Source organism: Panthera pardus, unplaced genomic scaffold, assembly GCF_024362965.1.
Source record: "Panthera pardus isolate Hobbes unplaced genomic scaffold, ASM2436296v1 HiC_scaffold_8, whole genome shotgun sequence".
NCBI classification, from domain to species: domain Eukaryota; kingdom Metazoa; phylum Chordata; class Mammalia; order Carnivora; family Felidae; genus Panthera; species Panthera pardus.
In genome coordinates this window covers 57,583,473-57,686,799 of record NW_026527013.1, presented here as the reverse complement: position 1 = coordinate 57,686,799, position 103,327 = coordinate 57,583,473, and the positions used below count along the sequence as shown (strand labels likewise).

The following is a 103,327-nucleotide window of genomic DNA, read 5'->3' as shown; positions in this document are numbered from 1 at the left end:
GCTTAAGACCAGGGCTCCCATCTTGCCCCAGGCCGGGCACAGCCCCGCTGCCGTGTGCGCGGCATGATGTAACCACTATTCTGCAACCAGACTTGCCCGATGGCTGTTTGGCCCCAGAAGAATCACTTGTCTCTGGCTTCCAGTCCTCACTGTAAATGGAAAGAAATCGCCCCCACTTGCCAGATTTGCTGTAGGGACGAAACAGAACCCCGGCCGAAGTCAGCAAAGCAGGGTGACACCACCGCGGGGGAGGGCGGTGCACGCTGGTGACCACCCTTGCCAAGCCTGTGTGACCCACCAGGCCTCCCACCCCAGCTCCTTTGGCCAGGTCTACTCCCTGAAGCCTCCTTTGGGACAGAGGGAAGACGGGGGTGTGGGGGTCCATCACTGGGGATTCGAGGGTGGGACATGGGGGGGTGTGGCACCCATCACTGGGGGTAGACGGTTGAGGGGTGGAGGACGCACAGTGAAATAATCTGGGATAGAACGTTGTGGATGCACACAGAGCAACACGGGCAGACCCCCAAAACTGAGCCAAGTACGGTCAGTAAGAATCAGAGTATGATAGAGCCAAGTGGACACATCCGCATGAAAACATACCACATGCTTTCCCAGGACACACCCCCACATCTGAGGACACGCACTCTACACAGTGGGGCTGTCTACGGGGACAGAGGAGGGGAAGAGGGGTCAGGATGAAGGTACTTCGAGGACAGAGGCAATGTGTCCCAATCTGAGAAAAAGAAACAAGTAGGGATTAGTAACAGAACGCCCAGCCCAGAATCTAACCTATCAGACCATGGTCAAGGACTAAGTACCCGTGTCCGTGTCTAACAGATGGGAGTCCGGCGGGCAGGAGAGCAGGTGACTGTGGGTCCTGGGTAACAGATGGGCAGCGCCCCTAGAATCACAGGACAGCCACATTGGAATGGGGCCCTCAAGACCAGCTCTGCCAGGACCTGCAATTCACAAGCCCTAAAAGGGCCCCCAAATCCTCCCTCTCCCCCTCTCTCTTTCACACACACACACACACACACACACACACACGCGCGTGCATACAAATTGCAACTGCTATGTGTTAGGCACACACGTTCTCTGTGCCAGGATGTTTACTTACATGTTTTTCATTCTTGTAACATCATTTGGCCCACTGTTCTGGTGGAAAAGTTAAGTGACTCCCAGAACCAAGTGATTCCGGGTAGATCTGGTTCCACCCTCTTCCAGTTGTCCCAGGGCTGCCTCCCACCACCGCACACACATACGCAAGCATGCACATGTGCACACACACACACACACACACACGGGTCACAGCATGGCAGAACACTTTCCTGGAGCTGTCTCTTCCCCTCCTGCGCCTCGGGTGTGCACAGATACCCTGTCCCAGTCCTCACACCCCCAATCGCCCTCTCTAGCTCTCCCAAATTCAAACAGGTCTCCTCCTCAGGACCCAGTCTCCATCCCTGACAACATCCCCCCCCCCCTCCCGCCATGCTGCTGGAGTCCCTCAGCTGGGTCTCCAGGAGCCCAGTTCATCTCCTGCCCAGTTCCCTCCTGGCTCTGAGCTTCCTGCTCCAGTGACCAGGCCTCATAAGGGGGAAACTGGGCTCTCTGGAAGGGCTCTGTGGGTAAGAGGCTGTGCCTTTGTGTAGTGTCCCTCAACACCCCCGAAGCACAAAGACCCACTTCTACTGCAGGCCTTGTGCTCGGCTCAAAACCCAGGGCCTGCCCTGGACTCAGCCTGGTGGAGGAGGTGGCCAGGCCTGGGGACTTCTGTGCCAGGCCCTAAGGGGGATGGGTCAGAACCGCAAAAGCAGCTTCTGAGACTAAGTAAACAGAAAGATGCCCTCCGGAGAAGCCCATGTGAGTCAGGACGGAGGAGGGGGTGTGGAATAGCTGTGTGATGGGAGGGTGCGTGGAGAGCCCCACGCAGCAGGCCTGAGGGTGCAAAGAAGTGTTTCTGCTCATGAGGGTGCCCTGGAGCAGCCTGCTTGCCCGGAGGAGAGAGTCTGTGGGTGAGAAAAGGCCTAGAATGCCAGGCCTGCCTGTGCCAGCCCCGGGGCTGCAAAGTGAGGCAACAGTGCCCATCGACAGAGTGACTCAGGGTTAACACAGGTGGACACGTAAAGCAACGAGAGCAGCGGCAGCACCAGGTGCGTGCCCTGAGTGTCAGCGGTCATTATGACCACGACTTGGCCTTCTAAGGTCCTTAAGGGCGGAGACTTTGCCCACTCCCCACCTAGCACACGATGCACGCCCCGTGAACATCTGACACCCTCGACCCAGCCCAGCAGCGGGTGTGCATGTCGGTCTGCAAGTCTCCGTGAGAACCATGGCGGGGTGGGCGGGTGCTCCCAGGTGCTGGATGGCCGCACGCCCGAGGCCATGTGCCTTCTCTGCCCCCCAAGAGGGTACACGGGAGACAGAGATGGAGAGAAAGCCCCCACCCTGCTAGTGCAGGTCATGCGGAGGCTCGGGAAGGATCTGCTCTGCTCACGGTGCCTCCAGAGCTCGCTCACAAGGCAACCAGGAGCCAAGACGGGTCCTCCCTCAGACGACCAGCCTCGGCCTCTCCCCTTAAGAGCCCAGCCCAGCACTGGGAAGAAGCTGGAATGGGGAAAGGAAGCTCTGTGACTCTCTCCTCAGCTGAGGCTCCTCCCTGCCTGGCTGGCCCCAGCATCAGGCGTGCGTGGTAGGAGGGCCCCAGAACACCCATCATTGTGCAAGACGACTTGAGTCCCAAAGGGGAGAGGGAGCTGGGACCCAGGCTCCCATGCTCAGGGACCCCCGTCTGCACCTGAACCAATGAGCAATGGATACTCATAAAGGCACTTTGTAAATAGCTAAGCTCTTCGGACAAAAGTGTTAGGCTGCATTCCAGCAACTGTTGAGGAGAGACTCCCATTTCTTAAGCCACCGCTCAAGAAGGGTTTCACTTGTGCCATGTCACTTGGTCCTTACAGACCTCCAACCATATGGTCCCCGATCTCCAGATGAGCAAGGTGAGGCTCAGAGGACAGGATAAGCCCTGGGTCTGGAGTGGGTCACACGCCCAGTCAGGAGCCCGGCCTGGGGCACCAAGACAATGATGGCCGAGGGCACCAAGACCCAGGCCTCAAGGGCAGGGAGAGGGAGCCAGGAGCTAAGGATCTGGGCTGCCCTGGAAAAAAGGGATGCCATGATACCTGACTTGGAGGCAGGAATTTCTGCAGCCACCAGGGCCCAGCTGGGACGGGGCAGGGCAGGGAGGGGTGAGGTGGTGGGACTTGGGGTGTTCACTCAGCCTTCCAGCCAACACTCTGCCATGCCACCCTCCAGAGCTCTCGGTTCAGCGGTCTCCTCCCAGGGATGCCTCCCGGCCCTTCGGACTAAATCCAGTTGTCACTGCACGCTATTTTGTCCCTCAAAACGTCCATCGCTACCTGCCAACATTTTTCTAGTTTATTTTTTTTATTAATGTTTATATATTTTTGAGAGAAAGAGACAGAGCCCAAGAAGGGCAGTGGCAGAGGGAGAGGGAGACACAGAATCCGAAGCAGGCTCCAGGCTCCGAGCTGTTGCCACAGAGCCCAATGCAGGGCTCGAACCACGAACCGCAAGATCATGACCTGAGCTGAAGTTGGACGCTTAACCGACTGAGCCACCCAGGAACGCCTTTCTAGTTTCTTTCTGAAAGTCACACGCGGGGCGACTGGGCGGCTCGCTCAGTTAAGCATCCAACTTTGGCTCAGGTCATGACCTCACCATTCATGAGTTCAAGGCCCCCATCAGCCTGTCTGCTGTCAGCACAGAGCCTACTTCGGATCCTCTGTCCCCCTGTCTCTCTGCCCCTCCGCCCACCAAAAAAAAATATTAAAAAATAAGTAAAAACTAAAAGTCACACAAGACTGTGTCCTACGTACAATGTCCCTGGTGTCTTTCAGGCACAGTGTCTGACACACAGTAAAGCTATGTGTCAAGTGAATCAGAGGCATCGGGTGTGACACTTCTTTGACTCTGCTCAGAATGAGCTCCCAGTCTAGGGAGGCAAGCACCTCAGAGAGCAATGCCAAATTCCCAGCGGAAATAGGGAAGGCGGCCCAGGCCTGAGAGGGCGCTGGTGGGAGGCACAGCCAACGGCTCAGAGATCTCCCCGAGGTCTCCCCCTTCGTCCCTCAGTCCCATCCAGTCCTGCTCTTCAGGTTCCCTCTCTCCTAGATCTGCAACCTTTCCCTCCCCATGACCTCTTTCCTTCTCTCAGCATTTAAATGGGCTCCTTTCCATCACCCCCCACATGCAAATGCTTCAGGCCCCATTATTACTCCTCTTGGCTATGCCCCCATTCTGTTTTTTCTCATGCCCGGTCCCCTGCATTTCCTTCTGGGCCTGCCACAGAAAACACAGAACCAGTCACCTGAAGGAGGTTGGGAATTTAGAGGGCTGGGTTGGAGGCACCATGGAAGGACTGGCCACAGGAGGGGAGAGGCTCTGGTTCACATCCAGCCCCGTTTGAAGGTTCCCTCTTCCCTCTGTCATCTTCCAAGCCCGTCCAGGCAGGTGACAGACGAGTCCGCAGGTCTCACGCCAGAGTCCGAGAGTCCAGCCCAGCTTCAAAATGGCGCCAGGGCCAGGTCCAAGGCAGCAGGCCTGTGCGGAGGCCATGGGCCCTGGGGTACGCTTGGGGGCGTTTCCTGTCTGGGCCTGCGGCCCCCAACCGCTGGCAGCGCGGTTTCCGGCGGGGCTGCGGCCGGGGCCTGCACTATCAGCTTGGTACCAGATGCCCGGTCAGGATACTTGTGGTGAAACTGTGAGGGTGCACTTGGTCCTTTGGGGTTTTCTCCCGTGTCAGCCTCCAAGACAAATGAATGAGGGAAAGTGACATCCCGCCCTTCTTCAGCCGTGTTTTCCCCCGAGCCAGGGGCTGGGCTGTGGGCAGCTGCCCAGGGCTGGGGCCTGCCACCCAACAAGCTATGGCTGCAGGGACAGCTCAAGGCTGGGGCAGGGGAGGAGGCCAGGGCCAGGTCACTGGGGTCAGGAGTCCTGGCCAGGGTTGGGGGTCTCAACAGTGGCAGGGAAGCCCCAGGAGAGCACTCCTCTCCGCCAGCCATGAGGGCCACGGAGAGGGCAGGCTCAGTCTGAGACCAAATGAGAGTTATTAGGTGTCTGGGGCCCCTTACCCTACACCGGGGGAGGGGGGCTAGGCCTGGGCCAGGGCTTCATACTCAGGACCCCACTTTACTGCCCATCCCAGGAATTGTAAGGAGGAAATTGGGGCCCTGTTTGCCACTAGGGAAATCAAGGACCCAAGAGGCACAGGGCTGTCAATGGACTAAGACGCTATGCCCCAGAGCTACGAATACAAGGAGGGGCTAGTGGAGAGTGTGGGATGTCTCATCTGTGGTCCCCAGCCCTGATGCTGGGTGAGCTATGGGCCAGTTGGCCCCTAAACCCTACAGGGCATCTGGGAGCCCAAGTCCTCATTGTCCTTTGGCAGCACCGCGGCCCACCTTGCACGTAGACCCCAGACCCAGGTGTAGTCCAGGCCAGGGCTGTGGTTCCCGACCTGCACCCCTAGATGGCGCCACAGCCGGAGCATTGGCTTTGGGGAATGTCGGAGCAGCCCAGCCCTTAAAGCAGCTGCAGCCCTGCACATGCGCCGCCGCTTTTCAACCCCAGCGGGCCCTCTGCGCCTGTGCATTCCACCTTACTTCCTGGCGCCCCAGTGACGTGTCCACAGCTTCCACAGAGACACAAGGGCGCAAGCGCAGCTCCCTCCCCAGGTCTGGGAGCAGCCCAGCAGCCCAGCAGAGGGCGCCCGGCGACAGGGACCTTTGGTTCCGGCCAAGTTGTCTTTTCCTGCTCTAAATTGAGAAAAGATTTAACCAAATACAAAAGGATGGGGAGGGCTGGGAAGAAACTAGCCCAAAGGCCTGAGATGGTACCCACCCAGGGTAACCAGGTCCCCACTCTAAGACACACAGCTGGCCCTGGGGCTTCCTTAGAGAAGTAGAGGCAGCGCGGGGAGGGAAAGGAGAGGGTCAGCCAGCGCAGGGCTGCTTGCTGGGCAAGTAATCTGACAATTCCAGGGGAACAAAGGGAGGCCCAGCTAGGTCCCACCGAGGGGCGCCAGAGACTGGGCAAGTGTGGGGCCAGACCCACGAGAACACAACTGTGAACACCAGTCAAGTGCCGCCTCTACAGTTTCCAACCCTTGAGGCCACAACACCCCAAAGACGCACCCAGGATACTGCCAGGAACGTTGACTGGAGGAATGGAAAGAGATTAAGCGATGGGACGAAACCAATAGTTAATGTTTAACGAGCAGCTGCCCTATGACACTCCATGTTTATTACCTCACGTGATCCATCCTATGAAGCATTAACAAAGCACTGTTCCATTTTACAAATGAGGGAATGGATGCCTCAAAGACTCACCTAAGGTCACGGTGAGTGGCCTTAATATGCAGTCAGTCTGGGGTGCCTGGGTGGCTCAGTCAGTTGGGCATCCAACTCTTGCTTTCAGTTCAGGTCAAGATCTCACGGTTCATGAAATCGAGCCCCGCGTCAGGCTCTTGGGATTCTCTCCCTCTCTCTCCCTGCCCCTCCCCAGCTCGTACTCTTTCTCAAAATAAACTTTAAAAAAAAAAAAAAAAGATGGTGAATACGTTCTAAAAACACTATGCAGTCTGTCTGACTGCACGCCCCACTCTTGAGCCAACATTCTTGTGCACATCCAAGTCCTCTCCTTCCACTGTCCTTTGGACTCCTTATCTTCCCACTGCCGGAAAAACCTCTCACCCTGCCCACGTCTTCTCACCTCTATATTCAGCCTCTCATTTTCCACCGGACCCTTCCCACTGGCACTGAACACACCTGAATCTCCCTCCCCATTCCCTCTCACAGCCTCCGACAACATTCGAAGGAAGCCTCAGCCTCGCCTGGGTCCCGTTCCCATTCCCGCTGTTCCACCCACACAGCGCTCAAGTCCCTGAAGGCCGATGTCGGTGACCTGCTCCCAGCACAGACTGACCTTTCCCAGCCTTCCTGTCACATGACCACTCAGCAGTGCTTGATCCTGCTCCTCGTAAAGTCACCCCTTCCCTTAGTTTCCATAACCTCATACGTTCCTGCTCTCTTATTTCACAGGCCAGTTCACAACCTGTGCGCAGATGGGGGGCTCCAAGTGGCCACTGTGCTTTGGAGCCCTACGTTGACTTCTGGGTCTCTTCTTCTTGACACGCTTCCTAGACACCCTCACCCACCACAACCTCTTACCTCGCTATTCCCACAGCCAGCTGCATGTTGAACGACCCCCACATTTATCATTTCCACACCAGGCCCCTTGGAACTCCAGGCCTAAATATCCAACTGCCCAGACATTTCCATTTGGAAGTCTCAGGCACGCCCACCTCACCATCTCTGAAACAGACCTCATCATCATCCTCCTCGAAACTGGTCTTTATAGACCTCCCCCTGTTAAATGAATGGCACAACCATCCCTCAACCTACCCTGCCAGTATGTCACATGCTATGTCACACGCTGATCTGTGTGTCTGGCTGATAACAGAAGAGGCCCTTATCAGGCAAAACCCTTGCCCCATCAGAGCTAGTCCAGTAATTATGCACATCCCAACTGTGATATGATGTGCAGAGAAGAACAAGAGGGGCTGACTAGGTGTGGGAGGTCATGGAAGGCCTCCCTGAAGCTACTACCTGAAAGCTGAGCAGGAACTACCTAAATGAAGACAAGGCATAAACCTCAGGCAGAGGGGCGCCCAAGTGGCTCAGTCGGTTAAGCGTCCGACTTCAGCTTAGGTCACGATCTCGCGGTTCATGGGTTCGAGCCCAGCGTCGGGCTCCGTTCTGACAGCTCGGAGCCTGGAGCCCGCTTCAGATTCTGTGTCTCCCTCTCTCTGCCCCTCTGCCCTCTGTCTCTCACATTGTTTCAAAAATAAATAAACGTTAAAAACAAACAAAAAAACCTCAGGCAGAGAGGAAGGAGAGAAAAGCATGGCATTTATCTCACACTGTCCATTCCCCCACCTAGATCTCTCAGCTGCACCCATGTGGGCACATGGCTACCCTTGCCCAAGGTTCTCTCCCACACCCATTTATGGCCTTCAGCAGTTTGTTCTCGGCCAAAATGCAAATCTAAGCATGTCTCATACAGTGGTTGGTCTTCCCTTGGTTTTAGTGTAAAACCAAAAGCCTCGCCAGACCTACAAAGCCCGATCTCATCTGGGCTCTCCCACCTCTGCAGCCTATGCCCTACGCTTTCGGATTCCTTTCAGGTCCTCAAGCCCTAGCCTGTCCCAAGGCCTCTGCACATGCTATGCCCTCTGCCATCTATGTAACTCCTACAGAGCCCAACTCCAAAGTCACTGCCTTAGGGAAACTGCCCAATTCCCCTCTCGACCCAGATTGCGCTGGGTACTCTCCTGTAAATACTCAGAGAACCCTGTCCCTTTTCTTCATGGGGTTTTGTCACAGTTTGTGATTATGAATTTGTATTTGATCATCTGTCCTCCATAAGAACCACCTCTACCTCGTCCATCATTGTATCCTTAGTGCCTAATATAGCATGTGATGCAAAACAGATTTAAAAAAAGAAGTTTAAAAGAGCATTCACTCCACCACTCTGTTCGATGATTACATAGTCCACTTTACCTCTGTGGCCTTAAGTGTTCTAACATGTAAAATGCAGCCAACACTTGCCGTGCAAACTTGCTCTAAGAAGCAAATCCACTATTTTTCAATGAATAAAAAGCACTTGATAAAGGACTATCCTCAGAGTTAAGAAATAAGTTATGAGACTGTCACCAGAACAAACAAAATGTTCACAGTCCCTGCTTTATTTTCATTTAACCACACACGCTTTTAAAAAAAACAAACATACACTTACAAAATACCCAAACATCAGGAATTAGAGCAAAAAACAAGGGGGCTTTGGGCTGAAACAATACCCTAGGCTTCAGAACAAAACAAAATCAATCAACTACTGAAAATTTCTTTGTTCAAAACACAAAAATATTTTGTTTTTAATGGGATTAAAGTGTTTTTGTTTCATTTTGTTTTTTAAAAAAGGAACCCTTTAAGAACAAAAACTAAGTTTCTTGTATTGCCTGCAGCAGGGCCTGGCTTCACTTCCTTGAAGGCCTTTTGTAAAATACAGATGCCAGCATTCAGTGGCCTTGATGATCACCTCCCCCTCTTCGCCCCCAACCTGTCATCTGAAAGTGCAGCGCCCCGGGCCCACCCTGATGACGATGGGGCTACAGAGCGTCTAGGATGTGGTCGATCTTGGTGACCAGCTCCTGCCGCTTTCCAGAGATGAGCTTCTCGTTCTCAATGTATGTGTCTTTCTTGAGCTTGCCAGCCACCAGCCGCTCGGCTTCCACCGCAGACTTCAGCACGAGCTCCTTGACCTGTGCATCCAGCTTCTGCATCTCGCTTACCTGGCCGAGGCAAGAGCAGGGCAGAGCTTGAGAAGGGTCCTCCCACCCTCCCTCAGCAGGGCCACCACCTCCCATGCCTACAGACCCTGGAGGCCCAGGGCAGATGGGCTGGCTATGGAAGGAGACAGGCCTGGCTTCAAATGCCAGCTCCACTCTCTACTCCTTCAAGATCCGACCCTGAGCGTCAGCTGTAGAGGAGAGTTGTGAGGATCAAGTGGGAACAGATGGGTCACCCCTGGCATGGTACCAGGGACACAGCAGGTACTCGAGGTACACTCCTCCTCTTCCCTCTGGCTGGCCAAATCAGGTCCAGGGATTCAGTTAGACAAGACCAATGGCAGCGATATGGCAGAGAGACTGAATGTCTCCCCCCGCTGTCACCAGCTGGGTGTGGGACTGAGCATCTCACGGTCACAATCATTCAACACGACAGTTATTTAGTGAGCCACAGTCCCAGGCACACTTCGAGGCTCTGCAAAAGAGCAGCAAAGACAGACTGGGCATCTTGCCTTTGCGAAGCTGCCAGGTACTCCTTGAGCACATAAAGAAAAGCTTCAGAAAGAGGGAGGAGCCATGAAGAACACAGCAAGGAGACGGTGTGCTGGGGAGCGGCATGTGGAGAGGGGGATTGTGGGAGACTAGGAGGGGCACCTCTGGCGGGGAGGGAGGCTCGTCTTCATTTACAGCCAACAAGAACTCACTCACAAAGCTTGTCCCAGGCATGGTTCTCAGCACTTGACGTGCACTAACTCATTTCACACTCTCACAACACTGAGAGGTTAAGTACTAAGACATGAAGAAACGGAGGCGCAGAAATTAGGTAACTTGCCCAGGTTTACAAAGGCTGAATCAGAGCCCGAATTCAAACGAGTGATTCTAAGTCTAGGTTCTTCTCAGTACACGCGAGCAGCCTGGAGCCTCGCCCAGGCTGGTCTCCAGCAGAGGAAGCAGCCGCTCTCCATGCCAGCCATGTGGACAGACAGTGACGTGGAGGCTAGCAGAGCTTTCCGATCCCAGCCCACAACCGACACCCCCAAACTTCTTGTTCCACTGTGAGGATTGGCACCACAGGACCAGCCAGCGGTGAGTGGGAGCGGCCTGGTGTGTGCTCTACACAGAGCAGCCCTGCGGTGCTCTAGCAGGTGGGAGACAATCCCTGGAAGTATGACCAAGCGGGCAGAGAGCCGAGCGACTCCGGCATGGCAGACACTTACTTTGTCGCACAGGTCAGAGCCCTCTGTCTTCAGCCTGGACTGCAGCAATGCAATCTCACTGGTCAGGGCCTTGTGCTCTGTCTCCAGGCTCTTCTTGCCGCTGTTGAGGGTGGACACGTCCCGGGACTGCTTGTACCTGTTGATGGTCTCATCAAAGTGACGGTAGAGACCTATTCTCTTGTTGACCAGGGTCAAGACTTGCTCTGTGATGCAAGCCACCTTCATCCTGGCCTCTGCGGCTGGATCCTGTGGGGGAGACATTGTGCATGACAACATCCAGGCCTGAGCCTGCCCCAACCTTCACCTTCCAAAAAGCACCCACCACCAGCTGTGCAAACAAGAAAAGCCATCTGAATCAAACCTTTGCTGACATTAAATCCACTCCAGTTCCGCAAATGGCAGGACTGGGGACATGAGAATGAAGGAGACGTTCACTTCAAAGTCCGGCAGGGCATACAGAGGGACGTGAAAAAAGATACTAATGCCAGAATACACCATGAAAGGGACAGGTGCGGCCCCAGGTGAAGAAAGAGAAGTCTCAATGCAAGTTAGGGAAGGCTTCCAGGACATTTATTATGTCTCTCTCCTTAAAACCTCCAAGGGTTTCCCAAGGCCCAAAGAACAAAGCCCAAGCTCTTTATCCTGCTATTCATGACCCTTTAGATGCGGTCCTACATACTTTCCAGCATTCTCTCTCACCTTGAGTCTACTTCAAAAGTCCTAACTTGGTAGCACAAAGGCTGAATCTGGTCTACGAATGGTTCATCTGGCCCACGATTATTTTTTTTCTCAATAAATTATCAAAGCTTTAAGACAGGGAAATGTATACATAAGAAACTGATCGAATAAACTGACCCATTCATTCAAGGAAGTACTCTGCAGCTATACAAAAAATAAAAAAATTTTTTTAAAAAGGAGAAAGCTCTCTATGAACTGGTATGGGTAATTCTCAGAATGTGTTTAATGAAAAAAAGAGGTACAAAAAATATGTACTAGTGCTATGCTTTGTGCAAGAAAGAAGAAATGAGAATTAAAACATCTGCTTATTTTTGCCAAATAAATCAGGGAGGATACCCAGAGAGTGATGAAATTGGTTATCCACAAGGCAGGGTTTTACAAATTCATAACCAAAATTAAATACTTAACAGTGACAGAGAGGGAAACTACAGCAAAATTCAAACAAATAAATGAACTTAATTATGTTTCAAATGAGTTAATACAGGAAAACTAAGCCAATTACCTTGGGAACACAGTACTTGATAAGACGTTCTCAGTCTAAAGACAAAAAGAACTGCTAACGAATCTTGGGACTCTACTTGGTAGATCTGGTGTTTGTGGCAGCATGACTGCAGCAATTCTGAAACTATTTTGTGTGTTTACACAATTCAACAAATGAATAAATACATTAATGTTGGGATCCAGGAGAGAAGGAAACATGGTGGAATGAGGGAGTATGGCAAGAACCCTGTGGCTTCAGAATGGAGCGAGACGTCGGTGTTAACCGCTATTTTAAATATGTTTCTCCCCTGGCTCTGTCTGCTGAAAGGCCCAGACCCAGTGATACTCCAAAAGCAACGATCACACCTAGCTCACAGATCATAGTCTCCAGGCACCATTCCACAATAAAAGGAACCAGGGCTGCCTGGAGAAAGTGAAGGATATGCCTGGAACATGCTGTTGTGCCTGACAATAAGGAAGTGCTCAAAAAAATGATGAGACATGAAAAAAAGTCCAATCAGCAACAATTAGAGCACCAAAGGAAGTAGTGCCAGTGGACAGCAGCCCATAGAATAAGGTAAGGCACAAGTCGACACAAGTAACTAGCCAACCAGGAAGAAAAGCCTTCCCTACAGTACAGTGCCAGCAAAAGGAATCAGTTTTTCAACCACCACATAACAGACTCAGACAAGAATCAATGGTAAATGCTCTAATGTATATGAGGGTATTTACATAGCCTCAAACAAATCATATATTAATTGCAAAGAGAAAAACAGTAACTTTAACATGAAGAATAGGCAGACATCAACTTAGCCCAATAAGGAGAGTTAACATCCCCAGCACTGGGACCAGCTGACATCAGGTACCCCTGATGTGATGCACTGCAGACACAGCAGCACTTAAGTGCATTCCTACCAAAAATGCATGGTCTGAATTTAATCAGGGAGAAACACGATACACCTAAGGGACGTTCTACCAAACTGGTTTCTACATGCCAAATACGTCATGGTCATTAAAGACAAAGAGAGGCGGTGGAGCTGTTCCAGGTTAAAGGAGTCTAAGGAAATGTGACAACTAAATGCAACGTATGATCCTCAGCTGGATTCTGGAGAAAGAAAAACAATTGCTAAAAATGTCACCATCACTGGGACCATCAGCCACATCTGAACAGAGCTTGCATGTTGGTTACCAGTGTTATGGCAATGTAACACCTCCTCAATTTGATCATCATACTGTGGTTCTATTAAGAGAATACCCTTGTCCCTAAGCTACACGCACACTTAAGTACTCAAGGAGAGGAAGGATAAAAATGTCTCCAACTTACTCTCGAATGGCCCAGGAAAAATAATTATATATAAAGAGAGAGGCCAACGTTAATTGCTAGGTCTAGGTAAAGAGTATACAAGTTATTTTTACTATGCTTGCAAAATTTCCCTAACAGTGGAATTATTTTAAAGCAAAGTTTAAAAAAAACAAAAGCAGGGGCACCTGGCTGGCTTAGTCAGTGGAACATGTGACTCTTAATCTCAGGGTTGTGAGTTGAAACCCCATGTTGGGTGGAGCCTACTGAAAATAAAATTTAATAAATATATTAAAAAAAAACAAAATCAGGGGCGCCTGGGTGGCTCAGTCGGTTGAGCGTCCGACTTCAGCCCAGGTCATGATCTCGCGTTCTGTGAGTTCGAGCCCCGCGTCGGGCGCTGTGCTGACAGCTCGGAGCCCGGAGCCTGTTTCGGATTCTGTGTCTCCCTCTCTCTCTGACCCTCCCCTGTTCATGCTCTGTCTCTCTCTGTCTCAAAAATAAATAAACATTAAAAAAAAAAATTTAAATTAAAAAAAAAAAAATCAGCTTTTAAACTTAAAAAAACAGGGCTATTTTGTAATAAAACCTAGACTCAGCCCTTCCGTATGACAAGATTTGCTAGTAGCTGCCTCACTGGGCAGCCTCACCGGTCTATGGAACCAGCCAGATCAACATCTTTGCTGCCCCTCATGGGTTCCACTCAAGCCCTTCCTGTTGTCGCACAAACCGTTCCTTCCAGCTGAATGCCCTTCTCCACCTTCTCTGCCTGTCACCGCCTCAGGGTAGTCCCACCACCGAAACACACACCTCCAGCTGCCCTGTTTCCACAGTACTCACCCGCCAGTAGCGGCTGTGAGGCGCCAGTAGCACCTGCCTCATTTAACAAGCGCGCTCTGTGATCGCAACAAGAACAAGGTGTCTCTTTTCATGGTAAGGGTTAGCACAGGCCACAGGCAGGGACAAGGCTTCTGGGGGACAGGGTTCTGCCTTGAACTTGTTCAAAGGACTGGTGCTCAGAAAAGCTAATGAAACACATGACCAAGGGTGCAAGATGACTAGCAAATGTAGGGGGAAAGCCAAAGGGTACCTTTGTGATGGAGAAGTCCAGCCTGACATAGATGATGACAGTGAAGAACAAGATGTAGAACGCAGCCACCACCAGCAGCGGCTCCTGCAGCATTAGCACCTTGTTGAACGTATAGTGGACCTGGAAGAGAGAACGAGGAAGACGGGCTCTGACAGTCTGCATGGACGCTGGGGACAACACAGGGGCCTCAGCAGGCCAACGATCATCCAGGCTGCCCCACCTACCCACAGAGGGGACTGTGCTCAAACCCCTACAGCCCAAGGAAGGAAAGATAAAGACAGGCAAGTCCCTGGCCTCCAGGACCCACACTCTGAGGAGGAAGGCCCAGAAGGCAGAACTGTGGAGCCACTTACCACGATGTCCTGAATGTGCTGTTCCACCAGATTCTTCTTATAGGCAACAATCACAGGGCGGCCAAACGTGTCCAGGTAGGTGTAGTGCAGCTCATCTGGGGCACGACTGATTTCATAGGGACTGTCAACTTGGATGTTCCTGGACGCAGGTAGGAATGAAATACAGCCTTAGACAAACTGCACTGATCTACGTACGAGGTTTATTTAGGGCTGGAGAATTCTAAGGCTCAAGAGGCCTTTCAGGGTCATGAAGTTCACACTCCACTCTGCTCCCCTCCCGGCACCAGGGACCACCAGACCTCCCAAGACAGCTAACCCGCTGCCAGAAAACCCTGAGTATCAGACCACTTTCCTGCCGACGCAACAACTATCCCCCTGCACCTTGTACTCGCTAGTCCTCGCCAGTGCTGGCCAACCCTTCGGAGTCACATAGCCCACACAGCCCTCCTGCTCATTCCACCCAACAAGAGCCTCGCCGGGACTTGAAGAGGCCCCTGAGAAGTTACTTCGAAGTACCTTCTCTTCACATGACTGAGAACTTCTTATAAGGTATAGTGAGTGGGACAGGCTCTGTCTTTGTCTGCCTGGATCCATTCTCCCTCCTCCAGGCTCTCACACTCTAGTTTTGCTAAAACTCCCCATTCCACAGGAGGAACAATCAAGGTGACTCTCTCTGGTGATCAGAGTGGACACATGACCTGAGAGGCCAAGCAGATGCTCCCCTTTGAAATGAACCCAGAGCAAAGTGACACAAATATGCACATAGGTGTTTGTCACTCATGCCAAGGGCGGGTCCCCTGTGAACATCCATCATCCATGGATGGATCCATCCACCCGGTTTCCACCAACTGGATTCCCAGAGACTCTCTGGATCTGCAACTTACGCTGCCATTTTATAAGAGATGCCTTACCCTTCAAATGCAGTCCTTTCTGCTTCAACTGGCCAACGACTGCCTACCGTTTTAAGCACAGAACCCTAATACACCACCAGGACCGCCCTTTCTGAACCTGGTCTGATGGGCCCGGGATAAAACAGAGCCATTACTCCATTGCTCTTTTTTTTTTTTTTTAATTTTTTTAATGTTTATTATTTATTTTTGAGAGAGATAGAAAGACAGAGTGCAAGCAGGGGAGGGGCAGAGAGAGAGGGAGACACAGAATCCGAAGCAGGCTCCAGGCTCTGAGCTGACAGCACAGAGCACAACGTGGGGTGTGAACCCACGAAATGTGAGATCATGACCCGAGCCAAAGTCACATGCTTAACCGACTGAGCCACCCAGGCGCCCCCACTGCTCTTCTTTTTTATAGTAACACAGCACAAGCGCTACCTGGCTGTCCTGACTCTGTATTTTGTCCTCTTACAGATCATCCCATCCCCTCTGGAGGCTGCACCTGTCACATACAGGGACTCTGTTTGGGGAATAGGTTTCGTAAACAGGGGCACCTGGGTGGCTCAGTCGGTTAATCGTCCAACTCTGACTTCAGCTCAGGTCATGATCTCACAGTTCATGAGTTTGAGCCCCGCATCGGGCTCAATGCTATCAATGCAGAGCCCACTTCAGATTTTCTGCCCCCCCCCCCGCACCCCCCCCACCCCCGCCTCTTCCTCACTTGCACTCTCTCAAAAATAAATACATCTTTAAAAAAAAGAAAGTCCCTACGGGCCTCTCAGTCAAAGGTATGTACTGAGCACCTATTCTACACCCCTAGGACACAGTTTCCCCTTGAAGTACCACAAGGCCACCACCAGAGAAATGGGAAGCCAAGGAAAGGAACAGTCACACTCACTTGGCCCCCTCAGGCAAGATAATCTTCACTGTCAGAGAATCTATCACTTGCTCATCAAACACATGGTCCACAAACCTCATCTTCAGTGCATACTGGTCACCTGAAGAAAGAGCAAATACACGCAGTGATGTGAAAAACAGAGAAAATGGCACAGGAGCTAGAGGGATGCAGAGGGTATGGACGCTCTCATCTTCCAGAGAGGAATGAACAGATGCCATCTGAAGTTAACGGACTAGGAGACTCTGGGAGACAGAGGTGTGGTGGCAGCATGGTTTTGGGTCTTCACCGATTTCTACAGAAAGAGCAACAAGATGGCAAAACCAAAACCCCATGGAACATACTTACAACAAAACTGGATAAACTAGGGATCTCCACAAACCCCAAAACACAGAGGAGTCACAAAACACCAACAGTCACACAACCTGCACATTATTAGTAAGGCCACCAGTGTCTGTAGAGGAGGAAGAAGGAACCAACAGGGCAAGTGACAGACCTGAGAAGAGAAGAGCCCCAAACAAGACATATTCACTAGAGAGCGAAGCAGGCCAACTGGAGAAGAGCGGCCAGAGCTCTGAGTCCTCCTCCCGCAGTCCCACATAGCAGAGAGCAAAATGGGCCCACAGACCTGCCAGTCTAGAGGCATCTAGCCCCTGAGAACTTGGAAAAGCCATCAGAGCTCCCCTCCAAGGACAGCACCATACACGGAGGAAAACAAAATCAAGCCTAACAGGAACAACAGAGCTACAGGACACCGAGCCAGGGCAGGCTCCAAAAGCAAGCCACCATTTTTCATACTACATTAAATCAAATGTACAGTTACGATACTTCCTCTTAATTGCTCACATTAAAAATGAGCAACAGGGGGCGCCGGGCTGGCTCAGTCAGAAGAGCATGCCACTCCTGATCTCGGGGTCGTGAGTTCGAGCCTCACACTGGGTACAGAGATTACTTAACTGAATAAAAAAAAACTTTAGGGGAAAAAATGAGCAACAAAAAAGGATAAGGGTGCCCCTCAGTCTTAGAGTAAGTTATGTTTTTAAAAATTACTAAAAAAGACAACATCCCTACAGAAAATGAAAACATGCCAGAAATTCATGCCACAAAACTAATCAAAACTGTCCTGCTTTTTAAAAACAGACTAATGTTAAAGGTATTCTAAAAATGACACAAGTCATGAAAGAGTAATATAAACAAGAATTCTAGAAATTCAGAAATGACAACTCAGAAAAAAATTTAGGAAATAACTTTTAGAAATTAAAAAAACTGTCTTAGAAATGAAGGCTAAGCTAGAAAGAACAGAAGTGAATAAACACAACAGGTAATGTCTTCTAATAAATCAAAAGTAAAAGGAAGCAAAGTTTTCAATGAAGGAAAGATTCAAGAGAAATTGCCAAATATTAAAAAACAGGCAAAGACTCTGGGGTGCCTGGGTGGCTCAGTCGGTTAAGCGGCCGACTTTGGCTCAGGTCACGATCTCACAGTCCGTGAGTTCGAGCCCCGCATTGGGCTCTGTGCTGACCGCTCAGAGCCTGGAGCCTGTTTCAGATTCTGTGTCTCCCTCTCTCTCTGACCCTCCCCCGTTCATGCTCTGTCTCTGTCTCAAAAATAAATAAACATTAAAAAAAAAAAATTTTTTTTTTAAATAAAAAAAACAGGCAAAGACTCAACATAAAAATAATCGGGAGTGCCAAAGGAAAAAACTTACAAAAAGGTTTAAAACTGTAAGTTGAAAAACCATAATGCAGACCCAAGAATAGCAACCCAGAGCAACCACTGCCAAGATGTGTTCTAGTAGAAGTATTAGGATTTTTTTTTTTAATGTTTACTTTCAAGAGACAAGCATGAGCAGGGTGGGGCAGAGAGGGTGACATTGAATCTGAAGTAGGCTCCAGGCTCCGAGCTATCAGCACAGAGCCCAACACGAGGCTTGAACCCACAAACCATGAAATCATGACCTGAGCCAAAGTCAAGACGCTTAACTGACGGAGCCACCTAGGCGCCCCAAAAGTATTAGATTCTAAAGAAAGAATCCCTTTCAATATTTAAGACTTAGAAGGGAAGTGACTCACAGAGGGGAAAAATTAAATCATCAGACTTTGACAGCAACACTTTATACCAATAAGAGTGTAACACATGTAAGATACTCCAGGAAAGATGTGTAAGCCAAGGATTTTATATTCATCAAAGTGACTCATATGCACAAAAGGCACAACCTGTTAACATGTAAGAACTCATTCCTACAAGCCCTTCCTAAGGAATCTACTAGAGAATGAGCTTCAGGTCATCAAAATGAATAGAGACCTTATCAGTCGATGTAAAAACTGATATGGTGAGCATTAACTACACTTACTGCAGAGCTAAGACCAGAGTTAAAAGCGGGGAGCTATGCTGTGTAACAGCTATTTGTTCTGATGATATATACATAGTATACATGCAGCACACCAAAAAATGGGGTAGAGGGGCACCAGAGTGGCTCAGTCAGTTGGGCATCCAACTTCGGCTCAGGTCATGACCTTATGGTTTGGGAGTTCAAGCCCCATATCGGGCTGGCTGCGGTTAGTTAGCACAGAGCCCACTTTGGATCCTCTGTCTCCTTCTCTCTCTGCCCCTCTCCCATCTGCATTCTCCCTCTCTTTCTCTCTCAAAAATAATAAACATTTAAAAACTTTAAAAAAAAAAATGGGGCAGAATGGGGAGAGGATATTCCAAAAATAAATAAATAAATAAATAAACTAACTCTTTTCAGTAACCATATTGGAAGTGGCAGTGTGATCGTTTTTATTCTGAGACTGTTGTGTAGCAGGTGTGGGATAAAACAATTGTGGAATGCTCTAATTCTGTCACCTTCTCTGTCCTTCAGAACAAGAATTCTCAGTATGGAACTAAGTACAGATATAACAGGAACAAAATCCCTATAGCTCATACTATTAAGTAACTAACTATAAAACTTCATAATTTTGTTTATACAAAGACATAATATATACTTAACTCCATTAACTGAAAAGGCCTAGAAAAAAATTTTTTAAGTTTATTTTTGAGAGAGAGAGAGCAAGCGAGCATGCTCGTAAGTGGGGGAGGAGCAGAGAGATGGGGGAAAGAGAGAATCCCAAGCAGGCTGCACACTGTCAGCATGGAGCCCAACGTAGGGCTTGAACTCATGAACTGTTAGATCATGACCTGAGCCGAAATCAAGAGTCAGATGCTTAATTGACTGATACACCCAGGCGCCCCGAAAAGGCCTAGAAATTGACCAAACTAAGCGCAATGAACATTCCTAGTTCTCAGGTTGTGGTCTTAAAACACCCTTTTCCACAAGAAGAAACCAGAGCTTTAAAGAGAAAAAGCTGATTCCAGGTCTGGGACAGAAAATAAACAAGTTGAGGAGTGCCTGACTGGCTCAGTCAGAAGAGCATGCAACTCTTAATCTCAAAGTTGTGAGTTTGAGCCCCACTCTGGGTGTAGAGATTACTTAAATAAATAAAACTTATAAAAAAAAAAAAAACAAGAAATGAAAATATACAAGTTGAACCAAGAATGTCTTTTCATAAGACAGCAAGGAAGGTTAACAGCTATCAATTTGCAAGAAATACAGAAGATACAGGAATACACTGAATAATATAGAAATAATACAGGAACCGCATTTTGAGTAAGCAGTCAGCAAAATCCAGACTGGAGACTACACTACCAGTGGCTCAAGTTCTTCAACAGATAAACTGTATTCAACACACACACACACACACACACACACACACACACACACACACAGGAGGGACTGGATTATTAGAGACTGATAAGACATCGAATTTTTTGAAAGGGCAAGACTAAAGTAGATTATCTAGAGAAGTACACTTGGGTGATAAAGCTATGAAGAAAGTCAAGAAAGTGGTTACCAAGAGTCAGGATGGTAACTACGGTTGTGGGGAAGGAAGAGGTACATGGAGAGCCTTTTGGCTGGCTGGCAAAGTTCAACTTCTTGACCTGAGTGGTGTTTACAAGGTGTTCTAGTCATTTACTGAGCTATACATCTGTTTTGTATGGTTTTCTACATTCAATTTTGTGTTTAAAAGATTTTAAAAAGAAAGACTTGAAGAAAATATGGCCAAATCATTATAATGATTAGTTCTGGGTGCTCGCATAAAAGTGCTTATTATTCTGAGTTTTCCTTAATTTTTTAAATACCTCAAATTAAAAAAAACTTACGCAGCTCTGTCTTATGATGGAACCAGGGGTTAGAAGGATTTTGACTAGGCTGTGTGAACTATTATATGCAGGCATTACTTTTACAACAGTAATTTATCTCCACCCATGAAAAGTTGTTCCTGCTATCCCAGCCTTCCAAAAAATGATAATTCTCTCTTCCCATCAAAAACGACTGGTAATTCTCAAAACAAACGAACACCAGTAGAAATAAAAATGCAGGAAATGAAAGATAATGATAGTCTCTCCCCTAAGCACTAAGTACTAAAGACTGACCCAAATTATAGAGGTACTCATAGCTTGGGAGGTTGTAGCCAACAATGTAATGAGTCTTCCACCCGCCAAACAGAGGGAAGCGAGGCCGGATTTCCATCTCTACAGAGTCGTCCAAAATAAGGAGGTGGCTGGTGGAAACGTTGCCAATCTCATCCCGGTAGTAAACATCCTGGGCAGCAGCAGGGAGGATGGTCTGCAAAAGAAGGGACATGCCTGAAAGCCTCCAGAAACTTACTCACAGGAGATGATCCTAATGACAGAAAAGATTTTCTACACCAAGAGCCTCCTTGTAGCAATACTTAATTAAAACAGTCCCCAAACTGGAAACAACCTAAAAAGAGGTCTAACTACCATCACCACACCCAAGGCTTCAAAATTTCTAGATATTGTAACTATTTCTCAATCATGGTAAATAGCCAAATTCTCCTGAACAATAAATAATGAAGAGAATTGTAAATACCTTTACGAATACTAAACGATTAATACAAAGATAAAAATAATCTTTAAACTACTCTGCAGGGAGAGAAACATGAAAATGGAAGAAATTACATCAAATCGCTAGGTGGCAGGGTCATGGAGGGTTTCTCCACCTCTTTACTGTGGCTTCCAAATCTGTAAGTATCTTTTCGTAATCAGGAAGAAATAATGCTAACACTTCCATTCACATAATGAGCCCTTCTATAAAACAGAAGAACAGCTGACCCTTGAACAACATGAGTTGTTCATAAACTGCATGAGTCCACTTATATGTGGATTTTTTTTCAGTAAATACAGTACTTAAACGCCATGTTCTCTTCCTTATGATTTTCTTAATATTTTTTTCTCTAGCTTACTTTGAGCTTACATAAGAATGTAGTATATAATTAATACATACAACATACCAAACAATGTCATAATGGACTGTTTATGTTATCAGGAAGGCTTCCAGAAAACAGGAGGCTATAAGTAGTTAAATTTTCAGAGAGTCAAAAGTTATACACAGATTTTCAACTGTGTGGGGGGCTAGCAACCCTAACGTCTGTGTTTCTCAAGGGGGTTTTCTTTTTTTTTAACGTTTATTTATTTTTTGAGACAGAGAGAGACAGAGCATGAACGGGAGAGGGTCAGAGAGAGGGAGACACAGAATCTGAAACAGGCTCCAGGCTCTGAGCTGTCAGCACAGAGCCCGACGCGGGGCTCGAACTCACGGATGTGAGATCATGACCTGAGCCGAAATCGGACACTCAACTGACTGAGCCATCCAGGCACCCCTCAAGGGGGTTTTCAACTGTGCATGTTTTCAGCTTTCCACTGTACACTCTCTTATTTACAAGACAAAAAGTATATACAACTTCATATGCAATATAATCACGTATCTTTTTAAAAGAGCATTATAAAAGAAAAAAGAAATATTAAAATATGAGCAATAGTAATGTCTGGGTGGTGGTTTGGTCTTCCTTTTTCTATTATTCAAGTTTTCTTTTAAAAACATGGCCTACTTTAGGGCACCTGGCTGGCTCAGTCATTGGAGTATGCGACTCTTGATTGCAGGGTTATGAGTGTAAGACCCATGGTGGGTGTAGATATTATTTAAAAATAAAAATAAAAAACCCCCAAAAACAACAAAAAATAAATAAATAAAATCATTAAAAAAACAAACAAACACGTGGCCTACATATACAAATGGGGGCACTTTTTTTTAAAGATTCTTTCTGCTGGTTCTAACACTGTGAGCTCAACTACTTGAACACCAAACAATCCCAAACAACGGTCAATATTCAGATACTTTAAAAAAGCAAAAGAAAGGGCAGATATGATAAAATGATACTTTCTCCCACTGTCTGGTTGAAGACCCCATACCTTAAATGAGCGGATGGAGGCTATTCCACTATCTGGCTGTCTCTGGTAATCATAGCGTGAAAAGGGCCCCTTCAGCACAGCCCCTGTATGCTTCAAGTCCACATTTTCTTCCACAGCAATGTTACCCCAGTGAGAGACCTCGATGACTCGGGTCATGCTGGTGATGGTCAGGAAAGGGCTGTTGTTCTCATAATGTACTTTAAAAGTATCCTATAAAGGAAGGAAACAAGTGACAAATGAATCAATACTAGTTTCAAATAAACTGGAGACAATCCATGTATCAGCAACAGAATGGTTAAATTATGGTATATCTACTGTGGGCCACATTCTAAAATGATGCTTACTGGAACTTTTTACTGGCATACAGAAATAAACATTCAGGATATATTATTAAATAGAAAAATAGGATACACAAAATTGCTTTAGGTTCCAACATAAGTATCATTTGTGGGTTTTTTTATTTTGTTTTGTTCTTAATATGAAATTTATTGTCAAATTGGTTTCCATACAATACCCAGTGCTCATCCCAACAGGTGCCCTCAATACCCATCACCCACCCTCCCCATCATTTGTATTTTAAATTTTTTTTTTTTTTAACGTTTATTTATTTTTGAGACAGAGAGAGACAGAGCATGAACGGGGGAGGGGCAGAGAGAGAGGGAGACAGAATCGGAAGCAGGCTCCAGGCTCTGAGCCATCAGCGCAGAGCCCGACGCGGGGCTCGAACTCACGGACCGCGAGATCGTGACCCGGGCTGAAGTCGGATGCTTAACCGACTGAGCCACCCAGGCGCCCCTCTTTTTTTTTTTTTTTAATTTTTTTTTTCATTTGTATTTTAAAAACAAAAACTTCTATGCTCCACTCATCTTATAGCCACCATATGAGTAAAAGGACAAAAAAAAAAAAAAAAAAAAAACTGGAATGAAATACATGAGAATCCCAAGTAACAGTTATAGATTATTTCTTTCTCCTTGTACGTTCTATTTGCAAAATTTCTACAATGAGCTTTTTAAGTTGCCTTTTAAATAATTTTTCCAGTTTTAACATAAAATGAAACCTTAAACTATAATAAAGAAAAAGTGTGACTAGGTAATATTCATGATCTAATAAAGACATGATCTCTACCCAATGAGCTAGCAAATAACCTCAAAACTGAGGATGATTCATAACATTACTGAATTTTTCTAGCACATAAGAAGACTTATAAAGAAAAGTTCATGGAAGACTTTTTCAGCTAACACATATGGAGCTAACATGTTATCTGGTAGTCACTTTTATGAGCTCTAAACAAATGTATGATCATTTAATGCTCAAAACAACACAGTGAGGTACTACCCATCTCATTTTACAAATTAAAAAAACCGAGGCCCAGCAGTTTTAACATATTCAAGGTCATAAATGAATCTAAGTGGCAATACTAAGTCTTCGGGTCTTCAACTCTGTAGTTCTGGCTCCGCACTCCTCCACAGTAAATACTGCCTCCCAATGACATCTCAGAGAATTAAAGGAAATACTTTTGGCAATTCCTCCTCCACTTTGCCAATTTCACCACTGAAATTAGTATTAATTCCTCCCAATCACTAAGTAATATAAATGCCCCTCTATGAATACACACCTGGAACCTTAAAAAATGGTATCTAAAAGGACAGAAGGATCAAAAAAATACCCTTCTTCCCCAAAAGACCATGAAAAGGACACTGTATTCATTCTCATATATCCTACTACTTTATTCACTCATTCTAGGACTGGATTTTTAAAACTTCAACTTCATCCATATCGTATTATTTAATGTCAATAGTGACAAGGGTGCAAGGAAACCAGCAGTTTCTGACTGCTGATGCCATGATAAATTGGCTTAACCCTTTGAAAAACCACTTGGCAATATGCATCAAAAGATTTTTAGGGGCACCTGGGTGGCTCAGTCGGTTAAGCATCTGACTTCAGCTCAGATCGTGATCTGGCGGTTTGTGAGTTTGTGCCCCACATCAGGCTCTCTGCTGTCAGCATAGAGCCAGCTTCAGATCCTCTGTGTCAGCCCCCCCCCTCCTCCCCCACTTGTGCGTGCGGATGCCCTTTTTCAAAAATAAACATTCAAAAAAAACATTTTTAAATGTTCATATGCCTTAATTTAAAAACTTTTACTTCAGAAAATCTATCCTATGGCTGACAAACACATGAAAAGATGCTCATCACCCAACATGAGGGAAATGCAAATAACTACAGTCAGGTATCATCTCACAACTCTTGAGAAAGGCTAAACTCAACAACACAAAAAACAGGTGTTGGTGAGGATGCGCGAAAAGGGAACCCTTGTGCGTGCACTGTTGGTGGGAACGCAAACTGGTGCATCCACTCTGGAAAACAGTGTGGAGGTTCCTCAAAAAGTTAAAAACAGAACTACCTTATGATCCAGCACTACTGAAACTACGGGGTACTCACCCCAAAAATACAAAAACACCAATTCAAAGGGAAACATGCACCTCTATGTTTATAGCAGCATTATTTACAATAGCCAAGATATGGAATCAGCCCAAGTGTCTGTCAACCAATGAATGGATGAGATGTGGCATACACATACACAACATAATATAGTGCTTAGCAAAATAAGTCAGCGAGAGCAAGACAAACACAAAACAATCTCTCTCTCTCTCCTTTTGAGAAGAAGGGCACTGCCAGCACAAAGACCCATGCAGGGCTTGAACACACAAACCATGAGATCATGACCCAAGCTGAAGTTGGATGCTTAACCGACTGAGCCACCAGGCGCCCCAAGAAACAGGTTCTTAACTATAAAGAACTGGTGGCTATCAGAGTGGAGGAGGGTGGGGGGATGGGTTAAATAGGTGAAGGTGATTAAGGATTACACTGGATGCAATGAGCACTAGGTGTTGCATGGTTTAATCACTGCATTGTACTCCTGAAACTAATACTACACCGTATGTTATCTAACTGGAATTAAAGTAAAAACTTTAAAAGAGGGGCGCCTAGGTGGCTCAGTCAGTTTAGTGGCCCACTTCGGCTCAGATCACAATCTCACGGTTCGTCAGTTCGAGCCCCGCATCGGGCTCTCTAGCAGCGTGGAGACTGCTTCAGATTCTCTCCCTTCTCTCTCTGCCTGTCCCCTGCTCTCTCTCAAAAATAAACAAACATTTAAAAGAAAATCTACCCTAACAATATATAAAAAGTCATATGCAAAGATATTAACGTTATAGTATTAAACTTTTTTTTTTTTTAATTCAAGTTAGTTAACATACAGTGTAGTAGTGGTTTCAGGAGTAGAACCCAGTGATTCATCACTTACATATAACACCCAGTGCTCGTCCCAACAAGTGCCCTCCTTAATGCCCATCACCCATTTAGCCTTTCCCTATCCACCTCCCCTCCAGAAACCCTTAATTTGTTCTCTGTGTTTAAGACCTCTTACAGTTTGCCTCCCTCTCTATTTTTATCTTATTTTTTCTTCTCTTCCTCTATGTTCATCTGTTGTGCTGCTTAAATTCCACATATGAGTGAAATCATATGAGACTGATCTTTTTCTGACTGGCGTATTTCATTTAGCATAATACACTCTAGTCCCATCCACGCTGTTGCAAGTGGCAAGACTGCACTCTTTTTGATTGCCAAGTAATATTCCATTGAGTATATATACCACATCTTCTTTATTTGGGCTCTTTCATAATTTGGCTATTGAGTTCTATTTTTTTTTTAATAATTTATTTTTTTTCAATTTACATCCAAGTTAGTTAGCATATGGTGCAACAATGATTTCAGGAGTAGATTCCTTAATGCCCCTTATCCATTTAGCCCATCCCCCCCCCCACACCCCCCCCCCAGTAACCCTGTTTGTTCTCCGTATTTATGAGTCTCTTCTGTTTTGTCCCCCTCCCTGTTTTTATATTATTTTTTCTTCCCTTCCCTTATGTTCATCTGTTTTGTTTCTTAAAGTCCTCATATGAGTGAAGTCATATGACATTTGTCTTTCTCTAATTTCACTTAGCATAATACCCCCTAGTTCCATCCATGTAGTTGCAAATGGCAAGATTTCATTCTTTTTGATTGCTGAGTAATACTCCATTGTATCTATATACCACATCTTTATCCATCCGTCGATGGACATCTGGGCTCTTTCCATACTTTGGCTATTTTTGACAGTGCTGCTACAAACATTGGGGTGCATGTGCCCCTTCGAAACAACACACCCGTATCTCATGGATAAATGCCTAGTAGTGCAACTGCTGGGTCGTAGGGTAGCTCTATTTTTAGTTCTTTGAGGAACCTCCATACTGTTTTCCAGAGTGGCTGCACCAGTTTGCATTCCCACCAGCAGTGCAAAAGGGATCCTCTTTCTCCACATCCTTGCCAACATCTGTTGTTGCCTGAGTTGTTAATGTTAGCCATTCTGACAGGAGTGAGGTGGTCTCTCATTGTGGTTTTGATTTGTATTTCCCTGATGATGAGAGATGTTGAGCATTTTTTCATGTGTCAGTTGGCCATCTGGATGTCTTCTTTGGAGAAGTGTCTATTCCTGTCTTTTGCCCATTTCTTCACTGGATTGTTTGACTTTTGGGTGTTGAGTTGGATTAAGTTCTTTACAGATTTTGGATTCTAACCCTTATCGGATATGTCATTTGCAAATATCTTCTCCCATTCCGTTGGTTGCCTTTTAGTTTTGCTGATTGTTTCCTTCACTGTGCAGAAGCTTTTTATTTTGATGAGGTCCCAATAGTTCATTTTCGCTTTGGTTTCCCTTGCCTCCAGAGACATGTTGAGTAAGAAGTTGCTGCGGCCAAGGTCAAATCTGACGTTTAGGTCTTTCATCCATTTTGAGTTTAGTTTTGTGTATGGTTTAAGAAAGTGGTCCAGATTCATTTTTCTGCATGTCACTGTCCAGTTTTCCCAGCACCACTTGAAGAGACTGTCTTTATTTCATTGGATATTCTTTCCTGCTTTATCAAAGATTAGTTGGCCATACGTTTGGGGTCCATTTCTGGGTTCTCTATTCTGTTCCATTGATCCGAATGTCTGTTTTTGTGCCATAGTATTAAACTTTTTAAAACCTAACTGTCCACCATATAGGAAACTTGGCAAATATACTGTAAGATACACTAAATCATAGGATCTTAAGTGGCTATTAAAAACGGTTTACAAAGGTAATGTAAAATGTTTACAGAATATCCTAGGAGGCAAAAGTATCATGCAATACTTTATACACAATATGATTCCCACATTAAAAAGTCCCTATGCTTAGAAAGGACTCAGTTACGACAATGTCAAAAGTGGATGTCAACTGGCATTACATTTTCCTCTATATTTGCCAAGTAAGTATCTCATGAACATTTTATTATTTTAAAATGAAGTAAGAGGGGTGCTTGGGTGGCTCAGTCGGTAAAGTGTCCAACTTCGGTGCAGGTCATGATCTCTAGGTTTGTGAGTTTGAGCCCCACATCAGGCTCTGTGCTGACAGTTCAAGAGCCTGGAGCCTGCTTCAGATTCTGTGTCTCCCTCCCTCCCTCTCTCTCTCTCTCTGCCCCTACCCCACTTGTGCACACACATACATGCGTTCTCTCTCAGAAGTATTAAATGAATAAACTTTTCAAAAAATATAAAAATTGTTAAGTAAATAAATAAAATAAAATGAAGTCAAAAATCCAAAATATTCAAAATTTAAAAGCCTATGTAGGAGAATAAACAAACCTCTGTCCTTAACATGAAATGAATGGTCACTCAGTTTTAAGAAAAAGAAATAAATATGCAGTTAGAGGAAACACAACCCACAGAGTGGCCAGTCCCTCAGCTCCAGAAGTACGAGCCCCCAGGACTCTCTATCCACATGTTTACTACACCAGGAATCACAGAGCGTCACTCTCACTCCCCCACAAAACCCATGGGGCCACAGTAAACACAGGGTGCTAATTTTAGAGAAATGGGGGAACATAAATACATTTACTACAGTCTACATATATTCATAGAAAAAAAAATTAGAGGGGTGTCAGGGTAGCCCAGTCGGTTAGGTATCCGACTTGATTTCTGCTCAGGTCATGATCTCACCATTGTGAGATTAAACCCCACATCACATCAGACTCTGCACTGAGCACGGAGCCTACTTGGTATTCTCGCTCTCCCTCTCTCTCTCCCTCCCCTGCTCACACTCTCTCTCTCGAAAATAAATTTATAAACTTAAAAAAAAAAAATTTAGAAAAATAAACCAAAAACTAGTATACATGGTCACCAAGAACAGACAGAAGGTAAAAGTGGAAGTTAAAGTTCTCCCAATATACCATCATTTTATAAAATTAAATTAAAATAAATTCTTAACAGTTGAAAATGACCCAAAATGAATAGCCCTAACTATGTCAAACTGACATCTGAGAAAGAAATAATTATTTCAAGTGACATTAGAACTATTTTGACTGTACATCCTCATTAACATATGTTCTAAACACAGAGATGAAAAGAAGTCTTAAATATCCATGTTATTTTTTTTTTTTAATGTTTATTTTTGAGAGAGCAAGTGAAGGGGAGGGGAGCAGAAGATCCGAAGCAGGCTCTGTGCTGACAGCAGAGAGCCCGATGTGGGGCTTGAACCCATGAACCATGAGATCTTTACCTGAGCCAAAGTCAGGATACTTAACCAACTGAGCCACCCGGACACTCCTCCATGTATTTTATTTTATTCATTTTTTTTTCCTCCATGTATTTTAGAGATGATAAACAAGTACATGGGTTGAAATGACAGGATTCCTCCCAAGATTTGGTTTAAAATATTACAGCAGAGGAAAAAGAGAGCGCTCAAGTGCAGTAATATTGTGAAAACCACTGAATCTAAGTGATAGGTGTATGGGAGCTTATACTATTTTCCATACTCCTGGATATGTTTGAACTTTCCTGTAACAACAAAGTCTTTTTTAAGCCTTGACTGCTCCCTCTGTATTTAAGGCCCAACGCCTAGGCTCAGTAAGGCAGACTGCCTTATGACCCCAGCAGCCACCCCAGCCAGCACAGCGCCCGGTCTCCCATCCCCAGACCTCTACCCACAATGCCTTGTCCTTCTCCCCCAACCCCCACTTCAGCTCTCCAAATGCTACCTCCTTATTTTGTATTATTATTTTTTCATGTGAGTATATTTGCTAACACTGTGCTACACACAACTGCCCACCGTCCCTGGAAGCTACTTTATTTGTTACTCTAGTCTTGGAGGAGTCATTTAGCTTCACCGAGTCTGTTTCCTCCTCTATACCTAGAGGATAAAAACAAATATTTTAACTATGTTTTTTAACTATGATTCAATGAAATGAATGATCATACTGAATACACTAACTACAGAGCCCAGGACAAAAGACAGTCAGCAAGTTGTTCTCCCTTCCCAAATCCCCTTCTCCTCCACTGCCTGCATGCATTTAGGAAGTTAATGCCTCTGGGCTCACATTTAATTTCATGTGATGGGAGTTCTGTTAGTATAAGACTCTGGGCCTTTTTGTCCAGAGGACCCATACACCCTAATTGTAAATTTGAGAGGGATGGACAAGGCATGTTCTGTCCAGCTCCTCTTCTCCGTCTGGCATACTTGCCCACAGGCAGTTTGAGATCTCACTTCATCTGTTGGCAAGACTTCCAAGGGGAGAGACCTGCCTTGGCCCATCTTATTTGTACAGACACTACTGTCTACATTTGGGGTTCGGTATTAGGAAACCTCCTGCAGTACCTGCAGATAAACTCTGTCTCCTTCAACCTCAGCAATCTCTAGTAATCATTGTCATTGGCTAATATTAGCCTTTGTCAGGTCCTAAATTCTTATGCAGTAATTCGGCTCAGCTCATGTGTCACTGCCTGAAAAACTCCAAGTTGCAAAATTTATAAGGTTCATTTGCCATGTTTTTCCTTATTAGAGCCTTTTGAAAAAATCCTCCTAAACCTCCGAACCTCTATCTGTACTCCCAAAATGAGAAAGGTGACCCCCATGGAGTCATTTCACAGCAGGTGAAACTAGTAGTTTCACAGCCAGTCAACTAGCAGTCACTCCAGAAGAGACTCTCTGAAGGAAAGAGAGACAGAATGGACTCCACACAAGCCTACCTGACTATAAGCAGGGATGTCTCTGAAAGGTCCATAATCCAGGACGTCCTCAGAGCGCGTGGGATTCCCCAACTTGGTGTAGCTCTCCACATTTCGGGAGGCAAGCTTCACACGCATCGTCTGTGTCTTAGTCAGATAGGGAGAGTAGAAATAATGGTTCCCCTCGAACACTACAAACTGTTTCTCTGACTGGGTGATCTGGGTCGGATACGGCTGAAGCACATGGGTATAGACTGTCTCCACGATGACTGAAACCTTGGCCCCAGGATCGAGAGCAACCGGGAGCTTGACTGTGAAGAATCTCCCACTGGAGGAAGAACAAGGCAAGAGAATTAAGAGATGAAGGGTTTTTGAAAACAGGGCTAGCAACTCAAGGTCACAGCAACATTTTGTACCAAAGACAAAACCAGTTATCTTCAAGAGATCACCTTTAACCTACTAATTTAAGCCTTTTAAGACAAATGTATGGGTATTATTTCAAAGTTGTTTATAATAATAATGGAGTACAAAACATAAAAGTCCAACAACAGGATAATAGCTAAAAGCATTACAGCAGAGGAATTCTGGCAGCCACTAAAAAAGATGTTTGGATCTGTAGAGATATTAAGCATTTCCACATCCGATGCAAATAACAGAAATCAGTTTACAAACAACACAGTATGATTCCTTCCTAAAGTATAAACATATAAATATATGTGAAGAAAAACATTACAATGAATGTTTCTGAAATGTTAATGGTAATCGTCTCGTGGAGGTTAAGCTTCATTTTGTTATTTTTTTCCAATCCGTTTTATGAGCTTGTTATCACTCTAATAACTAAAATAAAAATTAAGCTACTAGCATTTTAAACAAAAAGAGATGCCCTGGAAACTACTAAAATCCAGAAGATATTAACTCAAAAATGAACCTGAGTTTTCTAAGCCAGGAGATAATTTTTGGTAGACTCAGAAACCGTCAGTGGAAAATTAAAGGCATTTAACATGCTTCCATGCAATTTGTCCTCCAAGGTCAGAACGTGGATCACTTTTGCTGACACGCCTTGAAGAACTGACATGTGTTCATCAGTTACACCATCACACATCCTATCCCTACTCTAAAGTACCCACTCAAAATATAAGCCCTACACCTTTTCCCAGGGTAGTCTTAACCAATTCTTGGCTTCAAGTTGCTTCTCTTCCCACACTCTGCCCTGAGCACTAAACTCCTATTTTCAAATGTTCACTAGACAGCTCTACTGACCACTGAACACACCTGTATCATTCATGATCCTGATTCCTTACTCTGTTATTACCACCATCTAACCATTTCTAAACCAAACCCTCTGGCATGTTCTGATGCCTCACTCTACTCCATCCTCAATATCTGGTTAATTCTGCCTTAGAATGTCACTCAAATTCATCCCTTCCTGGCTTTCCACTGCTGCCCACCTCAGTTCAAGCAACTCTCCCTTGCCTAGATCATTGCATCTCTCCCTAATTAACCCCCAAACTCTTTCTCCCTCCAGCCCATCGACACAATGTGACACAACCCCACCTTTTCACATGACATGTCCCAGCAAAACTGAATCTCACTTTAACAATCTTTCAGTGCTCCAGGGTCATCATTAGAAACATCAATTCTTACTGCAACTCAGAAGCACCAGCTAATGAAGGTGTCTGGTTGATAAAAGGCTGGGCAGACAGCACAGAGCTGACTATACTGGTGTATAAGTAGATTTTTTCACGGATCAGAACAAAGATATTTCAGTGGTCGCATTAGGGCTGCAGGATAAATGACTTGTTTAATGTTGCCATTAAGCTTTACATAGATTAATAAATTTAAAATGATCCCATTGATATACCATTACATAAAATTTTGTATGAATGAGCAAATGCATAAGAAAAAAATTGTTATTGGGGCACCTGGGTGGCTCAGCCAGTTAAGTGTCTGACTTCACCTCAGGTCATTATCTCATGGTCCATGAGTTCAAGCCCCAGGTCGGGCTCTGTGCTGACAGCTCAGAGTCTGGAGCCTGCTTCAGATTCTATTATCTCCCTCTCTCTGTCCCTCCCCTGCTCCTATTCTGTCTCTGTCTCAAAAATAAACATAAAAAAAGAGAAAGAAAGAAAGAAAGAAAGAAAGAGAACAATAATTAAGTCATATTCTCATTTTTTAAAAAATTCAAAACTAATGAGAAAAGTTTTTAAAACTCTGCCAAGCAAAAAAAAAAAAAAAAACAAAACACCACACACACAAACAAAAAAACAGAAACAAACAAACAAACAAAACCTCTGCCAAGCAGGGAGACCGAACTTAACACTTTCTAAATTGTATGGGGACCAATAGCTGTAAGGCTCAATGGTTTGCTAGTTAAGAATCAAATTATTTTTCTTCTTTTTATGATAAACTGCAGCATAAGCTAAAGCTATTTGCCTGAGCAAACAGGATTTCTTAGCACTACTGGCATTTGTGAGTGGAGAACTCTCTGCTGGGAGGAGGGACTCATCCTGGGTATTATAGATGTTTAGCAGCATCCCTGGCTCTACCCACTAGATGCCAGTAGCACCCCTCAGCTGTAACTAAAAATGTCTCCAAAGATTGCCAAATGTCCTGGGCAGGGTGGGAGCAGGACATGACCATTCCCTCCCCCAGTTAAGAATCACTAATCTAGGGGCACCTGGGTGGCTCAGTTAAACGTCTGACTTCGGCTCAAGTCATGATCTCACAGCTCATGAGTTCAAGCCCCATGTCAGGCTCTGTGCTAACAGCTCAGAGCCTGGAGCCTGCCTCTGATCTGTGTCTCCCTCTCTCCCTGTCCTTCCCCTGCTCGCTCGCTCTCACCCTCAAAAACAAAATAATAAACATTAAAAAAAAAAAAAAAAAAAAAAGAATCACTAACCTAAAAAATTTCTTTTGGGGCTCCTAGGTGGCTCAATTAGTTAAGCATCTGACTTCGGCTCAGGTCATGATCTCATGGTTCGTGAGTTCAAGCCCCATGCTGGGCTCTGTGCTAACAGCTCAGAGCCTGGAGCCTGCTTCGGATTTGGTGTCTCCCTCTCTCTCTCTCTGCCCCTCCCCGGCTTGCACTCTATCGCTCCCTCTCAAAAATAAACAAACATTAAAAAAATTAAAATATGGGAATGCAAGCTGGTGCAGCCACTCTGGATAACAGTATAATATGGGGGTTTCCTCAAAAAATTAAAGATAGAACTACCCTACAACCCAGTAATTGCACTACTAGGTATTTATCCAAGGGATACAGGGATGCCATTTCGAAGGGGCATATGCACCTCCATGTTTATAGTAGCACTATTGACAACAGCCAAAGTATGGAAAGAGCCCAAATGTCCACCGACAGATGAATGGATAAAGAAGATGTGGTATACATAAACGACGGAGTATTACTCGGCAATCAAAAAGAATGAAATCTTGCCATTTGCAACTATGTGGATGGAACTGGAGGGTATTATGCTAAGCGAAATTAGTCAGAGAAAGACAAAAATCACATGACTTCATTCATATGAGGACTTTAAGAGACAAAACAGATGAACATGAAGGGAAACAAAAATAATATAAAAACAGGGAGGGGAACAAAACATAAGAGATGCTTAAATACAGAGAACAGAGGGTTACTGGAGGGGTTGTAGGAGGGGGGATGGGCTAAATGGGTAAGGGGCACTAAGGAATCTACTCCTGAAATCATTGTTGCACTATATGCTAACGAATTTGGATGTATATTTTATTTATTTTTTTTTTAATTTTTTTTTTTTGTAATGTTTATTTATTTTTGAGACAGAGAGAGACAAAGCATGAACAGGGGAGGGTCAGAGAGAGAGGGAGACACAGAATCCCAAGCAGGCTCCAGGCTCCGAGCTGTCAGCACAGAGCCTGACATGGGGCTCGAACTCACGGACCGTGAGATCATGACCTGAGCCGAAGTCCGACGCTTAACCGACTGAGCCACCCAGGCGCCCCTGGATGTATATTTAAAAAAAATAAAATTTAAATAAATAAGTAAAATAAAAATAAAAAATGTTTTCTTCCTACATCATTCATTCAACAAATATTTCAGTGCCCAGTATACACCATGCAACATACTGATAACTGCTGAAGCTGTGTGATAAGATATACGAGGGTTCTGTATTCAATTCTTCCTGCTTTATATGTATTTTGGAAAATATCCTTAACAAAGTGTTTTACAGTAACTAAGAAGTGCCAGGCCCCTTGCTGGGTGCTGAGGTTAAAGCAGAGAACAAGGTAAGCCCAACCCCAGCCTTCACAGAGCTCAGTCTACCTCATGCAAAGAAACATCACTTTCAGTGCCCTGAAGGCTCAAGAAGAGGTAAAGGGGTAAGAGCTACCTGCCCTTTGGAAAGAGAACGGTAGCAACAACAAATGGGTGGCTATTTGTTGAGGCCAACGGCCTGGAGTTCTCACATACCAGCTCTCCACCCATTGGCTGGGGATCCCTATCCCCACAGGGATCAGCAGACTACCACACACTATATTAATTGAAACAGCCTCTAAAACACCGAACACTGTATTTATTTCCGAAGCAACTATCCTACCTTATGATTCCTACCGCGATCTGATAACCTGTAACAAGAAAAAGATATGCAGATACTCTGTTTGGTAGCTTACCTTTTACCCTTAATTTTGGTTTCTCGTACTTCTAGATTGTTCTCTTCCTCATCTTCTCCCTTCACCTGTAACAGGACAGAAGAGGTTATTCTTTTTTTTTTTTTTTTTATGTCTTTTGTCTCTAAGTTTGAGTCAACAATTAACTAACTGCCTCAGAATGTCCACAGTGAAGTACTCAAACTACCAGAACTTTTTAAAGACTGAATTCTGGTTTCAGTAATGTTTTTTTTTTCGTCTGAAACATAAGAACATTGCCAAAGACTTACTTTTGCACTGAATAAGCTGTATAATGAGCTCTATAAGTACCTAACATTCTCCTGAATGATCAAATACACACATATAAATAAAAATTAGGCTTGTGGCAGGTACTCTCTCTCAAATAAACTTTAAAAAACAATTTATACTCACACTTTACATTTCCAAATATAAAGGCAATGTTTTCTTCTTCATTTACATTCAAATACACATGTGCACAGAAAATAAATAGGATTATTTACTGTTGTGGTAGAAAAGTCTCCCATGGGGCTAAAACTGGTTATACTTGCATAAAAGAAGTCAACAGTGGCCTAAGCCCTTGGGGAGAAGGAGCCAACAGCCACTGCTTATCACACTCCCTTATTCTTATCCTTCACTGCACCAGATGTATAACCAGGAAGAAAATATTAACTCCAGCAGGCTGCAGGGTCTATCCCAGAGTAGACACCCTGAATCGTGAGACTGTAGAACAGACTATAAGGAAAACACTCATGCACACTGATCTCTCTGCCAACCCAACCTCTACTAAAAAAAAAAAAAAAAAAAATTAAGACTACTTTTTGGGCTGAAGAACTTTTTCCCAGTAGGGTACACAAAACTATAACAAAGAAGAAGCCATTTTTAACATTTTTTAAATTTTTTTTAATGTTTATTTTTTAGAGAAAAAGTGACAGAGTACAAGTCAGGGAGGGCAAAGAAAGAGGGAGACACAGAATCTGAAGCAAGCTCCAGGCTCTGAGCTGTCAGCACAGCGCCCGTGGGGCTTGAACTCACAAACCGTGAGATCGTGACCTGAGCCAAAGTCAGATGCTTAACCAACTGAGTCACCCAGGAGCCCCTATTTTTAATATTTTTAAATGCCTAGGGCATCGGGCTGGCTCAGTCAGTTAAGCTTCTGACCCCTGATTTTGGCTCAGGTCATGATCTCATGGTTCATGTGATCATGGTTAGCAAGACTAGAGCCCAAGTCAGGCTCTGCGCAGCTTGGGATTCTCTCTCCCTCTCTTTCTGCCCCTACTGCACACGCGCTCTCTCTCTCAAAATAAGTAAACATTTTATAAATAAATAAGTAAATAAAAAGGGGTGCCTGGCTGCCTCAGTGGGTAGAGCATGCAACTCCTGATCTCAGCGTTGTAAGTCCCAGCCCCACTTCGGGTATAGGGATTAAAAATAAAATCCTTTAGGGGCGCCTGGGTGGCGCAGTCGGTTGAGCGTCCGACTTCAGCCAGGTCACGATCTCGAGGTCCGTGAGTTCGAGCCCCGCGTCAGGCTCTGGGCTGATGGCTCGGAGCCTGGAGCCTGTTTCCGATTCTGTGTCTCCCTCTCTCTCTGCCCCTCCCCCGTTCATGCTCTGTCTCTCTCTGTCCCAAAAATAAATAAAAAACGTTGAAAATAAAAATAAAATCCTTTAAAAAAAAAAAAAAGATAATAATAAATAAAATGCCTAAAAGTAATTATACAGCCATCCTCAATAAAGCTCTACAGGCTAATAAAAACAAATTTCATCACTTTGGAATTTTATCACAATGGTAACATTCTAGTACACTCGTGCTTATCACTATTCAATTATATGTTGATTTGTCTTAATAAAAGATATTAATTAATAAAAGATCAGAGAGACAAAAGATCTCAAATATAGGGTCATACGACAGGACAAATACTAAGATGGGTCCTGGTACTAAGATGAGGAACCACTAGCTCCTCATCAGTAATCACCATTGTCCCTTCAAACCAGTTCCTGATATTCTACATGGAGGGCTGAAGATAACCTACTGAAAAAACTTCTGGCCATCTCACCAACGCCTCCAAGTCAACCGTTGAAGAGAACACACCCTCTTTGCTAAGTGTAATGTCCAGTTACACTTCCCATTGGGACAGGAGTATAAGGGAACACATACCTCCATTTAACTTGTGCCTCTCATGAAACTACGAAATTAAATGATTTTGAATAAATTTGGTAATGTGACTGCCGCTCTTACATCCCAACACAACCCTACCACAGAGACATCTGGACCAAATGAGGCAACGTGGTAAAGCGAAGAGCACACAACGTTTGAAACTAACCTAAGCCCAGGTTCACTCATTGCTCTAAAACCTGACACAGGGAGGTTTAAATAACTCCTAGACTGCACTCCTCACCTGCAGTAGGCCTACACACACCTCAAAGGGTCGTTGTGAGGGTTAAAGAGAATGCACTTAAACGACCTACCCAACACAAAGCAGACTGCCAGTAAGACATGTGGTACGGTAATCTAGCTTGCTCAAAAGCATTCTCCAGCATGATGGCAGACGGCTTCTGCTACCGTCTCGTGGCAACTTCAATAAATCAGGACTAGTTTGAATAAAAGAATGGGATTTAACATTCAAAACATTCAAAGGTGGCAGCACCAACTTAAATGAAGTTTTGATCCATCTTTACACACACCTTTGAGTAAAACCGTGCGTTCCATCATGGACAAGGCACAAAAGGGAACAGGAGTCGTTTCAGAAGTATGATCTCTATAAACCCAGCTTTATAGCTCCAGTTTCGGTCAGAGAGGAAGGTGTACTTACAATATGACACTGTAATGACTATTCTCCTCGCAACAAATAATTGGGTAATCACTTAACGGATGTTGTTTAATGAAAATAGCAATAAAAAGCCAAACCTATGACTACGTAAGCCAACGTTTCCTTTCCTCGAGTTGTAAAAGTGTTCACTGAAACGCCGTGAACAAGAACAATAGCAAACTTCCAAGCCCTATACTGGTAAGTGCAAGAATGAGAACCGGTAGGGGGAAGGGAGTGAATTGGGACTGTACCTTTCTGTACAGTTCAAAAGAGGTTTCATTACCTATATGCCTTTTTAAAATAACTTTAAGGAGAGGGACAAAATTTAAAAAGCATTCTTAGCAACCTTAAGTACATTACAACAACGGTTTCAAATTACAAACGGGAAAACACGCAATGTTACATTTCTGATTGTACGGGATGATGGCTAGAACGAAGCACCTACAATGGGCCAGACACCGAATTAAAGGAATGATACCCATCTGGGCTCACGTCTTGGTCCTCCAGTTGGGCTCCCGCGTCAAGTCGTGGGACACGACAAGTTTGCTGCACTCCCGCGCCCCGTCAGGCCCTTCCAGAGGCGGCCCCTCCCCTGGCTTCCCCGGACTGGGGGGCTCGCACCGCCCGAGGCCAGCCGCGGGGTCCGCCCGGCGGCCCAGGAGGGGCCCGCGGTGAGGACTGGGGGACCGCGGTCGGGGCGGTTGCCCACGTGGGCGGCGGCCGCTCTCCAGCAGCCTTACGCTGACGTGTCCGAGGCGGCGGAACGAGCGCGCGCAGACGCCTACGGCTCCGCGTTTCCTCCGAGGCCGGGAGGGGCGCGGCACCCGAGGCCCGCTCGCACTCACCTGTACCCCGAGGTGCGCCAGCCGGGCCTCGAGCTCGGGCTCCAGGGCCAGGAGGAAGGAGGCGGCGCGGGACGAGGAGCCGCCGCCCGGGTGCACCAGGACCACCTCGGCCGTCACCTTGGCCAGATGGCTGCTGAGGTCCACCGTGCGCTTCACGTCCTCGTTGACCAGCAGCGGTGCCTCCGGGGAGGCGCTGCCCGGCGCCGGGGCCCAGGCCCCGAGCAGCAGAAGCAGTAGCAGGCGGGCGGCGGGCGCCTCCATGACCGGGACGAGCTGAGCCGCAGGCCGCGCGGAGCGCCGCCGCCGCCGCCGCCGCCCCGCCTCCGGCCACCGTGCAGCTGCTCATTGGGCCCGGGCTGGCGCCACAAGATGGCGGCGCCCACGGAGGAAGGACCCCGTCTCCAGGGCAACGGGAGGCCTGCGGGGCGCCCGACTGCACACGCCTTCACCTTTGCCAATCTCCTCTCCTGGGAGAACAATGGCTTTCTGCTCCAGAGAGCGACAGCAACCAAGACAGAAGCCACAGTGTCTTCTGCAAACGGAGAAACTAAACCCTAGGCGAAAGCTTAAGCAGAAACTGGCTAACTGCACGGTCCCAAAGTATCTCCCATAAAATATTTAGTAATTAGAAAAAGGAAAACAATAATAAGTTTATGGTGGAGAATCTTAGAAACCACCACCTTAACCAAGTGATCAAGATTAAGATCACCAATTATAAGACTTAGTGACAGCATGTACTCACTCCTTTGATACACCCAGAAGGACACCTCTCTTCTGTGGCATTGTCAATTGCTGAAAATGTACGTTATAACCTCAACGCAACCGTAAGAAACCTCAAACCAAAAATTCTTTGACTTTACCCTAGTGAGACCTATTTCAGACTTCTGTCCTCAGGAACTATAGAAATAATAAATTTGTATTGTTTTAAGCCACTAAGTTTGTGGTAATCTATTAGCAGCAGTAAGAAACTATTACAAAAGGCAATCTCTCTGAGGGCAGAAAGTTATCTAGATTGTTAATTCCAGGATCCCAGGGTGTCAATAAATATTGAATGAATACATACACTTTTCATTATAAATATTATTACCCCACGGGGCACCTGGGTGGCTCAGTTGGTTAAGTGTTCTACTCTTGATTTCTGCTCAGGTCATGATAAGTTTGAACCCCATGTTGGGCTCTGTGCTGATGGTGCAGAGCCTGCTTGGGATTCTCTCTCTCCCACTCTCTCTGCCCCTCCCCTGCTCGCTCTCTCACTCTCTCAAAATAAATAAATAAACTTAAGCATTTTTTAGTAAGTACTACCCCTGTTTTGTAGATTATTAAACTCAAGTATCAAAGCCAATAAATGCCAACTTGTTTGGAAACCAGGACTGTTTCTGAACTGGAGCTCTTTCCACTACCCCCACACCCTTGAATAAAATCCCAGATCTTCATTGACAAAAAGAAACATTAGGGATCCCAATCTAATTCTTATTTCACAGATTGAAATACAGTTCCAGAGAGGGTGGCTTATCCAAAGTCATACAGCTATCGAAGAGCAGACCTGACACTAGGAAGCCAATCTCCTAACTCTCCATCAAAAATGCCAGAATGGATAGCATTAACCGCAATACAGGGAAGTTGCTTTGGCAGAGTCTATTGCAAATCTAGGGCCATCCACCAGGTCCCAAATGAAAAAAACCAATTTGATTTTTTCCACCAAGTGACAGGGCAAAGATCCCTGAATTATCCTGGAGTTTCAGACGTTCCATTGTCCCTGGGTATCTTTTATCTTGGTCACAGTCTACTCCCTCACTCTCTCTCATTTCTCTTGCCAACACCAGTTAAGTGAGCTTAGAGCACTTGGGGCACCTCCTGCCCCACTCAAGTCTTCAGAGGCTGTAGCCCAACTAATGGCTCACTCATGTGGTTATTGGCAGGAGGTGTCAGAGACAGCGACCAAGACAGAAGCCAGAGTGTCTTCTGCAATGTGTTGATGCCAAATGAGCCAACCTTTTAGAATCTCTAAAATTAAGACAGAGGGTTTTCTTAGTTCCCAAGTTAGGGCAGCTGCCCAGGAAACACACTCTTCGCAGGGAAGACGATGTTCCAGAGAATGAACAGCTTTCACAGGGTTATATATTTTTTTACACCTTGTAAAAGATCAGAAGATTATAGATTCGCATAGACAAAAATCACAAGTTTTAACATCAAGAAATGCACTGAAAGCTATCTTGAGGACAAGATGGTTTTCCCTCAAGCTACTCATTTACAAAGTAGGTGCACAATGCCATGTATGTATGGCGGGCCATCAACTGGGCCTTGGTTTAAACAAAGTTTATGTCAGGCTGACACAGAAAGAAATCTAAAATGGCTTCCCTTTCAGTTTTCTCTCTTATCAAATGTAACCTCAGAAATGACATACCATCATTTCTGCCATATTCTATTGGTGATAGACCAAACCATAGTGCAGCGTAGGAAGGGATTATGCAAGGCCATGGTACCAGGAGGCAGACAGAGATAGTTGCGGACCATTTTGGAGGGAGGCAACCACAAAGGGTACCAGGTCAGTCGTCATCTTCTGTTCTTCTAGTCCTACTCCTAGGAGGCAACTGCTGCTCCCATTTCTTTGGTTTCCTTGCAAAGATAGTCACAGAGATAGTCACATGACCAGTACAGGTTGTGATCTCACAGTCTGTGGGTTCAAGCTCCGTATTGGGCTCTGGGCTGACAGTGCAGAGCTGGAGCCTGCTTCAGACTCTGTGTCTCCCTCCCTTTCTGTCCCTCGCCCACTTGCACTCTGTCTCTCTCTCAAAAATAAATTAAAAAAATTAAAATCATCTGAGAACAATTCATGAATTTTACACACACACACACACACACACACACACACACACAATTAATCCCTCTTACCTCTGTGTCCCCTACTAGGTAGTCTATATACCTGTCTTTCTTTACAGGCAAGGGGAACACCAAACTGTAATTCATCCTTTCCCATGATGTGCATGTGGTGTTGCAGATGCTCACTAAAAAGGTACAGAGAAGTGTTTCCATTCAGTCAAGTGAGTTTAAGAAATAACACTCTGGGGGCGCCTGGGTGGCTCAGTTGGTTGAGTGCCCGACTTCAGCTCGGGTCATGATCTCACAGTTCGTGGGTTCGAGCCCCACATCGAGCTCTGTGCTGACAGCTCAGAGCCCGGAGCCTGCTTCCGATTCTGTGTCTCCCTCTCTCTCTGCCCCTCCCCCACTCACACTCTGTCTCTCTCTCCTTCAAAAATAAAAATAAACATTTAAAAAAATTAAAAAAAAAAGAAATAACACTCTGCACATTAGCAAGATCAGGGAACCTTCCTTACTATTCCCTTATTTTGGAAAGACAGAACTACCCAGATATTACAGAAAACAAGGTCAAACACTGAGCCTATCAATTACCCATAGAAGAATGTTCAGGACAGTTCTTTTATTTAGATCCCAAATTCCTATTGTCATGTGTATTAGTCAAAACTCTTTTGGTGGCACGAGATAGAAACCCCACTCAAAATGGGCATAGTAGTATGCAGTGCAAACTGCTCTTAGAAAATTCCCAAACAACAATGGATTAAACAAAAAGAATGTTTATCCCTCATGTAATAATCCTATGGAGCCCAGGAACCCAGCTTCCTTCAATAAGATTACTCACCCATCCTTAACACATGGCTTCCATGTCATGAACCAAGATGGCTGCCTCTGCTTCCTCATAATGTCTATATTCTGCCTAATGGGAAGAGAGAAGGGGGAAGAAGAGAGCATGCTCCTTCCCTACAGAGCAAGAGTCTAAAAACTATGGCCTGTAGGCCAACCACCTGTTTCTGTAAATGAAGTTTGATTGGAACATAGTCACACCCATTCATTTACATATGATTTATGACCACTTTCACACTACAAAACAGAGTTGTGCAGTTGCAACAGAGACTGTGTGGCCCACAAGGCCTAAACCACTTACTCTCAGAGATCTTTACAAAAAATGATGCCCACTCCCATTCTATTATTACGCAAGAGGATCACACAAGGGAAAGCTGGGTGAAGGATGAGAGGGGCACACTAACAGCTGTGCAGACAGTCTGAGATCAGACCAGAACACTCTCTGCTACTCTTTCCAACTCTTCTACAAATCCAGAACTCAAATTAAAAAAAAAAAAAAAAAAAAAAATTTTTCAAAAGATGCCATTGAGTGAAACACAACCCTTAGAGTGGGAGATGGTCACTGGAACACATCTAACAGACAGAGGATTCATATCGAAAATATATACAAAAATACAAATTAATAAGACAAAGACAAGACAGTAGAAAAATAAGCAGAAGAATTGCTTATTTGACCAGGCACTTCCAAAAGAAGAATTACTCAAATGGACAATAAGGATGAAAGGCGGGGCGCTTGGGTGGCTCAGTGAGTTAAGTGTCTGACTTTGGTTCAGGTCATGATCTCTCGATTCATGAGTTTGAGCTCTGCATCAGGCTCTGCACTGGCAGCGCTGGGGATTCTCTCTCTCTCTCATTCTCACTCTCTGCCCCTCCCCCCACTTGCATGGCATGTGCACATGCCCTCTCTCTCAAAATAAATTTAAAAATAAACTAAAAAAAACAAAGGATGAAAGGCATACAGTATCATTAGTAATTAGGGAAATGTATATTAAAACCACAAGAAGATGCCACTATATACTCACCAACTGGCAAAACTTTTAGTCTCAGAATACCAGCTGCTGGTGGGCATGTGGATCAAGGGGAACTCTCATACCCTGCTCTAATTTGGTATAACCACTTAAGAAAACAGTTTGGCATCACCTACCAAAGATGTGCACACCCAAGGGCTAGCAATTCTACTTCCAGATATATATGCTAGAGAAATGTGAGCACATCTGCCCAGAGAGACAGACAAAAATTTTTATAGAGCTTTGTTTGCAGTGACCAAAAATTAAAAACATCTTACGTGGTCATCTGTCGAGAGGTGAAAAGTAAAGACTTTTGTAAATACTACATGGATAAGACAACATTAGCAGGAATGGCGAAGTGAGGACCTCCAAAACACCTCATAAATACACTGAGAACTGGGGGGAAATGGTCAAAATCAATATTTTGAACAGAGGAATGAGATGTCCCATCTTCTTGGAAACCAGAAGGACGTGTAGGGCTGCACACATGCCCAAAAAATACCTCAGAAGACTTAAGCTCTCACTTCTGGCTAGGTGAGGCTGTGTGGAAACAGTAAATGAAGGATAAGGTGGGGCTGTAAACTGCCTTCATGAGCATTGAAGTTGTGGCCAACATACACACATAGCCTCTCGGCAAAGCTTGGGAGATTTAATGGTTCCAGGCACTTAATGAAATCTCTGTTTAAGCATTAGCTGACCACTAAGCTAACTGATCAGAGACTTCACTGGCCACACATGACAAAAAACACAGATCTCCTTCATGAAAGTCGCTAAACAAACTGTTGCAACAACAACTAGAGATTATGACCTGAGCCAAAGTCGGACGCTCAACCGACTGAGCCACCCGGGCAACCCTAAAAACATTTTTTTTATTTAAATATGTTCAAAGAACTAAAGCAAAGTATGAGAACAATTGTCCAAGTAGGATAAATTCAAAGCAATCCATACCTAGACACATCATAATCAAGTGAACAAAAGGCAAACACAAAAAGAGAATCTTGAAAGTAGCAAGGCAGAGATGATTCACCACGCACAAGGAATCTTTCATAAGCTTAACAGATTTCCCATCAGAAATCATGGAGGCCAGAAAGCACTGGGATGCCCTCAAAAGGCTAAAAAGAAAAAATGCTGTAAACCAGGAATTTTTAGGAACAAAATATCCTTCAAAAAATGAAGAACAAGGGCGCCTGGGTGGCTCAGTCGGTTGAGCGGACGACTTCGGCTCAGGTCATGATCTCGCAGTCCGTGAGTTCGAGCCCCGCGTCGGGCTCTGGGCTGGCAGCTCAGAGCCTGGAGCCTGTTTCGGATTCTGTGTCTCCTTCTCTCTGACCCTCCCCCGTTCATGCTCTGTCTCTCTCTGTCTCAAAAATAAATAAACGTTAAAAAAAAATTTTTTTAATGAAAAAAATGAAGAACATGGGGCGCCTGGGTGGCTCAGTCATTTGAGTGTCCGACTTCAGCTCAGGTCATGATCTTGCAGCTTGTGAGTTCGAGCCCGTGTCGGGCTCTGTGCTGACAGCTCAGCTCGGGGCCTCAAGCCAGCCTCGGATTCTGTGTCTCCCTCTCTCTCAGCCCCTCCCCCACTCGTCTCTCTGTCTCTCTCTCTCTCAAAAATAAACATTAAAAAAATGTTTTTAAATGAAGAACATGGGTGAAGGGCTGACTTCCAGCATGACGTGAGGAGGCCATCTGACCTTTGGGGTAAAACTGGTGAAAGCTATAAAAACACAAACACTTACAGCCTCTGGAACACTTCTCAACTCATTTTATAAGGCCAGTGTTACCCTAACAACAAAACCAAAGACATCACAAGAGTCTATAAACCAATATATTTTATAAATATGTATGCAAGTGTTCTCAACAACATATTAGCAAACAAAATCAAGTAATGTATGAAAAGAATTATACATCATGATGAAATGGACTTCTCCCCAAGAATTTTCATTCTTTGGTTTAATATCCAAAAAAATCAATGAATGAAATACTGTAATAGAATAAAAATGAAAGAGAAACTAAGAGTTTTCTAGATGAACAAAAACTAAGAAAATCTGTCACTAACAGGAGTGCCTGGGTGGCTCAGTTGGTTAAGCATCCGGCTCTATATCTAGGCTCAGGTCATTGTCTCTTGGTCATGAGATTAAGCCCCATGTCAGGCTCTGAGCTAATGGCACTGAGTCTGCTTGGGGTTCTCTGTCTCCCTCTCTGTCTGCCCCTCCCCCCAAAAAAATCAACAAATTTTTTATTTATTTTTTTACATTTATTTATTTTTGAGAAACAGAGTGAGACAAAGCGTCAGCGGGGGAGGGGCAGAGAGAGAAGGAGACAGAATCTGAAGCAGGCTCCAGGCTCTGAGCAAGCGGTCAGCACAGAGCCTGATGTGGGGCTCGAACCCACAAACTGTGAGATCATGACCTGAGCCGAAGTCGGATGCTCAACCGACTGAGCCACCCAGGTGCCCCAATAATTTTTTTTTTTTTTAAGAAAATTTGTTGGGGCGCCTGGGTGGCGCAGTCGGTTAAGCGTCCGACTTCAGCCAGGTCACGATCTCGCGGTCTGTGAGTTCGAGCCCCGCATCAGGCTCTGGGCTGATGGCTCGGAGCCTGGAGCCTGTTTCCGATTCTGTGTCTCCCTCTCTCTCTGCCCCTCCCCCGTTCATGCTCTGTCTCTCTCTGTCCCAAAAATAAAAATAAAAAAAAATAAAAAAAACGTTGAAAAAAAGAAAATTTGTTACTAGCAGACATGCACTACAAGAAACGTTAAAGGGAATTTCTCAGGCTAAAATGAAATGACACTAGTCAGTAATTCAATTCCAAATGAAAAAGTAAAGAAACTTTTTATTTGTAGCTCTGCTCTTTCCTTCCTCTGATGTACTTTTTTTATTATTTGAGAGAGTGAGAGTGAGTGAGTGAGAGAGCGAGAGCGAGAGCGAGAGAGAGAGAGAGAGAGAGGCAGAGAAAATCCCAAGCAGGCTCCACACCCTGCATGGAGCCCGACATGGGGCTTGATCCCACGACCCTGGGATCTTGACCTGAGCCAAAATCAAGAATCACACACTTAACCACATGAGACACCCAGGTACCCCTTTTTCCTCTGACTTAAAAGACAACTGCATAAAGCAATAATTGTGCATATTATGTGGACAAAAGTGCAAAGGTCTGACGTTCCTGTTCGTTTTGGTTTGTGTTGTCCTGCATGAATGTTACTCATAAGTTTAAGAGGGACATTGTGGAATTTCAATCTCTTAGTCGTAGAAAAATAGGAAAAGGCTTCCCTATTTCTTCTACAACAAGACAATAACATATGTGCATTTGCACACCTGCACAAACAAATCTTGTGTCTTTCCCATGGACAGAAACAGCACCTTCTGTAGGTACTGGATTCTCACCCAGGATATCATGATGATGATGATGACAATGACGACGACGATGATATGATGATAAGGAAGAAAAATGTGACTCATACTTGCTCTTAATTAAGTATTAAATACATCCCTGTTGAGGCGCTAACTAATAAACCAATGTAGGAGCTGGTAACAGATGTGAAGTTATTTTTGCACTTCACAGAGTCCTGAAGACCTGGAATGTATCCAATTTCCAGAAACAGAAAGCTACCCTATTGGAATTGGACGTGGTCTAAGTGATGATTTGAGGCAGATAGAGCAGGTAATGATATCTAAAAATCCCTAAAATCACTGTTTATTTGTAACATCTTACTTGGGAAGTAGGTGCTGTGGATCTTGGAAGTGTGAATACCAAAGAGTTCCAGCTCTCCTCCTTCTTATGAAGAGCCTGACAAGTAGGAACCCTCCAAGAGAGTCAGGCTGCCAGACTCCTGAGACAAAGCCAGGACTGTCTCCCAGGTCCTGCCCAACCTCAGTCAACTTCCTGAATGACAGATCTGATAGCCGGGTGGTACAAGAACACCCTCACCATGGCAAACCATCACCAGCCACAGGCAAGGAACAAGGCTATGTGGGTTGGCTTCTTCACATGGGGCCTAGGGACCATGCTTCCCCGGAACGTCTCCATAACCACCTCTGGGTGCTTCATAAACCATCTGGGCATATAACCTTCAACGTGTTGCTGGCCTCGTTTAGCTTAGCAGGTATGTTCATTCGTCATCTAGTTCCCAGTTGGCCCCTCTGGACAGAAGCTTCCTCAACTCTCATCAGCAATGTCCTGACCCTATTTGCCACAATGCTCCTACCGTCCTTCACTACTTCAATTTCTCCCTGCTCAGGAAGATCTTTCAGTCTGTGAGTCCCGGGCAGCCAAGTAGCCATCCTGCTGTTTAAATACTCATTGCCATATTGGTGGAGGGGCACCTGGAAACCATGCCATTCTCCACTACCGCCATCCATGATCAAGGTCGTGCACTTGGACTCTTTCAGTGCCACTTTGCAGGACAGCCCATTCTCCTTGGTTGGCAACTACATGTTTCTTATCATAAGCCGCCAGTGCCTGATGATCATCTCCCTGCCCATGACCAGTGCCAACTCCACGGCATGGCAGCATCAGACAGTGCCTTCAGCTACATCTTCCTGGTCATACTGCTGCCCACCCTGTTTTTCTGGCCCTGTCCAGGCTAGAGTTCTGCCACGACCACAAGCATGTGGACCAATGCAGCAAGGTGGACCACACACAGGATGAGATACTCAGCCCTCAGCCCACGGCCTTCCTCCAACGACCCTCAGCTGGTTCTCAGAAATATCACAGGCCTGGCTCCATACATCTGCTTTGTCTCCCCTGGCACAGAAGATGTGTCCCCACTGGGTCCACCACGGTTAGGCCCAGTGTTGAGGGCACCAGAACTTGAGGAAATTACTTTATTCCTGTGTCCTATTTCTTGACTATCATCAACGTCTCTGACTGGTTGGGCCACAAATCCATGGCCGTGCTGGAGCTCAGTGCTGGCCTGAATCGCGTTCCTGCCGTGGATTTTGCTGTGTGCACTGTGATTAGAATGAAGCACACCTACTGGGGATCTTCCAGCACAGGGGGTAAAGGAGCAAAACGGGGAGTTTCTGGGAATGCAGGCAGCATTCTCTTTCTCAGCCGAGGCAGTGGTTACATAGGCGTTCACGTTACAATAATTTACTACATTGCACGTTAATGATTTATGTACTTTTTTATATGTGGCTCGCAGTCAGAAAACTTTTTTGCATTAAAAAAAAGGGTCTACATCCCTGAAGGCACACCATACCCATACAAGCCTCAGCTCTAACTATGCTTGATTATTTACTACTTGCAATAGATGGACACTTGTCTGTTTAAGCGGCAGTAGAAGAATGTTCTATTATTTGCAGCCAAATGCCATCATAATTATATGTGATAAATATAATCTTGGAGCTCATTCCGTAACAGCACCGCTTTGTTCTTTTTAAGAGCTGCACATAGATAGGTCATATAGATAGGTCACATTGTCACATAGATAGGTCATATGTTTTAAATCTAACCAATCCCCTAGTGATGAACAATTAGGTTGTTTCCAAGCTTTTGCTCTTCAAACAATGCTGGATTGTTATCTCTTTGTACACATGTCTGTGCACATAGGGCATACGCCTGTAAAATAATTTCCTTTATGGCCTTTATGTGGCTGATCAAAAGATTCGTGGAAAGAATTACTTCTGTATTAACAGACACTGCCAGTTTGGCTTCTATTGAGGCTGTAAAGATGCACATTCCCTCCACCAGTAGGTAGCGTTGCCAACACAGGGGTCGCCTTGAAAATCACATCAAATGGTAGGGTTGGACACCAAAACTCTCTCTCAAAACAATCTGGCTAGGTGGCTAGGACAGGGATTCCTATTACCCCAGTTTTATAGGTAAGTAAACGTTGCCAGAATAGAATAAAGGACCTATTTTTCCAACATCAACCTCCATTTCTGGGGCTGGATTAACACCTAAGAGTAACTACTAAACGTGTCATAGCAACTACCATCGTGACTTCTCATTCTGCAAGCTCGAAGCCATTTCTTCACCTCTGGTGCAGACAAGACAAAAAATGTTCTATTCTCTCTCATCCATTCCCTCTGGTGCAGTTCTCCCACCCTCTTCTCTTCCCTCTTCCATAAGCCTGTCCTTTGAATCCTCTGTCAAAACAAAGCTACAAGAACTATGGTGATTAGCCCGTTTCTTTACTGCCTTTTTAGCACATTACTCCAACAAGGTCCTGCTGCCAAAGAGTAGGTATAACAGTTAAGATCAGTCTCCCACCACAATCTGGCCATTGCTACTAGCTATTTCGCGAACTTGGTAATGCTGACAAATACCTACCTCATAGAGTTGTAGCGTAAATTAAGATACCAATGTGCCTGGCAACGGGGTTGCTGATGTTATGTCATTACTACCGTCAATGAGAAAGAAACTAGTATTAATTAGAAACCAGGCACTAAATCCGGACACTCAATCTTTGCAACAACCCCACGGATTACTTACGCCATTTATTTATTTATTTATTTATTTATTTATTTATTTTTTCAACGTTTTTTATTTATTTTTGGGACAGAGAGAGAGACAGATCATGAACGGGGGAGGGGCAGAGAGAGAGGGAGACACAGAATCGGAAACAGGCTCCAGGCTCCGAGCCATCAGCCCAGAGCCTGACGCGGGGCTCGAACTCACGGACCGCGAGATCGTGACCTGGCTGAAGTCGGACGCTTAACCGACTGCGCCACCCAGGCGCCCCTACTTATGCCATTTAAAGAAATGGGTGAGGGAAATGCCTAATCCCGTCTTTATCGGGGCTTGGCAGAGTGGCCAAGGGTGACGCGTGTTTCCGCCTCTGGAAATGGTACCAACACGCGCCTCACAGGGTCGTGGTGGATTAACACAACACGCAAGAACTCTAAATAAAGGGGATGTCCTCCCCGGATTTCCCCCGCCACGCTACGCCACGCTACGCCACGCCACGCCACGTCACGTCACGCCAATCACGTCACGCCTCGATCGCTCAGCGCGCAAGCTCAGATTCCAGCCCAGTCTCGCCCCTGCTCGGCGTTTACAGCGGGGCCTAGTGACGTCAAGGCCCCGCCCGACAAACCCGGAAGCAGAATCCCTAACAGGTCAAAGCTGGAGTCGCTGCTAGGGCACCGGCGCTAGAGGGCGCGAAAGTCGCCTAATGTTGGCTCGTCACGACAATGTTGGCCTTGTCATGTCGGAGGGCCGGTCCGGAAATGGAGGGGGTTGCCGTACAAGATGGCTGCTTCCTTTGTGGTTGTACGGAACGCTGAGAGTTATGACCCGTCTGTGAGAAACGCGGTAATCTTAGCGCAGTGATTGCGGCTCAGGCTTCTCGTGAAAGATGGCTGCGGCAGAGTTTTCAAGGAGTCTGTTTTGACGGGTAGGTGGCCCAAAGTCCAAGATGGCGGCTCCCACTGCGGGCGCGGAGACAGCCGGAAAAATGGGAGCGTGCGTGCGTGGGGCGGGGTGGGCGCCGGCTCCGCCCCCGCCGCAGGTGGAGCCCGGCGTGCACGCGGAGTCTTTGTGTGCCTTGTCTTTGTGTGCGGTGGGAGGGTGGGCGTCGCTTCCCGGGCTTCCGCGCCCAGGCTCCACCAGGGACTGATTTCCACCTTAATGGTACCCTGTTGTAGCACGTCAAGGTATTTTCCCTCCCCACAACTAAGGGAGGTGGGCGGGACGGGGATTCCTAATAACCTGCAACTGACTCATGTGGACAAGGAGACTTGCTTTTTCTTCTCTTGAGCCAAGAAAACCAGGTGAAATTAAATTTTCTCGGAGGAATAACTTACCATCGCTAAAAAGAGCAAAGGAGCAGTTTACATACTAACATGGAAGGAACTCCAAGAATCATTAAGTGAAAAAAAGCGAAGCACAGAAAAATGTATGTGGTCAGACCCCAAGGCGTCTTGTTTTTTTAAGACCCATTTGGATAGTCCTGGGGCACCTGGCAGGCTCCAACAGCGGAGCCTGACTACCTTGATCTCTGGGTTGTGAGGTGGTGTCCCACGTTGGGTGTAAACATTATTTAAAATAAAAAATTAAAAGACTCACATGGATAAAGATACAGAGGAGTTTATGAGGGAGAGCAGAATATGCCACCCCAAAATGTGTCTGCCTCTTTGGCATGTGAACTGGTTTGGGCTGAAGTCAATCCAGGCCCAGCCGATTCAAGAGAAACATTTCTCACTTAACTGCCTGAAAGCACTTAAATGGAGGGACCTGGCCCAGAAAGGGAGCTTTTACGAGGGTTAGCTTTTATCTGAAGGACTTTCCTGCATGGCAGGGCAAACATCTTTTGAATAGCCCTCCTTCCCTTTGAAGTTTCAAGCCCCTATCCCATTCTTTGGCTCAGAATGGCATATAAACCTCAATTGCCTGAGTACCTTTGGGATGCACCTTTTCATGGGGTTTCTGTGTGTACAAAATTAACTTTTTTCCCTGTTGATGTGTTTTACGTCAATTATTACACAAAGAACGTAGAAGGAAAAATTTTCTGCTCTGACACTTGCATGGGCATAAAATATCTCCACAGAGAAACTGGTAACAATAATTGCCTGGTCTAACAAAAGGAGCAGAAATGAAAAGGTGAGGATCAGGAGTAGAAGGAAAAATAACTTTTGTAAGTATTTAAATATATGTTTTAATCACACAAAGATCCTTTTAAGGTCATCATATCGTTAAAGGAGAATAGCCACACACCAAAAGCGCCACTTTTCAGCTTTAACCATGAATTTTTTTTTTAAGTTTGAGAGAGAGAGAGCGCCCGCGCGCGCGCGCGCGCGCGCGCGCGCACACACACACACACACACACACACACACACACACACACACACACACGGGAGCATGAGTGAGCGGGGGAGGGGGAGAGACTCAGGCTCTGCACTGACAGACTTGGGGGTGGGGGGCTTGAATTCACTAATGGTGAGATCATGACCTGAGCCCAAATCAAGAGTCGGGAGGTTTAACTGACTGAGCCACCCAGACGCCCCTTTAACTGTGAATTTAATAAAGATCCATGAGATTCAATGTGTAAGTATAAAATTTTCAAAGTCAGTACTACAGTACTTGCTGCGAAGGATCTATTCTATGTGCAAGTGACAACCTGAGCCCTTTTGAAAACTAGATATATTTGTGGGGGTGGTGTTTGTTGCTTTGTTTGGGGTGGGTTGTTTGGAGGTTTTCCGTATTGTCTGTTTGATTTTTTTTTTAAATGTTTATTAATTTTTGAGAGACAGAGGGAGACAGCATGAGTGGGGGAGGGGCAGAGAGAGAGGGAGACGCAGAATCCAAAGCGGGTTCCAGGCTCTGGGCTGTCAGCACAGAGCCTGACGCAGGGCTCGAACTCACGAGCCTTGAGATCAGGACCTGAGCCAAAGTAAGATGCCTAACCGGCTAAGCCACCTAGGGGCCCCTTGTCTGTTTGATTTTTGAGGGGAGGAAGAGAAACAGGAAGTTCGGTCTGGCAAATGGAAGACCTATTTGTTGAATGAATGAATGAATTGAATCCCTTTCTACTATAAGCACACGTATTCTCAATGGCATCTTCTGGTGTATCTTCCTGTTTTTAGGGTTAGTATCATGGAAAAAACTGGCAGCATTGAACTAGCTACAACCAAGAGTTCCGCCTTAAAATCATCTGATAACTTGTTTCCAGTGCTCAAAAAAATAAAGTAGTAACAGTTTCAGAGTTGGCATTGATCTTGGGCATCACATATTTCAGTGTGAAAGAAGTGTCAATCCTCTGTCCTGATGATAATTGACCATTACTGAGCAGTGTGCCAGGCACTGGACAAGTGGGCACTCCTACACATAATACTTTTACTGAATGTATTAAATATGGTAATGCAATGTTTCACCAAATTCCTAACCTTTGCTAAATGTTTAATAAATATTAGCAATTACTATTTTGTGGCAACCCTGAGATGATTACAGTACATTTTTCCCTCTGAGACCTTATGGGCTTTAAAAATATCCTAGTTGCTCTAGGGATATTATTATTATTATTACTATTATTATTATTTTAGAGGCTACATGGTAGAAGGGAAAGAATTTAGCTCCTTTTTGTGCATCCTTGAGTAAGTTACTTAACTCTGGGACTTCGGTCTCCTCACAAATAAGACAAGAACCACAAAACACTTGCATAGAGTCACTGTGAAAATAATAGGAACAACATGTAAGGGACTTTGTGCAGGGCATACAGTAGCACTCAGTAAGTGATCTGTAATTCTATATTTCAACCTCACAGTTAAAGAACTAATATTGCACTCAGAGGCAGGAGAACTTCTCTGGTCAAGGGACAGGAGCAGGTGCCACAGGGAGCTACAAGGCGCAGTTAGAGGGAGGACAGGTCCACTGTCCATAAGCTTCCCGCCTCCATTGGGAAAATTGCAAGGTCTCCACACCAGGCAGATTTGGTCCCCAGGCCGTTTGCAAAGATGCCTCCTTGCCAACAGACAGCTGCACTATACCAGCTCACAGTCACCTCTTTGGAGCATTTACAAGCCCTCTAAGAGTCATTAGCCACTGTTTTTGAGGCTCATTCCTCATACGTTGGTATTTCATATGAACTGACTACTGCATATGTTTTAATTTTTTTTTTTGAGTTTTTAATTGTGGAAAACTATACATAAAATTTACCATCTTAACTGTTTTGTAAGGGTACAGTTCAGAGCAAGAATGAGTACAACAGCAGTGAAGGATGGTGGTCTCACAGTTGGCTGGATCCTTTTCACAAGGTTGACAACATCACACTCCAGCACCCTATTAATGCTTAGGGTACTAGCTACTCAGGGTTTGAAAGATATCAGTCATTGAGTCCAACTTCCCAGTGCTCTGGACATCTTAGCCACCACATGAGTATCCCGTTTTTGCCTGCATTGCTCAAGGAGCAGGATGGTCTCTAACTCAGAGGGCCTGTTCCATTTTCGGAGAGCTCTGGCTATGGCAGGGTATTCATTCATTTGGAGCCAAATCTGATCCCTTGCCCTATTCCTCAGATGCACACAATGTGTTTGTGCCCAGTTTACAACCAGCACTGAGGGATTTTAAAGTATCCACCCTGAGGGCACCTGGGTGGTTCAGTCCATTAAGCATCTGACTTGGGCTCAGGGCATAATCTCATGGTTTATGAGTTCGAGCCCCGCATCAGCCTCTGTGCTGACAGCTCAGAGCCTGGAGCCTGCTTTAGATTCTGTGTCTCCCTCTCTCTCTGCCCCTCTTCCCCTCCTGCTGTGCTCTGTCTTTCTTTCTCTCTGTCTCTCAAAAAAAAATAAACATTGGGGCGCCTGGGTGGCTCAGTCGGTTGGGCGCCCAACTTCGGCTCAGGTCATGACCTCGCAGTCCGTGAGTTTGAGCCCCGCATTGGGCTCTGGGCTGACAGCTCAGAGCCTGGAGCCTGTTTCAGATTCTGTGTTTCCCTCTCTCTGACCCCCCCTGCTCATGCTGTGTCTCTCTCTGTCTCAAAAATAAATAAATGTTAAAAAAATAAATAAATAAAAATTTAAAAACCAAAAAAAATAAATAAACATTAAATAAATTTTTTAATAAAAAAATAATTACAAATACTAGGAGGGCATACTCACAGTACTTTTTTTTTTCTGAATTTACATCCAAGTTAATTAACATATAGTCTAATAATGATTTCAGGAATAGAATTTATCAATTCATTGTTTACGTATAACACCCAGTGCTCATCCCAACAAGTGTCCTTAATGCCCTTTGCCCATCCCCCCACCGCAAACCCCTCAGTTTGTTCTCTGTATTTAAAAGTCTCTTATGGTTTGTCCCTCTTCCCGTTTTTTTTTTTGTTTTGTTTTGTTTTTTTTACTTTCACTTCCCTTCCTTTATGTTCATCTGTTTTGTATCTTAAATTCCATGTATGAGTGAGGTCATATATTTGTCTTTTCTCTGACTAATTTCACTTAGCATAATACCCTCTAGTTCCATCCACGTAGTTGCAAAGGGCAAGATTTCATTCTTTTTGGTTGCCGAGTAATACTCCATTTTATTTATATACCACATCTTCTTTATCCATTCATCCGTCGATGGACTTTTGGGCTCTTTCCATACTTTGGCTGTTGTTGATAGTGCTGCTATAAACATTGGGGTCCATGTGCCCCTTCAAAACAGCATACCTGTATCTCTTGGGTAAATACCTAGTAGTGCAATTGCTGGGTGATACAGATCGATTCCTTGATTTCTCTGTTTTTTCTTTTTTGAGGAAACTCCATACTGTTTTCCAGAGTGGCTGCACCAGTTTGCATTCCCACCAGCAGTGCAAGAGAGATCCTCTTTCTCCGCATCCTCACCAACATCTGTTGTTGCCTGAGTTGTTAATGTTAGCCATTCTGACAGGGGTGAGATGGTCTCTCATTGTGGTTTTGATTTGTATTTCCCTGATGATGAGTGATGTTGAGCATTTTTTCATGTTTTGGTTGGCCATCTGGATGTCTTCTTTGGAGAAGTGTCTATTCCTGTCTTTTGCCCATTTCTTCATTGGATTGTTTGTTTTTTGGGTGTTGAGTTTGATAAGTTCTTTATAGATTTTGGATACTAACCCTTTATCTGATATGTCGTTTGTAAATATCTTCCCCCATTCTGTAGGTTGCCTTTTAGTTTTGCTGATTGTTTCCTTCGCTGTGCAGAAGCTTTTTATTTTGATGAGGTCCCTATAGTTCATTTTCGCTTTGGTTTCCCTTGCCTCCAGAGACATGTTGAGTAAGAAGTTGCTGCGACCAAGGTCAAAGAGGTGTTTGCCTGCTTTCTCCTCAAGGATTTTGATGGCTTCCTGTCTTACTTTTAGGTCTTTCATCCATTTTGAGTTTATTTTTGTGTATGGTGTAAGAAAGTGGTCCAGGTTCATTCTTCTGCATGTCGCTGTCCAGTTTTCCCAACACTATTTGCTGAAGAGACTGTCTTTTTTCCATTGGATATTCTTTTCTGCTTTGTCAAAGATTAGTTGGCCATGCATTTGTGGGTCCATTTCTGGGTTCTCTATTCTGTTACATTGATCTGTGTGTCTGTTTTTATGCCAGTACCATACTGTCTTGATGATTACAGCTGTAACCTAGCTTGAATTCCAGAATTGGGATGCCTCCAGCTTTGGTTTTCTTTTTCAGGATTGCTTTGGCTATTCGGGGTCTTTTATGGTTCCAATACAAATTTTAAGATTGTTTGTTCTAGCTCTGTGAATGCTGGTGTTATTTTGAGAGGGATTGCATTGAATATGTAGATTGCTTTGGGTACCATCGATACTTTAATAATATTTGTTCTTCCAATTCGTGAGCATGGAATGCTTTTCCATTTCTTGTGTCTTCTTCAATTTCTTTCCTAAGCTTTCTATAGTTTTTAGTGTATAGATTTTTCACTTCTTGGGTTAGGTTTATTGTTAGGTATTTTATGGGTTTTGGTGTAAATGGGATCGATTCCTTGATTTCTCTTTCTGTTGCTTCATTATTGGTGTATAGAAATGCAACTGATTTCTGTATACTGATTTTATATATCCTGGGACTTTGCTGAATTCATGGATCAATTCTAGCAGGGTTTTTTTTTTTTTGGTGGGGTCTTTTGGGTTTTCCACGTAGAGTATCATGTCGTGTGTGAAGAGTGAAACTTTGACTTCTGCCTTGCCGACTTGGATGACTTTTATTTCTTTGTGTTGTCTGATTGCTGAGGCTAAGACTTCCGACACTATGTTGAATAACAGTTGTGAGAGTGGACATCTTTTTGTGTTCCTGACCTTTGGAGGGAAAGTTCTCAGTTTTTCCCCATTGAGGATGATATTAGCATTGGGTCTTTTGTATATGACTTTTATGATCTAGAGGTATGGTCTTTCTATCCCTGCTTTTTTGAGGGTTTTAATAAGAAAGTATGCTATATTTTGTCAGATGCTTTCTCTGAATCTACTGAGAGGATCATGTGGTTCTTATCCTTTCTTTTATTACTGTGATGTATCACATTGATTGATTCGTGGATATTGAACCAGCCCTGCATCCCAGGAATAAATTCCACTTGATTGTGGTAAATAATTCTTTTACTGTATTGGTGGATCTGGTTGGATAGTATCTTCTTGAGAATTTTGCATCTATGTTCATCATGGAAATTGGTCTGTAATTCTCCATTTTCGTGGGGTCTTTGTCTGGTTTTGGAATCAAGGTAATGCTGGCCTCGTAAAATGAGTTTAGAAGTTTTCCTTCCATTTCTATTTTTTTGGAACAACTTCAGAAGAATAGGTGTTAACTCTTCTCTAAATGTTCAGTAGAATAGGGACTTCTGGGTGGCTCAGTCACCCAGCATCTGACTTTGACTTAGGTCATGATCTGAAGATTTGTGGGTTTGAGCCCTTCGTCAGGCTCTGTGCTGGTGGCTTGGAGATTGGAGCCTGTTTCAGATTTTGTGTATCCGTCTCTCTCTGCCCTCCCCCACTTGTGCTCTGTCTCTCTCCCTCAAAAATAAATAAACATTAAAAAATGTTTTTTAGGGGCGCCTGGGTGACTCAGTCGGTTAAGCATCCGACTTTGGCTCAGGTCATGATCTCACAGCTCATGGGTTCAAGCCCCACGTCGGGCTCTGTGCTGACAGCTCAGAGCCTGGAGCCTGTTTCAGATTCTGTGTCTCCCTCTCTCTCTGCCCCTCCCCTGTTCATGCTGTGTCTCTCTCTGTCTCAAAAATAAATAAACGTTAAAAAAAAATTTTTTTTTAATGTTTTTTAATATTTGGTAGAATTCTCCTCGAAAGCCATCCTGCCCTGGACTCTTGTTTCCTGGGAGATTTTTGCTTACCAAATCAATTCCTTTACTGGTTGTGGGTCTGTTCAAATTTTCTATTTCTTCCTGTTTCAGTTTTGGTAGTTTATATGTTTCTAGGAATTTGTCCATTTCTTCCAGATTGCCCAATTTAATGGCTTATCATTGGTCATAATATTCTCTTATTATTGTTTGTGTTTCTGCAGTGTTGGTTGTCATCTCTCCTCTCTCTCATTCCTGATTTTATTTATTTGGGTCTTTTCAGTTTACTTTTTGATCAGTCTGGCTGGGGGCTTATCAATTTTGTTAATTCTTTCAAATAACCAGCTCCTGGTTTCATTGATCTATTCTACTTTTTTTTTTTTTTTTTGATATCATTGATTTCTGCTCTAATCTTTATTATTTCCCATCTTCTGCTGGTCTGGGGCTTTCCTTTGCTGTTCTTTTTCCAGCTCTTTAAAGTGTAAGGTTAGGTTGTGCATCTGAGACATTTCTTCCTTCTTTAGGAACACCTGGATTGCTCTATACTCCTCTCTTATGACTGCCTTTGCTGAATCCCAGAGGTTTTGGGTTGTCGTGTTTTCATTTTCATTGGCTTCCATGTACTTTTTAATTTCCTCTTTAATTTTTGGTTAACCCATTCATTCTTTAATAGGATGTTCTTTAACCTCCAAATATTCACGGTCTTAACAAATTTTTTCTTGTGTTTGATTTCAAGTTTAATGGCATTGTGGTCTCAAAATATGCAAGGTGTGATCTTGATCTTTTTGTACTCCTTGAGGGCTGATTTGTGTCCCAGTATGTGATCTATTCTGGAGAATGTTCCATATGTACTCAAGAAGAATGTTTATTCTGCTGCTTTAGGATGAAATGTTCTGAATGTATGTGTTAAGTCCATCTGGTCCAGTGTGTCATTCAAAACCATTGTTTCCTTGTGCTTAGATGATCTGTCGATTGTTGTAAGTGGGGTGTTGAAGTTGCCTACTAATATGGTATTATTGTCAATGAGTTTCTTTATGTTTGTGATTAATTGACTTATATATTTGGGTTCTTTCACACTGGGGGCATAAATATTTACAATTGTTAGATCTTGGTGGGTAGACCCCTTAATTATGATATAATGCCCTTCTTTAACTCTTGTTACAATCTTTATTTTAAAATCTAGTTTGCGTGATAAGGTGCCTGGGTGGCTCAGTCAGTTGAACATCTGACTTTGGCTCAGGTCATGATCTCGCGGTTGACAAGTTTGAGCCCCACGTCAGGCTCTGTGCTGACAGCTCAGAGCCTGGAGCCTGCTTCAGATTCTGTGTCTCCCTCTCTCTCTGCCCCTCCCTCACTCATGCTCTGTCTCTGTCTCAAAAATAAACATTAAAAAAAAATTTTTTTAATCTGGTTTGTCTGATATAAGTATGGCTACACTAGCTTTCTTTTGGAGACCATTAGCATGAACGATGGTTCTCCATCCCCTTACTTTCAATCAATTGGTGTCTTTAGGTCTAAAATGGTTCTCTTGTAAGCAGCATATAGATGGGTCTTGTTTTCTTATCCATTCCGATACCCTGTGTCTTTTGATTGGAGTGTTTAGTCCAATTGACATTTTTTTAAAGTTTATTATTTGAGAGAGAGAGAGACAGAGACAGAGCATGAGCGGGGGAGGGGCAGAGAGAGGGAGACACAGAATCTAAAGCAGCCTCCAGGCGCCAAGCTGTCAGAACAGAGCCTGACATGGGGCTCTAACCCACGAACTGCAAGGTCATGACCTGAGCAGAAGTCAGATCCTTAACCCACTGAGCCACCCAGACGCCCCAAGTCCAATTCACATTTAGAGTGAGTACTGAAAGGTATGAATTTAGTGCCATTGTGTTGCCTGTAGAGTTGGAGTTTCTGGTGATGTTCTCTGGTCCTTTCTATCTTTGTTGTTTTTGGTCTTTTTCGTTTTGTTTCATCTTTTCTCCACTCAAAGAGTCCCTCTTAAAATTTCTTGCAGGGCTGGTTTAGTGATCACAAAATCCTTTAGTTTTTGTTTGTCTGAGAAACTCTTTATCTCTCCTTCTATTTTGAATGACAGCTTTGGATAAAGAATTCTGAATAAAGAATTCTTGGCTGCATAATTTTCTTATTCAGCACATTGAATATATCCTGCCCCTCCTTTCTGGCCTGCCAGGTTTCTGTAGATAGGTCTGCTGCAAACCTGATCTGTCTTCCCTTATAGGTTAAGGGCTTCTTTTCCCTTGCTGCTTCCATAGTTCCTTCCTTGTGTGTATATTTTGCGAATTTGACTATGATATGCCTTGGTGATGGTTGGTTTTTGTTTAATAATCTACTGGGAGTTCTCTGTGCTTCTTGGATTTTGATGTCTGTGTCCTTCCCCAGAGTAGGAAAGTTTTCCACTGTAATTTGCTCACATAAACCTTCTGTCCCTTTTTCTCTCTCTTCATCTTCTGGGGCTCCTATGATTTGGATATTATTCCTTTTTAATAAATCACTGAGTTCTCTAAATCTTGTATCATGGTCTTTTGCATTAGTTCCCATCAGTTTTTCTGCTTCATTATTCTCCATAATTTTGTCTTCTATCACGGATTTACTATTCTGCTTCATCCATCCTTGCTGCCCTGGCATCCATTTGAGATTGCATCTCAGTTATAGCATTTTAATTTTGTCCTGACTAGATTTTACTTCTTATCTCCACAGAAAGGGATTCCGTTTTTTCCAACCCCAGCTAGTATTCTTATTATCATGATTCTAAATTGTAGTTCAGACATCTTGCTTATATCTGTGTTAAGCCCCTGGCTGTCATTTCTTCCTGTTCTGTCATTTGGGGTGAATTCCTTCATTTTGTCATTTTTGGAGGAAGAAAAAAATTGATAAAGTTAAAAATTAAAATTAAAAAATTAAAAACGACACAAAACAAATAAAGGAAGCTAGATCCTAGGTTTATTTTGGTATCCTTCTTGAAAGAAGCTTGATAGAATAGAGAAAAAAGGGGGAAGGGCACCTGGGTGACTCATTCAGTTGAGCATCTGACTTTGGCTCAGGTCATGATTTCACAGTTCGTGAGTTTCAGCCCTGCGTTGGACTCTGTGCTGACAGCTCAGAGCCTGGAGCCTGCTTTGGATTCTGTGTCTCCCTCTCTCTCTGCCCCTGCCCGGCTTGCACTCTGGTTCTCTCTTTCTCAAAAATAAACATTGAAAAAAAACAAAGAATAGAGGAAAAATGGAAAGAAAACAAAGAAAAAAAGGACTAAAAATTTTAAAAGTTAAAAGAATGTATAGAATAAAATAGATTAAAATGAAATAAAGTGAAATAGAATTAAAAATACAAACAAATTAAAAATATAGTAATAACACTTTTTAATTAAAAAGAAAAGAAGAAGATTGGGTGCCTGGTTGGCTTAGTCGGTTGGGTGTCCAACCCCCTCCTCTGCTTGCGCTTTCTCTCTCTCCCTCTCTCTGTCTCTCTCTCAAAAAGAAGCATTTAAAAAAAGAGACAGAGAAATAAAATTTTCTGTTTCTGTATCCAAGAAAAAGAAAAGAAAGAATGGGGCGGGGCACCTGGGTGGCTCAGTAGGTTAAGCGTCCAACTTCAGGTTGCGTCATGGTCTTGCAGTTCATGAGTTCGAGCCCCACATCGGGCTCTGTGCTGACAACTGTGTGTCTTCCTCTCTCTCTCTGCCCCTCCCCCATTCGTGCCCTGTCTCTGTCTGTCTCTCTCTCAAAAAAAAAAAAAAAAAAACACTAAAAAAAATTTTTTAAAAAAGAGGGGAGAAAACTTAAAAACAGAAGCAAAACAAAAACAAAAACAAAAACAAAAAACCACCAAAAACGAATAGATGAACCAGCAAACAGAGTGAAACAGGAATGAAGTTACATCCAGTTTCCCAGAGAATTCAAACTATGAAGCACTCTGTAGCCCATACACTAAGTAGGTGGAGAGACTTGTGCTGGTCCTCTAGGGGATATGCTTGGAGGGAGCAGTTGGGCCAGGCTTGGTATAGTGGCTCCCATTTTCCACTAGGTGACATTACTCAACTTCCTGGGGTGGATCAGCATGGTGCGCATGTGCTTGCGCATGTAGGCACGTGTGTGGGAGAGGTGAAAATGGCTTCACCCCGCTTCCTAGTCTCTGGCCCAGAAACCTTGTGCTCTCACTGACCGGCAATCAAGCACCCCTCCTTTGTCTCAGGTTTCCGTCTACTACCCGCCTCTACCCTGTCTGTGTCCAAGCCATGAGCCTGCCAGGCGGCACTCCCTCTAGCGTTTTATCTCAGACGGGGCTCTGTTTCAAAACCCCTCAGTTCAGAGACCTCCACGGCTTGTACCCGTGCTGATTCTGTGGGGGAGGGTCTCACTGAGCAATAACCAGTTCCCTCTTGCCCCCAGAAAACTTATGGGCAATCACGCAGCAGCAGAGGTTCGGAGATTATGGCAAATACAACATACATCCGGTGCCAGATTTCACTGTAATCTGGTGTCTTTGTTCCAATATCAGCAAACATGACTGCTCTCTGAGGTCTGTTGGGACCTTTGCCTGTGGGTAGACCCTATGGCCTCTACCAAATTCTCTCCAAATAGGGGAAATATTTCTCTCCAAATAGGGGAAATATTTCTCCCCGTGTGGCACACGGGCCCCTCAGACCTCGCAGGCCACTCCTGGAGATTCACCCTTCTTCCTCACCAGAGCACCACCAGGTTCTGAGCTCGGGAATTTCTGACTCTGTGCTCTTCTGTTTTTAGAATCCTGATGGTATTGAAACCCTCTCCTTTCTCCCCATCAGTGGTTTTGGGGAACAGATTTCTTGTCCAGTCTCTTGTGAGTGTTTTCACTCTTTCTCTTTCTCTCCAGCTATTTTCAGGGGAGTGCTTTCCCTGTACTCTCCAGGTGCACCCCACTCTCCCCCCTGCCCTTCTCTGTACCCTCTCTGAAAATACATCTCCCTACCCTCCACAGCTTTTCTCTCCCTCAGTTCATCTCTTCACACTGCATACCTACCAAGTTCTGTGGCTCAGGTTATGCAGATTATTGTGTTAATCCTCAGATCAATTTCCTAGTTGTGCAAAATGGTTTGGAGCTGATCTAGCTGCATTCCTTCCAGTGATGAGACAAGATGAGAAATTCCACAGTTTTTTCTTTTTTTCAATGTTTATTTATTTTTGAGAGAGAGAGAGAGAGAGAGAGAGAGAGAGTGGGTGAGTAGGGGAGGGGCAGGGAGAGAGGGGGACAGAGGATCCAAAGCAGGCTCTGTGCTGACAGCAGAGAGTCCGATGCAGGGCTCAAACTCACAAACTCTGAGATGATGATCTGAGCCAAAGTTGGATGCTTAACTGACTGAGCCACCAGGTGCCCCAATAAATAAATTAAAAAAAAAAAAAAAGACAGAATCAGGAATAAATGAAGGCTTTAGGAGAAAGGCAGGGGGAGGAAAGATCAATGGTGGATGATCTGAGGGCGACCCCCATGTTGGTAGGAACCTTGGAAGAGGTCATTGATGATCAAAGATGTGCCATTGTGTCTACATCTCTGGACTCAGAATACTATACCAGCATTCTTTCATTTGTAGACAACAGTCTGCTGGAACCCAACTGCTTGGTCCTGTTCAACCATAAAATGCATGGATGACATGGATCCCCTGGTCACCGCAATGAAGGTAGAAAAGCTCCTCCAGGAGACCTATGCTGTTATTGGCGGGTTGGACAACCAAAGCCAGAAAATTATGGAATCTGTGAGTTTACTTTTGCTCATCCTGAATATTATTTTTAAAAATGGGTATGAGGCCCCTGAGAGAGTCATCCTTTTTTTTTTTTTATCTGTATTTAAGGTTGAGAGAGAGAGACACGCAGGGTGCGAGTGGGAGAGGAACAGGGAGAGAGGGTGACAAAGAATCCGAAGCAGGCTCTAGGTTCTGAGCTATCAGCACAGAGCCTGATGTAGGGCTCGAAGTCACTAACCACAAGATCATGACCTGACCCAAAGTCGGATGCTTAACCGACTGAGCTACCCAGGTGCCCCTGTTCTTTATGCTTCACCTGGCACAGGTAAAACCTTACTAGCCAAAGCAGTAGCAAACCAAACCTTAGCCACTTTCTTGAGAGCAGCTGGCTCTGAATTACTCAGAAGTACCTAGGTGATGCACCCAAACTCATACAAGAATTGTTTCAAGTTGCTGAGGAACATGCACCATCCATCATTCTTATTGATGAAACTGATGTCATTAGGACAAAGAAAATATTACTCAAATTCTGGTGGTGAGAGAGAAATTCAGGAAACATTATTGGAACTGTGAAACCAGTTGGATGGATATGATTCAAGGGGAGACATGCAAATTACCATGGCCACAAACCTAGTAGGAAATTTGGATCCAGCAGTTATCAGACAGGGCCACATTGACAGGGAGAGCCAATTCCCTCTGACCAATGGAAGGACCAAGAAGTACGATTCATACAAGCAGAATGATGCTGACTGCTGCTCCCATAACCCCTAGATGACTTGATCATAGCTAATGACCTCCTTGGTGTTAACATTAAGGCAATCAGTACAGGAAGTAATCTGATGACCTTGAGAGAACATAGAATGAAAGTAACAAATGAAGACTAAAAAAAAAAAAAATCTAAGAATGTTTTTATGAAAAACAAGAAGGCACCCTTGAATGGCTCTATGTTTAATGAACCACAGTTGCCTTCAAATGAATGATTAAGAGTATTCCAGGGGCACCTGGGTGGCTCAGTCGGTTAAGCATCTGACTTCAGGTCAGGTCATGATCTCATGACTCTTGGGTTTGGGCCCCATGTTGGGCTCAGTGCTGACAGCTCAGAGCCTGGAGCCTGCTTCGGATTCTGTTTCCTCTCTCTGCCCCTCCCCGACTTGTGCTTTGTTCCTGTCTCTCAAAAATAAATAAACATTAAAAACCTTGTGGAAAAAAAAAAAAAAGGAGTTTTCCAGCCCCTCAGAGAGATATGACTAGGGACGTGTCCCAAAGGATACATATTCCAGTTTATCTTTCTTATTAGCAGAACATCCTGTGTACCTTTAAAAATGTTTTTTATTCAAGTATAATTAATGGACGGTATTATATTAATTTCAGGAGTATGATATAGTGAGTCAAAGTTCCTGTACATTATAGGGTGCCTGGGTGGCTCAGTCAGTTGCACGTCTGACTTTGGCTCAGGTCACGATCTCATGGTTCGTGAGTTTGAGCCCTGCATCGGGCTTGCTGCTGTCAGCGCAGAGCCTGCTTTGGATCCTCTGTTCCCCTCTCTCTTTGCCCTTCCCCCACTCACTCTTTCTCTCAAAAGTAAACATTAAAAAAATTCTATACATTTCTCAGTGCTCACCACATCAAGTGTACTCTTAGTATTCTTCACCTATCATCCTGTGTATCTACTTGAGCATGATGTATAGGATGCTCTTTGGGCTGCCTTCATCTTTTGGTCATGTGCAATGTTCTCTTTCAAATAAAGTGTGCCCTTTCTCAAAAAAAGAGAAGCCTGGGGCACCTGGATGGCTCAGCCGGTCAAACGTCCAACTTCAGCTCAGGTCATAATCTCATGGCTCATGGGTTCAAGCCCCACATTGGGCTCCGTGCTGACGGCTGGGAGCCTGGAGCCCGCTTCGGATTCTGTATCTCCCTCTCTCTCTGCCCCTCCCCTGCTCACGCTCTGTCTCTCTCTCAAAAATGAATATTTAAAAAAAAAAATTTAAGGGAGAGAAGACCAAGGCTTTTCAACAGTTTTATTTTAAGAAATCAACAGTTACCCAGGTTTCATCAGTCTTGTTGCTTTGTCATCTTTAAGGAGTTGTCATCATCTAAATAGTTTAAAACTGATTGCCAACACATCCAATTCTAGCCAGTAGAAAGAGAGAAAAGGAGGTACACTCCTTATTTTTAAGATATTGCTTAGAAGTTTTTCACCCATTGGCCACCCCTAAGTGGCTTTATTCTGAGCATTCAGATAAAAATTTGGGAATCCCATTACAACAAAAGAGACGCCAAGATATTTGCCTTCCTAAAGTTTATATTCTCTTTGGGGGACACAAGGGAAAAATAAGTAAGATGTCAAGCAGTGACAAATGCTAATAAGAAAACAAAAGCAGAGTAATCCTTCTTCAAGTTCTCCAGAAAGACCTCATTGAGAGGGGGGCATATAATCAGAGATCTGAAGGGAAGTGTGTTCCTGGAAAAAGGAATAGCTAGTATAAATTCTTTGAAGTGGGAATGTGCTTGGCATGTTTGAGGAATAGCATGGTGTGGGCAGTGTTCCTAGAATTTGTTCAAGTCAGGCAAGTGTAAACCAGATCAGGTAGAGCCCCGCAGACTAGGGTAAGAATGATTTTTAATTTGAATGAGATAAAAGAGCTCAGCAAATTTCTGTGTGACGTGATTGGGTTCTTTTATATATATTATAATTTTTTTTTAAGTTTATTTATTTATTTTGAGAGAGAGCCCACGTGAGCAGGGGAGGAGAAGAGAGAGAGGAAGAAGGAGAGAGAATCCAAAGCAGGGTCTGTACTGTCAGCACGGAGCCCGACTCGGGGATTGAACCCACGAACCATGAGACCACTACCTGAGCCGAAATGAAGAGTCCGATGCTCAACCGACTGAGCCACCCAGGCACTCCGGGTTTATATTTTTTAAAAGATCACTAATTTAGTGCATAATAAAATCTACACACTGTGGATCAAAGACTTAAATGTAAGAAGTAAAACTATAAAACTCTTAGTAGAAAATACAGGACAAGAGTTTCATGACAGTGGATTTGATGGTTTTATGGATATGAAACAAAAGGCACAAGCAACAAAAGAAAAAATAGACAAATTAGACTTCATCCAAATTTAAACATAGAATTACCATATGGTTCAGCAATCCCACTTATGGGTATATACCCAAAGAACTGAAAGCAGGTATTCACACAAATATTTGTACACCACTGTTCGTAACAGTATTATTCACAAGAGCCAAAAGATGGAAATAACTGAATTGTCCATCAGTGAATGAATGGATGAACAAAATTTAGCATATGCCTACAATATTATAGAATATTACTCATCCTTAAAAAGGAAGGAAATTCTGACACATGCTAGAACACCAATGAACCATGAGGGAAGTACACAAAGCAAAATGAGCCAAAAAGATGAAAGAACAAATATTTGTTACATTGGGAGGAAGAATTCCTCCTTTACCCTTCTAGGTTCTTTGGCTGGTAAGTTGATATAAAACAGGTTAACAGGAGGAAAACATTTAATGACATACACACAGAAGTCCCATCAGAATATGAGACCCAAAGACAAGACCATCAGATGAGGCTTACATGCCATACTGAATGAAGGAATGGGATAGGGACCTGGGGCTTCAAAGGGAAAGTGGGTGACAGGACAATAAGAAGAATGAATGTTTGCCCTGCCATCCAGATAGGTCTTTCAAGTAAAAATTTATCTCTAATAATAGCTCTCTTTCTGGGCCAGGTCCCCTATCTAAATTCTTTTAGGTGATTAGGGAGAACTGAAAGTTTTTCTTGAGTCTGCCTTCAGCTCAAAATAACCCACAAGACAAAATGACATATTTGGGGGTCACGTAATTTGCTCTTCCCCTCAGTTCCACCTTGGAAACTTCTCCAAGAAGTTTCACAATCCTGAAGTTGAGTTGGTAGATGGCTCCATCTCACTGAACCAGTCTCTTAGTCCTGAGAATAAGTCTGTTCAGTTAAACAGTTGTACTTCATTTCAGGAGGTGGTGATTCAGGTGGGATCCCAAAGTTAGGGCTATGGTGCAAGCAGTCAGGTATTTAACAGGCGGCATTTCTATGGAAACAAAAGAAAAACAATGACCAATGATTGGAGCAGACTGTTATCCCAGTTTCTGAGTTCTGAAGGCAGTAAGTCAGGAAGATTTCTAGATGCCTTGCTCAAAATATCTTCAGTTAGAGCCACTCTGATAGATTTTTCTGGTTTGTAGTTTGTCACTGGTGGTCTTTCTGAGGGGCCACACTGCAACAAGCATGAAGATTGTCCATACATGAGCAATTGTGGTGACTTCTCTGAAATTTATATCAAGTTGTCCAACTTTAGCTTGCATGGCTTTAGAAAAATGGCAGTTTTAGTTCTCAAGGATTCCATGTCAAAAGGGTGGGAGAAAAGCTGGAAACATTAGTCTGGAGATTTGTAGTCAAATATTGGAGGAAACTAGAAAAATTAGGATCCAGTCCAGTTTACAGATAGAAAACAAAATCTCAAAGAGAATTAACAGCAGTAGAATTTGATATCCACAAACGTGTGTTACTGAAACATAGTTTTTCTCTGTACAATCACCCCTATTTTTATCAAAGGCAATCACAACAAGGCTAATTCATCTGCAAATCAAGTCTAGTTTCAATCAACTTGGCCTCATTATTTACATAAGTGCATCAAGAATAGTGATTGATCATATAGGCTTTTTAAAATCTACTTTGCTGGAACTTTTCATAAGGAATCTCAGATTGGGGTCACCTGGGTGGCTCAGTCAGTTAAGCATCTGACTTTTGATTTTGGCTCACCTCATGATATCACAGCTCCATGGTATTGAGCCCTATGTCAGGCTCCATGCTGATGGCATGGAGCCTGCTTGGGATTCTCTCTCTCCCTGTCTCTCTGCTCCTCCCCTGCTCATATGTGCACTCTCTCTCTCAAAATAAATAAACAAACTTAAAGAAATAAAAATAAAAACAAAGGAATCTCATGTTGAGTTTTTCAAATCTTGAGGTTGGGCACCTGGGTGGCTTAGATGGTTAAGTGTCTGACTCTTGGTTTTAGCTCAGGTCATGATCTCACGGTGTGTGGGTTTGAGCCCCATGCCAGGCTCTGTTTAAAAAAAAACAACACGGTATATCAGTACATATCAGAATTTTATTAATTTCATACAATTTCTAGAATACTTTGTTAATAATATCAATAACATACAATATAATCTAGGAACGTTTATCATTACTTATTTGACAATCCTTCCCTTGTAAGTTAACATATCAAATAAGCCCAATTAGTGTACCAGCTCTCTTTTTATAAGGAGAGAACGAATCTTTTGAGATATTCCAGGGACCCTCTAGAAATTTTCAAAACTTAGTTTGAGGTCAAAAAAGATTTTATTGAGAATTTTATTTTGGAAACTTTGTCAAAAACATCGAATGGTTTGAATACTTGACCAAATAGGATCACAGATCACTATGAAACAATACTTAATTATTTATTCAACTGAAGTGACAAAAGATTTTAAGGACAAATACAAAAATGGTATGTAGTTATGAGAAAAACCAATGAAAGATCTGATAAAGCACAGAAAATTATTTTGATAAAACACAGAATCTCTGCTTTCTAGGCAGATTATTATAAAAGGTAAAGAAACTTCTTTTGCAGTCTGTTACCAAAAACAAATAAAAAGTCCAAGAAAACTTTGCCCTTTTAAAAGTGAGAAACCCAATTCTAATTTTGCACCAGCTTACTTTTGATATTAAAACTCACTTAACTTGGGGCAGCTGGGTGGCTCAGTCGGTTAAGCATCTGAGTTCGGCTTAGGTCATGGTCTCGCAGTCAGTGAGTTCGAGCCCCGAGTCAGGCTCTGTGCTGTCAGCTCAGAGCCTGGAGCCTGCTTCGGATTCTGTGCCTCCCTCTGTCTCTGCCCCTCCCCCACTCACACTCTGTCTCTCTCTCCCTCAAGAATAAATACACATTAAAAGAAAAGAAATTTAGAATTTTTAACACTTAGAAATCTTCATTTCTTGTGAGAACTAAGAGTAAGCACTAATGAATTGTATTAGACCAGCATTGTTTAGATTGGCAAATTTATGAATATGTTTCATAATCTATAGAAACATATGCTTCTTTTCTTTTAATGTTTATTTATTTATTTTGGAGACAGAAAGAATGGGCAGGGGAGAGACAGGGAGAGAGGGAGACGGAGAAACCCAAGCAGGCTCCGTACTGTCAGCGCAGAGCCCAACACAGGGCTGGGAACCACAAACCGCAGGATCATGACCTGAAAAACCCAAGTCGCACGCTCAACCAACTGAGCCACCCACGTGCCCCTAGAAAAACATGTGCTTCTTCACAGTATAATGTCAACATTACACAACACATGTTTACCAAAAGACCCAAATATCTTTAGTTCCTCCATAATACTATTTTAAAAACTCAGCTGAGTAAGATTTGAACATCTAATTGGCAAGATTCATGAGTAGAGCAGCATCCAACAAGGTATATAAAATGGAAGGCTTTTGTAGGCAGAAGAGACAATTAATATTTGATATTTTGTCTTATTTGGAAATGACCTAGATATTTAATGACTATACATCATTTGATTGAACTTAGCAAAACCTCTAAAGTTTTAAGTTACCAACAAGATTTGGAGGAACTCTTTAAATAGACAAACAATAAAACATAAATATTGTTGAAAAGTTCATTTATAAATGTTTATCTTATATCTATGTAATTCACTTGTTCTTAACAATTATGTTTAGACTACTTGGGAAAATTTCCTGAGACATTAAACAGCTAGCCATCATCGTAAGTTATCTTTTTTGCTGACAAATTCTGTACTAGAGGTTACTTGAGCTCATTTGACTTTTGGTAAACCTAGGTAGAATAAAAGTCTTATATTTTATGCTGATAGCTATGAAGATACGCCTATTTTGATTAAACCAACAAACTTAAACTAGCTTTAATACCAAATATTTTTCCAGGGGTGCCTGGGTGGCTCAGTTGTTTAAGCGACCAGCTCTGGATTTGGGCTAAGGTCATGATCTCACAGTTTGTGGGATCAAGCCCTGTGTCAGGCTCCACAGTGACAGTACAGAGCCTGCTTGGAATTCTCCCTCTCTCCCTGCCTCTCCCCTGCTTGCACATGTGCTCTCTCTCTCAAAATAAATAAACTTTATCAAGCAAGCAAGCAAGCATTTGGATTACTCTCTGTTATATTTCTGACAACTATAAGCATTTAGTTTTCTGTAAGCCGACTAAATAAAGTTCTTTTACAAATTAATTTTGGTAATACCATTCACAGGGATAAAATGCTACAAATCTACAATATACATATATAGACACATCTAAAAATACAGACCGGGGTGCCTGGGTGGCTCAGTAAGTTGAGTAACAGACTCTTCATTTCAGCTCAGGTCATGATCCCAGGGTCATGGGATTGAGCCCCATGTAGGCACAGAGCCCCTCTGCTCAGCACAGAGCCTGCTTAGATTCTCTCTCTCTCCCTCTGCCTTTCTCCCTTGCTCATGCTCTCTCTCCCTCTCTCTCTATTAAATTAAATTACAGACACAGAGAACTTATAGTTTCACTTTAAAACTTTAGCCATGAAATAGGTATGATAATGTAAAATTCACTAGTTATAAAATAATAATTGGAATAAGTTTTAGGTGTGTCTTGCGCAGATGGCTAAAACCTTTTAGAGGTCACTTAAGATTTGTATTTGTTCTTTTTTTTAATTTTTTTTTTTTTTTTTGTCTATATTTGAGAGAGAGAGACAGAGCATGAGCAGGGGAGGAGCAGAGAGAGAGAGGAAGACACAGAATCTGAAGCAGGCTCCAGACTCTGAGCTGTCAGCACAGGGCCCAACGTGGGGCTCAAACCCACAAACTGTGAGATCATGACCTGAGTTGAAGTAGGATGCTTAACAGACTGGGCCACCCAGGTGCCCCAAGATTTGTATTTGTTCTTGACAAGTAATCTTCTTTTTTTCTTTTAAATTTTTTTAATGTTTATTTATTTTTGAGACAGAGCATGAGCGGGGAAGGAGCAGAGAGAGAGGGAGACAAAGAAGCTGAAGCAGGCTCCAGGCTCTGAATTGTCAACACAGAACCCGACGTGGGACTCGAACTCACAAACTGTGAGATTATGACCTGAGCTGAAGTTGGACGCTCAGCCGACTGAGCCACCCAGGCGCCCCGTGTTCTTGACAAGTAATCTTAATGCAAGTTCTTTCAAGAACTTTGGCTTTCTAAGGTCAGAATTTTTGCTGTACTTGGGTTTCAGGATTGGTAAAAAGGAATAGATGGAGTTTGAAATGCTTTTAGAGCTATATTTCTCGTTTTGCAAAGATTTGTAAGATAAGGACAGTCATCCTCAATTCCTCAAAGAATTGGTTTATAGCCTGGATAATGAAGGACTATACATCTATATTATAATGTTTTTATTTTTTTTTAATGTTTATTTTTTTTTATTTTTATTTTTTTAACATTTATTTTTGAGACAGAGAGAGAGCATGAACGGGGGAGGGTCAGAGAGAGGGAGACACAGAATCCGAAACAGACTCCAGGCTCTGAGCTGTCAGCACAGAGCCCGACGCGGGGCTCGAACCCACGGACCGTGAGATCATGACCTGAGCCGAAGTCGGCCGCTTAACCAACTGAGCCACCCAGGCGCCCCTATTTATTTATTTTGAGAAAGAGAGAGAGAGTGCACATGCACAAGCAAGGGAGGGGCAGAGAGAGAGAGAGAGAGAGAGAGAGAGAACCCCAAGCAGGCTGTGCACTGTCCGTGCAGAGCCTGATGTGGGGATTGATCTCACAAACCGTGAGATCATGATCTGAGCCAAAATCAAGAATCAGATGCTGGGGTACCTGGGTGATTCAATTGGTTAAGCATCCGTTTTCAGCTCAGGCCATGATCTTCTGGTTCATGGGTTCAAGCCGTGTTGGCTCTGTGCTGACAGCTCAGAGCCTGGAACCTGCTTCAGATTCTATGTCTCCCTCTCTCTCTTCCCCTTCCCCCTTGTTCTCTGTCTCTCTCTCAAAAATAAGTAAACATTAAATTTTTTTTTTTAATTCAAGAGTCAGATGCCTAACTGAGCCACCCAGACACCCCTAGAATGTTTTTTCCCCGCTCTGGGTGCATAATTTTATTCTAGCTTAGGAAAGGCCTAAAAAAAAAAATTCCTCCTTTAAAACACAGGCATGCCTCGTTTTATTGTGCTTCACTTTATTATGCTTTGCAGATACCACAGTTTTTACAAATTAAAGTTTCATGGCAATTGTGCATTGAGAAAGTCTGTCGGCTCCATTTGCCCACTTCACGTCTCTGTATTACATTTTGGTAATTCTTAAAATACATCAAACTGTCTCATTATATTTGTTTTGGTGATCTGTGATCAGTAATCTATGATGTTACTGTTGTAATTGTTTGGGGACACCACAAAGTGTTATGTGTGTTCTAACTGTCCCGCTAACCAGCCATTCCCCCCCATGTCTTCTCCTCTGATCTCCTCATTCCCTGAGGCACAACAAAACTGAAATTAGGTCAATTAATAAGCCTATACTGGCCCCTAAGTGTTCAAGTGAAAAAGAGTCATATGTCTCTCATTTTAAATCGATCAAAAGCCAGCAATGATTAAGCTTAATGATTAAGGCATGTTGAAAGCCACACTAGAGGCTGGAAGCTAGGCTTCTTATGCTAAAGTTAGCCAAGTTGTGAATGCAAAAGACAGGTTCTTGAAGGAAATTAAAAGTGCTACTCCAGTAAATGTGTGAATGATAAGAAAGCAAAACATCCTTATTTTGATATGGAGAAGGTTTTAGTGGTCTGGATAAGAGATCAAATCAGCCACAACATTATCTTAAGCCAAAGCCTAATCCAGAGCAAGGCCCTGACTCTCTTCAATTCTGTGAAGGCTGAGAGAGGTGAGGAAGCCACAGAAGAAACGTCTGAAGCTAGCGGAGATTGGTTCATGAGGTTTAAGGAGAGAAGCTGTGTGTGGTTACCATGGGATTGCTTTTAACATCCTAAAGTTACAACATTGTAATGTCAATTTATACCAGCTTAACCTCAATAACACATGAAAACTCAGCTACTTTACAGCCCTGACCCCACCTTCTTTCAGTTGTTAATGTCACAAAATTACATCTTTATGCATCTTGTGTCCAAAAGCATAGATGAATAATTAGGTTTTTAAATATATCAGTCTCTTAACATAGAGAACAAAAAGTAGAGCTACAGACCAAAGTCATAACAGTACTAGCGTTCATAATTGTCTGTCTGCTTACTTTTACCAGAGATTATTTCTTCAGAAGGCTTCGAGTTACTTGTTCAGTGCCCTTTCATTTCAACCTGAAGGACCCCCTTCACTGCAGGGCCGGTCTAGTCATCAGGGCAAGGCTTTCAGCTTTGGTCGATCTGGGAATGTCTTCATTTCTTCCTCATTTTTGAAGGACAGTTTTCCCAAATGTAGGATTCTTGGTTGACAGCTTTTTTCCTTCAATGCTTTCAACACATCAACCCATGCCTTCTAGCCTCCAAGGTTTCTGATGAGAAATCTCCTCACAACCTTATCAGTGAAAATATGATGAAAAGCAATGTTCCTCTGAGCTTTATAGATGTTAATAATGAGCCTTATCGTGTTTTACACAACACAACATTTCCTTATACGTTGTAGCACCATTTTGAGACCAGGAACTGAGTATTTTAAGTGTAGACATTACGAGGTCTATACAAGCCAAAATTACAGTTTTCTAAACTTGAAGTGAAAAGGCCACTGAACCATCTTACAGATTTTGATTTCTAACAAAGTAAATATCAATCTTGAAAAGCCCACACAAACAAACAAAAAGCCCATTGGGGGGTCTTTTTTTTTTATTGAGTAAAGGGGTTTTGGGAATAAAAAGTGAGGAAACCACTGTGGTCTCAGACATCCCCAGCCATGATTGCATAATTGGCCCATTTCTTGCTGTGCCCTCACAAAGCCCCATGGTGAAGTCATGGCAAGACCTGTCTATATAAGACCCTGGCTCGGCTGGGTGTTTGGTCTTTACAGTCCAGGAAGCTTTGGTGACCTGTCGGCCTTTGACCCTAGCTAGTTTGATTTCGACTTCTCTTTTTTTCATTTTGTTTATTTATTTTTTTATTTTCATTTTTCTTTCTTCTCTACTCCTTTTCTCTCCCAATTTTTTTTGCCTTTTTCTGTTTTTACTTTTTTCTTTTTTTCTCCTTTTTTAGTTTTTCTTTTTCTCAATATTTTTTCGTTTCCTCCCTTCATTTTCTTTGTGTGTGTGTGTGTGTGTGTGAGTGAGTGTGTGTGTGCGCGTGTGTGTGTTTTTCATTTGTTTTTTTTGTGTTAGCGTTTTAGTACAGTTAGTATAGTTCATATTGTTAGTATAGTTCATAAGCATAGTATTGTTAGTATTGGCAAATTTTGTAGGTTGGTATTGTTGGTTAGCATAGTCCGTGTAATTAGCATTATTTAGCGTTAGTATAGTTAGTAGGTCACCATGCTTCAGGGGCATAAGGCCATTACCGCTGGTGAGGAGGACTTCTGTATTTACGAGATCCCCGAGATCACCAGTGAGGGCAGCGTCCCCCCCAGGAAGCAGTCTGATGTGACGTTCATCAAGAAAACCCAGAAGGACCCCGCTGGCCTCCAGGGACTTTGTCGTGAAGCCCAGAATATGAAGACCTCAAGTCACCCAAGTATTGTCAAGTCACTCGAGGTGATCAACACCAAGGAAACGTTAGTTCTTTCAGAATATGTAAGCAGAGACAGCCTGTGTGACGATTTTACGCACCATGGCCAAGTGACGGAGGAGGTTCCAGACACATTCTGCCGGCTGTTATCGGTGGTGGAGTACTGCCACCAACAAGGTATGATCGGCGGGTATCAGAAGCTAGAGACACTGCTTTTTGACAAGAAGCTTAAGGTAAAACTCACGGGGGTTGGACTGAGCATCCAGTTTGCTGGCTACAAACTCAACACTTTCTGGAACAGCCCCCCTTATTCTGCCCCGCGACTCTTCCTGCAGCAAAGGGAGGACACCCCTTCCGCAAACGCTTGGAGCCTGGGGGTGGTTTGGTACTGCTTGGCCACCGGGTTGGAGCCGTTTGAGGGGGAAGTCTTCTGGGACGCGGAACGAAATTTTGAAAACAGGGAACACAATGCTCTGATTTTCATGTCCCTGGAGAGTGAAAACATGTGGTACACGTTGACAACTATCCAGCCCACGATCAGGACACCAAGAAGAGTCTGCTGCTGGGGCCCCATCCCAACCTGTTCCAGCACAGGCCTGTCCTCAGAGCAGAGTAGTCTGACCTCCGAAGGGACCAGCATAGTGACCATGATTAGCGGGCCCAGATGCAACTCGCCAGCCACAAACTCCGACACCAGCAGTGAATACAGGCAGCCAGGGAGGATGTCCCTAGAGCCAAAAAATCAGGTTCTCAAACCTCTTGATAAATTAAAAAATGTATTCAAAAAGAACAATAAAATACAACCCAAAAAAAATGCAAATAAATGAGAGCCAGAAGAGAGCCACGTGTCCGTGCCTTTATTTTATTTTGTTTTTTAACTTTAAAGGAACTTAAATGTTTGTTTTGAAAGAGAAGGGACAGTGCAAGTGGGGGAGGGACAGAGGGAGAATCCCAAGTCTACTCTGTGCTATCAGCTCGGAGCCCAACGCGGGGCTCCAGCTCACAAAACTGTGAGATGGTGACCTGAGCAAGACCAAGAGTGGGACGCTTGAGCCACTGAGGCCCACCCAGGAGCCCCGTCCCTGCTTTTTAAGTGCAGGGAACGATGCTGAGCTCCAGGAAGCCCGGGGACATGGCACAGGAGATTGGCCAGGGCGACGGGTGGGACCAGATCCAGAACAGCTTCACAGGCTGGAGGAGTGTCGGTGGGATAGTGACCTGCTGGATGTGGAGTTGTAGGAAGCACAAGGTGGAGGTGGTGAAGTTTTAGGAGTGATGGGGGGTTCGTGGGTCTGGAGCCGATGGCCAAGGAAGAATTCGTGAAGAAGTCTTTGGTGCAAAAAGGTGATTTTATTAAAGCACGGGGACGGGTCCCATGGGCAGGGAGAGCTGCACTGGCGTCGTGACGGGTAGCTCATTATATACCCTCAGGTTGGGAGGGGGTTAGGGAGAGAGCCAGAATTCCTTGGAGATTTACTCTAGGACTCAAGGTTCCAGGACCTTGAGGGGCTAGCTGTTGCCAGGAAAACGCCGTTTCTTGCCGTTTAATGAAACCTCAGCCATGAGACCCTTTAGATGGATCTGGGCAGGCCATAAGCGTGGAGGATGATTGCCAGCATATATGTTGCGGGGGTCGAGATGAAGTAGATTTGCAGGGTCCTCAAGGTTGGGATCATGTGAAGCTAAGGTTCTCTTTTGCCCCCACCAAAATGTCATCCTGTCAGGCAGCTGAGCTCCTAGAAGGAGGTCACTCTGCCTGTTTCATGGACTTGTCAATGGGCTGCAGGCAGTAAGGGAATTTAAGTTTTCATTTGCCTTAGTTTCCCACATGACCACGGCAAGCATTTAAACCCCTTTCCTTTGTTCTTGGGGAGCCAGGAGTGTCCAAGGACTAACACACACATTCCACCTGGGAGGGACGGTGCCAGCCTGGATTTTGCCCTGAGCCTGCCTGATGCTCCCTTATCATATCCCCCTGCCCCCTGAGCAGTTTTGACCCTGGAATCTTTAGGGTTGCTGCAGGCGGAAGGTCTCATCTTCTGTAGCTTCTTCCTGCTGAGCAAGGGCGTAGAGTTGTCCCTACCTATCTCGGTCAATATGGGTCAGTCAGGGAACATAGAGGGGAGTTATAAAAGGCAGAGGCAGCTGAATCCACCGTGGGCAATGTGTATGAACCTCCTTGAGTAAAAAGGATCGTGTGTTGGCTTGAAGTGATTGCAGTGATGGAGTCTTGGTACCAGGCAGAGAGACATGGGAGAAAAAGCAGAACAGAATGAGAACCACTAGAAAGATCAGCCCAAGTGGAAGTCCTTTGGTAGCTGACGCACCTCCTCCAGTCCAGGAGTTTAACCAATCATTACAGGAAAGGGATTGTTTAAAGCGCCAAGTTGGAGTACTCATGTCAGTGAGAAATCCAGAAGTGTTTCTGTGGTCATCTGGAATGTACACACAGCATTTTGTTTTGATGAGAGTATAAGTTACACCTTGTGCAGCAGTTAGCACACATGCCGTTCTATTTTGTAGAACTGTTTTCTGCATTCGAGTTATGTTCTTATTTAACACTATAATGGTATGTTGAGAGTCATTTAAGTCCTTAACTGTGTAACAAGTGATGTATGTACAGCCATCCTGTAGACTCTGTTTGGTTCAGTAAGCAATCAGCTAATTAATCAGAGGTACTCTTCTGGAACCGAGAAAAACAGGGGTGGGTGACTGGTTAGAGCAAATCATAAACTTAGTGTTTCCCAGTGCTGCCAGTGAGATGTTAGATGTCGGGCGGGAAGCATCCTCAGAGGAGAGTGGGAAGAGGCAGCAGGAATGAGGTTGGTCTTTCTGGTTTGTACCTCAAATGTCTGTGGTGGTCCTTTTGAATGGCCCATTGTAAGAAGGACTTGTTAGTAGAACTTGGGGAAAGAGAATGAAAAAGAAAGCTGCCATCATCATAAGAGGTGTGAACAAGTGTTCCACAGGTTCACAGGAAGAAGAAGGCACATTCGTGTGCTCATGGATTTCCTGCGAAAGGGGGTACAGGTTTCATTTAGATACGGGTGCCCGTGAAAAATGCCCCTGTAACTTGACTGCAGCCCTTTTATTTTGGAGTCAAATCCCCTGTTGTATTCGACTTTCCATCCTTTGAATAAACCAGGTCTTTTGGGTTTCTATGGGGTAGGTTTCTAGTAACTGTCAGATCAGGTTTAGGAGGGACATGTTTGCATGCTTAGAGATTTATGAATTAACCCAGCCTCAAGTGAAGGATGAATAAACCACTAGCCTCTTTGTCTATTGATAGGTGAATCCATCCCATCTTCCAGTCGTTTAAATCATATACCCATGGGGTTATTATTCCCGCAGAATAACAAGCAAGAAGATTGTCCATACCTGTGCTACTGTGACAAAGTTTACCTCGAGTTGTCTAGCTTAGGCAAACAACAAACTTTTAAAGACAATCATAACTAGGATTTACCATCCCTAATGATGTGTTCTTGAAACATAGTTTGTCTCTGTAAAAACCCTCATTTCCAGAGATGGCCAAATCGAGACTAATTCACTCGTAGGACAAGTCCAGCTTTAACAACCTTGGCCCAATTGTTTCCATAAGTTCAGCAAGAATAGCGATGGATCATAAGGATCTTTTCAAGTCTGCTCTGCCGGAACCTTTTATCAGGAATCTCCAGACTGAACTTTTTGTAGCCTCTCCGGGCCAGAAGCCAAGCCAGTTACTTCTGTCAGACAGGCCTGCAATATCTGTGGAATCGGGCGAATTCCTCTTCACGAGGTCCCCGAGATATCCTGAGGTTCCTGCACCTGCCAGGAAGTGACATTCTTGACTCACCTGGGGAGGCTACTGGGAACTCTAGAAGCAAGGTATTGGGTCAACATTTCCAAGGGGCTGTATGGCTCCATGTTTCCCAAAGTCAACCTTGGTCCCTTGGAGATACACGCTCACACCTCTGAGTCTGTGCATGGCTCTCAAATAGGACGTCCCAGTCAAAGCCTTGGTAAAAATAACCAGTATTTCCAATGGTGTCCCGTTCCAAGGACTTACACAAATGAGTATGATTGTCATGAGAGAAAGGATACTCACTGGGAGGGTGTGAATGTCAGAGGGTTTAGGTAGAGAGAAAAGATAAACGCTTCCGCTCACAAAGGAATGCTTGATGACATTTCCGTAGATCATAGCTATCTTAAGAGGAAGTTTCCTTCACCAGAAAGAGCAAACATCAGAGAACCAGCAGTGTCTCTGACAAGAGTCCCAAAACTCTGATCTTCCTCAGTTCATTCAGTCCCACGTTCCCAACTCTTGTTCAGTTTGATTGCGGCTTTTTAATTCTGAATTCTGGACATTCTTACCCGTTTTCATGTTCATCTTAAAGACATCAAATACCCGTGTTTGTCCACAGAGCCCTTTTTCCGAATCGAGAGGTCCTTAAGGATGCAGCTGACGAGGAAACTCAGTTATTTCTGCGACACATAACACTTCAATAATCAGACTATCAAGTGACGACCTTATGCCAAAACACTGAAAACTTTAGGAATTGCGTGTAGAGTGGGGGTAGTTGCAACATTTACCCGTGCAGTACAGCCCAAGGTTTACCATCATTTGATAGAGCTTTTCTGAGTAACTCAACATACCAAATGAAAAGGCCTACCTGGTCAGAAAGACTTCATTTACAATTGAAATCTTGGGAAAGTCTGCTAAAACCTTAGAAGGTTATGAAACCTGTCCCAAATAGGATTGCAGGTCATTACAAACCTTACAACTTTATTTATTCAACCAAGGTTGAAGGTGGCAATGAGAGATCCTACAGGCAAACGTGTAGCATCATAGAGCTGTTAGCAAAGCCTAGCTCCTTTACCAAGGACACGTTTTCACTTGAGGTCATCAAAGACCTGATCGTTAGAAAGCTTTAGAAAGCTTTGGTTCTCCTGTCAGACAACTGAGAAAAAGAACCTTGTTTCCAAAGCAGACAAACCTTATGTTTAGGAATCAATGCCTGAGCACTCGGTCCTATTTGGAAAAAAAAAAACCTAGATGTCCAATGAACTTCATCTCCTTTGTCATGCAGACTTGAAAGAAAACTTTAAAGTTTCAGGTTACTGAGGCGCCTGGGTGGCTCAGTGGGTTGAGCGTCGGACTTCAGCTCAGGGCATGACCTCCCGGTCCGTGAGTTCGAGCCTCACGTCAGGCTCTGTGCTGACAGCCCGGAGCCCGGAGCCTGCTTCGGACTCTGTGTCTCCCTCTCTCTCTAGCCCTCCCCGGTTTGCTCTCTTTCAAAAATGCATAAATGTTAAAAAAAAAAAAAACAGCAATAACGAAACGAAACCTTAAAGTTTCATGTTACAAAAGACTTTGAAAGCTATCTTAACCTGTGACAACTTTGAACCAGGCACAACTAACCATTATTTTAAGTCATCTTTGTGCTAACAAATTGCAACCGAGATAAAATGAGCTTCTCTGACCTTGGTAGAAAACCTTGGTAGAAAAAACGTTTTCTATTTAATGCTGATAAGTCTAAAGACAGGTCTGCCAAACTTAGGTGAGTTTCAACACTGAATTGTTTCACCTGCGTCCACTTAAAAAAAGAAAATCCGTTTGTTCTCCCGGGATGCCAGTGGGGAGGGATCTGGGGCGGGTGGTCCCAGGGGTGCTCTGGGCTCCTTGACCTGGAGGGTAGGAGAAGGAGCCGGCGGGGTGCCTGAGGCACTGAGGATGGGATAGGAACCAGGTACTCAGGCCACACCCAAGGTGGTGCAGAAACAGGAGGAGGGGGAGGGGAAGGCAGAAGAGGTGAGGTGCCAGCAGAAGGCAGACAAGGACAATTTCCTGGTTCCAACCTCATCAGCTCTGTCAGAGGCACAGATGCCATGTTTTCTGTTCCCCCAAAGTGGAAATGGGCGATCTGGGTCAGGCCAGAGAAGAGGGGAAAACAAATGGAGTTTTAGCAGCTACTCGGGAATATTCCTTCAAGTCCCCGTCCCAAGGAAGACTAAGCACACGTGGCTCTAATCATAGCTGTGAAGCCGGGAAATAAATGAGGGAGAAGCCCTCACATCTAGTAGGAGGAGGAACAGAGAGAAAGAGTCCGCGTCTCCTTTGTCAGGGATGGCCTGTGTTTCCTCCCTTAACCTGGGTTCTCTTAGGAGGAAGGAGGCCTGTTGAGACAATTATCATCTGGTATATCAGGAGGGAGTTTCCTGACCTGGTTCCTGAGCACGTTCCCCAAGGGGCCCCAGGGTCCGGGTAGCCATGAAGGCCTGGAGGTGGGTACCTCTGTCTGTTTACTAAGGCCACACAGTGTTACAGGATCAGTCCTTTCTGCATTTTGCAAGCCCAGTTGTTGCCAGTGGGTTACAAAGTCATCCCAAGGGAGAATCTTTGGAGACTGAGGAGAAGCCCCCATGCTCCTCCCAGAGAGAAAAGTCGAAAGAAAAGAGAGAGAGGCTCCGTTGCCGCTGACCATGCCCCCGACTCCTGGGTGGCACCGCATGCACACGGTATGTCAGAGCTTCCTGGTGTCAACGTGCCCCAGGCGTCCCTCGAATAAAATCTCCATGACCGCCAACTGGCCGACTACGGGCTCCTGAAGGAGGGATGCTAGCGTCCCCCCACTTCCCCGTTGCATTCTAGACTGCAGACGGGTGCCTGGCGAATGGACCGAAATACCTTACCCCGATGGCCGTGCCTGAAAAGGGCCCTGATGGTCACGTCCTGATTCCCTGGTCTTTGAAGAGCATGCCACAGAGGCCAGGCTCCAGGTTCTTGAAGAACCTGCCATTTGTAACCCACGGAAAACACTAGAAAAGTTTCACAAGGGGGAATCAATTGCCCAGTTTTGTAATTTCAGTAGTAGTTAGTAGAGGACATTGACAGAAAGCAGCATATGGGGAAATCCATCATGGTCCGAGTGACAGTCCTACCCATAGAGTCTTCACAAGCAACTCCCCTAGGGAACGGTCCCCAGTTGGGTTTTAATTCACTCAGGTACTGGTTCCTGCCGTCTCCCAGTGGAGCTGTTGCGGCCAGAGGTGGCTAGTCCAGAGTGGTGGAGGGGATCGCATTAGACCCCTGACGAGGAAACCTCACTTGGCAGTCTTAGGCTTCGTGGCTTAGGTGGCTGTCCCGTGCCCTACGCAGACAACGTTGTCTAAGGACAGGAGTGAAGACAGGACATCAAGTTTCTGGATCTCATTACCATCCTGGCCAGGGTACCAACTTGCAGCCAAAGGGCAGGCACTCTCCTCCCCACAGAGTGGCCGGGGCTAGAGGGTGGCAGCCTGCTCAATCGACAGGAGAGTGTTCCAGTAAGACCACACTCCCCGAAAAGCCCCTGAAATGAGAGTAAAGGAGGAAAAGAGAAAAGTAGAAGCTTGCAGGATGATTGCCAGCTTCTATCTTGGGGGACTTGAGAGAAAGGAAGCAGACTTCCTCGAAGGAAGGATCCTCGAGGATCCTCGAGGTTGGGATCATGTGAAGCTAAGGTTCTCTTTTGTCCCCCACCAAAATGTCATCCTCAGGGCAGCTGAGCTCCCAGAGGGAGGCCACTCTGCCTGTTTCAAGGACTTGTCAATGGGCTGTAGGCAGTAGGGGGATTTGTTTTCCACTGGCCTTACTTTCCACACATCACCATGGCAAGCCCTTAAACCCCTTTCCTTTCTTCTTGGGTAGCCAGGACTGTCTGGGGTTATCAAACATATTCCAACCAGGGGGGCGGGAGGGGTGCAGTACCGGCCTGTATTTTGCCCTCAGCCTACCTTATGCTCCGTCATCACAGGGCACACCATCATGGTAAGGCCCTCCCGTTTTGCCGACTCCCACAGCCACAGTTCTTCCCCAAACCAGGAGGGACAACAGGTCAGTGGCAGGACAAAAGACTGCTGGCGAGCCCGCTATACCTGCCGAACTCTTCAAAGAGAAACCGAGGCCTGAAGGGCACCAGGAGACAGAGCACAAGGAAAAAATGCCAGTCTCCCAGACAGCCTAGAGTCCAGGATCCCCAAAGGGAGCCCAGCCCCCTAGCGGAGCCCTGGAGCCTTCTCCTCCAGCTCCAGTTCAGCCCCGCCCCGCCCCCGCCCTCCCCCCCCCCCCCCCCCCCCCCCCCCCCGCCGCCACTGGAGCTCGGGCACATCATCCGGCAGCAACACCCCCAGCACTAAGCTGAGCCCCAGAGGGAACCGACAGGACCCAGCCTCTGTCATGGGGAACAAGGTCCACCGCCAGTAGTGAATACTGGGACCCATGGACAATGACCCCAGCATCCCGATTTGGCAACACGAGCCAAAAGGGACCGGTATGAAGGTTATTCAGATTCTTAGTAACAGCGTTTTGCTATGTGACACCTAAAAAAGGGAATAAAATCGTACCCCTTTGACCTTAATAAATATCATCAAATAACACCATTTGAAACCTACACTGAAGGAAGACAGGAAGCTGCACCGAAGGAAGCAGCTGAGCCACAGTCCATGTCTTTATTTTGTTCTTTCACTTTACCTGGGTTTAATTGTATTTGATTATTCTTTTTATCTGTTTATATTGGTTTAATCCATGCCCATTGTAGTTTACAAAGTGAAAAGACAAATAGCTTTGTATACAATATACAGACACAGCATCGCACAGTGGGGCCCGGGGGGGGGCAGAGGAGACCACTTTCCCTGGGAACAGAAGTTCTAATGCCAGGAATGGATCTGGGTAGAAGGCTGGGCAGCCAGCCATGCCAGCCCCTGCTTAGGTCAATTCCCATTTCCTGGGTCTCCCCTCTCCCCCCAATTCCTAAAAAAGAGCCCCAGAGATAACACCAAGGACGGGATCCTGTCCCATTGGGCGAGTGCCCACGTCAAGAGAAGAAATATACACCCCTGAACACATAGCACATGGGAAGGGATACCGTTTCAAAAAACTTAAATGAATATTTACTTAGAGAGGGACAGTGCGAGTGGGGGAGGGACAGAGAGAGAACCCCAAGTCTACTCTGTGCTATCAGCTCGGAGCCCGATGCGGGGCTCCAGCTCACAAAACTGTGAGATGGCGACCTGAGCAAGACCAAGAGTGGGACGCTTGAGCCACTGAGGCCCACCCAGGAGCCCCATCCCTGCGTTTTAAGTGCAGGGAATGATGCTGAGCTCCAGGAAGCCCAGGGACATGGCACAGGAGACTGGCCAGGGCGACGGGTGGGACCAGATCCAGAACAGCTTCACAGGCTGGAGGAGTGTCGGTGGGAGAGTGACCTGCTGGATGTGGAGTTGTAGGAAGCACAAGGTGGAGGGCCACACCATCATGGTGAGGCCCTTCCTTTTTGCTGACTCCATGAGCCACAGCCCTTCCCCGATCCAAGTTCCAGCCATCTGGGGCAGGGCGGGGGGGGGGGGGGTCTTCTGGGAGGCGCCAGGACAAATACCGAGCGGGGAATGCAACTATGTTCTAGTATTTGCGACCCTCAAATGAGACAACCTTTGGAGGAAATTGATGAGCGTCCACCCAAGCAAGAGAGCAGAGTTCAAAGCCGTTATGAAGGACCGATGGGAAAATATAGGGCAGGAGGAAGGACTCAGTCCTTATGTGGAGCCAGGCCATGACACCGAGGACCCCCCGGCTGCCTCAGGTAATGACAGAGCAGAAGGCAAAATGTCCAGGCAGTCTCCCACCAGCCTAGAGCCCAGCCCTCTCCTGGAGCCTCATTCCAGCCTTCTGCAGCTCCAGCATATTCTCAAAGCGGAGCCTTTTGACTTCTGTAGGAACCAGCATCATGAGAACCATTAGCCCGGCCAGGTGTGACCCATTCACCACAGACTCAGACACGCACGGCAAATGCTGGGAGCCAGGGAGCACGTCCCTAGAGCCAGAAAACCTCTGTGTAGAAACTGCATACAGATTGAAAAAAAAGATTTTTCAAAACAATAAAATAAAACCCAAATGAGAGAGCCACGGCTCCATGCCTCCATTTTATTTTGTTTTGTTTTGTTTCATTTTCGAAGTTTAAAGCAACTTCAATAAATACTTGTTTTGAAAGAGAGGGACAGTGCGAGTGCTGGAGGGGCAGAGAGAGAACCCAAGCAGCCTCTGTGCTATCAGCTCAGAGCCCGATGTGGGGCTCCAACTCACAAAACTGTGAGATCACGACCTGAGCAAAACCACGCGTGGGATGCCGAGGGACTGAGGCCCACCCAGGTTCCCCGTCCCTGCATTTTAAGTGCAGCGAAAGATGCTGAGCTCCAGGAAGCCCCGGGACAGGTGGAGGACACTGGCCAGGAATCGGACCCAAACCCACGCGGGTGTGTGTGATGCAACGTGGGTGCACCGTGTGGACACGGTGGCCCGGGCAAGCAGATACGGTCCCGTGGACAACGGGAATGTGCACACCCCTCAGAGTTCTCTGCAGTGGATTCCCATCAAGAGGGTATCTCGTGTCCGCGGCCTACAAGAGGAGAGGCCACCCTAGCTGCGGGTCTGTCCTTCTGTCTGCAGCTGGGTGAAGCTTTAGAGACTGGGCTTCTTTTCCTGAGGCATCTCTCTCCTCCCCTGCTCTTGTGTTTTTTGTGTGGGGAGGAGGGAGGCCGTTATTCCAAATCTCGTAATGAAGTTGATGCCGCAGAAAGGTGTATCACAGATACTCTGTTTGCATTCTCGCCGCACAGAATTGGGGCCGCGCATGTCCCGGTCGGAGGAGTGTGGAGTGATGCAGTCCTAGGGAATTCACCAGAACAACTAAATGGAAAAATCACCCAAGGGACTTGTCGTGGGAGTATTGCAGGGCAGAAATGCAGACCTTGGAGGCGCCTGGGTGGCTCAGTCGGTGAGTGGCCGACTTCGGCTCAGGTCCCGATCTTGCAGTTCCTGGGTCCGAGTTCCTCATCGGGCCCTGCGCTGACGGCTTGGAGCCCAGATCCTGTGTCTCCCTCTCTCTCTGCCCCTCCCCAGCTCTCACTCTGTCTCTGTCTCTCTCAAAAATAAAGAAATGTTATAACAAATTTTTTTTTTACAGAAATGAAGAGATTGTGGGGCGCCTGGGTGGCTCAGTTGTTTAAGTGTCACAATTTAGCTCAGGTCGTGACCTTGCAGTTTGTGGGTTCGAGCCCCACGTCGGGCTCTGTGCTGACAGCTCGGACCCTGGAGCCTGCTTCGGTTCTGTCTCTCCCCCTCTCTCTGTCCCTCCCATGCTCATGCTCTGTCTCTCTCTGTCTCTCAAAAATAAATAAACATTAAAAAAATTAAAAAAAAAAAAAAAGAAAGCAATGTAGAGATTGTATCCTACCTTCCTACACTAACATTGCCCCACATTTTCAGAAGGGCCAAGGGGAACATTTAGGTCCTGTGGCCTGTGTTGCTTATGACCAAGAGTTCACAACAGGGTAACAAAGTCCTGAGAACCAGCCTGTGTGGGAGTGGAAATGGCGTGGGGGTGGGCCCCCAAAGTAGCTTAGGGGTCCCAAACGTTGCAGCTGAGTCTCCACTGTAATGTAGGAGTCTAGCTTTTCCATGTCCCGCATGGGGAGGGATCCCCCCCACCCCACCCCACCACAGGAACCTGGAGGGTTTTCACACCAAAGGAAGCTGTGCACATACAGGACAGAGGTGGGGGAGGCAGGCAGGGGTGGGCGTTTGGAGCAGCACCCCTTATTTCCAGGACCATGCCCACTAGTGCATTTTGCTCTGCATCCCCAGACTTGAATGTCCCCTAGCTCAGGGCCTGGGAAGCAGTCTGCTGGGAGCATGGGATGCTCCACCAATGAGACTTTCTCCTGTGAGCTCAGGGCCCCTGGCTGCCTCTGGTCTCCTTAGTCCAAGCGGGTTCTCGGGGACAGTCTTCATGTTCTAAAGAGTGGGGACCAACGTGACGACTTCCGCGACTCAAGACACCTTTGGCTGCAGGTGCACAGTGGGCTCTGGGTGGGGAGCTTCAGAGACAGTCATCGCGTCCCTCAGTGATTTGACACCCCTGGTGGGTTCTCACCTGCTTCCTGAATTATGAAATTACTTCATGCAGCTTGTGTGATGAACAGTCTCTCGTAAAACATGAACTCAGGGTAGAGAGTGGTCAGTGCCGAGAGAGGACATTAAAGGGGATGTGGCAGACGTGTCCATGTGGCTCCCGGTGGCATTATCCACTACTCGGAGTAACCAGACACCGGACTTTGAACTGCGCGTGTGGCCGCCCAAGACCCTAGGGTTCCCGGCATCCTCTGCGGCAGGGCCAGTTGAGTGACCAGACTCTCCCCGCTGGATGGGACGGGAAGCGATTTGTCCTTCTGGGGTGTCTCCTAGCAGAGAACCAGGCCCTTTCTGCTTCTCTCCCTGTCCTGCTGCTGGGAACGCAAACTCCCACCCTGGCCCCAGGGCGGCTCCTCTGGGATGACAGGGCTTTGGGGAGAGGAGCTTCCTGGGGCAGCCCTGCCAGGCCAGCCCTGGACCGTCTGCCTGTAGACTGAGCCGGAGAGAGATGCAAACTCATGCGGGGCACCTCCGTGACAGCAGCTGAACCTTGTCGTAACCAGGACAGCAGTCTTGGGGCAGACTTTTCCGTGTGCTTCCTTTGGGCCAGGCTGCTCCCAGAACCACAGCCCTCCGAAATTCTCAGCCCTTCCTTCCGTGGGGTGAACAGCCAAGCTCGGCTCTAGCCCTCCCCTCTTCAGGGGCTTCCCTGGAAATACAAGAGGCTCCACGCTCCCAACGTAAGGAGTCCACCTCGTATCTTCAGGGACTTCATCCTCTTCCCTCCCACACCGTGCATTCCCACCCTCCGCCAGAGAGGTAGCTGGCTTTGAAATAGGCTGTGCTGACTCTCGCCCCGCTAATAGCTGCGAATTCTAATTAAATAACTCTGGGAACAGGCCGTCTCGCGCACGGTGTAACTTGATTATTGCTCAAAAGATGAGTTTGGAGCTGACAAGTTCCCTGCAAAGCTGACAAGCTTAAAAGCTGAATTTGACAAACCGACCAAACAGCAAGCACGGTAGGAAGGTGGAGCCCGGGACTTGGGGACGACTGGGCCTGAGCTCTCAGTCTGGGGAGACAGATACCAAGGACTTCACAGGTGCCTGGTCTGCTCAGGGTCATTTCCTATACGCCCTCCGCTCTTACGGAACCTGCATCTTATGGGGGGGAAGGACTTCTAATAACATTAACTTTGCTGAAGATGTCATGACAACGTATACAGTCCATTTGTTTGTTACTCTTAATTGTCTGCAAAGGGTCTGGTAGTGCCGCTTTAAAATAAAGTGTGTCTAGAGAAAATCTGAGGTTCAGTAAGGCCTACAGATCAGGAGACGATGCCTTTGAGAAGAGTTTGTTACTCACGGTTCCCAGGAGGAAGGGGCACGCCACACTGTGCAGGGCCACGTGAAGAAACCCCAGGAGGAGGGACAATTATGACAGGCGCCTTACTTGTGGTTTCTGCAGGAGGGAACGAGCAAGGCAGGTGACACGCTTAGGATTGGCTAGTGTGGATAATTTCAGGACCCTGGGGCCTGGGTGGGAGCTGTCCCGAATGATCTGGTACCTGGCCCGGGGGTGATTACACCAGGTAGACAGTGGCCCGGAGTCGGAGAGTCTGACAGCCTGAAAGGAGGTGGGGGGGTGTGGGCTCTGCGTTGGTCGTTTCTATTTGGCGAGTGGGCCCCTAGAAGGAGGATTCTTCCTGGGGGCGGGAGGGGGTGGTGACAAGCCAGAGAGGTCAAGTCAAAGTGACTCAGCACGCGACCTGTCAGGCAGACAGACGCACGCACACTGGCCTCATCTTACGTGTCACCTTCTCGGAGGAACCATCCCCGCCTACCCAACCCCCAGTCACAGCGTCCCCCACCCCTAGTCTCCCTTGCCAGTACCAACTTCATCCCTTCGGGGCATTCAGGGCTCCACCCCTGCTCAAGCACCCAGGCACGGCTCCCCCATCCGGAGGAAGAGTCCTCATGCACAAGGGCACCAGGTCCTGTGCAATCTCTTCTCCCATGATTGTTCCCCCATGCCCCAGCCGTGGCTGGCCCCCAGCCTCTTCCAGCCCCACCCTGGCACTTCTGAGCCTCCTGACTCCTGCCTTTCCTCTGCCGCGCATGCCCCTTCTAACACAGTGTGCTCACTGTCTGCCCTCCACGGTGTCTTTGCCTCAGGAGCAGGGCACAGAGGTATCTGGGGGTTGTTGTTTGTTTGTTTGTTTGCTTGTTTTGTCTCATTCATTGCTGTGTCTACACCTAGGTCGGTGCCAGGCACACGTAGGGGGTCAATAAAGGGTGAATAAACAGCCCTCAGCACTACCCAGGACATTCTGGTTTGTGGTCTACAACATTCACTCACCTGGGGCACATTCACTGAGGCCCTCGCATGCCGGGCTGGTTCCAGACACCAGGGCACAGCGGTGGCTCAAGCCAGCAGGGGTCTCCATTCTCATGTAGCCAACGGTCTAGTGGGAGAGATGAAAAAAAAAGAAGTGATGTGTACGCGAAGTCAGGTGGTGGCGTATAGAGTGGAGAAAAATAAAATCAGGAAGGATGTTGGACGCAGTTCCTAAAGGTGTTTCGGGAGCAAGTGATACACTGGGCAGAGTTCCAGGTTGCGAGAAGAGCAAGTGCAAAGGCCCTGAGGCTGCAGCGGGATGCCCATGTCTTAATTATTAGTGTGGAATCTTAGCTTTGTCTCGAGTCTGTATTTTGTGCATTCGGTACTCCTTGGTTTCACCTTTCTAGCTAATTAATGCGAGTCTGCGTTATCAATCTGTTGAACTCAGCCAACCCCCAGGGGGCAGGTACAAGTACACGTGGGGATACTGAGGCCACCCTGGGGGATGTTGCTAGGAATGATGAGCAGTGTCCCGGAGCACAGGACAGAGCAGGGCTCCCATGCAGCCGGCTCAGGCTAGGTGTGGCAGCGAGAGGGCCATAAGGACAGGTGTGTGGCAGTTATCACACTACAGCCCTCCCACTCAGGATGCCTCGCGTTTCCACCCGGGCCTGGGCTGGCTGCTCCTTCTTGCTCTCTGTTGGATGGGCACCCATTTGTTCATTCGTTCATTCATTCATTCACTTACTCATTCCATCATGTATTCCCATTGCTTCCCTGTGGCCAGATGATGGCTCATCCTGGGAGACCCTCCTCCTCGAAGCCCTTCTTGATTCCCACCGCCTTCCACAGCCCCCTCTGGCCTCACCGAGACCCCTCCGGCACAGGGCTGTGATCACCCTGGTTCCTCTCCAGTCCGTGAGCTCTCTAAGGGCTCTGGGCCAGATGCAAAAACGGGCTGAGAAAAATGTGACGATAGATAGAATACCGAATAGACACAGGCCACCTGTGGGTCAAGCCCACCTCCTCCCTCTCTCTAGGACCAGAAGGGCTCCATCATTAATAGGAGCCGAGGGACCTTCTCTTACTCCCATGCTCATTTACACCATTAAGAGTCTGGATTTTTTTTTCCAATTTTAATTTATTTTAAACTTTGAGGACATGTCAGAATGGTACCTCTCGGTAATGAGAAACTAATTATCACTTCAAGGGCGGGAATCCATCTGTTGTGTCTGAGCCAAGACAGGACAGCTTCCCCATGTGTGGAAGCTCAGGACGCTGAGGAGACGGCTAGGGGGCCGGGCCTCAGGGCAGGAGACAGATGGAGACGTGGAGACAGGGCTGCCAGGACGTGGGTGGAGCCGGGAGGAGGGGGGAATCTGGGGGCTTCCACACATGGGGGCGAGTGCGCCCAGCGTCACCTTCTGTCCCACTCCGCTGCTCCTGCCTTAGCATGCGAGCCCTGTCGCCCCCATTGCATCCCACCCCTGGGCCTTTGCACAAGCTGGGTCCTCAGCACCTAGCAAAGCCCCTCCCCCTTCAGGACTCTGCTCTTCCGACCCTGCCTGCCCACCCCCCACCCTGACACACTCACCCCATCTATACTCAAATCACCTGATTGTAACTGCCTGATGACCAGTCTCCTGGGGACATGGTCTGCTTTTTGAGGGGCAGCTTTATAGACTGGCAGACTGAGGTTCTAACCCCTATTAGTGTGCATGACCTCGGGCAAGCCCCTTGTCTCCCTGCAAGTGGGCCTGGCCACAGCCACCTCACAGGATGCTGTGCTATACATGAGCACATGTGCCATACATGAGCTATACATGCCAGAACTGGAGCGCTGGGCCGGGCGTCTGCTGCTGTGTGCCCTCAGTGTTGACCTTGGGACCACAGACACCCGCTGGCTGGGGTCTGCAAATGCCTGATGGAGGGCCGTATGAGGGACTGTTAGGGTGGATCTTGGGAAGTCAGAAGCCGTGGCATACCTTGGGGACACTTCCCAGAGCCCTTGTTCCCAACTCCTGGCCCACCTCCTCCCCTTCTCAGCTGCTTCTGCAGGGCCGGCCTTGAGGGCTACCTTCTCAGCCCATTGAGACCCCTGGCCAGGGACTGGGGCAGGCTGACATGGCTGTGGTTCATGCCCAGATGAGGAAGTGAAGCTCCATGAGGCAGCAGGGAGGACAGCAGACTCAGATGACTCCAGGGGCCGAGTCTGGAGAGGCAGGGGGAGCTTAGGGAGCAGTGGGGACTGTGGAGGGGGACAAGCTCTGTCCACAGGATGGCTCCAGCTCAGCCCCAGAAGAGAGCGGTCCGGAGGGAATGTCCCCCAAGCATCTGGATCTTCTTTTTCTGTTTATATTTATTTTTTTGACTTTATATGCAAGTTAGTTAGCATATAGTGCAACAATATAGATTCCTTAATGCCCCTTACACATTTAGCCCATCCCCCCTCCCACAACCCCTCCAGTAACCCTCTGTTTGTTCTCCAGGTATAAGAGTCTCTTATGTTTTGTCTCTCTCCCTGTATTTATGTTATTTTTGCTTCCCTTCCCTCTGTTTTGTATCTGAAAGTCCTCATAGGAGTGAAGTTATAGGAATTTGTCTTTCTCTGACTGACTAACTTCACTTAGCATAATACCCTCTAGTTCCATCCACGTAGTTGCAAATGGCAAGATTTCATTCTTTTTGATTGCCGAGTAATACTCCATTGTATGTATATACCACATCTTTATCCATTCATCCAGAGATGGACATTTGGGCTCTTTCCATACTTTGGCTATTGTCGGCAGTGCTGCTGTAAATATTGGCGTGCATGTGTCCCTTCAGAACAGCATACCTGTATCCCTTGGATAAATATCTAGTAGTGCAATGGCTGGGTCGTAGGGTAGTTCTATTTTTAATTTTTTGAGGAAACTCCATACTGTTTTCCAGAGTGGCTGCAGCAACTTGCATTGCCACCAACAATGCAAAAGAGATCCTCTTTCTCCGCATCCTCGCCAACATCTGTTGTTGCCTGAGTTGTTAAGGTTAGCCATTCTGACAGGTATAAGGTGTTCTCTCATTGTGGTTTTGATTTGTATTCCCCTGATGATGAGTGATGTTGAGCATTTTATCATGTTTCGGTTGGCCATCTGGATGTCTTCTTTGGAGAAGCGTCTATTCATGTCTTTTGCCCATTTCTTCACTGGATTGTTTGGTTTTTGGGTGTTGAGTTGGATAAGTTCTTTATAGGTTTTGGATACTAACCCTTTATCTGATACGTCATTTGCAAATATCTTCTCCCATTCTGTTGGTTGCCTTTAAGTCTTGCCGATTGTTTCCTTCGCTGTGCAGAATTTTCCTTTTGATGAGGCCCCAGTAGTTCATTTTTGCGTTTTGTTTCCTTGCCTCCGGAGACGTGCTGAGTACGAAGTTGCTGTGGCCAAGATCAAAGAGATTTTTGCCTGCTTGCTCCTGGAGGATTTTGATGGCTTCCTGTCTTATGTTTAGGTCTTTCATCCATTTTGAGTTTAGTTTTGTGTATGGTGTAAGAAAGTGGTCCAGGTTCATTTTTCTGCATGTCGCTGTCCAGTTTTCCCAGCACCAATTGCTGAAGGGACCGTCTTTATTCCATTGGGTATTCTTTCCTGCTTTGTCAAAGATTAGTTGGCCATACATTTGTGGCTCCATTTCTGGGTTCTCTATTGTGTTCCATTGATCTGAGGGTCTGTTTTTGTGCCAGTACCACACTGTCTTGATGATTACAGCTTTGTAATAAAGTTTGAAGTCTGGGATTGTGATGCCTCCCACTTTGGTTTTCTTTTTCAAGATTGCTTTGGCTCTTCGGGGTCTTTTGTGGTTCCATACAAATTTTAAGATTCTTTGTTCTAGCTCTAGGAAGAATGCTGGTGTTATTTTGATAGGGATTGCATTGACTATGTAGATTGCTTTGGATAGCATTGACATTTTAGCAATATTTGTTCTTCCTATCCAGGACCATGGAATATTTTTCCATTTCTTTGTGTCTTCTTCAAATTCTTTCATAAGCTTTCTATAGTTTTCAGTGTATATATTTTTCACCTCTTTGGTTAGATTTATCCCTAGGTGTTTCATGGTTTTTGGTGCAGTTGTAAATGGGATCGATTCCTTGATTTCTCTTTCTGTTGCTTCATTGTTGGTGTATAGGAATGCAACTGATTTCTGTGCATTCATTTTATATCCTGTGACTTTGCTGAACTCATGGGTCAGTTCTAGCAGTTTTTTGATGGAATCTTTTGGGTTTTCCATATAGAGTATCATGTCATCTGCAAAGAGTGAAAGTTTGACCTCCTCCTGGCTGATTTGGATACATTTTATTTCTTTGTGTGGTCTGATTGCTGAGACTAAGACTCTCAATACTATGTTGAATAAAAATGGTGAGAGCGGACATCCCTGCCCTGTTCCTGACCTTAGGGGGAAAGCTCTCAGTTTTTCCCCATTGAGGATGATATTAGCATTGGGTCTTTCATATATGGCTTTTATCATCTCAAGGTGTGATCCTTCTATCCCTACTCTCTTGATGGTTTTTATCAAGAAAGGATGCTGTCAAATGCTTTCTCTGCATCTATTGAGAGGATCATGTGATTCTTGTCCTTTCTTTTATTGAGGTGATGAATCCTATCTATTGTTTGCAGATATTGAACCAGCCCTGCATCCCAGGTATAAATCCCACGTGGTCGTGGCGAATAATTTTTTTAATGTATTGTTGGGTCCTGTTGGCTAATACCTTGTTGAGGACTTTTGCATCCATGTTCAGCAGGGAAATTGGTCTATAGTTCTCCTTTTTAGTGGGGTCTCTATCTGGTTTTGGATCCAGGTAATGCTGGCCTCATAGAAAGGAAGTTTTCCTTCCACTCCTCTATTTTTTTGGAACAGCTTCAAGAGAATAAGTGTTAACTCTTCCTTAAATGTTTGGTAGAATTCCCCTGGAAAGCCATCTGGCCCTGGACTCTTGTTTTGGGGAAGATTTTTGATTACTATTTAGATTTCTTTACTGGTTATGGGTCTGTTCAAATTTTCCATTTCTTCCTGTTTCAGATTTGGTATTTATATGTTTCTGGGAATTTGTCCGTTTGTTCGAGAGTGCCCATTTTATTGGCATATAATTGTTCATAATAATCTCTTAATTGTTTTTATTTCTGCTGTGTTGGTTGTGATCTCTCCTGTTTCATTCCTGATTTTATTTATTTGGGTCCTTTCCTTTTTCTTTTTGGTCAAACTGGCTAGTGGTTTATCAATTGTGTTAATGCTTTCAAAGAACCAGCTTCTGGTTTCATTGATCTGTTCTACTGGGTTTTTGTTTTGTTTTGTTTTGTTTTTTGGTTTCAATAGCATTGATTTCTGCTCTAATCTTTATTATTTCCTGTCTTCTGGTGTTGGGTTTTCCTTGCTGTCCTTTTTCCAGCTCTTCAAGGTGTAAGGTTAGGTTGTGTATCTGAGACCTTTCCTCCTTCTGTCAGAAGGCCTGGATTGCTATATCCTTCCCTCTTATGACCGCCTTTGCAGTGTCCCAGAGGTTTTGGGCTGTGGTGTTATTTTCATTGGCTTCCATGTACTTTTAAATTTCCTCTTCAACTTCTTGGTTGGCCCAATCATTCTTTAGTAGGATGTTCTTTAGTCTCCAAGTATTTGTTATCTTTCCACATTTTTTTCTTGTGGTTGATTTTGAGTTTCCCAGCATTGTGGTCTGAAACTATCCATGTTATGATCTCGATCTTTTTGTGTTTGTTGAGGATTTATTTGTGTCCCAGTACATGATCTATTCTGGAGCAAATTCTGAGCGCACTGGAGAAGAATGTATATTCCGTTGCTTTAGGATTTAAATTTTTTTTAACGTTTCTTTATTTTTGAGACAGAGAGAGACAGAGCATGAATGGGGGAGGATTAGAGAGAGAGGGAGACACAGAATCTGAAGCAGGCTCCAGGCTCTGAGCTGTCAGCACAGAGCCCGACGTGGGGCTCGAACTCACGGACCACGAGATCATGACCTGAGCCGAAGTCGGACGCATAACTGACTGAGCCACCCAGGCACCCCGTGTTGCTTTAGGATTTAATTTTCTGAATATATCTGTTAAGTCCATCTGGTCCAGTGTGTCATTCAAAACCATTGTTTACTTCTTGGTTTTCTGTTTAGATGATCTGTCCATTGTTGTAAGTGGGGTGTTGAAGTCCCCTACTATGATGGTATTATTATCAATGAGTTTCTTTCTGTTTGTGATTAATTGACTTATATATTTGGGTCCTCCTACATTTGGAGCATAAATCTTTACAATTGTTAGGTCTTCTTGGTGGATAGACCCTTCATTATGATATAATGCTCTTCTTCATCTCTTGTTACAGTCTTTATTTTAAAGTCTAGATGGTCTGATATAAGTATGGCTACTCTGGCTTTCTTTTGTCAGCCATTAGCATGATAGATGGTACTCCATCCCCTTACTGTCAATCTGAAGATATCTTTAGTTCTAAAGTGGATCTCTTGTAAACAGCATATACATGGATCTTGTCTTCTTATCCATTCTGTTACCCTATGTCTTTTGGTTGGAGCATTTAGTCCATTGACATTTAGAGTGAGTACTGAAAGATATAAATTTATTGCCATTATGTTTCTTGTGGAGTTGGAGTTTCTGGTGGTGTTCTCTTGTCCTTTCTAGTCTTTGTTGCTTTTGGTCTCACTCTCTCTCTCTTTTTTTTTTTTTTTCATCCTTTCCCCCCTCAGAGAGTCCCCCTTAAACTTCCTTGCAGGACTGGTTTAGTGGTCACAAACTCCTTTAATTTTTGTTTGTCTAAGAAACTTTTAATCTCTCCTTCTATTTTGAATGACAGCCTTGCTGGATAAAGAATTTTTGGCTGCATATTTTTCCAATTCAGGACATTGAATATATTCTGCCACTCCTTTCTGACCTGCCAAGTTTCTGGTGATAGGTCTGCTGAAAACCTGACCTGTCTTCCCTTGTAGGTTAAGGACTTGTTTCCCTTGCTGCTTTCATGATTCTTTCCTCGCCTGAGTATTTTGTGAATTTGACTATGAGATGCCTTGTTGATGGTCAGTTTTTGTTGAATCTAATGGGAGTCCTCTGTACCTCCTGGATTTTGATGTCCGTGTCTTTCTCCAGATTAGGACACTTTTCTTCTGTGATTTGCTCACTTAAACCTTCTACCCCTTTCTCTCTCTCTTCATCTCCTGAGACCCCTATGATTCTGATGTTGTTCCTTTTTAATGAGTCACTGATTTCTCTAATTCTTAAATTGTGCTCTTTTGCCTTGGTCTCCCTCTATTTTTCTGCTTCATTATTCTCCATAAGTTTGTCCTCTGTATCCCTGAATCACTTCTCTGCCTCATCCATCCTTGCCACCATGGCATCCTTTCAAGATTGCAGCTCAGTATAGCATTTTTTATTTCATCCTGACTAGATTTAACTTCTGTTATCTGTGCAGAAAGGGGTTCTAATCTATTTTCGACTCCAGGTAGTATTCTTATTATCGTGATTCTAAATTCTGATTCAGACATCTTGATTGGGTCTATGTCGGTTAAAGTCCCTGGCTGTCGTTTCTTCCTGCTCTTTCTTTTGGGGTGAATAACTTCGTCTTGTCATTTTCAAGGAAGAAGAGGAATTAATCATATAAAAAATATAAAATTAAAAATTAAACACACACACACAAAAATCAAATAAATGATGCTAGATCCTAGGTGTGTTTTGTTCTGGTTCTTGAAATGAGATTGATAGATTGGAGGGAAAAAAAAGGGGGGGGGGAGGAAAACATTTGAAAATTTGAAAAAAATGAATATAGAATAAAATGAAATGATGGAAGTAAAATAGAATTTGAAAACTTACAAAAAAGTAAAAAGTATAGTAGAAAGAAAAATTAAAGAAAAATATTTTTAATAAAAATTGAAAAATAAATTTTTCTCTTCCTGTAGTGAAGAAAAAGAAAAGAAACAAAAAAAAAAGAAAAAGAAAATGGAATAGATGGACCAGCAAACAGCCTGAAATATGGTTGAAATTACATCCTTTTTCCCTAGAAGTCAAACTATGAAGCACTTTATAGTCCATAAACTAAGCAAGCAGAGAGACTTGTGTTGTTCCTGAAGAGCGAGGTTGGCCCAGTTGGGCGGGGCTTAGTGTAACGGCTCCATTCTCCACTAGATGACGCTGCTTAGCTTACTGGGGTGGATTGTTGTGGCGCTTGTAGGTATGTATGCTTATGCGCGGGAGGGGTGAAAATGGCGACTCCCGGCTACCCAGTCTCTAGTATGGGAGCTCTGCTCTCCCCAACCAGCAGTCGCACACCTGTCCTTTGTCTCCGGCTTCCATTCACTGCCTGCTTTTACACTGTCCGTGACCAAGCCGTCAGGTTGCCAGGCGGCACCTCCCTCCTGAGTTTTATCTCAGATGCAGCGGTGTTTCCCGACCCTTCACTTCTGAGGGTATGTGGCTTTGACCCGCTGACACTTTCCGCGGGAGAGTCTCACTGAGCAATGGCCAGGTGCCAACCGCACCCAGGAACGTTCACAGGACCGTGCTGCTGCTGATGCGCAGAGACTGCGACCGGGTGCCAGCCCGCCCCAGAAAAAGTTCACGCAATCATATAGCGGCAGCATTTCAGGGATTATGCAAAATCACGACACAATTCTGGCGCCAGGCTTCACCCTTGACAACCTTGTTCCAGCACCGGCAAATACGGTTGTTCTCCAGGGTCTGCTGGTACCTTTGCCTCTGTGGGGGCTGCATCGCCTCTACCAGATGTCCTCCCAGCAGGGGAACCGCCTCTCCCCTGTGGCTCGAAGACCCTCTGGACTTCACTCTCCTCCTGGGGATTTGCCCTTCCCACCAGAGCACTGCCAGGTATTGAGCTGCAGACTTCCAGGCTCTGCGTTCCACCCGTTTATAGCATCTTAATGGAATTTAAGCCCTCTCCTTTCTCCTTTCTCCCTTTTTAGTTCAGTCACTGTGGCTGTTTCCACTTTTTCACTTTCTCTCCAAATGCTTTTGGTGGGGGAGTGCTTTTCCCGTACCTCACCCCCCCGCCCGCGTCTCCATCCTCTCTCTACATGCAAAAACAGCTCCCTGCCCTCCGCGGCTTCTCTCTCCCCCCAGTTCGCCTCTCCGTGTCGTGTACCTGCTGAGTTCTGTGGTTCAGGTTGTGCATGTTGTTGTGTTAATACTCAAATCAGTTTTCTAGGTGTGCAGGATGGTTTGGAGTTGATCTGGCTGTATTTCATGGATGCAAGATGCAAAAACAACTTGCACGCTCTCCCTCCATGTTGGCTCCTCCCCAGCTAGATCTTCTCATGTCAGATCACACAGCCACCGCTAAAATCGCCACACCTGGGTTTCCATCTGAACTCCCCCAATGTTGAATGTGAAAATTAATTCTTTCAAAGTCTGGATTTGGCCCCTCAGGCCTAGTTCCTGGCCCTTGGTTAAAGTCGCTTGACTAGAGATGGGCTGAGGGCCAGGAGCCCCGAGACAGGGTCCAGATTCAGGATATGCGCAGCCCCTGTGCCCCCACCTGGTGGCCTCCTTGTGGACATGCAGGGGCACCCCTTCACCACCACCACCACCCCAAAATCAGCCTCCTGGGCAGGGTGCGGTGGCTTGCAGGCCACTAGGTCTCTGCCTCACTGGCAGAGCCGCCTCACTGCCTGGAGCTGGCTTCGGATTCCGTGTCTCCCTCTCTCTCTGGCCCTTCCCTCGCTCACGCTCTGTGTCTCTCTCTCTCTCAAAACTAAATAAAAAACGATAATTAGAAAAACTTTTTTAAAAAGTAGTTGCTGATTTCAGCACCATGGGGACAGGAGGACTTGGCGACTCACCCGGAGACAGAGCCAGGATTCAAACCCAGCCTGGCACCCAGGAGACGTCCCTGTCCTTCCTCCCTTTTATGACTGCCTGGTTGTTGGGCAGGGATGGCTCCCGGGGCTGATAGCTGGTACCTCTCCGAGGGACACTGGCATGTGTCATGATGGCTCCTGGGGAAGTAGAGAGTGTGGGCCTGGGCATCAGGTCTGCATCAGACCCCAGCTCTGCCCCTACCTGCTGTGTGACCTGGAAACTGCCCTGACCTCTCTGTGCCCGGCTTTCCCAACCTGACTCGTAGGGTTGCTGTGTTTGGCACGCAGTCGGCTCTCCATCGAAGGACAGAAGCCAGTGCTTCCAAAGGGACCTTCTCTTACGAGCTGAAAGGTGACACACGTGGGCCATGTGTCACCCAGAGCTGCTCCTTGACAGGCGAGGCTAGCGTGACCCAACAGGTCCTCCTGCCCACACACCCCTCCCACCTGAGGCCTTTCCCTTGTCACTGACAGTGATGAAGAGCAGGTCACAGTGCCCCAGGAAGTCTGAACTGAGTTTGTGTGACCTGGGCGAATCCCTCATCTCCCACGACTGGGTTTCCTGGTAGTTTGAATAAGGGACAGAGCGCCACTCACTCGGGTCTTAGCTGCAAGGCCCCCAGGGGCACGATTTACTAATTGCGCCACTGCTTGGGGGCCAGGAGGTATGGATTCCAGGGCACATGAGCCTCTGCCCGGGGAATTTAGGGGACTCCAGGGGACTCATGCCCAGCCAGCCTCCTAGAACAGGGTTAGTGATCCAAGGCCAAGTGCAACTTGTTGGGAAAACAGCCCTTCCCACTGCTGAAAATGTGACTGTGTCACATGGCAGGTCCCAGGTGCCTGAACCCCCGTCACCCAGAAAGCAGAGCTGGAGAGTGCGGACTCTATGGCTAAGGTTTGTTTTGTACCAGAACAGCAGAGCTGAGGAGTTGTGGCAGACACAAAGGCAGAGTAAAATGCTTTATGGAGAAAGCATTCCGACCCTGCCCTGGAAGACAGGGATCACGACAGCAATGATAGCGTGTCTGGGAGCACACTCAGCCCCAACCAGCTTCCGAGCTAACCCGGTGTTACCTCGCTTAATCCCCCCCCCACCCCACCCTAAGAGGGAGGGCTTTCAAGAGTCCCAGTTTACAGATAAGAAAACTGAGGCTCATTTTCCTTTTGATGACTAAGAGATGGAGCCAGCTTTGAATGCCAGTGTTCCTATTTCAAAGCCATGTCTCGCCACCTGGTTTGGAGAAGGGGCGGGTCCAGGCGGCTGGGACACTCCATCTTTCACACATACAGCCCCCCTCCAGGGCCTGCCGTCCCGGAGGCAGCTGGATGAATCCACTTAATCGATTTCCTCTAAACCCACTCAATCCCTGGCGGCAGCTCTCCTGGCGGCCTGACACTTTGCTGGCTGAGGTTTTCTGGGTGAATCCTTGGTGCCCGCCCACCCGCCCTGCTTGGTCAGACAGGCCCCTCCCAGCCTTGTGATTCTAAACCCTCAGCTCAACGTTTTACAGAACTGCATGAAAAGAGGCCTGCTGGCCTGTGTGCGAGGGGGAGTTTATTGGGGTGGCCTCTTAACACTAAAGTCAACGCAGGAAGGGAACAGAATTGATGTGCATGATGGGACTCAACTTGAAGCTCAGAAGCTGTGGCCCCAGAAGAAATCAAAGCTGAGGCTGAGGGCTACAAGAGAGCAGGATTGGGGCTTAACTAGTGGGTTCTCAATGTGCCATTTAATTAAAAAAAAAATCAGCCCCCTGGATGACACCAGCTTGCCCTTTAAGGCCAGAATTGGCTGACCTGGCAACCCAGGCACCTGTCCATCCCAGGATGTGATTTCCTGGAACAGAGGGCCTTCATTAGGGCTGCTGCCCTCTCAGACACGGGCTGGACCGTGAGGGCCTCCCCTGCGGTGCACCTGCCCACCTGGGCACCCCCAGACCGTGTGGTCCCTGCAAGAGCAGGGCATTCTTCACACTCAGCTCAGAGGGCCCCAGGGCATAACGGATGGATGACACGTTTATGGGGTCACATGTGTGCCCCTCTGCATGGGTGAGCATGGCACAGAGCAGAGCCCTCCTCCCTCCCCTCCCCATGTCCTCTCCCTTCCCATCCTCTGCACCCCCCTGGTGGAGCGCTGGAGTGAGCAGGAGTTCTGAGCCCCCCTTGGGTTTGTTTAGCCAATAAGCAAACTTCCTGAAGTCCTGAAGTCATACATAGCACGGTGGATGGGGAAAGGCAGAGGCTCTGGGGTCACACCCTACCCCACACCTCACAGCAAGCCCCCACTCACTTCCAGCCTCTGCTGTCTTTTCTGGAGAGTGGGACACAGTCAGCCCCACCTTCGAGCTGGGGGCATCCCGTGTACATGACAACACCAGGCACCGAGTCATTTCAGGCCCCCTGGGGCCTCCGGCTGGAAGCCAGGCTGAGGGCAGGTGGGACCGGTGGGGGCCACAGGGTCGCGGATGTGACACAGTAGCTGTCTAAAGGACCAGGCTGAGGGTGTGCGTTCTAATATCCAGAAACAGGTAGCTGCCACTACCAAATGTACGAGTTAAGGTCATGTTTGCTCTCTCTTGTCAATTATAATCATCCGTTTGAATAGAGGCCACCAGAGTTTTATTAGCGACATTATTGGCTGTCGCAGAATGGCTCTACTCCATTCCTAAAGTGCCCGTACAAAACTGCGATTTCCCCTCTGCTCCCGCACTCACTCTCATGCTCAGCGTCTCCTAGGAGCTCCCCACAGCCTAAGGCCTGCCCCACTCCAGGCCTAAACTGGAAAATGAGGGCCTGCCCACCTTTCCCACCTGTGCTGTGTTCCCACGGTAAGGAACCAGCAGTAATCCCGAGCACCCAAACTGTCCCCACACCTCTGCACCTCTGTGCCATTCCTTCGGCTCTCCATTCCCTGTGCTTTGAGCCCTCGGCTCCCTTATCCACTTGTCCCTTAGAGCTGGATGGTGTCAGATGCTCACATAGTAGCCTTTGTCCAGCCCGCCCTGCCTTCTTCCTGTGGATGCTCCACTTGGAGGAATCAGGGTTGGTCCAAGCCAGTCACGGCAACCACTTTTCCTGCAGCTGGTGACTGGCTGGGGAAGGGGCTCGGGACCCAGTTCTGGCCAATGAGGTATTAGAGGAAGTCTTTGGGGGCTTCTGTGAGAGATTCTCCTTCCTGAGTAGAGGTGGGCAGGGTTCAAGAAGGTGCCCCCTTGCTTCCGACTTGAGTGCTAACTGTGCAGATGTGACAGCCGGAGTGGAGGCAGCCACACGGCAACCGTGAACCAGTGACACCAATATTCTGTTAACAGTAGAACGGAGAGGCAGGCGGCACCTGGGTCACTGATGACATTGTGAGCCACCAGACCACCCCT

The 103,327-nt window shown here is 45.6% G+C and overlaps 2 protein-coding genes and 1 pseudogene across 2 annotated transcripts; 2 read left to right on the top strand and 1 right to left on the bottom strand.

The window, feature by feature from the left end:
- Window positions 1–8,811: 8,811 nt before the first annotated feature.
- On the bottom strand, window positions 8,812–39,370 carry RPN1 (ribophorin I). Its single transcript, XM_019430995.2, has 10 exons — window positions 39,049–39,370; window positions 35,399–35,463; window positions 30,779–31,085; window positions 22,706–22,915; window positions 20,867–21,059; window positions 16,394–16,493; window positions 14,606–14,744; window positions 14,253–14,372; window positions 10,645–10,890; window positions 8,812–9,430 (listed from the first exon to the last, which is right to left on the bottom strand). The coding sequence occupies exons 1-10, from the start codon at window positions 39,307–39,309 to the stop codon at window positions 9,248–9,250; spliced, it is 1,824 nt and encodes a 607-aa protein (XP_019286540.2). The 5' UTR covers window positions 39,310–39,370; the 3' UTR covers window positions 8,812–9,247.
- Window positions 39,371–63,873: 24,503 nt separating this feature from the next.
- LOC109256021 (26S proteasome regulatory subunit 4-like) lies at window positions 63,874–65,115 on the top strand (annotated as a pseudogene).
- Window positions 65,116–74,964: 9,849 nt separating this feature from the next.
- LOC128775568 (serine/threonine-protein kinase SIK2-like) lies at window positions 74,965–76,677 on the top strand. Its single transcript, XM_053897498.1, has 2 exons — window positions 74,965–76,070; window positions 76,173–76,677. Exons 1-2 carry the CDS (start codon window positions 75,645–75,647, stop codon window positions 76,662–76,664), a joined length of 918 nt encoding a protein of 305 aa, XP_053753473.1. The 5' UTR covers window positions 74,965–75,644; the 3' UTR covers window positions 76,665–76,677.
- The last annotated feature ends 26,650 nt before the right edge of the window (window positions 76,678–103,327 follow it).

Coding starts and splice junctions, on each gene's coding strand:
- RPN1 (XM_019430995.2), bottom strand. CDS start 39,309: ATGGAGGCGCCCGCCGCCCGCCTGCTACTGCTTCTGCTGCTCGGGGCC. Junction 22,916..30,778: donor ACATCCCTGCTTATAGTCAG/GTAGGCTTGTGT, acceptor CTTCCTTTATAG/GATACTTTTAAAGTACATTA. Junction 16,494..20,866: donor TGAGTACCTCTATAATTTGG/GTCAGTCTTTAG, acceptor CTCTTTCTTCAG/GTGACCAGTATGCACTGAAG.
- LOC128775568 (XM_053897498.1), top strand. CDS start 75,645: ATGCTTCAGGGGCATAAGGCCATTACCGCTGGTGAGGAGGACTTCTGT. Junction 76,071..76,172: donor TTTTTGACAAGAAGCTTAAG/GTAAAACTCACG, acceptor CTCTTCCTGCAG/CAAAGGGAGGACACCCCTTC.